The sequence below is a fragment of the Telopea speciosissima genome, chromosome 6 (genome assembly GCF_018873765.1).
Source record: "Telopea speciosissima isolate NSW1024214 ecotype Mountain lineage chromosome 6, Tspe_v1, whole genome shotgun sequence".
Taxonomy (NCBI): domain Eukaryota; kingdom Viridiplantae; phylum Streptophyta; class Magnoliopsida; order Proteales; family Proteaceae; genus Telopea; species Telopea speciosissima.
In genome coordinates, this window is record NC_057921.1 from 35,496,378 (window position 1) to 35,640,556 (window position 144,179).

The 144,179-nt window shown below is 39.3% G+C and overlaps 6 protein-coding genes and 1 non-coding gene across 8 annotated transcripts; 2 read left to right on the plus strand and 5 right to left on the minus strand.

Moving 5' to 3' along the window:
• The first annotated feature begins 14,168 nt into the window (after window positions 1-14,168).
• Window positions 14,169-28,429, plus strand: LOC122664194 (coatomer subunit alpha-1-like). Its single transcript, XM_043859909.1, has 3 exons — window positions 14,169-14,549; window positions 24,601-25,095; window positions 25,229-28,429. The coding sequence occupies exons 1-3, from the start codon at window positions 14,342-14,344 to the stop codon at window positions 28,177-28,179; spliced, it is 3,654 nt and encodes a 1,217-aa protein (XP_043715844.1). The 5' UTR covers window positions 14,169-14,341; the 3' UTR covers window positions 28,180-28,429.
• A 24,106-nt stretch (window positions 28,430-52,535) lies between these two features.
• On the minus strand, window positions 52,536-55,185 carry LOC122664345 (30S ribosomal protein S31, mitochondrial-like). The gene is made up of 2 exons (XM_043860122.1): window positions 55,180-55,185; window positions 52,536-52,954 (listed from the first exon to the last, which is right to left on the minus strand). The coding sequence occupies exon 2, from the start codon at window positions 52,937-52,939 to the stop codon at window positions 52,685-52,687; it is 255 nt and encodes an 84-aa protein (XP_043716057.1). The 5' UTR covers window positions 52,940-52,954; window positions 55,180-55,185; the 3' UTR covers window positions 52,536-52,684.
• On the plus strand, window positions 53,322-85,704 carry LOC122665677 (tRNA(adenine(34)) deaminase, chloroplastic). The gene is made up of 4 exons (XM_043861826.1): window positions 53,322-58,113; window positions 58,189-58,276; window positions 84,680-84,807; window positions 85,313-85,704. Exons 1-4 carry the CDS (start codon window positions 53,348-53,350, stop codon window positions 85,587-85,589), a joined length of 5,259 nt encoding a protein of 1,752 aa, XP_043717761.1. The 5' UTR covers window positions 53,322-53,347; the 3' UTR covers window positions 85,590-85,704.
• A 987-nt stretch (window positions 85,705-86,691) lies between these two features.
• On the minus strand, window positions 86,692-86,764 carry TRNAK-CUU. The gene has a single exon. It is a non-coding gene; the product is annotated as a tRNA-Lys (tRNA).
• A 4,567-nt stretch (window positions 86,765-91,331) lies between these two features.
• LOC122665678 (glycine-rich cell wall structural protein 1-like) lies at window positions 91,332-91,757 on the minus strand. Its single transcript, XM_043861827.1, has one exon. The coding sequence runs from the start codon at window positions 91,755-91,757 to the stop codon at window positions 91,332-91,334; it is 426 nt and encodes a 141-aa protein (XP_043717762.1).
• A 725-nt stretch (window positions 91,758-92,482) lies between these two features.
• Window positions 92,483-98,938, minus strand: LOC122663623. 2 transcript variants are annotated; one of them, XM_043859224.1, is made up of 4 exons: window positions 98,676-98,938; window positions 98,369-98,525; window positions 97,687-97,815; window positions 92,483-92,978 (listed from the first exon to the last, which is right to left on the minus strand). In XM_043859224.1, exons 1-4 carry the CDS (start codon window positions 98,828-98,830, stop codon window positions 92,955-92,957), a joined length of 465 nt encoding a protein of 154 aa, XP_043715159.1. In that variant the 5' UTR covers window positions 98,831-98,938; the 3' UTR covers window positions 92,483-92,954. The 2 variants fall into 2 exon arrangements, with proteins under 2 accessions (XP_043715159.1, XP_043715157.1); XM_043859222.1 differs by having other exon boundaries at window positions 92,483-92,985.
• Window positions 98,939-107,307: 8,369 nt separating this feature from the next.
• On the minus strand, window positions 107,308-108,136 carry LOC122664868 (40S ribosomal protein S30). Its single transcript, XM_043860893.1, has 3 exons — window positions 108,044-108,136; window positions 107,796-107,933; window positions 107,308-107,356 (listed from the first exon to the last, which is right to left on the minus strand). The coding sequence occupies exons 1-3, from the start codon at window positions 108,045-108,047 to the stop codon at window positions 107,310-107,312; spliced, it is 189 nt and encodes a 62-aa protein (XP_043716828.1). The 5' UTR covers window positions 108,048-108,136; the 3' UTR covers window positions 107,308-107,309.
• Between the last annotated feature and the right edge of the window lie 36,043 nt (window positions 108,137-144,179).

Genomic DNA, 144,179 nt, shown 5'->3' on the forward strand with positions numbered 1-144,179 from the left:
ATAGAAAGATAAATAGTGGTGTTGAAGGCCTGTGGAAGCGGATGGCGAGTGGTTAAGAGGGATAATGGGTTTTTTCACACGTCGGGTACCAGTTTTTGAACGTGTGTTCATAGGATGTAAGGTAGGTGGTGGGGGTGGGGGTGGTGGTGGTGATGGCGATGTGGTGGAGGTAATGGCGGAGATGGTGATGTAGTGGATGTAGATGGTGGTGTAGTACTTGTAGAAGGCAGTGTGACTGCTGTTGAGATGATGGGAGAGGGAGGTGGGTGGAATGAAGGGGTTATTGATGAGGACAGTGGATGTAAAGGTAGTGTCACAGACTTGGTAGAGAGCTGCCTGGAGGTGTCAACAGAACCATCATGCTCATAGGAGAAGCATTTTTCATCAAAATTGACGTGTCTTGAGATATAGATTTTTTCAGTTGGTCAATGGAAGCATCTGTAGCCCTTTTGAGAAGGACTGTACCCAAGAAATAAATAAATAGTGACTTCGGTGAGAGTTTGTTATCATGATATCGCCCAAGAAATGGAAAGCAATGACAGCTGAGAACCCACATGAAATTATAATTAGGTTTGCAGCCATAAAGAATTTCATTTGGAGACCGATTTTGTAAAACATGTGTTGGTAACCTATTGATAATGTATACATCAGCATTGAAGCCTTTAGCCAATATTGTTAAGGCAAATGAGTTTGACACATCAATGATAACCCCATTTCAGTGATATTGCGATGTTTTCGCTCTGCCAGCCCATTTTGTTGTTGAGTATGTGGACATGAAATTCGAGACACAATGTCAGAGGCATCAAGGAAATTTTTGAAAACTCCTTTGGTAAGCTCAAAATCCCCATCACTTTGAAAGTACTTTACACAATGTGAAAGAATATTTTCTGCCATTAACTTAAAATATCTAAAACAAATCAAAGCATCAGATTTCACATGTAATGGATATAACCATGTATAACGGGTGAATTCATCAATAAAAATGACATAATATTTATAACTAGAAATGGACATCATTGCGGAAGGCCCCCATAAATCACAATGGATTACTTTTAAGGGGGAAGTACAAGGAGTTGCGAAAGCAGAAAATGGTAGCCTATGGTGCAAATCCTACTGACATGAGTGACAAAGTTTATTTAAATGCGTGAAACGAGGATAAAAAAAACTTAATGGAATGACGCAGTTGACGAAGAATTGGAATGGAAGTGTGCCCCAAACTTTGGTGCCATATAGATGTGGAGACTCGAGTACTTCAATATGCAAAAGAGAGTGCCTTGGGGGTTGGAAAACTGTATAAATCACCAATGAGTGGACCTGTCAAGAGTCTCTAACCTGTGCAAAGATCCTTGATAGAGAAACCCCATGAGAAAAATTCAACAGAGCAAGAATTGTCATGGGTCAACTTAGAAATTGAAATTAAATTGCGAGCAATACTGGGAACTATTAAAATAGCAGGAAGAGTAAATTATTTGCTAGGAGTGGAGATAGTAGTTTTACTAGTACCAGTTATAGGAATGTTTGTTCCATCTCCAACAGAAACTTCTTCTGTACCAGTATAAGCAGAAGATTGTTGAAGAAGGGATGGGTCAAATGTCATGTGAGAAGTAGCTCCAGTGTCAGCAACCCACTGGCCGTCCATGGCTTGGGCCCGAGAGTATGGAGGTGCAACATATGACTGTGTAGGTAATGTTGGCTGAGTGTGAAGTCCAGCATATGGCATAGCAGCATAGGTGTTGCTGTTTCGACTTGTAGCATAACGAAAAAAACACTTGCTGGCGGCATAGCCTAGCTTGGCACATATTTGACATTTGATGGAGGCTGGTTGAGAATGGGTTTGAGGTCATGGTAATGGGGGTTATTAAAAAGTGGGGTTACTCGGTGGTGGGGAATGTGAAAAATGGTTTGGAGTGGGTAGAAGTGGGATTTTGGGAGTAGGGGTATGGAAAAGTTAGTTTGTAGTTTTGCTCTTGGGTTTTCGAGAAGCAGTGAAAAGAGTAGTTTGTGATGTTGGGTTGGGAAGTGTGGAGCTGGTGTTCCCATAATCTCGCTTGAGCCGTTGTTCATGGACTAGAAACCTTGCACGCAAGTCAGCAAGAGAAGGAGCTGGGGTAATGTTTTCTATGGTTATTACGAAGGGTTTGTATTCATAACCCAGACCGTTGGGAGTGAATCCGACGAGATCAGAATCGAAAACACGATCGTCAATAGCTGCTAGTGAATCAGCTATAGACTTGAGAGTGTTAAGGTAGTCGGTCACAGAGGAAGTGCCTTTGGTGATATTTTGCAGTTCACTGCGTAAATAGGATTTTCTAGCCAAAGACTGCTGCTGAAATAATGACGCAAGGGCATCCCAGACTTCTTTTGCGGTTTTAAAACCAAGTATATCGGAAGAAAGAGATTGATGCAAAGTAGCATTAATACATGTACGAACAAAATGATCTATTTTACGCCAGGTGTGATAGAGTGGGTTAGGAGAAGCAGGTAGATCAGCAGTAGCAGTGGTTTGGGATGAAGGGGCAACAATAGTTCCATCAACATGACCCATAAGATCACAACTAATGAAAATTAATTCAAGTTGTTCACACCAGAGAAGTTAATTCGTGCCATCAAGCTTTATGGCAACCAAATTAGAGAGGTTGGTGATGGGGAAGGGAGAAAATGAAGTGGAGTCCATAAGGAAAGATGAGGAAGAAAGGGAAAAAAAATTGATTTTCAAAGGATAGATACTGGCTCAGATACCATAAAAGAAGAAGAGTTTTTAGAGTATTCACCGTGTGAATACGGTAGATTAGGTATTGTATTTATAATCCAGTGTATTACATGATAAAAACTAAGAGCCCACTTATAATAAAAAAGGTTTAGATGATAAGAGCAAGGAACTAGTACCATAGTTGTACACAATTTCTATTATGGGGTAAGACTTGTGTAACAAAAGTTGTTAAGCATTATCTTCAACTGTATTTATCTTATAAAAAACAAATAAGTCCACAGTAAACACAGTACCTTGTAATCGAAGGGAAACTCCTTTACATTGCTTACTACACATCAGAAATTCCCCATTCCCAATATAAACCTTAAAGGGTTTTGTTGGGGTGATTGGACAATTTAAAGTAACAGTAATGGACTCTTGAAGAAAATTATGGGTACTCCCACTATCGACCAATATGTTCAATCGATGCTCATTATAAAAACCATTGAGTCACAAAGTCTTTGGGCAGAGCTGACCTGCTAGAGCATGAAAACTGATTTCAGGCAACACATCTGTGGTCTCAGTTATTGGGTCTAACTGATCCTCCTCCCAACAATTATCTGTAACTTCAATGAGTTCAGTGTCATCTGAGAACAATATAAACAACCTCCCTTTATATTTAGGAAAAATTGCTCGGATCTACTAGTTAAGGAAAATAATTACAAGTTTAGTTGGTTTCCAATTTGTTTTACATGCACAAGTTTCAAATTTGAAAAGATTTACTTAATCCCACAAAGTAGTTATTGCTTATGAGTCCCAAGAAAAAATAAAACTGATCTTCCAAAAGTACTCCCAACATCAATTATTCCAAGTCCCAAGGCCCAACCATTCCATTATGTAAAAGCCAAAAAAAAAAAAAAAAAACAAAGAAGTGGGAAAGTAGGAAGAAGGTTAAGTGTCACGCCCCCATCCCAATAAAGGGTAAATTACAAGAAAAGGGGTGACTGGGACGACAGTTGTTATCACAATACTACCAGGATCACAGATACAGTGTCCCGATCCACAGCCTACCCAAGGTCAGGCCTGATGATGTCAGGGTACATAAATCAATGGAGTAAATCATTCCAAAATAAAGAGATCAAATTCAGCGAAAACGTAAATCATTTTGAAATCGAATAATACAAGATGTCGGTTCACTAATGATAACATATATTATAATCTCTATATCCCGTATCCATTCGGTAAATCCCATAAATTTATACATGGAGTCCGTACATGAATGAAGATGAATACAGATGTAAAGATTTAAATCACGCCACAAGGGCACCATTCTTGGGTGTATATCGACATCCAAGTCCAAGTCGTTGGCCCCACTCGATTCGCATCCATAGGAGCTCATCAAGAGATTACCTGCATATCAACTAAAAGAGGTTGCGCAATGGGGTTAGCTCTACAAGCTAATGAGAGAGCAAAGGGGAATGCACATACACACAAATAGATAATTTGAAAGCAATTCATGATGCATGCACATATTAGATTTATTTTCCACCTAGCACACAAATTCTAAATCAATTGTATGCTACTATGATAACACTTAATTTATCATCACAATGAAACCTCAGTTATCACAAGGGAGCCTACGACGATTGAAGCCATCAGACCACTCAGTGGCAGACCCCGATAGCCATCACTACCCCTGATCTGGCCTCTCTCCCCCGTAGGCAATAGGTGCTCAGACTATCCAACACATAAACCCCTGTTGGTAAGGGTTGTAGCATAAGGGAACAAGAATCATAACCACAAATTTACTACATGCAAGTCCTATCGTCCCGAGAGATATTCTGGGTGCATCAACGTCCCATTCCATCTAGTACCCAGGTACCAGCACGACACGACGCATACAGGGCAGGATGACAGTCAACATATTTTATAACTATTTTTGGGGTTCCGGTACGGTACACCTTGCACCGTGATCAGATATATTAGTTAACCATTAACACATCACATTTAATCCAGTTCACAATCAAGGTAAATAATGCAAATGCGTAAGATGCTTATAAATCATATAATAGCATGATAATGAATATTTAATAGATATTCAAACCCAAACCAATCACCCAAAACCCACTTACCTAATTTGGGTGTCACCCGATGTGGTTGACATGAATCTCACCGGTTCACGTTCTTTCCATCGAGTTTGGTAACTTAAGAACGCATGAGCAAGTGTTAAAAGATGTATAGAGGGGTCTTATGTTATGCCCCCAAGTTAAAGTTGGATTTTAAACAACACAGCATAGACGGACTCGCAGACGGAAGCAACAGGGTGAGTCTGTCCTTGACCTCGTTCAGGCCTATAAATCAAAATACGAGGGACCGATGATCCACGGATGGAACTTCCACCTAAATTTGTTCCTGCATCCATTCAAACCCTGAGACATACCCAAGACCAAACGGAACTACGGATGGAACCCCTCTATGAATCCGTTCGTGTATCCGTTCGATTCCTGAGACATTCCCGAGAGGGAACGGAACCACGGACAGAGGCAACAGAGTAAATCCGTTCCTGGCTCCGCTCGAACTAGCTACCAATATATATTGAACGGTCTTATAGACGGAACCACGTTGATGACTCTATTCGTGCATCTGTCGGGGTTCTTTCCGAGATTGTTTAAGATTTTCTCCTCCATCTTGGAACCTAGAGTTCACATGGCCCTCAGGGTCATGGAGGGGAGTCATAGGCCTTCCTAGGGTCACTAGAGCTTAATCCTACCTCATGGATCCAAGATCACACAAGGATCTAACTCCAATTTTGGTCCAATGTATGGCTTGTTGTTTGAAAATCATAGAATTAGCAACCATGGCTTCAAGGTGGCTGATGGGAGCTTACAATAGAGCTTGGTCTCCCTTAATAGAGCCCCACACAAGGGCTGAGCTCCACCTTGAGTCCCAAATGGAACCCTAGGTCAGCTCTACCTCAATAAACCTACTCAAACTCAAGAATAGATGGAGAAGAAGGAGGTACTATGAGATGGAAACATACCTTGGTGAGTGGAGCTCAAACCCCAACTCCAACCCTCCTTGAAGATCCACCTTCTCCTCTCTCCTTCGTTCCTTTTTCTTTTTTTCTTCAATCCTTGTCCGGATAGCAAGAGGAGAGGAGGTAGGGCAGTAAGACTCCTCTTTCTTCCCCCTCCATTTTCTTCCTTCCCCTTCTATTCCTCTTCCTTTCTTCTTCTCCTCCATGGTTTGGGTTGAGGGGGGAAGAGACAGAAGAATCTTGAGCTAAGCCCTCCCTTTTAAAGGATAAAATGGGCTTTAGGGCTTGTTTACCTAGGTGCCCCCCAAGACTAAGAATAATCCTTTAGGTTTTAGGCCTTGGGGCCTGTTTGGCTAAAGTCATAGACCCTATTAGGTCCAACTAATTAGGGCATGTTTGGCCTAGCCTAGAATCCTATAAAAGCATTTTGGTTCTAGGACTGGTTTGGCTCAAGTTAATTAAAAGAATCCATTATTCAATTAAGTCTTGTGGGCCCACATTCATGGCCCAACAACCTCTAGGAAGGTAAGGATGGGAGTCCATCTTGTCCGAGGATCTAGTTATCGTGTCTGGAACATGGGGATGTGGGTCCCATATGAAAGAACCACAAAAGGGCAAGAAATAGTACGAATGGATCCACGAATGGAACCAGTTTGGTGAGTCCGTTCGTGACTCTGTTGCTATTGTAAGGGCCCAAACCACAAGGAAAGTTGCGGGACTTTGACCTGTACTTCCAGGACTTCGAAGGGAATATGTGTAATAGAATTTAGGGTTCAAGTTTTACCCATGTCGGGGTCCAACCGCCCATCAAGGTGTGAACACAATTCCTTGTGTCCGAGCTTTTTCCCTTAACTGTTGGAGTTCATGGTCACAGGTGTTGACCATCAGCATCATGGCATCACCCATCAGTAAAAGTTCAATTTGACCTGGGATTTTAAGATGTAATTCGGGTGCGAGTATAACATTCCCCCAACCTTATAAAAATTTCGTCCTTAAAATTTGACGCATCTAAGGATTTTAATGGGCGAAGACAATTTAAATAATAACACCTCCAACTCAACCACTATACGGACTAAGTCATGGGTCCGGTCAAAGTGAGGCAATGCCTACGTAGCACACCAAGTTAGGAACTCACAACTCTCCTCCCTACAGAATTGTATCCTCATGAGAGGTGTGGTTCAAGGTAACCTTGGGCTCAGTTGGGTTAAAAGACGACGCTTCAATTTGTCTTAAGGAAAAAAAAGACCTCCAACACTAGTTTTTTTTTTTTTTTGGTAAGAGCCTCCAACATTAGGTTAAGCCAACAGAAATGATGATCACACACATGTCAAGTTATTGTATTAGTTAATCTGTGTGATAGCAAGGAACTTCTCTCTTTTCTCCTTGACCCTAACCGAGTACCACCCTCCGAGGCTGTAGTCCTGATTGGGGACGTGAGGCGTTTGGCTGCATCTTTTGAGTCTATTTGTTTTCTTTGTGTTCCAAGGGATCTAAACTCTGTTGCAGATACCCTGGCTAGGAAGGCCCTGTCCATCATGTGTAAGACAGATTGGTCGATTATCGTTCTGTGGCTTCATACCCTTTGTCTAAATGAAGCCACTGGCTGTACACATGCTTTTAATCAATAAATTTGTTAATTACCAAAAAAAAAAAAAAAACTGTGTGATAGTCATACAACCATGCAGAAGTAATCTTACAAAAACTTTATGAATTCCGCCTCTATGGTGTGCTGCTCCGCCGTTGCTGGTGAGTTTTTCTACGAATAGAACGAGCTCTTTCCTAAGCCTTGTATCCCTGAGATCTGTGTTGCTTCGATCACCTATATACTAGATAGTCAGCTATAGCATCCTACAAGCAAGTGATTGATAGAGTTCCTTCACCACCCATTTAGCCATGGCTACCATACCTCCCTCACTGTTGCTCGCCCCCATAACCATTGCTGCAAACTCAAACCAGAGCCTGGAGGAATCATCTGACGAAGATGCTTTTCTGCTGGATGATGAAACCGATGACCGCCTCAACCAATCTTGGGAGCTCACTCTAGTAGGATGAATTCTGGATGGTAAGAGATACCGACCACAGGCTGTCACAGAAGCACTCACTGCAGCCTGGAATACAAAACAACCAGTCGTGGCGGTTCCCTACAGGGATAGAACCTATCTGTTCCATTTTCAACATGAGATTGATATCATCAACGTGCTCGCTGAAGGACCGTGGTTGGTAGCCAATAACCTTATTGTAATGGAACAATGGAAGGAATCGACTGATTGGGAGTTCAACAAATCAGAATTCTGGATCCAACTTCATGATGTCCCGCCAGAGATCCACGATTTGAAGCTAGCTCTGCAGATAGCCCAGAAGTTAGGTCAGCCCTCTAAAGCTTTGTTGATTGACGGCCAACAATCTGGAGAGCGTATTTGTTTTATGCGTGTTCGCACGCTGCTTGATATTACCAATCTGCTGTGGCTATCCATACCACTTCGGCGGAGAAATGGTGTTGAAGTGCAGGTCCATCTAAAGTACGAGTGCCTACCGACGTACTGTTATTACTGCGACAGACTGGGGCATGATGAAAGTCGATGTGAGAGCTGGTTCACTGTTGAACAAAACCATCGTAAGGAACATGGATGCTTGGCTGAATCGCAGTGCTCCCAACTCCCTAAAAGGAAGTATGGCCCAAGCCTTAAAGGGATCTCCCCGCCAGCGAAAATAATCGAACAAGCTGCTTCTATGGCCGTCCATGAGATTCAGGGTGTTACCGTTCCCACAACGGACGCTACTCGAGGCCCTGCCGGCAGTAACAGGGATGATCGGAGCAGCAACAACGTGCGCAATAAGTTGCAGCCACAAGAGACACGTGTCATGGATGAGCTAGGGCAGGCGTGCTTTTCCACAATGATACACTTTGATAGTCAGGAAATCATTGCTACTGGGTCAGTACACCACTCATCAAATCAGCTGCAGGTCTGTCAACAATTACCCTCTCCTCCTTCTCTTTCAAGCATGATGATTCATGCTTCCTAGGTTGATCCTACTTTAGGTTTTCACCATGCCATGCCATACATAGGCCAACCCGTCCCACCCACATACATACCTCCATCCCACTTTCCACCTCCCACCCCTACAACATTCCCTTTTAATTTACCTGTCCAGGCCCATAATACCCATTGGGCTCCACCATACCCATTACCCATACAAGCCCATCCTCAGAGCATTGATCCAAATATGGCCTACCTACAAGCCCAACTAAGCAATCGACCAGACCTTACCCAAGCCCTCCTCAATCTCATTCCAAAATTATCAACTTGTTCTATATCTACCCAGATGAACAACCAGGCCCACCTCCAAAATCCAAGTACGACCACCGCACCTCTCTCACACACCATTCCTAATATCGATACCCAACACCACCCTTTGCCCATTACCCCTCTGAACCAGTGTGCCACTCACCCAGAACACACACAAATCTTAAACTAGACAACCCATTCAACCCCCATTCATAGACAGCCTAAGTTGACCCATCCACCACCCAGGGAACCTCTTAAGAGTCGTAACAAACCAAATAGGGCTCGCAAGCTGAACCTGGCAGCTGACTCTAAGATGGTTAACCATTCACCAAATACCAGTGAAGAGCATTTTTTAATGAGTGGCCCCGTGGCTGCTGGGGGAAATCAGCCCCCGAGTCCATTATGAGGATTCTTAGCTGGAACGTCCAAGGTCTGGGAGTGCCTTGACGTTCCGATATCTCAAAAATCTCGCCCACAGTGATAGACCTGATATTTGTTTCTTCATGGAGACTAGATGTTCTTCAACAAAGTTCTCTTCCATCGCCCGAAAATTGAAGCTGGCTTGTTACACTACCGTTGATCCAATTGGTACTGCAGGGGGATTGGCTCTATGTTGGCATCCAGATATCAAGATTATTGTTAATTTCGTTGATAATAGAGTCATTGACTGCTCTATCAGTATTCCCCAAGGAGATCAGTTCCATTTGACCTGCGTGTATGGGGACCCCATTAGAGCAAATCGTCAAGTTGTTTGGGTGGGACAAAATTATCCAGCTAGGGAGTCATCGAGCCAGCGAATGGGTTTGTGTCGGCGACTTCAACTCGTACGTGGGGTGGCACGAGAAGAAAGAGGGTAACTCTAAGACGTCCCATGATTCTAAGGATTTCCAAGAGATGATAAATGTTTGCAGACTTATGGATTTGGGTGCCAAGGGACCAAAATATACATGGACCAACAGGCGGATGGGGGAGGCCAATATACGAATTCGTCTTGATCGAGCCATGTCAAATGCAGCCTGGAGAACCAAATTTGCTGAAGCGGTAGTCTTTGTTAAGCCAGTTATCGGATTCGATCATAACCCCCTCATGATCGATACAGAAGGAGGAAAATCTAAAGGAAGGAAACCATTCCGATTTGAAACCATGTGGTTTAGGCACCCGCAGTGTCGAGATACAGCAAAAATGGCTTGGCATACCCCATCGATTGGAGCAACCGCAGGGCAATTGCATCTCAGAATGAGTAATTGCAAGGACACTTTCATCAAATGGAACAAAGACACCTTCGGTAATGTCCAGGAAAAAATAAAGGAGCTTAAGCAGGAATTGGAGAAATTACAACAGTCTGAGAACCATGCTCATTGCCAGGACCGTATCAATGTCGTGTCAACTAACTTGGCTGAGGAACTTGCTAGGGAGGAAGAGATGTGGGCTCAAAAATCTAGAATTGAATGGTTGTGCAGCGGAGATGAGAACACTGCATTCTTTCATGCTTCAACCATCCAATGGCAAATGTCGAACGAAATCCTCAAGCTCAAGCAAAGCTCTGGTGAGTGGACTACAACTGAATCTCAGGTTAATCAACTAATTCATGATCATCTTGCCAACATATTTACATCTAAACCTATAGATCAAGTGGCTATCAATATTGTTCTTAATGCTGTGCATCCAATTGTGTCTCATGATATTAACAATATGCTGTGCCGAGAGCCATCTGTAGAAGAAATCAAGAAGGCCCTTTTCTCCATGGGTCCCACCAAAGCCCCTGGGCCTGATGGGCTCCCACCAATGTTTTTCCAAAAGAACTAGGATTTGATTTATGCTGATCTGTGTGACTTTATTCATGAATTTTTTAGAATAGGTATCATGCAACCTGAGCTCAATAACTCCCTGCTTTGCCTCATTCCTAAGATTCCCAACCCGGAAATAGTGGATCATCTTCGGCCAATCAGCTTGGGTGGTGTGGCGATCAAAACCATTTCTAAGATTATTGCTTCTAGGCTTGGTGGGGTTTTGGATTGCATTATTATGCCAAATCAATCAGCTTTTGTCCAATCTCGGCTCATCTGGGATAATATTCTAATGGCGCATGAAGTCTTCCATTTTCTCAAGAAAAAAAAGAAAGCGCGTCAGAAATACATGGCTATTAAATTGGACATGAAGCAGGCGTACGATTGCCTGGAATGGACCTTTATACAACAAATGCTCCTCAAATTGGGGTTCCATCCCAGATGGGTCAATTGGGTTATGGCATATATCACTTCGGCAAATTACACAATGTTGGTTAATGGTTCGTTGAAAGGAAAAATCATTCCAACCCGCGGGATCCGGCAAGGGGACCCACTCTCTCCGGCTCTCTTCATTTTATGCTCACAAGCTCTATCTTCAATCATTGCACAGGCCGAAGAAGAACATCTGGTACAAGGCATCAAGATTAGGAACCGGGGTTTTCCTATAACCCATTTAATGTTTGCCGATGATTGCCTTCTTTTTTCAGAATTGAAGCTTGAGCAAGTCAGCAATCTTAAGGCTTGCCTTGATATCTACTGTCGGGCTAGCGGACAAGCAATTAATTTGAAGAAGTCTATGGCCATGTTCATCTCCAACACCCATCATAAGTTTAAGCGATGGTTTTCTAGGGTACTTAAGATCCCCTATGGTGATAGTTTGTTGAAATATCTTGGGTTGCCAACCGAGTTTGGAGTGTCAAAAGCTCTTGTATTTAAGGAGTTGAATGATAAAGTTGGTAAAAGATTTCAAAATTGGCAACATCACTTACTTTCACATGCAGGAAGGGAGATAATGCTCAAGTCAGTGGCCTTTGCAATGCCAAATTATGCAAGTTCCCACTTTAAGATTCCATTGAGTATCCATTCCAACCTCTGAAAGAAGGCTGCTGATTATTATTGGGGAAATAAGGAGCACGAATCCGAGATCCATTGGATATCTTGGGCCAGAATCAGCAGATCCAAAGACACAGGTGGACTGGGTTTTCGAGACCCGGCATGGCAAAACTGGGCTCTGCTAGCCAAAACCGCTTGGAGGTTATGGACCCAACCCAACTCTCTATGGGCTCAGATGATCAAAAGCATTTATTATCCTCACTCTGATTTCTTAGAAGCTCGGGTGGGCCATCAGCCATCGTGGGCCTGGCGAGAAATTTTGGAAGGAAGAAGAGTTCTTAAGATGGGTTTAATCTGGAGAGTTGAAACCGGTCATGCAATAAATTTGTGGGACGATCAATGGGTCCCTACATTGCTGGGATTTAAGTTACAACACCCAAGACCCGAGAATTGTCATCTTCAACTTGTAGCTGATATCATTAATCAAGAAGCGAGGACTTGGAACAGGGAGTTGTTGAGTAGATTTTTTCATCCCTCAGATGCTAAGGAGATCCTTAAGATTCAACTTCGGCTTTTTCCATAAGAAGACACGCTAGTTTGGGGAGCTGCTCGCAATGGTCTTTTCTCAGTTCGATCGGCTTACCATCTCCTTTCCAATGCAGCGGCTAACAAAGAAAAACAGAGAGCTTCTTCGTCAATTATTGCTGCTTGGCAACAGGTCCAAGGCATAGTTTGTAAACGAATCTGGGCTTGTCCAACTCTCCCCAAGATTCGTAATTTTATGTGGCGTGCTTGTGCGCAAGGTTTGGCTACCAGTGCAGCTCTTAATCACAGAAACATACCTGTTGATTCCTCTTGCCGTCGATGCGGAGCCATAAATGAAACCATCGACCATATACTGCTTCAATGCCCATTTGCACAAGTTGTTTGGTTTGGGAGTTCACTCTCCTATATTTTGCCTTAATCAATGGATACCAAAGTTCATTTATGGATTCAAAGCTGGACAGTTTTCAATGATGGGAGCAAAGGAAATTGCAGATTTGCCTCAAGTCTAGCGTCTTTTATTTTGTGGCATCTTTGGCTGGCCCGAAACGACTGTGTGTTCAATCGAAGAAACTGGAATCCCATCGAGGTTATTCAACATGCTCAGCAGGCCCATCTCGAGTTTCAGCAAGCCAATGATTGCAGCTTACCTCCTACAGGGGAGGACTCTATATGTGCACAAAGACAGGAAGCGCGCTGGTCCCTCCCTCGCCAAGGAATCGTCAAGATCAACTGCGATGCATCCATCGCCCCCAATTCCAGTTCGGGTATCGGCTTTATTTTCAGAGACCACCAAGGCCGCAGTCGACTAGCGGTTTCTCAACCTTTATCCTTCCAGTCTATCCTTACCGGAGAAGCCTTAGCTATGCGATCTGCTCTGCTTTATGCAGTGGGGGAGTGCATTGATAATGTTATACTGGAATCAGACAATCAGCAGCTCTGCCAACTTGCCGCTGATCCCCACTTAACCTGCACCTCTGAGGTTTTCCCGATTGTTCAAGATATTAGACATCCGGCGTCTTATTTTGTAACATGTGTTTTTAATCACATTTACTGAGAGAATAACAGCGTTGTTGACTCCCATGCTCGGAGGGCATTGTCTTGTATGTGTGAGATAACCTGGCCCATTTCCACTTCCTGGCTCCAAACCATATGCGATTTGGATGCCTCGGCTGTAACACATTCCAATCAATGAATCTTTGATTTACCAAAAAAAAATACAACCATGCTTAGAAAGATTACCATTTCGTTTACGGAATCAGGTGATATATGCCTATGGTAAGAAAACTATCTTTTAATGTTGACCAAAAAAAATATCCTTATCAAAATTCCATTGATACCCTTGTAAGGACGGTAATATTTACATAGGAAGCCAACTGTTGTTGTTCTGTTCCCTTCCATAGTTCCATTGGTTGTTAATTGTTATGTTATGGCATAATAACTAGATCAACTAAGACATCTAATTCACATACTTGGGCACTGGATTTTTCCCTTTAAAATCTACTTTCCTTTCTTGTTATTGATAATAGGTTTGAAATTTATTCCAGATATGAGAGATTCTAATCCTATGGTTACGCATAACTTATAGATCCAACTTCGCTCCGAATCGCGCCCTAACTCCCTAAGCAGGTTCCGAGGGTGTTCGACGGTTATTTTGGGTGGAATGGCGCTAAACGTAATTAACTAGAATCATAGAGCGAATCACAAATTAGTGTTTTTTATTTTTTCAATTATTTCTATCTGTCTGTCTCTCTCTCTCCTTTCTATCTCTATTCTCTCCCATTTCTTCTCCGAAATTTAATATAAACTCTACGTTTGTTCGCTCCGTTCAGATCTGCGACCAACTCGTCGCATTAGTTTTGGATCCAAATCCTTGCTTATTCTTATTCTTCTTCTTCTTCTTTTTCTTCTTCAGTGATTTGGGATTTGAGATTGGCTGAAGACGATGTTGACGAAGTTCGAGACGAAGAGTAATAGGGTAAAGGGCTTGAGCTTCCACAGTAAGAGGCCATGGATCTTGGTCAGCCTCCATGGCGGAGTGATCCAGCTCTGGGATTACAGAATGGGAACTCTCATTGATCGATTCGATGAGCACGATGGTCCAGTTCGTGGTGTTCATTTCCATCACACTCAGCCGCTCTTCGTGTCTGGGGGTATATAACTCATCTGCTTCTGTTTCTTTCAATTTGCATTTTCATTTTCAGGTTCAATGTGTTTCAATTGTTATCTAAACCGTAATGTGAATCCATGATGACAATTGGATTCTACGCTATACGCAGATCAAGTCAATGTAGTGTAATTGTATAGTGATGATTTAGATCTTACTCATCGAAGTTTATTTCTTGGCGATCATGTATGGGGTCATTGGTTGACTTGGTAAATTGGTTGGATTAGGAAACTATTCGTATTTCACCTGCTTAGTGAACCGGGGTGATGATTGTGTCATCGAATTTGTGATGATTTACGTTAATTGTACTTAAAACATATTCGTACAATGAGATCAGAGGATGCTAAGGTGATTAGTTCACCCTTTCTGTGATGGAAATACAAATAGCCTCTGGAAACAAGCATATTGGGCAGATCACTGGTTGGATCCAGATTGCAAACCAGATTACCGAGTTTCAAGCAATCTTTTGAGAAATGCAATTGTAATCACCTTTGTTCCCCAATCAGGTTTCTGTCAGCTACGTCACTGAGCTTATTATTCGAGTATTGACAAAGTTTAATAATGGCAATTTGAGATTGACAATATTTCTTTTTATGCATATTGACAGCCAGGGTTGAACCCATGGTTCTTTTCCTTTTTTTTTTTTTGGGGAGGGGGGGGGAGGAAGGGCAATAGATGCCTCAGGAGTCCTAGGGTGACTCAATAGGATAGCAATTCATGGTAGAGCTTCTCCTCTCTCTTTCAATGCACAGATGGACCCAGATTCCAAAATAGAGTTAGTGCTCATGGACATGACTCTTAAGCTATTGCATGGGATTGGTACATTAATCTGTATATCCCATGCAATAGCTTAAGCTAGTGCTCATGGACATGACTCTTAAGCTATTGCATGCGATTTGTACATTAATCTATTTTGAACATAACTCTATTCCAAAATAGAGTTAGGTGAAGGTTTAAGATACTACCCCAGCCCTTTAGAGGATAGAATTGTGATCTTTACATGCATGATGTTTTTTTACTAGTTGCAAACGATACAAAATATAAAACCAGAAAGCTGAATTAGGATATTGAATTAGAATGCTGAACTAGAAAGCTTGAACTAGGGGACTAGGAACATAGTAAATATAATAAGGCAGGCATGAAATAATTCAGATAAAAATTGAAGAGAAGGGGAAAAAATCATTCTTCAAACTTGAAGCAAACAAAATCAAAGGGATGACATAATTCTGAAAACATTAGAAGAGAAGATGAAAAAATTCATACTTGAAAGATCAAAGGCATGTATTGTTCCATTGTTTTACATAGTGTGAACATACTGCTGCTATTCCAAGTGCACAGCAGCAGTATGTTGATGTGTGTTCTTCTCGATTAACGTAGGATTGCATCTGTTAGGTGTCAGCTAGACATTTCACTTGAAGATTTGTTTTCTTTTATTGTTTACTTTCACTAAATGCTGCATTTATAGTTGGTCACTCTTCTTTTCTCATATAATATTGCATCATATTACATTATTGTGTATGATTGACTGATTGTAGTATTGATCATGCATTGTAGTAAGAAACTATTGTCACAATCAGGTTTATCTGATTCCTTCGTCATTTAATTCCGATGGCCACTTGTCAGTTTTTCTATATGTTTCTTAGGAATTTTGCGTGATTTCTGACATTCGTTTACAAATACTTCAATATAAAAGCATCATCATAAGTTTAAGCATTTCATAGGTGGTTTTCAGCTTTGTCTTTCATTTGGGCTAATCATGTTAGAACAAAAATTCTCTGCACCGTTTCTACAATTTTCAATGGGACTTATGTGACTTTCTAGACTTCTACTTTGAGGCATTTTCTGCATTTGTCCCACATTTTAGAGTAGGATATAGTGTCAAGGGAATTTCCTCTTTTTGTTGAGTATAATATTTGTCCACGAATTTCAGGATCGATTTTTTTGGGTATTTTCATATCAGCAGTTGTTATTTAGCTAGTTTCTGAATTATTTGCATGTTTTCCCTTAGTTTAGATTGATTTCATGCATTTTTTTACAGTGTATGTGCATAAATAGGGGTATTTTTGGTAATTTTAGGGCTTGCATCATGGCACGTATCTCCATAAACATTTTCTGAGAGACTTCTGATATCAATGAATGTCCAGGATGCATTTTATAATTTTTCATTTTGAGGGCATTTTTAGGAATAATTCCGTAGTAGGGGTAATTTGGTCATGTGGCCTGTTATTGTAAATTCGAATTTTATTTGTACAATGTTATTTGGAGACTCTTTGGCCATGGTGCTGATCTTAGTATGGAATGATTTTTATTGTTTTTCATATATTTACTTCTTTTCTTGTTGTAAATTATTCATTAAAATAGAATTATTATAATTTTGTGATTAGTATTTAGTTGTTTTCTTTTCTGATAACAGTAATTGAAGTAGTGTTTTCGATGTATTGCAATTTATTTAAAGAAGTTTTACATTGTATTATATCATGTGGTAACCCTTGTTTTGCAGTGCATGTGCACATGTAAGTCATTTTTCCTTTTCTTTATTTGAAGTCTTGGCATTTTATTTTGTAGATTATTTCTATAAATTAGAGTGTGAAATGTATGTTTAGTTTAGAATAGTTATTATCTTATAAAAATACCAACAAAATGGAAGACCGGTTAAACCGAGTGGACCAGGGTGCCTAACACCTTCCTTGGTTTGCAACTTGACACGAACAGTATCTCACGGTCAGACCGGTTCAAATGGAATTTTTATTTTGGGGCCTCAGACCCTAATCGAGATGGTGACTCCCTATTCCTTTTCTCCCAAGAGGAGGATATTTCTGCAAGGACGGAAAATCATTGTTCTCACATATAGCAAACAATAATAAGAAGGGTGAAATTTCAGGTTAGTTTTTCACTTGTCATGAAAAGGGCGTACTCAGTGTACGAGGCTCCCGCCACTGCAGAGTCTGGGGAGGGTCATAATTACACAGCCTTACCCCCGCTTTGCAGAGAGGTTGTTTCCCGACTCGAACCTGTGGTCGCAATGGAGCAACATTAACGTTGCACTGAGGTCCGCTCTCTGTAAGATATTGCTAAGAAAATATAGTAAACTATCATATTTACTAACTCGATGGGTCTAGTTTAGTTTAAAGGTAGGCCTTCAAATAAGTAATGTAGAAGTTGTTCAACTAAGAACCACTCTACAGTAGGATTGATAATAGTTGCAGCAGAACACCAAAATAGAAACAAAATCAGAATTAGTAACTTAATGAACTAGGACCAATTGACCAAACCAGCAGCAGGAATGACTCCAAAGTAGGATCGAGTGAAGGCCTAGGCAAGGGTGGTTTGTGCTCCAAATATCAGCCAATTCTAATGGCTGGTTGTGAAGTTATTCAGGTCTGAAATTTGCAGCAGATTCTGGGCAGAACTGAGATCGCAAGCGCAGCAGTCGTTCACTTGATTGTGTAAACAGCAGCAGCAGTACTTGGTGATGATTGTGGATTGATTCAAGTTTTCAAAGAGTTCTCCAGCAGCAGTGTATTGCAGTCATAAGATGGCAGCAACAGTGGGGGTCGATTGGAAGAACAAAAAAAGAAAATAGAAGGATACATAGGAAGGGGAATAGGAGGGGGTTGGCTATCTCAGCTGTTGAAATTTTCTCAGAATTGGAGGCAAGCATTGCTTGTAAATTTCATTAATCAATTGGTGTTTCTTTCTTACAATGGGTGCCAATTTTATAGCTTAGGCAAGCTTACAAAATAGAAAGTAAGAAAATAGAAACTTCCTAAAATCAAAATAGAAGGTAGGAAAATAGAAACTTCTAAGGCTTTATAGGATCTAGTCTTCTAAACAAACAAAGGGCGTACCTAGTGCACGAGGCTCCCGCCATTGCTCGGTCTCGGGAGGGTCATAATGTACACAGCCTTAGCCTTACGCCTGCTTTTGCAAAGAGGCTGTTTCCAGACTCGAACCCGTGACCACTTGGTCACAATGGAGCAACCTTACCATTGCACCAAGGCTTGCCCTCTCTTCTAAACAAACAAGGAAACAAAAATAGAAACTAACTAAAATTAGAAGCTACCTAAATGAAATAAAATAAACTTTCTAAAACTAAAAACAGAAACTAAATTTTGGCAGCATTAGGATAGGATCTTTCTCCACTTGATGGGCCCACAAGATCTTCTAAAAAGCATCCCCACACAAGGCAAATATAGGCTGTGTCACTGTTCACATGAACATTGTTTTGGTCTTTTTTCTTCATATTTTGATCTACATCAATAAGCCTCCTTATGGGCTTGATTGGGTCAATGTCCACGTGTACTGGACAATCCATGCCTCTTATTACAGCCTACACTAGCTGAAGTAGGTCCAACTTGAATTCATAGAATCTGTAAAGCCCTCTGTTAGAAGTTTCTGGTATATTCGATTTGATATATTCGATTCATTTGAGATTTCACTCTCTGCGGCTACTTTTCAATTAAATAACTTAAAAATTTTGATGTTTTATATTACAAGGGAAAAATTACAATACATGGTGTCATAGCTGTCAAGGCGGCTAGGCAACCCAGGGTGTTGGAGGGGGGGGCGCCTAGGCGACAAGGCTCCCCCGCCTTAGCGTTGTCTAAGCGCTCTTGGCTCTAGGCATGCAGTATATGACTAAATGTAATATAGCAATGATAAAACTTTATATATTTATGCCTATATGCAAATATAGGCTATAGCAATGATGACTTTATATAATTATGCTTATATGCAACTTAGAAGCCATATCAATGCAATGTGATATAACCATGCTAGTAATGACCTAATATGAGAAACTGGTGGAGAGCAAGTAGGGAGTGGGAAGAAATCTGAGAGGGGTCTCAGAGTTGCAGGGAGGAGAGGAAATTGCATAAGAAGAAGGGGGAGGGGGAGAAGAGTGCACACACACAGCCACACTGGTTTCAAACCATAACTCGATTATTCCATATTCAATCTGTCTTTCTCGGTTACAAGCTGGTATTTTAAAAATGAAAAAAAAGGACTCCTAACGTAACTCTATAATTGAAATAGAACTTGACTCTATCTTGGACTTTAGAAATACAATCCTAACTCTAACTCTTCCTCGACTCCATCAACGACAATAAAAGAAATTATTAAATAAATCAAACTCCTAATGGAACCAATTACAAAATAGACCATAAAGTAAAATATCCTACTGAACTATAAATCAAACTGAACCCGGTTCATCTCCATCTGGATACCCAAATGGGTTTGGGTCGACCCAAGTAGTGCACCTACATCAGAAACTCAATATATAATAAATAAAGTACAGGATATAATATAAGCATATTGGTCGAAAAACAAACCAATAAAGCATAAATCAATGTAAACTTGTGAAGTGTCAACAAGGCGTGCTGTTGCCTTGGACCTGTAGGTGACGCCTTGACTACTATGCATGATGTGCAGTATGGTTGAGTTAGATTGCAAAATTTTACATATGCCAATCTGAAGAGTCTCGTATCAAGTAGCTCTCCAGTTTTAGGTTATCATCTCTCCACAACCCTGAAATCAGAAAGGTATGCTAGTGAAGAAGTGTAGGTTACCCACCTAGACAAACTTTTCATGCCTCCTTTATAAGTGTCACCATTTTGAGTGAGCAGCAATATTTAAGATGGACTAATAAAGGGTCCCACCATATCCCTAAACCCAACAAGAGGTAAGTAAATAGAACGAATGAATGGTTTCGGCAGTACGAGAGATGATAGCTTCCTTCAATCCAAATCCTCTCGTTCGTTTGACGAAATTACTAAAAAGGTTATATTGTATAAGAGATTAATCACTAGTTTCATTCAAATTTAAAAATTTGAATTAGATGTACTCTCCCTTCCAGTTTGATCTTTTTTTGGTAATCTTCGAGTTTGATAAATTAATAAAAAAATGTTAGAATATTCTTTTCTTCAATTGACAGTATAAATATGGTAGGCTAGCGAGAGAGTGGAGATGATGAGAGCATTGAGGAGATAAGGGACAAAACCAAGATAAATCATACTCCCTCTGTATCACAAAGACTGTCCACTCTGACAAATCTCACTTTTTTTGTGAGGTAGTTTTACCATTGATTACCGACTAATTTTATTCAAGTTTCCAAAATCATTCCGCAGCCTCTTTATTGTTCATTAATTGTGGTTTTCAAGTTTTAATAGAACACCTAACAAAGGGTAATCTAAAAATGTGAGAAAAACTTTTGGTAAAATGGGCAAAGAATTTGGAACACAGAAATGCTAAAAGGTGGACAACCTTTGTGGGACAGAGGGAGTAGGAACTTCTCCTATAAAAAAATCATAGGAACATGCCTGCTCTTGAAAGTGTTTATATTGATTAATGATAGCCATCGCACCTTTAGTTTCACATAACTCTTTTTTTTGATATTTTCATTTTAAGAATAGTGAAGTCTATCTGGAGAAATAACTGAAACGCTGTCTTACTATACTCTACAAGACAAGAAAAAAAAAAAAAAAAAAAAACCTAGAGGCATTGGAGAAGGATATCAAAGCTATACAATTTCACCTCTTCAAATCTTAGCCTCTGACAACTGTGATCCAATTAGGACTACCGTTAATAGACTCATATACTCTTAACGTCTTTGCTAAAATAGGCCCAAAAAATACAGAAGCTCTTTTTTCTAAGGGAGTTACATAATGCTTGTTTTGTGTAACCCATAAATGTCTTTCCATGATGATTTTACGTTTAACAGCATTTATGTTGTTAGTGAGTATAAATCTATATCTATACCCTTCATTAAAGAGGGAACATCTAGTGTTCAGCAATTGTTTTCCTCGCTTATGATTTATGCTCTGCCATTACAATATAGAATTTTTGTCCCTTAATTTTTTTCTTGACTTCCATTGATTTTGTTGTCTTTTTTGGTTCTATCTGATATGAATATCCTAATCTCAAGAAAGTGAACCAATTTTCAGTTGCCCTGTTTTATTTGGATTTTCTACATTTTATTAGGCATTATATGTTATTCACATGGAATTTGATTGCACAATTTCTTTATTTGATTTATGTCAATTTGATTATCTATTTACATATTTATTTTTATGCTGTTGAAGTGTTATTTTGCTATGGTTAGCAATCATTTGTTTCAAAGATTCACTTCTCTTTTTTTTCTCTGCAAATGATTATAATTTAATGGTAAAAGAATACATTATAGCATTAACTTTGGGATTAGGACTTGCAACTCCGAACTCCCAAGTAGTTATTGTCTGTACCTCCTTTGAGCATCTACTACAAACTTTTGACCTGTGACTAAGAACTAGAAGTAATGATTTTTTTTTGTTTTTTATTTTCTAAAATGCTTAGACCAATTGTCATCTAATATGATGAGAAGAGATAATAATGATCATGCAAGCTGCTCTTATATACAAAGGTATCTTAGCCCATTATTCACCCATATGTAAGCATATGGAAGGAGGCTCCATTTATGGGTCATTCAAGGAATGAAGATCTATATCATGTATGTTTTGAACTGATTGATTTTCGTAATATCATTTGCCCTCGAGGACAAGGCCGTCTTTAAGGGGGATGGAATGTTATGTGCATGCATGGTAAGAGGGTTTGTTGCACTGTGTAAGTCTTTTGTGTTTGTGGTTAGTTATATGGAGGTAGAGTGGATGTAAGAGTGGGTGGAGTTATTATATGAAGTGATTAGTGGTTAGTTTTGTAGGTTAATACTTGTACACTATATATTCGTAAATGAAAGCAAGGCATAACTAGACTTGGATAAACTTAATTGACGTGGGTTCCTAGAATTTCTCTCAAAAGGAAGGACCTAAGGAGGTCATGGCTTCCTCCGTAAAGCCCAGAGGTGATTAGTAATCTTATTTTATCTCATCCTTCTCTAGCCCTATTTTCTCTCAAGTTCTTTGTTTTCTCTTCTCCTTCCGCGTAAGCATCACAATGCTTCTCCTCCATTCATCTGGTATTTTACTTGTGCTCATAATCTTATTAAACAACTTGGTTAGCCAAGATAAACCAGAGATTCTTAAGCTCTTCCACACGTCTATTGGGACCTCATCTAGGCCTAGTTCCTTGCCTAATTTCATCGCTTAAAGTTTCTTTTACTTCAGACACCCTAATTTTTTGTATATATCTACGACACGTGGTGCCTTGATGGGTGCAGTCTTCTGGGACATCATTACTCGAAATGTCTTCATTTAGTAGGCTGTAGAAATAATCTTTACATCTAACATGGTCGAGATCTCTAATATTCCTTTCCCTCATTTTAGCTATCATCCCACCACCAAGTCCACCTTCAGGAATGACGTTTTCCTTTCGATTCTCCTAGGACATCGTTACAACCTTCTTAATACAAGTAGTCATCTCATTCCATATCGTATTAGTGTCTCCCTCAAAATCCCACTTTCCTTATTTGACCACTTTATCAGTAAATGAGTTCAAGGTATCTCTTTTTAAGCTCCACCACGTTATCCTAGAGTAAATAAGCTCATCTTTCTTACGATTCTGCTTAGTGAGGCACATCTCCATGACCACTAATCTATGTTGTGTGGTTTGGCTCTCCTCTGTTACATAACAATCTATTGTACCTTCTAAGACTTCTAGTTAGGAAGAAATTTATTTGGCTACTATGATGCCCACTTTTGAAGGAAACTAAATGCTCCTCTCTTGCTCTTGCTTTTCAAAATAAGCGTTCACAATGAATAAATCATAAGTCACGGCAAAATCTAAAACTGAGATCACCTCCCCATTCCTCTCTCCAAAACCATATCCTTCATTTACACCTTCATAGCCTCTACGATCTCTCCCAAAATGTCCATTCAGACCAGCCCCTCTATTTATCTTTTCTCCTTGACTAAAACCTTGCACTATTCCATCCATGTGTTCCCCTATAATAATCTTTTCATGAATTCTGTTCAGTTTCCTTATGCAAGTAGGATTATTGGATCTGTCTTAATCTGTTCATCAGTCCTACTTCAAATTTTACAGAACTGTTTCCCAGCCTTAGTAGGCCCCTCGACCAGATTTTTGGCCACATCTGAGTTACTGATTTGCTAATGTCAATTTTCTCTTGTATCTGGTTTGGTTTTGTTCCTGTGATTCTGGTTTTCTGAGGATTTTTGAATTCTAATGCCTTAGTGATTTCATCTTTTTTCCTTCCTTAGACACCCAGAGTTTAAGATGCAAGCCTGAAGCATTTTATGTTTCATTTTTTTTTGGGTGGGGGGGGGGGTGGATGGGGTTGAATATGCAATTTTTTTTGAAAGAGGAAGGGCTGAGAAAACAAGCTACAAAAACAAAAAACCTCAGGATAAAACCTGAACCCCATCTAGGTCGAAAAGACACTAGCTACATGCCACAATGGAACAGAACCCCCAAAACAGATTCATGGCCTTACAACCCCATGCTTAGCCAAAGTATCTGCCACCTCATTTGCATTCCTTGGCTGCCAATAAAAATCAAGTTGAAGCGGATCTAGACATGGGTGCCCTTTATTATTTTTCTCCCAGCAGAATTGTTTGATCAAAATTATCCTCCAAAATTACTCTAAAAAAATCATCTTCTTTGTCCTTCTTTAAACACCCAGATATGCATCCTTAAAGTATTTTGTAACATTCACACTAGTGCCTGGCAGACCAAGACATGAGTATCTTCATTTTCCTTCAAAAAACAGTGATGTAGTAACTTGTTGGTCTTTACTTTGTAATTATACGGAATTTGATGGCTTTTTGTAGCCGCATGTTTTTGTCCTCCTTGCACACACAAGAATTTGTAGATCTTTATACATTTAAGTGTCATCCTTGCATGTGGGACTTAGCATTGTATAGAAACTGGTTGTGGCATTAAAATCACAAATTTTTTTTTTTCTTTTCCTCCATCCCCTAGTTTTCACTTGTGCCTCCGTATGCCAAGAATTCAATTCTTCTTTACCTGGATTATCACTTTAGACATCAATTATTATCCTTTCTTTTTCTTCTTTGGGAATAGATGCTTACATTTGTATACACTTTTGGTGGTGTTAGCTAATTGTTCAAAACTAATTGCTTTTGCAGGAGATGATTACACAATTAAGGTCTGGAATTATAAGACGCGTCGCTGTTTATTTACCCTTTTTGGACACCTTGATTACATCCGTACTGTTCAATTCCACAATGAGTACCCCTGGATTGTTAGTGCCAGCGATGATCAAACAGTTAGAATATGGAATTGGCAATCGCGCACTTGTGTTTCAGTTTTAACTGGACATAATCATTATGTTATGTGCGCCTCTTTCCATCCAAAAGAGGATTTGGTTGTATCAGCATCCTTGGATCAAACAATTCGTGTTTGGGATATAGGGGGCCTGAGAAAGAAGACTGTGTCTCCAACAGATGACATTCTTCGTCTTAGTGAAATGAACACAGATTTATTTGGGGGAGTAGATGCTGTTGTTAAATATGTCTTAGAAGGTCATGATCGTGGAGTTAACTGGGCTTCGTTCCACCCGAGTCTGCCACTGATCGTATCTGGAGGAGACGATCGTCAAATAAAATTGTGGCGAATGAATGGTAAAGATGAGATGCCCATATTGTTTTTTGATATATGAGATATGTGTATTGTTGCTTTAGTTTTTTTTTCCTGATATTTATTATTCTTCTAATGAATGGGCTAAATAAAGTTGCTTCTTCCTTTTATTTTCAGATACCAAGGCTTGGGAAGTGGACACATTGCGAGGGCATACAAACAATGTGTCCAGTGTAATGTTCCTTGCAAAGCAGGACATTATTGTCTCAAACTCTGAGGATAAAAGTATTCGTGTCTGGGACGTTACTAAACGAACTGGTATCCAGACATTCCGCCGAGAACATGATCGGTTTTGGGTTCTTGCTTCTCATCCCGAAATGAACCTTTTAGCAGCTGGTCATGATAGTGGTATGATTGTCTTTAAGTTGGAGAGAGAACGACCTGCTTTTTCCATAAGTGGTGATACATTATACTATGTCAAAGATCGTTTCTTGCGTCTATACGAGTACTCAAGTCAAAAGGATGTCCAAGTAATTCCCATACGGCGACCTGGTTCAATCAGCTTGAATCAGGTTCCAAGAACACTCTCTCATAGCCCTACGGAAAATGCTGTTTTGATCTGTTCAGATGTGGATGGTGGATCTTATGAACTTTATATCATACCAAAGGACGGCATTGGTAGAATTGATCCTGTACAAGACTCAATGAGAGGCATTGGAACTTCAGCTGTATTTGTGGCTCGTAATCGGTTTGCAGTGCTTGACAAGAGTAACAATCAGGCATTAATCAAGAACCTGAAAAATGAAATTGTGAAGAAGAGCAGCCTTCCTGTTGTTGCTGATTCAATTTTTTATGCTGGGACAGGCAATCTACTATGCCGGGCTGAAGATAGGGTGGCCATCTTTGATCTTCAGCAGAGAATTGTGATTGGAGAACTTCATACCCCCTTTATTAGATATATTGCTTGGTCAAATGACATGGAGTCTGTTGCTTTGCTCAGCAAACATGCTATAGTAATTGCTACCAAGAAGCTCATGCATCAATGTACTGTTCATGAGACAATCCGCATAAAGAGTGGTGCCTGGGATGATAATGGTGTTTTCATATATACAACCTTGAACCACATGAAATATTGCCTTCCCAATGGAGACGGTGGAATTATCAAAACCCTTGATGTTCCTTTATACATCACAAAGGTTTCTCAGAACATTGTTTATTGTCTGGACAGGGATGGAAAGAACCGTTCCCTAGCTATTGATGCAACTGAGTATGTTTTCAAACTTGCACTCATAAAGAAACGGTTCGATCATGTTATGAGTATGATCAGGAGTTCAAAGCTCTGTGGACAAGCCATGGTTGCTTATCTGCAACAAAAGGGGTTCCCAGGAGTCGCCCTTCATTTAGTCAAAGATGAAAGAACTCGATTTAACTTAGCACTAGAAAGTGGTAACATTCAAATAGCCGTTGCATCAGCAAAAGAGATAGATGAGAAAGAGCACTGGTATAGGTTAGGTGTGGAAGCCCTCCGACAAGGTAATGCCAGCATTGTGGAATATGCATACCAAAGGACAAAGAATTTTGAGAGGCTGTCCTTTCTATATCTTGTGACTGGGAATCTGGACAAGTTGTCCAAAATGCTGAGAATAGCTGAGATGAAGAATGATGTAATGGGGCAGTTTCACAATGCCTTGTATTTGGGTGATATTCGTGAACGTGTAAAAATTCTAGAGAATGCTGGACACTTACCTCTTGCATATGTCACAGCTAAAGTTCATGGGCTCAAGGAAGTTGCTGATAGGCTCGCTAGTGAGCTGGGTGATACTAATCCATCTGTGCCTGATGGAAAAGTGCCTTCTCTTCTGATTCCTCCAACACCTGTTTTATGTGGTGGAGATTGGCCGCTTTTGAGGGTCATGAAAGGCATGTTTGATGGTGAGCTGGATAATATGGGCGTTGCAGCACAAGAGGAAGAGGATGAGGCTGTCGATGCTGATTGGGTTGAGGACCTGGACATTGATGTGGATGGCATGCTGAATGGCGATGTTGGGGTTGTAATTGACAATGATGAAGTCAATGAAGGGAATGATGAGGAGGGAGGATGGGATCTCGAGGACCTAGATCTACCTACTGAAGTTGGTTCACCAAGCACAGCCATTAGTGGGCGGGCAACAGCATTTATAGGCCCAACACCAGGCACACCTGTTTCCGAAATCTGGATTCAAAGATCTTCTCTAGCTGGTGAGCATGCAGCAGCGGGTAATTTTGACACTGCAATGCGCCTACTGAACAGACAACTGGGCTTGAAGAACTTTGCTCCCATGAAACCAATGTTTATTGATTTATACATGGGCAGTCATTCATATATACAAGGACTAGATTCTGTTCCAGAGATTACCAGGGCAATTGAGAGGGGATGGAGTGAATCTGTGAGCCCCAACGTGAGGTACCCACCAGCCCTTGTGTTTGGGCTTTCTCAGTTGGATGATAAACTTAGAACAGCTTATAAGGCCACCACAGAAGGTAAGTTTGTTGAGGCTTTACGACTTTTCCTTAACATCTTGCACACAATTCCTCTAATTGTGGTTGAATCAAGGAAAGAAGTTGATGAAGTTAAGGGGTTGATTCATATAGCAAAAGAATATGTCCTGGGCTTGAAGATGGAAATCAAAAGAAAGGAAAATACAGATGATGTGGTACGTCAGCAGGAATTGGCAGCCTACTTTACTCACTGCAATCTTCAGACAATCCATTTGAGGCTTGCTCTAAATAGTGCTATGGGTATTTGCTACAAGGGTAAGAACTTTATTACAGCAGGCAATTTTGCAAGGCGGTATTTAGAAACTAACCCTTCAAATGAAAATCTTGCGAGGAAGGCCAGACAAGTTCTACAGGCCTGTGACAGAAATATGAAAGATGCAAATGATTTGAACTACGACTTCAGGAATCCTTTTGTGGTTTGCGGGGCAACATTCATTCCAATATATCGTGGACAGAAATATGTATTTTGTCCATATTGTGGTTCACATTTTGTACCTACACTTGAGGGGCAGCTCTGCACTGTTTGTGACCTTTCTATAGTTGGGTCAGATGCATCTGGTCTGCTTTGTTCCCCTTCCCAGGTTAGATGATTCAAAGGATTCCTTGATTTGCCGCATAGATTTAAAGGAACAGGTGGGAAGTCACAATGCTAATTTACCAGTACTGGCATTTGATTTAAGCCAAATCAGCAAACGTAAATATTTTCAATTTTTTTCCCTTGAAAATGATCTGAGAGCTTGTGCTGTTGTTTAATTCCCCTTTTTTCGGAGGGTGGCTGTTAGTAATAGTCATTATATTTGTCTCTTTCAACTACTTAGGAAATTTTCCCTTTTCAGTTTACTTGTGATTTCTCATTTTGCCCTTCTAGAATTTATTTTATGGCTTATATTATGTTTTGCTCTTTCTGCTCTAATGATGAACAATAAGAATTACTATTTTTGTGAGAGTATGCTTAATGTCAACTATGGAGTCTGGCTGAAGGGTTTAAAAGCTCTGTACATGCACTTTATGATGTATTTCAGTTGTTAGATGCTTTCACTTTTCTGTGACTAGTGGTTTTCTTCAGTTGATTATGTTGATAGATTGTGGCTTTCATCTTCATTCAGAGTGTTTATCAGTACAATAACTGAGGAACATAGTGTATGTGGAGAGGGAAAAAGTTTTTTCATTGACTTTGTGAGATGAACAGAATCCCAAACAAAATTAGAAAAATAAAACAAAACCTATTACCGGCCGTCTGTAAAATGACTTGAAACTACTGGAGATAACAGGAAATCAAAAGTAGTTCCATAATACAGCTTATGGTGTTCGAGCTTGTTATATTATCTTGTTGAAATTTTAAACCTTTTCCCTGATATCTGTTAGAAAATTGATGACAGATGTCTGATTTATCACTCAGTGACTCTTATTGTTTCCTGTCGATCTCAAAGTAGCAAATGAATCAAAACTTGTACTCATTTGTTGAGCCTGGAGCACTGAATTATCTGCAAACCATCAGAAGGGGGGGGGGGGGGTTGTTGAATCATTTGAAAGTGGCCAATGGTCCTAATATTCTGATGGTTGCTGCACTATCCCCGGGGCTTAACTGCTTAAGGGCTTAAGAGTAATATTGGTGGGAATCTCTTAGAGAACTGCTTGAAGGGTGAAGAGAAAAGGAGGTTTTTTTTTTAATTGATGAGAACAAAGAAAAATCAATTAAAAAAAAATGCATCAAGGAGAGGGAAAATGAGGTCTACAATAGTATCCGTATGTATATTACAACCTTCAATACAGGCCAAATTGGCTAAAAGGTGTAGAGGGTCAATCAAGTCCCCATCCTTCTTAATAACTGTAAAACACAAAACACTGAAAAGAACGTGTAGCTACTTTAATATCAAAGCGTTGGAAGAAAAGTCTCCCGAGGCCATGTATTTTCTTTGGGGTATGTGAGCCATTGAATCATCTCCAGTGAATCCATCCAAATCTCTATTGTTGTGCATAGCGAGTCTTTGTTGGATTCTTTTTGCATCAGCTTCCTGAGCATTGTCATTTCTTAAAAATGGAGACACTATGCAGACTTACCATGTTTGGGGTTGGTATGGTAGCAAACGGATCTTCATATATGGCTCATCAGACAAGTCTTCTCCTCCCATGACAGATACTGACTTTGGTTATCTGTAATCCTAGGACACAACTTTCTCTTTTTAATTTTCTTTAGTGACATGGTTTGCCACACGGACAGTGCAATTTCATTCCTTGGAGGGGCATTATAGGTAAACAATAGAAAGTGGGAGGGGGGCATATGACATTTTACAGGGGTAGTGCTACAGTTGTACGAGTCTTTGAGGGGTGCAGGTATGCAATTTTAAAATTAATGTGGCATTGTGCAAATCTTTTACCTGTTTCTTTATTGTTTTATTTTGTTATTTCAACAATTTCTATGTTAAGAAGTTGAAAAACAGGAAAGACGTTGGTAGCCCTCAAATTAAACATGAGGAAAGCTTACGATCACCTGGAATGGGCCTTCATTGAACAAATGTTGGGAAAACTGGGCTTTTGTCCCACCTGGATTCGGCTGGTTATGAAATGCATCTCCTCTACATCATATAGACTGCTCAACCATGGTAACCTCGGAAAAGAAGTCTCTCCATCGAGAGGAATACGGGAGGGGGACTCCCTTTCTCCGACTCTCTTCATCCTGTATGCCCAAGCATTAAGCGCTATTGCTAATGATGTTCAATTAGAAGGCAGAATCAGAGGAGTTAGAGTGAAAATTCAAAGCCACCCAATCACCCACTTGCTCTTTGCAGACGATTGTTTGATGTTCTCGGAAGCAAACCTTCGTCAACTCTCATCATTGAACGATTGTTTGGACATGTACTGTAGGGCATCAGGACAAGAAATAAACCTCAAGAAATCCTCCCTTATGTTCAGCCCCAACACACCAGCGAAGTTTAAACGCTGGTTTTTCTGAGTCCTTAAAATCTGATATGGACAAGGTCCCGCCAAGTACCTAGGGCTGCCGGCTGAGTTTGGTGTTTCTAAGGTGGATGTTCTCCATGACATAAACGACAAGGCTCTCAATCTGATTCAAGGATGAAAAAAACCAGTACCTATCTCAAGCTGGTAAGGAGACATTATAAAGGCAAAGGCGCTAACAATCAATACTTTTGTCTCGGCCCTTTTCAAACATCCAAGTGCATACCATGATAAACTGTGATCAGTGGCATCAAATTTCTTTTTGGGGTGAGAATGAGGGGGTGAAGAAGATCCACTGGATCTCCTAGAACAAGGTATATCGATCAAAGCAAGCTGGTGGTTTAGGTTTCAGAGACATCAAGTTGCACAACCAAGCTATGCTGGCCAAAGTCGCGCAGAGACTTATCGGTCCCTCCTCCCCTTGGGCGACAATGATGAAGGCCATCTATTTTCCAACTAGTGATTTTCTTCATGCTGGAGTAGGTAGGAACCCATAGTGGGTGTGGTAGAGTATTTTGGAGGGTTGAAAGACTATTAAGACAGGGATTTTATGGTAGGTTCAAACGGGAGAGAAAATAGCTATTTGGGATGACAATTGGGTCCCCTCAATCCCAGGTTTCAAACTCAAACACCCTAAGTCTGATGGTTGCTAGTTACATTGGGTAGCTGACCTTATTGACTTAGAAAACAGTTTGAAAACCAGGTCTGTTAAATGAGCTATTCCACCCTGATGATAGAGAAGCCATTCGCCGAATTCCCCTACCTCTGTTCCCAGGCGGGGACAACTTTGTTGGGGTGCAGCAAGAGACGGCAAATTCAGTGTCAAAACTGCCTATCACATGCTATGTAATATGGAGGACAGCCAAGGAGATCAGAGCACAGCCCCTCCTTCCTTCTGGAATTACATGTGGAAATGCCCAACCCTTCCAAAAATCAGAACCTTCATGTGGAAAGCCTGCTCGAGAGGACTTGCAACAGGTCAGGCACTCTATCAACAGCGCATTCCGATGGATCCAAAGTGCCTAAGATGTGGTGAGGTTAATGAGTCTATTGATCACATTCTTCTGACATGCTCTTTTGCAAGAGCTGTGTGGTTTGGAAGCCCCTTATCATACTCGAGACCTCAAGGTAATGATGCTTCCTTGAAGCTTTGGATTTCTAGCTGGAAAGATCTGCCAATGCAAGGAAAATCAGAATGGCTTAGCACTATTTCCCTATGTAGCTTCCTCCTATGGGGTATTTGGCTTGCAAGGAATGAGTTTTTTCTCCGGGAAGACAATCTCTCACCATCTTGTAATTCAAAGGACCATTATAGCTCAGTCTGAGTTTCTGGAGCATGCCTTGTCGATTCTGACCAGGGGATTTCCTGAAGCTGTGCAAGGCCAACCCACACTAAAGGTTTGGACCCCCCTCCAGTTGGAACTTTCAAGATCAATAGTGATGCAACGCTCCCCTCAAATTCAGCTAAAGGTGGCTAGCTTAGGGTTTATCATTCGAGACCATAGGGGAAAGCCTATCTTGGCAGTCTTGGAGCCGATTTTTATGGCAGACATTCTATGTGGGGAAGCCATGGCAGTGAGAGCAGGTCTCCTTCAAGCCATCTCGGAGGACTTGGAGAAGGTGGAGGTGGAGTCGGACTACCTCGAACTAATCTCCCTGCTCTTTCGAAACCAGCCTTCAACTCCCCCGACCATCCTCCTTGTTGTTTAGGACATCATTCACTTGTCCTCTTACTTTCAACATTGCGGATTCCTCTATACTACTAGAGATTGTAATGGCTTGGCTGACACTCTGGCCCAGAAGGCCATGTCCATTTTGAGTCGAACTGAATGACCCATTTCCATTCCATGGATTCAAGCTTCTTGTAATTCTGATTTCATGAGTTTTTTCTCAAAGTAATGAATAGTTTTCCCTTTACCAAAAAAAAAAAAAAAAAAAACTTCTTCCATGCTTTTTTTTGCATTGTATTTGGCAAGTCCTTGTGTCTTAGTCTTAATATAGCTACAGGTTGAGCTCTAGGTTGAGTTGGCTTGCATTTTGAACTGATTCTGTGCTTGCTTATTGGGTGAAAATAAAATGATGAATTGAAGAGTAAATGATCAGGAGCCAATTAAATTACTATTAGGATTGCACCCGTACAATATATATATATATATAATTACGAGCGATCGTATGAAATTTCGTAGTTTTAAAAACCAATCCTATAACAGGTGATACCAAGGTTTTATCTCCTCCTAGTGAGTGTTTGCTTCTCTCCTCCTTGTGAGTGAATCACCATGATCATTGAAAGTTGTCTAGGCGAAGGCGAAGGAGGAAGCGAAGCCGAAGGTGAAGATGAAGGCAAAGACGACTTCATGGTAGGACAAATTAGAGGATAACTCTTCAACAGAATCACCTATTCCACCCCCAGCTCCAGACCCACCCCCACCACCTGGTCTTCTTCCCTCTAGTGCTGCGAATGAAGTGTTTGACATTGACGACAACATTGAGGATGCAATAGTTCAATCTTGGGAGATAACTTTGGCTGGATACATGTTACCGGATAAACCTCATTGGTGAAAGGCTGTTATTGAAGCCTTAATATCTGCTTGGAATCCAAAGTGCAAAGTGGAGGTGGTGGCCTCAATTTGGTTACCTCGGAGGGCTATGGATATTAAGGGTATGCAATTTGTTGATTAGATTCAATACCTTAGATGCAGGATGTTTTTGGATATTACCAAATCACTTAGAACCATCTTCCAATTCAGGAGACTTTTGGGTATTTGTGGGACTTGTTGATTAAGTATGAACGATTACCAACTTTTTGTTACATTTATGGCCTCCTAGATCATGAAGAGGCTCATTGTGTAGTGGTATATCAATGTGTTACTGCTTTTGCATTAGCCAGAAGTTATAGAGCGGAGATACGAGGGTCGAGCCTGGACGTCCAATTGATGGAAATTGCATCATCCCTTGCATATGAAGAATCAATTTTCTATCAAAAGTGGTTTAAAGCAACTTGACATTCATCCCAACAACAACAAATGCAACAACAACGGAGATTAATGGGGTCTCCCATGGTTGGAGAAGATGCCCCACTTTTCGATGATCCATGTGACGATTTGGTGCTAGGGGAAGGGTGCGGTACAATACAACCACCTCATACGACTATTTCGAGTACTAATCAATTAATGAGGGCAGCACATGTGGTTATACATTACACAACCCCACTCAACCCTTACAACCACCAACTGACATTATCTCCTCAACACATGTAACACACTACGTGAATGTAGGAGTTTCCACTTCTAATTCTTCATCCATTATGACTTCTCAAATGACCATCTTGAATTCTTATCCGTTAGTTGCTAGCGGTAATAAAGAAGTTCAATTAAATGCTCCTCATAAAACGGATATTGTCACTAGTTAACCACCTACAGCTATGGCCAACAGTTATAGTTTTACTCCATTCGTAACTCTACATGGCAATGATGCTCATCACATTCTCTATAGCCAAACAGTTAGCATGCATGCTAATCAATCTCCGATTATGAGCAGCGGTTACAAGACTGAAGTTTTGCATGACAGTGAAGAAGCATAGTCATTCGGTGAAGAATGGCAAGAAAAGAAAGGTGGCAAACATCTCAGTAAAGTAGATGTGACGATCCAGTTTGTCAAGCCTGGCACTCAAATGTCCACAGTGGCTTTACCAAGTGTGAAGAATATGTTTAATATATTTTCTTATTTTGTTAGCTGGACTTCCAATTTCGTTTCTAGGGGGATATTAATGATTCTGTCTATTCCCTAGCCTGGAAGTTTTCGTCTATGACATGTAAGACAAGGCCATAGTTCACCCTTGGTTTCTAAACCTCGATGTTTTTGAAACCTTGTGTAACACATGTCCTCTATCTGAATTGATTTTATTTTTTACCAAAAAAAAAAAATGATTTTAAAGAGTTCAATTGTATGATCAAAAGGAAAGAAAGTAGATAAACTCTTCAAACCTACCTATCCAGAACAGTCTCTCTCTGTCTCCAATAACCCACAGACATGAAACCAATATCCAAGATAGTATGACTCTACAACAAAGGGAAAAAATACAACGTGATGTTGTTGGATTGTGTCCATCAAACCTGATTAATATTATTTTATTGCATGAATTTATTTACGATTTTATAAGTTTGTTCCATGGGTTTTCACCCAAAATAGTTCTCAATTAGGGATAGGACTGGATATCCTGTTCACATGATCATTACATTGCATATCACTAGAAAAGTTGTTTTTATGGCATAAATGTAAGTACTTGTATAGAAAAGAATCTGGAACAAATTCTCACGTGTTACTACTTGTCACATTATGGAGAGATGCGTACCCGTCACCCCTGAATCGTGACCCTTTGACCTGAGAGATCGTCATCGTTACGGTGTTATATTGTGGATTTTGGTACACCAATGGTTGATGTCACATGGACTAAATATTGGTGTGTTGGATTCGTGATTGCGCATCGTGAACGAAAGATATGCTCAACATGAAATTCACTACTCTTGATTGGGGAATATCAGGTAGAGAGAATGCATGTGATTAATTTGACAGAATTATGGATCCAGTGGTATTTTTTGTAATTGGTTTACAAAATTTATTTCATATTTATTAAAAATATTAGTATATTATTTCAAATGTTTAATCGTATTTTTGATCGTCCGATTATGATCACATGATCTCTGATTAAAAACATGTATGATGGATTGGGGTTTGACAATATTTAATTACATACCCTATAGTCCATCATGTGATATTGTTTAGTGAAGGGTATAAAGAGTTTAATTATGTATGACATTTAATTGAAAAATTAAAAATAGATTGGTGATATTTTATTTATGGTCATTAATTTTATTTGATAAATATAATTTACTATAATTAAAATTAAAATATCACAAAATCCCTTTTGGATTCTACCTATTCCCTCTTTAGAAGTAAGTTGGAGTGCAAGTCAAGCTTATCTTCACGAACAATATTCTATTCACTTTAGGAAAGTGAATAAATGAATTCAACACAACCCTAAGAGGTTGTGATTATGTATAGTAACACCAAGGGGAGGGGGAGAGCAGTCTTGACCAAATTTTCTGCTCTCCCTCCCTGGTCAAATATTATCTCTCTTCACTCTTTCATCAAGTGTGATTGTGGTGTGGTGCTTTGAGGTTTTGAATCTCAAGTTGTTGATGATAGTTCAAGTTGATTGCTTGCTTTGATTTGGAGATTCAAGAGTTGATCTTCTTTAAATCCCTTCGTTGCTCAAGTGTGGAAGAACTATTATTTGGAGGAGGTACTACACTTGCGGTTCTCAGGTAACCTATGTTTCCTGTATTAATTTTTATTATAGGAAGAGATCTCAAACTTGAATGCAAAGGTAAAATACCCAATCCAAATTCCGCTGCATATTCAAGCAACCAGGTTGGTGGTTAATTTTCAACATATGTCTCTCTGGCTTCCTCTGCTTTCACCTTAACATTCTATTGACTTATCCTCTCTAGATACCTGTCTCTCTCTATTACTCACTCTTTTCTCCTTTTCCCGATTTGGCTAAGGGAACCATCTAGTCTTAAAGTTCTTGGATACCATGCTTTGTGCTGGATAGTACTCTGCTTGAGACCGTTCTTTTCTTTTGCTTTCCCTATATTACTTTTGTTTCTCTCTCTCAAGCTATCTCCATCTTCTCTTTTGGTCGCTACATTGTTAGGGTTTAACTATTAGTCATGTGAGCAGTTAATTTTTAATAGGATGTGACACTGCTCTTAGTGAGTTAGAGGCACATTTATCAGTCATTTGCAACATTGTTTAATAATGTTCTCATGGAACAATTTTTGTGTTCTTTTGTTCTATGGAACCAAAAAATATCTAAAAGCAGTTAGGCACAATGATTCTTTTATTCTTTGGGAACAATTTTGGAAAACAAAAAAATGGAATCTGATTTTATGCTTTAGAACACATTTGGAAAAGGAAAAAAAAAAACATATTATCTTGCTTGCTGACATTTTTACCAAAGGACTCTCCTTCGCCAGGTTCAATTTCATTAGAGACAAGTTGAAGATTTGCAATTCCAAATCTTCCATTTGAGCAGGGTGTATCAACAGAAGATACCGGCCAGTCTAGCATGTGTAATCTCAACAATCATACTTTTCGTACTTAACACTTTCTTATCTTGGAGTTACCAATGCTGAAGCTTTCTTATTCTAGAGTTACTAATGTTGACAATATTTTTTTTCCTATTCTACACTGTGTATATTGTATTTCCATATCGACTATGTGTTTACTACTATTGTAACATTCAACCATTCTATATAAATGCAATAAGTTCTCTTTGAAAAGAGTGGATTATTTTCTAAGTTTTTTTCTTGGAGTTGACATTGTTCGTCTACCCACAAGGGTCATTCTCTTTCAATTAAAGTATATATCAGACCTCCTTCATCGAGCCAGCATGTTTGATTGTAAACCAGTTCTCACCCCAATGGCCATCACTACCAAACTATCGGTTGTAGGGGGTACATCATTGGACGACCCAACTCATTACTGGTCCACAATTGGGGCCCTTCAGTACATCCACTGAAGCAGAATACAAAGCCCTTGTAGATGCGTGTTCTAAAATCACAGGGCTATGCTCTCTACTTATCAAACTTGGCATTAGAGTTCCTAGGGCACCGATTCTCTGGTGTGGCAACATCGGTCCCACATATTTATCTACGAACCTAGTCTTTTACACCCATGCAATAAATGTGAAAATAGACTTTCATTTTTCTTATGATATGGTGTCTAAGAAAGAGATCACGGTCCAATTTATTTCCACTAAGGATAAAATTGCTAACATTTTTATCAAGGGATTCTTCTCCGTCATATTCAATTTCATTAGAAACAAGTTGAAGATTCACAGCTCCAAATCTTTCATTTAAGGGAGGTGTATTAATAGAAGATATCGGCCAGCTTAGCATACGCAATCTCAACAATTGCGTTTTCTTTAAATTTATAGTCAAGGTCAACTTATGATCTACCACTTATAACATGTAGATAGGGCACACCGTTAATGCTACGACCACCAACCTACTCACAATTTTGGTGAGTACCTCCGAACATTCAGAGGAATTCTTGTGGCGGTTGATACTTGCTCTTTTTCACAGATTTGGTGGAAACCGCATAACTTTGGAAAGGACCTTATAATTTTGGAAAGGTCAACCATGCCTATCAAACACTTATCCCCCTACTAGCAAGGGGTAGTAGTTATGTGGGTCATCTCATTCCATTTTCATCCATTACATTTTTATTCACATCATTTCACTTCAATATTTAAAAAATAACACGTCATTCATATTGTTCGAAAAAATGGATGATAAAACAATCTGCAACAGCATCAATAAATAAGATAATAATTTGTCAAACGTAGGTAAATCAATATTCCACTCACAATATAGTCTGTTACTAAAAGATGAATTGGAAGAACTCCCTCCTGCTATTTTTCTTAAGTTTTTTGCCACGCCATCTACATAGGCATATCCTTTTAGTTTAAGATTTCATTCTAGCTTTGTCAATCTTTTATGCCTATGGTCCTTCTACTAGAAACATTATCTTATTGCTTGAGTTTTATATTTGTCATTCTCATTAAGATTATGTACATATATCCTTAACATATAAGGTGATTATGTCACACCCCGCTCCCTACACCTAGGGCCGTGTGAATGGAATACCCCTTGTATCTCACATCAACATAAGGATCTACACTTTGTAGTGCCAAGAACATTGACCAAAAAATATAATCTTAATTAGAGTATCAGTAGAAGCATAATAATATAAAGATAAATATCAGAGTATGGAGGCTAGAAGATGATACCATATAAGTAGGCTGAATGTTATTCCATTATAATATTGTTTAGCAAAAGTACTAAGTATATAAGTACACACGTCTAAATCATTAAAGAGAATTAAAGAATATTTACTTACAATCCAACTAAAAAAAATGCTCAAATATCCCAAAGGACCTCAAGTCACACTACACTACACCGCTCCATAGGCACAAGCCTCGCACCGGCCAGTGCTCCTCTTCACTGGGAACACCCCAAATATCAAGTCTAACAACTCATGAGTAGGGAGGATCCACATCCGACGCTACAGCATCATTTGCATCCATATCTAAAAAAAGAGGACCCTCGAGGGATGAGCTTCCATCAAGCCCAATGAGCAATTAGATCAGATAAGCATACACAGATAGTCATGAATGTACAATCTACCAAAACACAAATCAAAAATGATAGACGAATCCTATAGCATCCCATACCACCAAGATAATTTGTGCATTAGATTCAGTTTACAGTCATGCAAAGAATGTATAAAGAATTCATTTTATTAGTATCCACCTAACAATCAGAATGCCTAAGCCTTTGAGGGTAAGTGCTACTGCAACACCCTAGATTGTATCCCTGGCCTCCAGAGTAAAAAACAGATGACAATCCGGTGATAGCAACCTGAGTTGCAGTTGGAAGCCTATAGCACCGGATCCCTCCATGGGTTGTCCATAAGCCCTCGATATAACCCTAGCTCTCACTAGTTCCGACACCCACTTACAGAACCGATTTGTTGAGAATGACACCCTAGTCCGTTGGAAGTCACCACCGGTTATCCAACACCTTACCCCTGTTGGTAAGGGGTGTAGCACTGGGGAGTGTGATCCTAACCATATGCATCTAAATAAGTAAGGGTGCATGCTTACGTATAGGTCAGAGGTCAAGTCCATAGTACCAAAATATCTATCGGCTCGGCTATCCTCTCGACCCCTTTAGCTTACACGTACACATACACATACAAGGGTACAGAGGACGAGATACCAAAATCATGGTCGACCGATCACAAACCCGTACAACTCATGACGGTATCAAATTCGACGTCCACTCACGACACTTGGATCCCAACACTCACATTCATCATAAACATCACATATCCAACACATGACCATCATTCACATCCACATCTCATCGCATAACCGTCATGAAACCATATCTTATTTTCATGTCTCAACATATAATCAATATACTCATTCACGATAATAGTTCAAGTACAATTATAAGTCCCTAAACAACTAGCATTCAACATGATTTTGTAAGCTACATCTATCATAATCTATCATTTAATAATTATTCGAAATTAACATAGCATGCATTGAGATTACCATAGATCAACATTTCTAAGTAGCACGACATATGCATGAATGACATTCGACAGAATCACAAAAACACACCAAAAATTAAGTCCAAGTATCTAATCCACTTACCTTGTTCTTCGGACTGGTGATTCTAATAAAAAATTCGATTCTTACGCGTATTTGTACGATATGTATGAGAAGTTATGTTTGCCTGATTTAATATGTTTAGATGATGTTAATAGTTGTAAACAACTCCCATTAGATTCCCTCACAACCCCTACTTAAACATCCTAGAAGTGGGCGAGGTCACCGAAGTAATTTCAATTTCACTAACGCTGTCAATGTACACTAGCTAGCTATGAACCCATTTTAAAGAGCCTCCCCTCCGATTGGGGTAAAGGTTTCTTCATAGGAAATGTATCTCTTTAAATCTAGTTTACATCAAATTTTAAATCGCATCATTTGCTTTTGTATCGATTGAGTTATGGTCAAAACAGTGGGCATAGGTCAAACCCTGAAACAACATTTTAGTCTCCATGGACAATGCCTGCGGGGGATGGTTTCATCATCTGCAGGATCCTCCGCAAGGATCATTTTTGCTGATTTTTTAGCTCAGCTCAAGTCCAAGCTTGGTCTACAGCCATGGGACTTGCAAGAGATTAGTATGGGGATAATTTTAGTCTCCTAAAATGCCATTTAATGGGCGGATTTCAACCCATATGAGATCTCCTAAGGAGAATTGGATTCCAACAATAAGAATCCCCAATTTTGGAGGTTCAATTAAGGGATTTCATGGTGGTTTGGTCATGGGGTAGGGATTCAATCATTTGGGGCTAGCAATTGGTGTTAATAACACCCAATAGAAGGTCTAAATACAATAGGGTAAGAAGCCCTATGATTTGGCTAAGGTTTGAATTGGATTACAATCAATTCCTAATGAAAATAACCTAGAAATCATATAGGTAGCTATATTTAAAATGGGGGTTAGCTAGGATAGCAATAGGGGAAGATTCTAAGCTGAGATTGGGCTGCAATCCTTCCTTCCCATGAGCTCCAAGGTTCAAGGGTAGGTCCTTCGCTGGCTGAAGTGAGGGGTGAAGCTCAAGAGTGGGTCCAATGGAGTTGGAGCTTCTCCTTCTCTTCCTCCTTTTTTCTCCTATTTCAGTCTCCCACATTTTCTCTCCTCTCTCAGGTGTTAGAAATGAGAGAAAGGAGGAGGGGCCAGGGTTTTTTCTAGTTTAGCTAAGGGTTCAAAGTGTGTTTGGTTGGGGGTTGTTTTATGGCTACAAATGTGTTTAAAACTCATTGGATCCCAAATAGGTCTTAGGTTATCCATCTTAGTGTTTAGTTAGGTCCATTAGGTTACAAATAGTCTAGGTTAGCTTAGGGTTGAGCCCTAGGCTCGGGCTTAAGTGAACCATTAATCAAAGTTACAAAACTAAGCTATTTTAGCCTCTGCGAAGGATCCTTGTGGAGGATCTACTGCATCCTCCGTAGGGGATATTTTGGATAGTTTTTAACTCCAAATGGGGTGGGGTCTTCTCAAGCCTAGTTGTTTAATTCGCTGAATTATTTGTTGAATCCGAATTTTTTGAATTATTTGTCCGAATCCGAATTGGACTCAAAGATTTGGAAGAAGTCACAAAATATAGAAATTTATCGAATTATTCGTGAATAATTCGGTGAATCCAAATTTTATCCGAATTATTCAGCCATTATAAAAAAACCCTCAGAAACCCTCTTTTTTTTTTTGGTAAACAATAAAAAGTTTTAGATTTGGGAATTATTTAGCTAATTAAACAACTAAACTTATGATTGCCTAAAAGGAGATAAAAATTAATTATCCAATATGTAATTCTTGGTTAGAAGTTTTTTTTTTTGTAGAAATTCTTGGTTAGAACTTAGTAGTCAATAGCAAAAAAAAATTGTCGAGTAACTGTAATTTTTTTTTGTTGATGGTTTAAAGTAATAGAATCGTTAAGAACAAACATTTTGGCACACATAAGTACATGACTCCATAAAATATCCATGATCAATTCAAAAGGTCTCAACTTGAATTTTGTGTTAAAAAAATGACCTAGCTTAATGTTTATGCTTATGATGTGAATTTTTTTTTATATGAAAATTGCATACATGCATGTTTTCCTGGTAATCCTTTGTTCCCTCACTGAGCTGTGTAACTCACCCCTCTTTACCCTTCCCCATTTATAGTTCCCGCACTCATGCAATGTCACTGTGCCAATTGTTGATTGGAGATAGGGGCGTGGTCCTAGACCTTGAAGGATAGACGTTTATGCTAGTTTCTCTTGTCCTAGTATATAAATTTAATAAGGAGTATTTTGGTTTGTAATATAATGGATTTTAATATGTAATTTGTGAAGATAGAAAATTTGGGATGTAATAACTTCAATTTATTGTTATTTAATTACCATTGGCGCAGTTGCCACTAGTATCCGTTTCTCTACTTTCCAAATTAAAATAAATTAGACCCTCGACTCTCATAGAGAAATTGAGACTTTAGAGGAGGGGGGGTTCCACTCCAATGGAGGGATGCATGGTGGGAGGGTAGGATCGAGCAGGGGAAGAGAGGAGATAACACTTGAACTCACAGTAAAATGGAACTTGTAAGTTCCCTAGAAACACTCCAATGGAGGCTAATTGTAATAATTACTCAATAATCTGCTTTTCCTTATTACAATAGATCATTTTATAGGATTCCCAAAGTTCAATCTCAATCCCCAAGCTTAAGATTGAGTTTTTTTTTTTTTTAAATACAAACATATTAAATAAAAACATAGCATATTAGGTAAAAACTAATTAAAGATAAATTAGAAGACAATCAACTATAAATCAGCCTACCAATCCTTGATTGCAATCGACACCAAATAAGCAAGGATCCTTGATTGCAATCAACCGTAAATCAGCCAATCAATCCTTGATTGCAATCAGCACCAAATCAGCCAATCAAGGATCCTTGATTGCAGTCAGCATCCAATTAGCCACGTTAGGCTCTTATTCTCTCAGATCTTCTAAGGATCTTTGGGGGATTGAGTTGGGCTTCCACACGCTCCACTGTTACCTCTATGCCTGCATCAAGAAGGCCTAGACCAATCCACCTTACCACGCTGCATAGAGGAGGGGGCATTTATTTGGTCCGCTGGTCTTGTCTTACATGTGTGCCATTATTTGCATATCTTTGGTTTAAAAGATAGATTTTTTTTTTTCTATTTTCACTGAATATAAAGGAAAGTTTCGATGCCATAAGTTACCAGATACTGTGGATGGATTTGAATATGTAATAAGATGATATCAGAAAAGATTTTTTTTTCTATTTTAATTAAACATGATAGAATTTTCTTAGTTTTGCAAGACAACTCAACTTTATAAAGGTCATGAACGGAGACTGGTACTGCAGATTCTGGTTACGTTAAACAAGGAGATATTATTTGCATATCTATTCTTTAAAAGATAGGCTTTTTTTTTTTTTTAAAAAATAAAATTATTTGCATTAAATATAAAAGAAAGATTCGATGCCATAAGTTACCAGATACTATGTATGGATTAGAATATGCAATATGAGGATATTACAAAAGATTTTTTTTTTCTATTTTAATTATACATGATAGAATTTTTTTGGCTTTACAAGACAACTCAACTTTATAAAGGTCAGGAACAGAGATTTGTAATCCAGATTCTAGTTAGAAAAAATGCGTTTAAAATGACATCCAAGCTTTAGCAATACCAATAATGGTTTGGTTGGCATTCAAATGAATAGCATTGCAAATGTGTCTGGATTCAACCAAATTCCCATTCGTCATGGGCCTTCAAATGGTACCAATTGTGGCTACGGTAGGATGGAAGAGAGAGAAATAAGGAGAAGAGGCATACAACACAAGTAACATGGTTCTATTCAGTTTGAACCTACGTCCACACAAGGTAAAGCTTCACTACTGTAATTGATGATAGACACGGTTCTCCGTTCTTAGAGAAGGAGAGAATCAAGGTGATAAGAAAGGAAAGAATTAGCCATTTACATGTGATCATAGAAGAAATAAAAAGCCGTTTGAGAGAGGGAAAGGATTATGGTGACACCTCATTAATCCTCTCCCACTCTCAAACGGATTTTTATTTCTTGTATTAGCACATGTAAATGTCTACTTCTTTCCTTTCTTATCCCTTGCAATCAATCACTCCATAGAATCCTCTATCACCTTGATTCTCTTCGTCTATTAGAAGGGAGGACCATGTCTATTATCAATTACAGTAGTGAAGCTTTATCTTGTGTGGACATAGGTGCAAACTAAACCGCACCACGTTACTTGGGTTGTGTGCCTCTTCTCTCTCTCTCTCTCTCTTCCATCCTACTGTAGCCACAATTGGTACCATGAAGGCCCATGGCCAATGGGAATTTGGTTGAATCCAGACAGATTTGCAGTGCTATTCATTTGAATGCCAACCAAACCATTATTGGTATTTTTAAAGCTTGGAGTCTGATTATGATTGTTGAAGGATGGTGTGTTTTTGACCTTTTGAATGTTGTCAGTTGTCACCAGGTATCAACAGAAGATATCAGCTTGTGTAGCATGCACAATTTAGGGCGCTCTCAACGATCACGCTTTCCATATTCAACACCTTTCTATCCTGGAGTTACCAATGCTGAAGCTTTCCTATTCTAGAGTTACCAATGTTGACAATATTGTCTTTCCAATTCTACATTGTGTATATTATATTTCGTATTGACTCTAGTGTTTCCTAAACCAGAGAGATCTCTTGTAATCTTCAACCATTTTATATAAATACAATAAGCTCTCTTTGGAAAGTGTGGATTGATTCCTTTCTTCGAGTTGACCATGTTTGTCTACCCACAATGGTCCTTTTTCAATCAAGGTACATTTCGGATATCCTCCATTGAGCCAACATGTTTGATTATAAACCAGTTCTCACCCCCATGGCCACCACTACCAAACTATCGGCTGCAGGGGGTGCACCACTGGACGATCCAACCCAAAACTGGTCTACAGTTGGGCCCCTTCAGTACGTCACCCTAACCGGACCTGATGTTGCATACTCTATCAACAGAGCATGCCAGTTCATGCACACTCCATTTGATGAGCATTGGTCCTTAGTGAAGCAAATTCTCAAATATCTCAAGGGTAGTCAAAGTCATGGTCTTCTTATTCAACAATCCACTGATATCACCTTATAGGCCTTTAGTGATGCTGACTGGGCTAGCAGCAGCGATGATAGGAAATCTATAGAGGGATATACAATCTTCCTTGGGCCTAACCTAATATCATGGATCTCCAAGAAACAATGGAATGTGGCCCATTCATCCACTAAAGCAAAATACAAAGCCCCTATAGATGCGTGTTCCAAAATCACGTGGCTAGGGCACCAATTCTCTAGTGTGACAACATCAGTTTCACATACTTATCAACAAACCCAATCTTTCATGCCCGCACAAAAAAAAGTGGAAATAGACTTCCATTTTGATCATGATAAGGTGTCCAAGAAAAAGATCACGGTCCAATTCATTTCCACTAAGGATCAACTTACTAACATTTTTACCAAGGGACTTTCCTCCACCAGGTTCAAATTCATTAGAGACAAGTTGAAGATTCATAGCTTCAAATCTTCCATTTGAGGGAAGTGTATCAACAGAAGATATCGGCCAGCCTAGCATGCACAATCTCAGCAATCACGCTTTCCATACTCAACACCTTCCTATCCTGGAGTTACCAATGCTGAAACTTTCCTATTTTAGAGCTACAAATGTTGAAAATATTGTCTTTCCTATTCTACATTGTGTATATTGTATTTCCATATCGATTCTGGTGTTTCCTAAACCGGAGAGATCTCTTGTAATCTTCAACTATTCCATATAAATACAATAAGCTCTCTTTGGAGAGTGTGGATTGATTTTTAAGTTAACACTAGGCAAGCTAGTTGTGTTGAAGCCATGATCAAGTGAGCCATGGGCAAAGTGCCTTGTTCTTGCATGAGGTTTCTAATGGATCATCGGCAATGTGTCTGTATCACTTGCAAGAGTAGTCGGAGTACCACCACATAACGATGATCCTGCTCTAATGTTAGGTGGAGCAAAGGTTATCACCACATCATTCGATATCACGTCAACCAAAGTTTCCTTCAACTTTTTTTGGTTTTTGTTTTTTTTTTTTTTTTAAGGGAATTTTCATCTCCTAGTTGAGAGGAGGAGCACCTTTTAAGTCTTGGTTGAAATATTTGTGTGCATGCTTTGTTTGGAGATACATGAAACTACTTATTGTTAGAGTTTTTTTTTCTTTCTAAGACAAAGTGGTTATTGTATCCCAAAAACACACACATTCACCCTTGAAAAAGAAGATATTGTTACACAAAAGATGTCAAGGGTGAATTGGAAGAAAGGTCTTTACAACAAGTTCTTGGATGTCATCGACTAAATAGGCCTTCATTATAAGAAATTTCTTTCTTAATAGTTCAAAGCATCAAGCTCATTTTTGTATGTCATATTGCATTTGGATTTCTTTTCACTGATTTTTTTTGTGATAATATTTTTCTTTTCTAGGGGCTGTTCCAACCAACATACTTGAGGGAATGAATACTCCTTGATTAACTAGAGAAAATGTAGCCAGTCATTTACAGGTATACTACTCCTCATTGCTATTCTAGTTGCAAAATTCCTTATGTATCATTAAAAGAATTGTGTGTGTGTGAAGAGAGAGAGAGAGAGAGAGAGAGAGAGAGAGAATGTGTGTATTTGTCCTTCAGAAAAAAAAACCCTAATAAGTTTGATCTGTTTAGAATCCTATCCATTGCGTATATTTATGAAGCTTTCTATACATAATATGAATTAGTGATTTTTTCTATCGATATATTGTGCAGAAATATCACAGATTTTGTAAACGAACCAAGGAAGCAAGCCAATCGAGTGAACCAAGTGCTCTTGGTCATTGAGACATCCTTCTCCATTGCTCTGTTTGGAACAAGTACTTTCCTGTATCTCCAAGCAACAACATGCACATAAATATTTTCAACCAAGACTTAAAAGGTGCTCCACCTCTCAACTAGGAGATTAAAGTTCCTTTCCAACAAGAAACCAAAAAAAGCTGAAGGAACTTTTGCCTGACATGATAACGAATGATGGCAACTCACATTCTCAAATGAAATCACCCAACATTAGAGCAGGATCATTGTTATGTGGTGGTACTCCGACTACTCTTGCAAGCGATATAGACACATAGCCAATGATCCTATAGAAATCTCATGCAAGAATAGAGCGCTTTGCCCATGGCTCACTTGATCATGGCTTCAACACAACTAGCTCGCGTAGTGTTAACTTAGAAATCAATCCACACTCTTCAAAAAGAGCTTATTGTATTTATATAGAATGGTTGAAGATTACAAGAGATCTCTTTGGTTCAACACAACTAGCTTGCATAGTGACAACATTCAAAAGGTTTGGGTGGAATGCGACTCTGTTTCAGTAGTCTTTTTGATGTCGTCAAATGTTATCCCATGGTTTGTTAGACAAGCTTGGCTCTCTTTTCAATTGTTCCTTTCCTCTATTGAGTGGAAAATTACCTACTTTTTTGGAGAAGCCAACCTCTTAGCAGATTTTATAGCAAAATCAACAGCAACATTGGAATCCTTTCTCTCTATGGTGCCCCTGCCTCCCTCAATGCATAGTGAATAAAGATTGATGGCCAGATTTGTCCCAGATATTGTATTTGATGTTTCTTTGGGTGTATTTCCATGCAAGCGTCTCCCTCCTGTTGATGGCTTTTCCGAAGGCGGGAGGTTTTGTTCGCTTTTTTTGTTGGTGTTTTTGGCTTAGTCCAGCTTGTACATGTTCATTTTTTTTTCCCTTAATACAAATGCCCTTTTAGCCACAATGGATTTAAATACTTAGGCTGCGTGTGGTAAGGTTTTTGTTCTGGAACTGTCTTCTTTTGGTAGAACATTCTGTTTTTCGTTTTTGTTCTCCAAGTATGTTCTTTGGCTTTAGAATAAAGTTAGGTAAAATTATTCCAGAACTAATTCCAAAAAAAAAAAAAGATAAAGAATAGCAATGACATTTGGTAAAACCTGTTCAATAAAATTTTGTTTTAACTATTACCAATAATTATAGAAATGCCTTTGCCGTCATAATTAACCCATATAATTACGTAAATGCCATTACCATCCAAGTTATCATAACAAAAATTACGATATTCCACTTTCCGAAAATAATTATGAAAATTTCGTTACATTTACACAATTTGGGATTATATTAACTTACTAATAAACCAACTACAGCCTTAGTGGCTAATTCTAAACATTCATTAATAAGAAAATCGAGATTGAAGCTTCAGGAGCTGGTATTAATCTCCACTTTTGTTCAAGTCAAACTTACTAGCAATATAATAGTTGTATCTCAACATCCTTATATTATTCTCTGAGCCTCTAATTACCCCTTTTAAGTATCCTTTGATAAAACCCGATGAAGGTAGAAAAGCCGCAGATGTGGAGGTCTCTAGACCCTCAGATGAATGATTCACCTACTGGTTAGAAGAGTAAGGTCTTCCCTCTTCCACCCATTGGAACATTCCACACCCCCGATTGTCAGCCTTTAGAGCAATTAAACATGGTTGTTAAAATACAATGTATAATTTCTACCCTATTAATTACAAAGAAAATAATCAATCACAAGTTGATAGTCATACTTCAGTCAAGAGTAGGCAACACCAAAATGGTTGTACATGGCATTTTTTGTCTTCGCTATTCTGACCTGACATTGGCTTTGTTCCCATTTACGTGACCGTAATTGGTCCACCCAAGTGAAAAGGGAACATCCCCTAGGACAATTGTAGTAATCTTTTTCAATATTTTTTTCTGGTTGTGAATGTCGAATAACTAATACCACATATTTCACTTAGCAACGGTAAGCCCATTCACATTAGCATCCATTTGGACAAATTCCAATATCAATAATTGTTTCTAATTATTCCGAACCTTCTCTTTCAATTAATGCCCATGAAGATGAAGTGTATGATAATCTTCCACTAGAATTTCTAAAATTTGTGGAACAACTTGAGAAAAAGAAAACCCAACCTGTTCCCGGGGAATTCATAACCGTCAATAGAGGATCAAAAGAATTGCTAAGAAAAATAAAAATCCGATCCACGTTGGGTGGACAAGACACCCAACTCTTAGTCGAACTTCTAAAAGAATTTAAGAAAGTATTTGCATGGTCAAACAAAGATATGCCCTAATACATGTGAGAATACATTTCCGATGATTAAATTTTGATTCCACATTCCACATTCGACATTCCACATTTCCAACCGAAGGAACTCAGCTCAATTTTAGTTTAGGGATCAAATAGTTAATTTTATCATAAAAAGTTGGAGATGTCTTATGCAACACACTAGATTTTGAAAAGCCACGAGCATGCCTACATAATTGGATACCCTGATCCCTTGGTAATTTTAGTCATAGCATTTCTTTGGTTTAGATAGACCTTGCGGTGAGGGTGAGGATGGGTTGGGTTGGGTTTTTGACAGATTTTGGTTCACTACTGAAAGCCAGCCTACCACCCATCTTGTTAACCCACAGCCAATCCTATTGGTAAAAACTATCATGTGGGTTTGGGATCAACACGCCATCGGTGTGGAGATGGAATTTCTCATGCCAAGCCAATGGGAGCACGACAGAGGGCATCGTATGATTCATATACTGGGAGTCCCAGAGAGTGGCAGAGAAGAACGAGCGTGTCAGAAGATACATGTCAACAGCAACATAGTCATCATTTTCCCTATGAAAATTAAATCAGTTTAATATTCATGACTCCAAATCTCCAATGCTCCACAGCATGAAAAGAATGAATTTCAGGGTTCATCCGCCTGTGACAGTAAACTCTTAACATATTAGTAGATCCAAGTTTTCCAAGAGCTTCTTCATTCTTTGATAGAATTTTCTCGGATTTAAGAGACTGAAGTGCTTGGAAAAGTGAGAAGAGACTCTACCTTTTGTTTTAAGTATCAGGTTCATCATTTGATACAACTAAAAAAAATTCGTAACCCAGTCCACGAGGCTCCCGCCATTGCGGGGTCTGGGGAGGGTCACAATGTATTCTAAACTTGAACCCGTGACCACTTGATCACAATGGAACAACCTTTACCATTGCACCAAGACCCGCCCTCCATTTGGTACAACTAGGACTTTGATATTGTTTAATCTCAAGGCTTTATAGTGCCTCCTCTTCTCAAGATCAGTCAGTTGTGCCACCTTCCTTCCAGAGCATCGTAGCTGACAACAATCTCCGAACCTATTCCTTTTCCTCATCACAGTTGCCTGCTAGGCTGTTAGCTGCAATAGTGCCTCCGACAATTTTCCCAGTCCAGTCCTGCTAGGATCATATATAGTTGTCATGATTGTAAAGAAGTACAGAGACACGGTTATTGTTACGTTCCTGCTGGCTCTGTGAGGCACTAAGGCTCATTACTAGTAATTCTAGAAGCTGTGAGTTGTGAAAGATGCTTCAGTACAAATGCAGTAAAGCAAGAATTCAATTCTGTCATTGCAGAAATAAAACTTATGCAGCACTGGACTATCCCAAAAGTAGAATCAGACTACTCCATTATCATATTCATCAAACATATACAAAGCTTAAACTCTGTCCGCACTCGGCACTCACTTGTTTTTGCAAAAATCAGGTAGAATAGGATATTTAACAAAAAATTTTAAGGGGCCAAAAGGAATTTAATGTTTGTTTTTGTAAATTTTCTATTTTCTAATGTAAACCCATCAAAATTTTGACTTAGATATGAATGACAACAGCACTGATCTTTATATTCTTCAACTGCTTTAATCTTGCAGTTACATTTCCATTGTGGAATGTTTTGTTAGCAGAATTGTTGAAAGGCCGGACCAACTGTACATACCTACAGTAATTAGCTACATGTCCATACCTCTCTGACAAAAAAAGAAAAAAGAGAGAGAGAGAGGTTTTTTCCTTTCTACACTTCTCCTCGGACAATGGCCCTTCAAGCATTTCTGAAGCTTTCATGAGCTCGAATTCGAAATGTGTAAAACTTTTTTTTATTTCTCCCTATGAGCAGTCTGAGGAGCAATCAAAAAGGATCGACACTGTTTCAATAAGCTGAATAATGAAGCTAAACTAGGGCATCATAGAGTGGAGGCCTGTTAAGTCTGTTATCTTCTTTGCTCGAAATATTGTTAATAGCTTTGAAAAGACTGCATCTAAATCAAAAGTTAGAGGTTAATCACTCAGGATTTGATCAATTATATTTACTATAAGAAAACTCGATCAGATGTAAATAGGCTATTATGGCTGTCTCCTAGAGTTAGATACTTGGATTATTTCCTCCATATTTAGTCTCTTTTGAGTTTCATCTCCACACCCCCTTCCACACCAAACCAACCCCAACAACCCCCCCCCCAACAAAAAAATAAAAATAAAAAAGGTTCTACGAATTAATGTTACTCTTTTGTTCCTCTGTTACAACTGCCACTTCAGAAGAACATTTTCATTTGATTATAATGAAGCTGGACAGTATCCAATTTCTGTATACCAGCTTTTCCTAGGAAATGAAGAACTTAATTATGAGAAGCACATTTACATGATTACAATGACAACTGGGAATCATGCTTCAAATGACTTTTACATTGTCATGGCAATTGATCCAGAACTTGGAGCCCTTCTAGTTTAATTTCATTACAGAGCCCATAATATAATTGGTCCTACGCAAACAAATTAAACATGGGATGACAGTGTGACAATTTTGATAACTAGGGAACGTCTGGGAAAATCCAGTTTTTTGATAAAAAAAAAAAAACCTTCAAAACAGACACCAACTTAAGACCAATATGAACAAATTTTGATTGTTTGAACAAAAGCCTCAATTTCTGAATGTCCACTTCAAAATGCAGCTCTGCCCTGCCCCTCATATTGACTTCAAACCAAACCTAGAATGTCATTTGGATTGCCATACAAATCAAAGAGGGCTGAGTCTTTTTCCAAAGTAGGGTGATATAATTGCCAAAAGCGGAGCTGAAAGGTATTAAATCCAACATAGATCATCATTGGATTCCCATGAAAATCAAAGAGGTTGAGTCTTATCCAAAATCAGTAGGGTGAAATAACTGCCAAATGCGGAGCTGAAAGTTCTAAATCAAAACCTAGAATATCAAATGGATTGCCATTAAAATCAAAGAGGCAGAGTCTTATCGAAATAACTGCCAAATGTAGCGCTGCAAGGCCTTACATCAAAACCTAGGATATCAATTGGACAAACAGGCCGAGTCTTATCCAAAAGTCAGTCGGGTGAAATAACTGCCAAATGCGGAGCTGAAAGGTCTTAAATCCAAACAATCAATCAGTCCAGATCAATTGATGGTGCAAATTTCAGGGTATGGTTGATGAAAGTTATCATCTTCCAAGGTACTTGTAAGACCTATGCAGTAGCAAACTACCCTTCTACTTAGGCAGTGAAGTCACAATCACATGGCACAACAATACAAACAAGCAATGCTGTCCTTGCCCTCAAATATCAGTTACGCAAACTGCTACATACTATTGTTTTTACTGAAGAACATCAGTTATACCCGTGGTTGACCAATGCCAACAAAAGAAATAGCCCAACATTCTCAACTACCAATCCAGAGTTCAACTATAAGCCCACTTTACTTGCAAAGGAGCAATTTGATCAAGAACCCTCATGAATGTTTCCTCAGATAATTTGTTGACAATGATTAGAAATCAGCACGATTAACCCAAAAATGCTCAATCCCAGTTCAAATCTCTGAAGAGAAATAAAAAAAATTGGATGGAAAATACCAAACTCATCATAAAAAGAAAATTTACAGTTATACGATTCTGCTCATGCGCATTGAAACAAAAATTCCAACCCCAGAAACAGAGATCAGAGATAGAGGACCCACAAACTAGAGAGATACAGTGGCGAAATTGAAAAATATTAGATGAGCTTGAAAGGAAGAGGCCAAGGAGTGGACCTGGGAACCTCGACCTTGTCCTTGATCCTCTCGATCATTTTCTCTTTCTTGGGTCTTGCGTTGCCATACGAACCCTTAAACCGCTTCCCTCTCTTCGTCTTCTTGTCCCCTCGACCACACAGCACTGGCAGCGACGACGCTGCTGCTGCCGGCACCGCAGCTTGCCCCTTTGCCATAACCCTTCTCACTACTGCGCCGCACAACTGCACCATCGCCATTTTTCTTCGCTTCTTCTCAACAAGCAACACAGATCACGCAGTTTCAACTTCACAATTTACATATTAAGGGCAGAGTATCCTGTAGTACAATAAACAGGGTAGTTTAACTTTAGAGGTTTTAAAAGGTAAATTGGACCAACCAATTGAATGGTCCAGATCATTACTGATTTGATCAGAGACGCAAAACCGTTGGATTTAATCTGGATCAGCAGTCTTATCTGCCAAAAAAAAAAAACCTGGGCATTGTAATCTTCTCTGTAAACACGCTGGACTCCATTACAGTCATCGTCTGAAGTCTCAACTCTCAACTGCAGAAGCCCAGCAGATCCTTCAAATCCATTTTCAACGTTGTGGTAAGTATCCTCTCTCTTTCTTCTCACTTCTGTATATATTTCTGTCAAAGAAAATATGCACAACGCTTACTTTAGCTCAGCCATGGCGCTTAGGAGCAAAGGGTCTCTTTCTTTTTCCTTCAATGATTACCGTTACTTATTGAATGAAAGAATTGAGAAATCTTCATATCCTCCTTGTACTTGCTGTGCTTTATCAATCCATAGAGTGCCCATATACCTTAGATTTTTATATGGGTCGAGGCAGTCTTCCTTGATTCATTGCTCGTGTTCTAGGAGGCTCATCTTAGTTGGTTTTGACCGTTACTGTCGCTTGCCCCTTTGTGATCTTGATCGAGGCTGCAATGGAGTTTCTTGCTCTCTTGAGGAGAGTAGTGTTTGTAGGAGGAGGAGGAGGAGGAGAGATGGGAGGTTTGGTTGTATGGTTTGGGAGGAGAAGAGTGAGAGTTGTGATTCAGGTATTGATGGAAGTGCTGAAGCAATGCTCAGCTTGTTGACTGAAGAACTTGGTGAGAAGTTTGTTGTTCGATCAGCAGCAAGGCGAGACCTAGTGGAGAAGAGAGGGAGAGTAGTTGATGAACGTTTTGGGAAAGAAAAGGAGTCTGTTCTGGCCAAATCGTCGGAGAGGAATTCAAAGGGTGCATATGAATCTATTACAGTTAGGTTGAGGGAAAAATTTCATCAGCCGACAGGGTCAGGGAGAGTAGTTGATGAAAGTTCTAGGAAAGAAAAGGAGTGTGTTCAGGACAAATTGTTGGAGAGGAATTCAAAGGGTGTATGTGAATCTATTACAGTTAAGTCTAGGGGAAAATTCCATCAGCGGTCAGGGTCAGGGAGAATAGTCAATGAACGTTCTAGGAAAGAAAAGGAGGGTGTTCAAGACAAATCGTCGGAGAGGAATTCAAAGGGTGCATGTGAATCTATTACTGTTAAGTCGAGGGGAAAATTCCATCAGCAGTCAGGGTCAGGGAGAGCAGTTGATGAACGTTCTAGGAAAGAAAAGGAGTATGTTCAGGACAAATCGTTGGAGAGGAATTCAAAAGGTGCATGTGAATCTATTACAGTTAAGTCGAGGGAAAAATTCCATCAGCAGTCAGGGTCAGGGAGGAGTGAAGCTTCTTCAAGGACTAAAAATGATGGGCTTAGAAGAGAAGGTTCAGGCTGCTCATCGTACTACTCAGTGTTATCTTCTAGTGATATTGAGAGGGATACCGATGTTCAGGTTAAACATGCAGAGTTTGTTGGGGAATCTTCAAGTGGTTATTCAGAGAAGGAATTGAGAAGTAGCAGAGAGGATGTTCTTGGAGTGGATGTCAGGAAACAGTTTAAGAGTTATGATGAAGATTTAGGCAGATACAGGGAAATCTCGAGACAGAGAAACGCTGCAGGGTCTGCAGTCGGGTCAGATACAATGAGGAGTGGTCATGAAGGGAGTTTAAGAAGCAAGGCTGAGAACAAGATTACTGAGATATCTGTTGGGCCACTAGAATCAAGGGGAGAGTTTTCACAGAAGTTCTCCACAAAAGGTGAGTTTAAAGAGAGTGGCATAGAAATGGTTTCTAGTCATGAGAAGCAATTCAGAGGTAGGGAAGGGGATTCAACTTCATTTGTGAATTTGGTTGAGGGAACAGCAGAGAGTAATAGTCAAATCGGTCTAATGATTCATGAACATACAGATTCAAGAAGAAAATCCCAACAAGTTCAAAATATGTCAGAGATTCATGCAATTGATTTGCAGAGGGCCTCCAGCTCCCGAAAGCGATTCAATGGCAAAGAAGGGGACTTAACTTTTGCTGTTAATTTGGTCCAGGAAACTGGAGAGGGAAATAGAAAAACAGTTAATGAAACTATTGAAACAACTGACTTAAGAAGAAAATCACGACAGCTGACCAAAGTTTCAAAGGATAGTAACCTTGAAAGGGCTAACACTTCACAGAAGGGTTTTGAAACTGGAATGAATATCAGGGAAGAAATTCCAACTTCATTTCAGAGTTCCATTCTGGAGTCCAATGACCAACAGAGCCAAATTTATCAAGGAGTTAATTGGAATACTAAATTAAGGAGAGAATCTCAGGATGTAACAAATATGTCAGAGATGACTGCTGGTGCTGCTGAAACTGCCTTCACTTCACAAACACTTTCTGAAACAAGAGTGAGTGGCAGAGAAAGAAATTCAGCTTCAATTTTGGTGGATCTGGTTCATGAGGGGAGACAAGATGGTAGCGTATCTGGAGAAAGAGTCATTGAACAAGTTGGACAAAGAAAAGAGTCTCCAAGGATAGTAAAAGCATCAAGTTTCCCCAGGAGCACCACCAAGACACCATTTCATTCAATTCCACAAGCAAGAGTGCAACATATGGGTGTAACAGCAGAAAATGATAGGAATTCAAAGATTATGCTGACGCCTTCGCCATCTCAATTGGTAGGTGTGAGAACTGGGTATGCAAGAATACAGGCTTCTGGCGAGTTCTCAGAAAGTAGTTCTAGCTTTTTGTTTACACATCCACCAACACAAAATCCAGCTGCCCCCAATGAAGTTAATGTTGAAACTAGAACTGCTGAGACTTTTGGAGAGCATTCAAGGAGAGAATCTCAGGATCTAACAAATATGTCAGAGATGACTGCGGGTGCTACTGAAACTGCCTTCACTTCACAAACACTTTCTGAAACAAGAGTGAGTGGCAGAGAAAGAAATTCAGCTTCAATTTTGGTGGATCTGGTTCATGAAGGGAGACATGATGGTAGCGTATCTGGAGAAAGAGTCATTGAACGAGTTGGACTAAGGAAACAGTCTCCAAGGATAGTAAAGGCATCAAGTTTTCCCAAGAGCACCACCAAGACACCATTTCATTCAATTCCACAAGCAAGAGTGCAACATATGGGTGTAACAGCAGAAAATGATAGGAATTCAAAGATTATGTTGACGCCTTCGCCATCTCAATTGGTAGGTGTGAGATCTGGGTATGCAAGAATACAGGCTTCTGGTGAGTTCTCAGAAAGTAGTTCTAGCTTTTTGTTTACACATCCACCAACACAAAATCCAGCTTCCGCCAATGAAGTTAATGTTGAAACTAGACCTGCTGAGACTTTTGGAGAGCATTCAAGGAGAGAATCTCAGGACCTAACAAATATGTCAGAGATGACTGCTGGTGCTACTGAAACTGCCTTCACTTCACAAACACTTTCTGAAACAAGAGTGAGTGGCAGAGAAAGAAATTCAGCTTCAATTTTGGTGGATCTGGTTCATGAAGGGAGACAAGATGGTAGCGTATCTGGAGAAAGAGTCATTGAACAAGTTGGACTAAGGAAAGAGTCTCCAAGGATAGTAAAAGCATCAAGTTTCCCCAGGAGCACCACCAAGACACCATTTCATTCAATTCCACAAGCAAGAGTGCAACATATGGGTGTAACAGCAGAAAATGATAGGAATTCAAAGATTATGCTGACGCCTTTGCCATCTCAATTGGTAGGTGTGAGAACTGGGTATGCAAGAATACAGGCTTCTGGCGAGTTCTCAGAAAGTAGTTCCAGCTTTTTGTTTACACATCCACCAACACAAAATCCAGCTTCCCCCAATGAAGTTAATGTTGAAACTAGAACTGATGAGACTATTGGAGAGCATTCAAGTCTTGTGCTCCATGATGATGCATTGGATGCAGCTAATAATTTTGAGAGGTCCTCCAGTCAGTTTGTTGGTGAGTTTGTGGAGAAGGTCCAAGATGAAATGTTGACATCCAAAATCCAGAAGGAAAGAAGTTCTGATACTATGTCAGTGTATAAAGACGTGAAATATATACAGCAGGGTCCCAGTCAACACGTATCTGAGGGCTTGCAGTTGAAGAGGCCTGATTCAAGGCGGTCATCTGATGTCTCTGGATCAAAGGGGCCCGCAGATGAAATGTGGGATGTCATGGACCCATCTTTGCATGAATCTTCTTGGAGAGAAGCACCTGAGGAAGGCACTTCCACATCTGGGAGTGCCATTGTCGGGAGAACCGGCAGGTCCTTCTGGGGTATTATTGCAGATGTAGCTCGAATGCGATGGGGTTCTGAAAATAGTAATTCAGCTCTAAAATCAGGTAGGAGTTCATCAAATGAGTCATTTTACGGTGAGGCACGGTTCTCTGGGCATGAGCCAGATGAGAATAATTATGAGGATGTCAAAAAGCGACAAAGAGGCATCCTAAAGGAACACATATCTGTTGGTCAACCCCAACCAGGTGAAGCTTCAACTCAAATCGAAACAGAAGTGTCTGAAGAAAAAATATCCCTGAACAGAATATCCGGCATTGAAGCTGATACTTCATCCTATTCTGGTGACATAGAAAGAGGTATTACACGCCAAGGTTCTTCTTTGGCATCTGTAGAAGAGAGATCTGGTTGGAAAGAAGACGGAGGGAGTGATCTAGCCATTCCTTCGTCTATTGCACCGGTGGACTCATCATTACCATTGCCTACTAGACGCTTCATAAGATCTCCAGTCATAGAACGGATACCTGAGAGCAGTAAAGCTGAGGTATCTAGGAGTGCTGTTAAGGAGCATATGGAGCAACCCACCAGGGAGAAGTTAACTGAAGTCCATAGTACTGATGGAAAGGATGCTGAACTCAAAAGGAGGAAGCTTCAGCGGAATAAGCAGGTACCAAAAGATAGATTTGATGAATGGGAAAAAGCATATAAGCTAGAAACTGAACAGAGAAAAGTTGATATAATGTTCATGAGAGAAGCACTGTTGGAAGCCCAGAGGGCTGCTGATATTTGGGAAGTACCTGTTGGTGCAGTGCTGGTGCGAAATGGAGAAATTATTGCTCGTGGCTGCAATTTGTAAGTAATTACTGGTTATGCTTCATTTTCATTGAACATTTACCCTAGTTGGTTACTTATGTTTTTATATTTCAGAGTGGAGGAATTAAGAGATTCAACTGCCCATGCGGAGATGATTTGTATAAGGGAAGCATCTAACCTACTCCAGACTTGGAGACTTTCGGTATTTTCTTTCACTTTCTGGTTTTCCCTTTTCTCAGGTTTTGCTTAAAACTTTAGGTTCCAGTAAATTAGCTTTCCTTCTTTTTTTTTTCTTTCCCATTTTGTTGGGGGGTGGGGTATTCAAGATTAGGTTCATCTTGAAACTACCTTATGGATGTTAATTAGTGGTGGGATAAGGTCTTTGTATCTGGGGCATTGCTTGATAACACAGATTTGTTTGATTATAATGTATGATATATCACACCAGTCTTGTTACTGTTGTATTGAATCCATGTGTTTTTTGGAATAACAAAATTGTTATTCATTCAGAAATATTCTCTTTAATTTCATATTGCTGCACTTTTCTTCCACACTAATGCTGTTATTATTGTTATTATTATTATTTTTTGGGATGATTATAAAATGTATTAAAGCCCCAAAAAGGGTAACGAAATTCCATTATGGACTACAACACAAGCCCATATGGGCATCAAGAGACAAGGTGACACACAAGCATGTCAAATGCAACACAAAAGCCCACATGGGCTTAAAACAAGAGCAAGGAAGCCCATAAGAAAGAAGAAGGGCAACAAAGACAATTCCAGTTAGGGTCCCCCAAAACCCTAGATAATGAATCTCAACACAACAACTTCCAAGCCGCCAAGACGAAGTCGGAGAACCACCGGCAAGAAGGCAACCAAGGCGGAGGGGCGCTGGCCTTGCGGAGGGCCATGGCCAAATGGGCAGCTGGCCTAGTGAAGGAGACCGCCATGACAAAGAGGCGCCGGCCTTGCGGAGAGAAACGGCGATGAGGCTGCCAGCTGAGTAAAGAAGGCAGCTTTGCGGGATGTGGCCTTGCAGCTGGCAGCGAAACGGCCGAAGGCCGAGTGAGCCAAGCGGAACCGGCAGGAGGGAGGCCAAGTGAGGCTGGCGGATGCAAGGCAGCAGGCCAAACAGGCAGGCGACAGAGCGGCGGTAGGTTGCGAGTGCCGACGGACGATGCAGACAATGGCAGCAGAGGTGCTGACGAACAAAGGAGAAGCTGAGCCGAATGAACAGTTGACGGAGAAGCTTGCCAAGCGAAGCGGGTGCTGCCAAATCAGGCCTGGGATCCGGCAGGGTGTCGGCCAAGAGGGGCCGGCAACCAAGGGGACGGCAGGCCTAGCAGAAGAGGCGACCCGACAGAGCGAGCAACCAGAGATTACTGTCCGAGAGGCTTCAACCTGAGCAGTTAGTACTGAACATAGGAAGAATAAGTGGAGAAAGGGGGAGGAGTAGAAAGAAGAGGAGAGAGAAAGAAGGAGAAGGGAGGGACGGAGAGGGGAAAGAGCAGCCCAGCCATGCGGCGGCCAGGCTGACTACTACGGCTAGGGTTTTTTGGCAGAGGAAAGTAGGGAGGGAGGACAACCCTAACATTCGAAACACACACGAATGAGATGATCGCTTCCGATCTTCAAGATTGTAAAACTTTCAGGAACTATAGCCATTCAATGCTTTTATTATTTCAAACACTTGAAATTGAATACTAGGTTTTAATGTTTATATGTTACTCCCTGCATTTTAATCACTATGGTGTTACCATTCACAACTATATTCAATGAAAGGGAATACTACGTTTTGATGTATGTATGTTTCTCTGTGCATGTTGGTCCCTATGGTGCTACATTTTGTAAATACATTCAGGTCTTTGGGGAAAATGACCTAATTTCTTCGGGTGAAACAGAAGTTTTTCTGTTCCTAAATTAAGTGAATTGGTTTTTTAGGCTTTCACATTTGTCAGTTTCAACTGTATGGGAAGTTAGCATTGACATGAGTTTATGCTACTTATTGTTCCTAAATTAAGTGGAGAGTTGTTTTAGGCTTTCACATTTGTCAGTTTCAACTATAAATGAAATTAGCATTGACATGAGTTTATACTGAGAATACAACTTTTTTTTGTATGTTTCCATTGTGGAAATTGAACCTTAGCTTATTTTTATGTTACTGTGATCAACAAATTGAGAAATGGTTCTCCAATTGTGTTTTAGATTTGTTGGACTGTACATGTAGCAACCCAAGTTTTTTTTGGGGTGGGGGGTGGGGGGTGGGGTTGATTTGGATTCTGATGATATTGCTCACCTTTTTAGTTCTTTTCCGTTTAACACTCGAGGCACGATAGGGTTGATGGAAACAACAAATCAAACCACAATGAAGACACAATATTTTATAGTGGTTCTGTTCCGTGACTTCCGTCCCCTTGACCTACATCCACTACCATGCATGCTCCTGCACTTAAATTTCCACTAACTGTATTGGTCTTCCAATGGTGCCAATAAAACCTCACACGTTTTCACAGGTCCACAACCAACCCAAGTGTTTTCACAGGCTCACACTTGAACCCTTCATGGAGTTGTTTTCTAGGATCACAACTTCAACCCAATTCTTTCTTGGAAGATCAGTCCCTCACACTTTTACAAAGTGATTGATTGAGTTTTTCAACTTGCAATTACAAACACCTCTATGTAGGTAGATATGCAAATGAAGGACAAAGTATTAGACACCCTATAATCTAGGGTAGATATACAAATGAAAAACACTTAGTTGATTCACACGACAATAGCCTCTGGATACTCGATTTAGCACATCAATGGCATTCCCAAGTTTGGATTTTTCTCTCATAAATTTTCAGGGATATCTCCTTTGAACAACCTTTATTTCAATTCCCAAAAGTCTCTTAAAGTCTACTACTAATTCAAAAATTAAACCTCTATTTATAGGCTTAAGCACAAAGGACAAATTTAGAGCCGTTGAGACAACAACGGTCGACCTCGGTGAGAGAGCCATTACAAGTTATGTTACCATTTTTATGAATATTTGATCTCGCACGGTCGACCTGGCCTGTCTTGCGTGGTCGACCTTGCACCCAAGGGTTCGAGATCTGCCCTTGTTCTGATGTGCTGTGTGGTTGACTTCTGTGGTCGACCCCAGGGTTCTTCCGCATGCCTAAAACGGCCCTGATTCAATGTAGTTTTCAGCTCAACTGGACGACTTGGCCATCATGCTTAATGTTATACAATTGATTTCTAGGTCTTAATATAATTAACCATTCTAAGTTCAAGGTCAAGTCTAGGTGAAGTACACCACTATAGAAGAGTCAGGGTTACCACCGTTGATCAGGTCAGGGTACGGTTTAAACTTTTAGTCCAATTTTTTAGGTCTAGTTATACCATTGGTCATGATATCGGTCATTGTCGTGGAGGAATCGGTACAACTTAGGATTCTAATAATTGAACCAATAAAAGCAGATCCTTAGTCTAGAAACCTAAGAGTCCAGCCTTTACAGCCATAATGCAGTTGGAGCTCAATAAAGTTGTAGACACTCGGCTTCCGAATCACTTGAGATGTCCAAAGTTCTCCAACATAAGATTTCTTCTAAATGAATGCTCTTGGAGATATACCATTGTTGCTCAAAGCTCATTGATCAATGCTTGCTTGGCTTTTCAAGTACCTTTTGATGCAGATGCACTGCCCTGGACCAACCCAAACCCATTTGGGTATCCAGACGGAGATGAACCAGGTCCAATTTAGGTCTTTGGCTAGTAAGATTTTAGGATTTTTATTTATTTCCAATTTAGAGTACGTTTCCTTTTCATATGGGGTTTCTTTTTGTTTAAATACATGTAACTGTGCAAGTAGAATGGAGATTTGATGAATGAAATTTTTAATGAGTTGTTTATGGTGCTGGATTGGTAACATAGCAATGGTCGTGTGACCTCTTCCTCTATCTCTTTTCCTCTGTTTCTGGTTTATCCCCTGTTTCTGTCAGTAACAGCAGGTCCTGTTTTGGGCCTCTATTATCTCTTCTCTCCTTTATTTTCTCCATGTGATTAGGGTTGAAAGATCCCCTCTCCTGGGCAATTCAAACAGTAAAAACCCCATCCCATTTGGCTTTCCTATTGTGAGTAGACCCAGAAATCAGATGTGGTTGAGGGACCATTCCACCAGAACTGTTGCAGCCGTTCGTTGCTTTGAACATCTTGTTTGTTTGGGTATGATATTAATGGGGTTCATGACGGCTTCAGAGTATGATTCTTTGGTTGAAATATTAGAGTAAACAAAGCTCAGTCGAGTAAGTTCCCTTGAGACCAAATCTGGTTTCCGTGAGTTGCAGTTTCATCCCAAGGTTGAAGACGATAACCCCCTTCTCCCCACGATTCTTTTTTGCTTTTATTATATTTACCCACTTTCCATATTTACCCCTTCCTTCCATTCTTATTTCTGTTTATCCCTATTTTCTTTTTGTTCCAAGTCTGCCCCTCCCCATATTGTACGTTACCTTTCCCTTTTGTTCTTTTCTCTTATGGTTAAACTTCCATCTATTTACAGAATTGCCATCCTCCTTTTGGACATTGAATTATTTACTATTCTACCACTACACCTTGGATTTGAGTGTTTCCTTGATTGGGTGGGCCTGTAAGCGATCCGATTTGGGTCTTCTGAACCCTGGATCTCCATGACCTTTCTTGTCAAAGCGATCCTTTGAATGACATCCTGCAAAGCATACACAATATAGACCAATTCTTTTTTAACACTTAACAAACATGTTAGAGTCACCAAAACAATATTAGCTATACGCAATATTCCAACAAGTTGGTCACAGGATCCCTCTATAACTCTTGTTGATGAAATAGCTGCTTAAAAAATGAGTAATGCTACATGCTGACTATTGAATGGTATGTATAGGGATGTAAAGTATAGTTGAAAATCTTGATTCAATTTAAATTTTATCTGTTTATCCGGATATTCATTTGGAAAACCGGATATCAGTTCAGATATTGATCTATCCACTCTGATTGTAATTTAAGATTTTGTATAATTATTTAATGGGAGAGAGTTTGCTACAAGGAGAGTGTTTAGTTTCATGCCTTGGAGGGGCATTATGGGAAAACATTAAAAATAGGGGGGGTATATGAAACTGTTGGTCAACTGAGGTTTGTTGGAGTGGTGTTGTCATTGTTGGCAACCTTATTAGCTATATTGGTGATGCGGCAGTGGTATTTGGTGAGTTGGAAGAGCTGAAATGGTCAAACAGTCACCTACACAACAGTAAGGGCATTTTGGTCATTTGGAAAGGTTACAGGGGTATCCGCACCTGAAGAACACCATTTAACAGCATAAAAAGTCCTTATATAGTGTTTGGCAAAGGGGAGAAGCAGCAGGTGAAGGCTCCGTGTATTAAATGTTATGATTTCACAGGTTCATGCAATGCCAGCGACTTTAAGGCCATTTTTGGAAGGTTTAATGGCAGTTTTTGGTGAAGCTCTCTTCACTAGAAATGAAGTTGGTCGAGTTGCGGTTCCAATGCAATTGGTTTCGCGTCATTTCAGTATCGGACGAGAAAGTTACAGATGCTTTCGTGTCGATGCGCGAAAACGGAGCAAATCTGGAATAGGCAAAAGCTTATATACTGAACCAAAATTTTGGCTTACATCTTAAGTGCTATTCTGTAAATAGTGGATTACCATTGTTTTGTTAATACTCTAGAATCTCCTCGAGCGTTGGATCGGCATCTTGCATCAGATTTGGTTCATTAAAAGAAAAAAAAAGAAAAAGAGAAAGGAGGAAATAAAGGAATAATTAATTTGTAGTGGAGTGTGATGTCGTCATGACACCACTCCCATTTCTAAAAAAGGCAGAGAGTATGAAAATCTCTGACATGTTTTCCTGTTGTGCACGGTTTGTCACAAAGAATCTTTTTATTTACGGATTTGCCATTGTTTACCAATTTTGGAGCATTTAACTTTGGAAGGTCATATCTTGGCCATCTGGAGTCCAAATTCGACATTTTTTTTTGAAACTGCGTGTTTTTTCGAGATCTATCCATTGGAGCTACTTTCAGAGGCAGAAAACGCAAAGAAGAAGGTATAATGCACGGAACTAATTGATCGATCTGAGATGCTGCTTTGAACATTGGAGAACATGCATGACATCAAGAATGCTTCAAGCAGTGGGTTGGTCACAGGATTACTCAGGGAGATGTAATCTTTTGTTTCATAAGTCCTATTTTATTTCTAGGGTTTGATTCATGTTGAAAGAATCCTAATTTTGTTCATGTTATTGGGAGGGACTTGTAATTGAGTTTTTATATTCATATTGTAATACCAATCAAGTTGGGCCTTGATTGGCTTGGGGTTGTAGCCCTAGATTTCGTTGTTGCAGAATCAGAAGCAGGTGTTGCAGCACCTGGGCTATTGTAGTAGTTGAATTTGAGTTGAGTATTTGAGGAAATACGAAACCCTTACGGGTATTCCTCCATTGATGTAGGCAGCTTGGCCAAACCACGTATACTTGATGTACTGTGTGCTTGTTATTTTGTGTTCCTATTCTTGGAGTTTGTTTGCTGCCTAGTGGTGGTGTACTGTCTGGTAGACCTGGCCACATAGTGGTTGCGAGGTAGATGTGCATGTGTGAATGGTAATTATGGGACTGCCCCGGCCAGTCTTTGTGTGTGATTGTCATAGCTATGGGATCAAGTTTAGAAGAATTCTCGAAGACACTGATTCACCCCCCTCTCAGTGCATCTGGGATTATCAAAAACATTTTACACGGGGTGGTGCTACAGCAATCTGAGTCTTATGGGAAGTGCTTGCATGCAATTTTGAAATTAAGTTGGCATTGTACAAATCTATACCCTTATTTAATAGTTTATACTTATTACAACAGAATTTAGAGCCATGGCACATGGAGTCTGCTAACTTCTGTGGTTGAATAAGTTAGTCCAAGAGTTGGCATTTGAAATTAATTGATATATGAGACTATATTGTGGTAACAAGGTTGCCATCAATATTGCCCACAATCCTGTGCAACATGATTGCACAAAACATATTGAGATTGATCATCATTTCATAAAAGAGAAGATTGATTCCAGTTGTATCTGCACATCCTTTGTGAAGATAGGAGATCAGTTGGCCGATATGTTGCCCAAAGGGATCAATGCCCTACAGTTTCATACCCTCTTGAGCAAGCTAGGCATGTATGAGGTCTATTAAGAAATGAAGTATTATGTTATAGCATAGGGGTATTTTTGTAATGGTTTCTTACACATAAGCCGGGTAATTCCTTATATGTTTAGTGTTTATAAATACAATACAACCTACTGATTTGGAGTATGCTCTCTACTCTTCCAATTGGTAGTTCTTCTTTCCCCTATCTCTCCTTCTCCTATGCTGGTTATCTTTATGTTGGTTTGTCACATGGTATGAGAGCAAAGATATCCAGTAACTGTATACCCATTGTTTCTGTTTTGAGCAAGGAAATTTGTTTAGTGTGCAACAAGCTTGCTGCCTTTGTTGCTGCAATGGTATTTTCTTGACCAGCTTTATCTGCTCTCAAGATCCTGTTTAATTCCTGAGGAAGAGCCTGATTAGCGTGGAAAAAAGAATAAACTAAGGATTCACAGGCAAGATTTGCCAAAAACCAGCTGCCTAATTACTTTCACGGCATGAGAACAAAAGATTGACTCTCAAAGAGTCATACAAGGAAAACACTTCTTGAAACCAATACCGGCAACTCCAAAGATGACAAGCTGTTTTGGAAACAAACTGCACAATAGTCACCAAGTCTGAGTTGATATGACAACCTGCGAAACCCAACTCAGAACATAATTTCAGGCCATCAAGGAGAGCTCTCATCTTTGCCACCCGAATTGGTGTAGACTCCATAATAGTTGGAAAAAGCCGCTAGCAAACTACCACTCTGGTCACGAATAATTCCCCCACCTCCACTAATGCCTGGATTACCTTTACTTGCACTATCCACATTTAAATTAACCACATTAAATGGAGGGCACTAATTGATCGGCAAAGGTTGTTTCTGTTTTATGGCTGAAGGGCTCATTTGAAAAACCTGCAGGATTAGATCATCCTTCATCAACAGCCTTATTGTGAATTTAGTCGGATAGGAAATTTCCCAAATCCAAGATTTAACCTTGACAATAATTGTCGAGGCCGTTCGGATACCTTCTCCATGCCTACAATTATTTCTCTCCTTCCACAACTCCCAAACAATGAATGAAGGCAAGATCCCTGTAATGTATTCACAAACACCAAGAGCAGCCTCCTGGGATTGCCAAAAGAGAATGCGACTCCCTACATCCTGAGTAGGGATGATCTCAATATCCAAAAGACTACTAAAATAGTCCCATAATCCAGTGGCAGTACCACCAGCTATGAGCGTATTTGAGGTAGATTCCTGCCAAGGATCCCTGCAACAAACACATTTAGAAACCAAAGGGATGCCTATACTCATCAGCACCTCATCTGTTGGAATTTTCCCATTTAGAATCTACCAAGAAAAGAACCCTGTCTTTGTGGGCACTAATGGATTCCAAATCCATTTTGAATGAGGAGCTGTAGGGGATTGAAACCGAATTTCCTGCCATATTGATTTAATAGAAAAAATACTATCAGAGGCTGGAGTCCAGACCAACTTATCATACCTGCTTGAGAGTAAGATGTTGTTATTGATGTTGTCGCGGATATCCTGATTATCAATGAGGTCTAAGGTCGCCTGATCCCAAGAGCCATCTTCAAAAAGCGCCTCCTTTAAATGAGTGTCAAGATTAACATTGAGTGTGCCATCCACATGGTCAATAAGAGGACCTACTCCAAACCAATCATTTAACTGAAAAAACACATCTCGTTGCCCAATCATCTACCTTGATTTTGAGAGCATAAAATCTTTGAGATCCAATGAACGCCTCCAAGTTTTTGAGCCTACCAAGTTTCCTTAAAGAACTATGGCTTTGAAGAAAGAAACCCAAAGGCACTTTTCTCAAAGGATGCGCCAAAGACTTTTAAGCCTCATGGAAAGATTTAGATCCTCTAAAGATTTTAATCCCAAACCACGCTCTCGCAAGGGCCTATAAATTTTCTGCCAACTCACCCAGTGATGTCGTTTGCCAAAATCTGAAGTACCCCATTAAAAGTCTGCGCAAATAGAATAGAACCTTTTTTTCACCGTTTGAGGGATACCCAAGCTGGATAATATATGAATCAGTATAGATGCTAGTACATGCTTGAGTAGGATCAACCTCCCACCTGATGATAGCAGCCTGCCTTTCCAATCCGCCACCTTGTTCCTTATCTTCTCCAAGATATCATCAAAGAAAGAGATATTCAGTCTGCCAGTGTAAATGGGGGCTCCCAAGTGGGTTATTGATAGAAATTTTCTAACAAATCCGGTTATGTCTCCAATCATCCTAATGCGAGTATCGGATATTTTAGAGCTACTGACAAAGCAGCTTGTATGCCGATTAACAAGTTGATCTTAGTAGTTTTCATACTTGCTAATTGTAGACAGCTCTGAATATGAATGCTTGAGTGATCAGAATTGATCACCCAGGCCCTTTATTTATAGTAATCTGAAGTACATGTAATTGAAGTAAAACTCCTCAGTCCTAATCCTACTAGGAATTCCTAGTACAACTAGGAATCCCAGAATAGCACTCGGCTGAGGAGGAAAATACAATAAAACAGTGGAAAAAAATAAAAGAAAGAAAAAGAGTAATCCTAACACAACTAGGACTGCAATCCTAACACAAACACAACTAGGACTGCAATCCTAACATAACTAGGACTAGTTCCCCCAATCAGGTAACTAGCCTATCTTAACACTAATGAAACCCATGATCTGCTTCAGAGTAAATTCGAGCCCGCTGGAAAATATAATAATGTCATCTACAAAAAGGCTATAGGAGATACCAGGGCACCCTCTAGGAAGATGAAAGTAGGAGGCGCGTCCTTCAGCAAACAAAACTTTTAGACCCCAGGTACTAAAACTCGGTCTCGGTGCACTCGCGAGATCTGGGTTGTGCATTTTTTCAACTTGCCTCAACTTTGGGTCACCAGATTTGGACCGAGATCAGATCTGAGATCTCGAGATCTGCGAGATATTCAGTTTGTCCAATTAGGTAAGGTATTTAAGTGGTAGGTAGGTTAAAATAATGGGTTGAAACGAGATCCGAGATCGAGATCTCGCGAGATCTCGGAATCTCCGAGATATTGCACTTTGAATAAGCAATCTCGCTCGAGATTTCAAAATCAGAACTCGCGAGATCTCGCGAGAATTGACCAAAATAAATTGACTAGGAGACAAGGGATCACATTGACAAAGACCCCTGTAAGACTTGAAGAAACCTGTCGGGCCATCATCCAATATCACCGAAAACCAATAGTTTTCCAGAGATTTCCTGGCCAAGTCAATCCATTGTTTGTTAAAACTAAACCTAACAAGGACATCGAATAGGAAATTCCATTCCAAACGGTCATAGGCTTTAGCCATGTCCAACTTCAACACCACATTTCCTCCTCTAGTTTTCCTATTTATATCTTGCACCATCTCTTGAACCAAAACAATATTATCGTGAATGCATCTCCCTTGAACAAATGCTCCTTGCTCCTTAGAAATTAACACAAGAAGAAGAGTCGCCAACCTGGAAGTAATAATCTTTGCAATAATTTGTTGGAAAAATTGCAAAGACTGAAAGGTCTGAAATCAGACATAAATTCTGGATTATCCTTCTTGGGTATAAGAATCAGATGAGAAGATGTAAAGCTTCTAGGCAAGAAACCCCCTGCAAAAAAATCAACCATTGTTTCCCATATGTCAGCTCCCACAGTATCCCAACAAGAAGTGAAAAAATGCCCAGTGAAGTCGTCCCAACCTGATGCACTGTCTATAGAAAGAGAAAAAACTGCCCTTTCCACTTCCTCCATAGATGGGGCTAAGACAAGGTGGGAATTGTCTTCATCGGTGACCACCGCAGCGATGACATCAAGCAAACATGGTCCTGGAAACTAGGTTCCAAAGAGAAAATCTCTGAAAAATATTTCACGGCTTCTGTATTCACCCCCTTTTTCCCAATAATCCAATCACCATGACTATTTTTTATTGGGAAATTATCAGCGCCACCCCCTGACGTTTGCCTATATTTTAAAGCACACCCATTAACTACCATAATATCAACCATTACCCATTTTTAAACGATGTTAACCTCTGGAATTCGTTTGACCAAAATACCCTTTACTTAAATCATAATAAAACCTTTTCTTACTGTTGGACTTAAACATCAACCCGGTGTCAACCGATGAAGCTCTTACTTGATGGTAAGCTCAGCTTGGAGGTGGAGAATGCCGTTGATGAAGAACAGACTGTCTTCAGGCATGAAGGATGTCCATGGTACAACAAACAGGTTCCGGTATCCAACTGCCTTCCCTCCTGTGAAAGTATATGCTCATGTTATTTACAGGCTGGTGCGATTGGAGTATCATGTGTGGCGGTGGAGTTTGTGTTGAACATTGTAGGGAGGGATAAGGCGTTGGATGCTCAGAATTTTAGCCATCAAATAGAATAACTCTTGTTTCTTTCTTGAAGCTTTGTGGATTCTTTGAAACTAGGAGTTCTTTGAAATGCAGAGGTGAGTTTGAGAATGTGACTATTGGGAAGCACTTGTCTTCTATTTTAATTTTGTCATTGATCGTATTCTTTGATGTCTCTGCTTATGGTTTTTCTTTGAACCTAGTCAGGCTGCAATCTGTTTCATTCCTTTTGTTCTTTTAGGGAAAATATTTCTGTCTTGGATGCATTAGTATTTAACATAAGCAACTTCAAGTTTTGGCATGGCAACAATGGAAGAGCAAGTTTTCAAGAGAAGTAATTTTGCTCGCTTGGGATCCGAAGGTAGTCTATTGAACTCCTTGCACAAAATTGAGGTCTATGCATCACTTGTTTGATGAAGAGATGCAGTAGATTTATAACAGAGTAGTCTTTTTGGAATCAATTTCTCTGTTATCCGAAATTTTTGAAACGACTTCGAGAACAATCGGCGCTCACAGTGGGCGCTCTAGTTAGATTCAACAAAGACATGATCGTGTCCAACAGTCCAAGCCCTCATTTCCATGGATTCGAATTCTTCGACACAAGTCCTCTGTTACCTAATTAAATCAATCAAAAGTCCCCCTGGTTGACGAAATAGAATCCAGCGGAGAAATCCTCAAATCATCAACTCCCTGAGTGCCAAAGACTCGTCGCTCCGAATCGCAGCCATGGATTGTATCCTTGACATCGCCTACTTTGGGAGGAAAGAAGCAATAGAAGCGATGCTGGAGGAGGGTCTGATCAATAAACTGGTGGAGTTGTAGGGGTCAGAACTGGGGGGCGATTCGATGGAGATGGGTCGATTCAACGAGAATGAGAACAGTGAGTTCTGTGCTGGAGGTATTGAAATGGAATCCAAAGCGAAGAAAGACAGCAAAGAAAGGAGATTTATGGAGAACCATCCATTTGCGAGCTGTGTTGCGAGGTTTGCTGTGCACCTATGTATTTGCTTTGATACTCCTCCGTAGGCTTTGCACTTGCCGCAAATTCATAATCAACTGTAAAGCTCACAGATCCCTTCTCCTGCATCCCCAAAAGTAGCCCAAAGCAGTGGAACGAGCTTGCCTGGTCCATATTACAATGAGCTAACAGGAAGAATCCCTGCCCACCAAGGTGAAATGCCTGTGAATAAACCCTCCCTGATGGAAACAGGTTTGCGCACTCCACCCTTTTCAAGTCCAAGTACGCCACACAGGTAGCTCAAATTCCACTACCTTAACTGGACGGTACTTATAAGCTCTCTCCACAAAAATGCCGGCGGCTAGCAAATGGGGCATCAACTATACTCGCCAGAATGAGGAAGATGGTTGTGGGGTACATCTGTTCTTCAGAAGAAGGTAGCTTGCCTTGGATGTTCTCCAAGGACGTCGGCTGAGTGTGAGGAAGAAGAAGGGGTTGTGGGTGTTTTAATTGAAAGGATAGATTAGGTACTTCACCCAAGGGTAGATTTGTCTTTTAAAAAATATTAAGTTGCTGACATCACCATTTAACATCTCTTAACTAACGGTAGGGGGTCTTTGAATAATTAATTTGGTAAAGTAGGGGTGGTGATTGATATTATGGTAGTTAGTGGGTGTGCTTTAAAATATAGGCAAACGTCAGGGGGTGGCGCTGATAATTTCCCTTTTTTATTTTCTCCACACAGTTCCTTTTCCGTCTAACATTGACCATAGCATGGAAGAATTTGGTGTTTCTCTCCCCTTCCTAAAGCCATTTCACCCTTAACTTCTCTTTCCAAAAGATTTCTTCTTTTAGGAGTGTATTTTGCAGCCTATTTTGGGCATCTTTAAGGTGGTTAATGGAGTAGGATTTACTTCATAATCCGCTTCCGTGCGATAAACATCATCCTCAACATTTTTGACCTTCTGATGAATAAAAAACCTCCTTGTTCCTGTATTTCAAACGAACCTGTAAAAGCTTTAGTTTCAAGAACAAAACTTGTAGGGGAGAATCCTCAAAAGCTGTAGACCAAATCTCCTTCACAAAACATTTAGATTCTGGGTGGGAAATCCACATTTGTTGAAACTTAAAGGAAGAAGGCCTTTTGGAGGCAGAGATATCAACCTCTAACCAAACTGGCGTATGATCCGAACAAGTTCTATTAAGATGATGAACCCTGCTAATCTGAAATTGATCATACCAAAGATTATTACAAAGCACCCTATCCAGCCTTGCCTTCATCATACCTAACCTACCTGACCGTTAGTCCATGTGAAAGCACTGCCTTCGTAACCTCCATGTATTAGTGCAGCATGATTCACAAAATTGCCAAAATCTTCCATACAAGGCAGTTTCCCACCAGCTTTCTCAGAAGGAAGAAGAATAGCATTGAAGTCCCCACAAAGAGCCCAAGCTTGGGTTATTGAGTTTGAGAAAACACTGAATTTATCCCAAAGCATTCCTCTATCCAAGACCAATCATAAAGCATGAACAAAAGTGATAAAAAAAATTGCAGCTAGGGGCAGACTGGTAGAGTGCTTCGTGCAATCAACGGAACAGTGAGACTTTCCTGATTTCGAGGCCAGGTCCTCCTAGACTTGTGAGGGGATGCGAGAGATGGAACTGAGAAATATCGTGATGATATTCGCTCCAATAGCTATTACATGCATTACTTAAATAAGTACAAGAAATAACTAAAATCATCTACGTGAAGAACATTGGAAGAATAAGTTCCTACTCTACTGGAGTGGTAACTGTGCGACTTGGCACTTCATACGTGACTTCATACGTAGTCTTTCATGCTCGGTGGTGGAAGGTGGTCGTTGGGCGGTTGCAAGAGGAGTCATGATGTCCTCTGTTGCGGGAAGTTCGGATGAAGTAGGAATGGATGACGGCATCGTATCATTCCTCCCGTCTTCCAAACAAACCTTGTCCTCAAGGTTCGGGCTCAACTCAGCATCATCCGGAAGGTGCACGATAGTCGTTCCAGGGTATCCGCGGAAAGGCTTGAGGAGAGATACGTGAAAAACCGGGTGGATTAGTGTGCTGGGTGGGAGGTGTAAACGATAGGCGACGTGAACGATACGATCTGTGATCTGATACGGCCCATAGTAACGCCTGGCGAGCTTGACAGAGGGATGACGAGCTACGGACAGTTGGCGATACGGTTGGAGTCTAATCATTACCCAGTTGTCGATCGTGAATTGGAGGTCAGTACGGTTGCGATCAGCTTGGAGCTTCGTCCTTAACTGTGACTTTTCCAGATTGGCTTTAAGTTGGCGAAGTATAATGTCACGGGTTTTGAGCTCTCGGTCCATTGGGTCGTCACCTGATTCAGATGGAAGGTAATCGAGAATGGCTGGCGGTGGGCGGCTGTAGAGCGCTTCGAATGGGGTCATCCCAATAGTGGAATGGAACGAGGTCTTGTACCAATATTCCGCCCAGTCTAAGTGTGTGAACCACTACCGAGTATGGTCCATGCAAAAGCAACACAAGTACTGCTCGAGACAGCGATTTAGAACCTCAAACTGCCCGTCGGTCAGCGAGTGATGGGCGGTACTCATCCGAAGAGTGGTACCCTGGCGGCAGAAAGACTTGATCGTATAATTGGTTTGCTGCCAAACAAGGCACTCAGCGATCCATTGACGCACATCCTTGCGTAGGCCTCGCCAAAAGAAATTCTGTTTGATGCGAGCGAGCGTGCGCAAGAACCCAGAGTGACCCCCTATGGGAGAAGAGTATAGTTCCATGAAAACCGTGGATTTGAGTTTTGAATTAGGAGCCAAGTATATACAGTTTTGGAAGTAGATGACATCTCCTGCCAGTCTGAACTTTGCGTGCTGATCTGGGAATGCTTGAATTGCGCCAACGAACTTCTGGGTGTCCTGATCCGATTGGTGTTCCAAACGAATTTGGTGCAGAAGTTCAACTTACGGGGCAGATATAGCTGCGAAGGAGGAGTCAGTGCTATGGAATAGAGCATCCACTACTATGTTAATCACGACCAGGTTTGTAGATGATCTTGTATTGAAAACCCAACAACTTTTGTAACCAGTAGTGTTGTTCGGGGGTTTGGATCGATTGATCCATGAAATGCTGGAGGCTGCGGTGGTCTGTGCGGATGATAAACTCGCGCTCCAATAGATAGTGGCGCTGTTGAATAATGTGCACCAGAATACTGTGGGGGGTATTCTGGTCCTTTTACAGCTTTATTTTTATGTTTATGTACTGCCTAGTTAGGTCGGCTAAGCTAGGGGTATTATTGTCATTTGGATGTAATCCTTCATATTATAAATATAAGGCTTGTTTGATCAAATCGATCATTCAAGCATTCCCATTCTAATTGTTTTGTCTAACATGGTATCAAAGCCAATTCTCTGATCTAGGTTATACAAAACCTGTTTTCTCCATCACTTTCACCTTCCTCTCTCTCTTTCTCGATCTATCTTCTTCTTCTCTTCTTGGTTCTCTCCATCTTTCAAGGGCAGCACTAATGAGGTGATCATATTATGATCTAGATGCTGCCCTCCATCCCACCTCACCATAGATGATCTGATCGTTTTTCAATAGCTGCTGCCTTCTCTCTTTTGCGATTTTTTTTGGACTGCTTCTCTTTTTGAAAAAATCAACCTTATCAGCTTGGGAGGTTGATTGTTCACTTTGGAGCTCCACTAGCATGCTTCGGAGTTCTGACAGCATCTATAAAGTTTCTTCATTGACAATTGAAGACTTTTCAAGTTCCAGCTCATTCCCCTACATTGATCTCAACTGTCAGGGTTTTCAAACCCTGACACTATATCAATCTTAGGGTTTCAGCCATCTGATTGCAGAATATTTTTGAGGGAAGCTTTCCCCCTCTTATTGGTGCACTCGACCTCAATTACAGCATCTTCTATTGCAGTTTTTTGAAGATATCAGGTTCCCCAGATTTCTGATCGATTCTGCCCATATCGATCTGGTTTTCTGGCTCTTTACTTAGCTGGCTGCTTTGGTAACTCAATTCCCTCATGATGTCTGATCTTACCATGGCTACTTCTGGAGGTGATGGTCAGTCTAGGACTAGGTTTCTCCCTTATGCTATTGCTATTAAATTGGATGGTTCAAATTATTTAATGTGGGCCAGATCTCTCTCCTTGACTGTGGTTGGAAGAGGACTTGCTGGCCATCTTACTAGCACCCCTACACAACCCTCTGATGAGGGTCCCCTTCTGGCTCAATGGCTTGCTAATGATGTTATGGTTGTCATTCCTGTTGAATTGCATGCAACTTGACCTCTCTAATCAATATCTTCTCCTTGAAACAGCCACACAAATATGGACTGCTGCTAAGGAAACTTATGGACAATTGGGGAATAATGCCCAAGTTTATGAATACCACTACTCAGAAGGAGTTGTCAGTCTCCAAATACTATGCTACCCTTAAGAGCTTATGGCAACAGTTGGATCACTACTCTCATTTCCAGCCCTCTACTGCTACAGACGTTGCTGCCTATCGCAAATATATGGACCAGATTCGGGTATATGATTTCTTGGCTGGTCTTAATGCTGAAAACAATCCAATTCGTGTGCAAGTTCTTGGTCGGGCACCTTTCCCAACATTGGAGCAGGCCTTTGCTTTTGTTCACATTGAGGAGACCCATCTGGCTGCCATGTTGTTCACTCCTACGGTTAAGAGATCAGCTTTATAAGTTGCTGGCTCCAACTCTATTCCTCCTTCTGAGGGTACTGCTTTAGTTGTTTCAGCAAGAGAGCCTATAATGTGTGACCATTGCAACAAACTATATCACACTAAGGCTAATTGCTGGAAATTACTTGGGAAGCCTGCTGATTTTGAGGTCAAACGTGCTCGTGCTAAAACTAAAAACAAGGCTAATCATACTGAAAGTGTAGCTACAACCCCCATTGCTGACAATGGTCTCTCCCAGGAAGAATTATTGGCTTTCAGGCATATGTTATAGTCTTCCGCTGCCTCTACTACATCTCTTCCTGCCAATTACTCCACTCCATCAGGTTCCCACTTTGCCCGTTTAGGTATTTTCTTTGCTGGTCACTGTGCATCGGTTGTCTCCACTCCATAGATCATAGACTCTGGTGCCACTGATCACATGACAGGTTCTTCTAGCCTTTTTCATACCTATTCCCCTACTTCTGGCAAGGATAAAGTCAAAGTGGCTGATAGTTCTCTCTGATCGGTCTTCGGAATAGGAACCATTAGCTACTCCCCTTCTCTTACGGTCTTACCTTGTCTTCTATTTTACATATTCTCAATTTCACTACTACTAATCTTCTTTCTATTAGTAGTCTTACCAAAAATCTGAATTGCAACGTAACCTTCTTTCAAACTCATTGTGTTTTTCAGGAATTGGAATTGGGGAAGATGATTGGATCGAGTAAAGTGCATGGTGGATTGTCCCTGCTTGATGATGGACTTCTTCCTCCAAGAGCATTACCTTCTCAATTATGTCAGCCTTCTTCTTTCTCTTCTGAACTACACCAATGGCATTCTAGATTAGGACACCCCCCTTTAAGAACTTTATCCCATTTATTTCTAGCTTTGGTTAAACATTGTAATAAGGAAGATTTTTTTGTGAGGCTTGTGTCTTGGCCTAACAAACACGATCAACTTATCCTATTTCTAATAAAAGAAGTTCCTCCTTATTTCACTTGGTTCATACTGATGTGTGGGGTCCTAGTTGTAAAGTTTCTATTTCTGATCATCGATGGTTTGTCACATTCATAGACTGTTATTCTAGATCCACTTGGGTCTATCTGATGCATACAAACAATGAGGTTTTCCTGTTTTCAGCATTTTCATAGGATGGTTCAAACCCAATTCAATGCCACTCTCAAAGTCTTGAGAAGTGACAATGGGATTGAGTATATGGAAGGTTAGTTCCAAAAATAACTTGTTGCCCATGGGATTTAACATCAGACCAGTTGTGTTGATACTCCAGCCCAAAATGGTGTGGCTGAGAGGGAAAATCGCCATCTCTTGGAGGTGGCTAAAGCACTTATGTTTGCTTGAAATGTTCCATCCTTTTATTGGGGGGATGCTGTCTTCACTGTAGCCTATTTAATTAATAGGTTGCCCACTTGGGTTCTTGGCTCCAAGTCCCCTGTTGAGCTATTACATGACTCTTCTTCCTTTATTGTTCCCCCTATGGTGTTTGGTTATGTTTGTTATGCTAGGGATACAAAATGCCCTAGTAAACTTGAGCCCCGTGGTCTTCGCTGCATTTTCTTAGGTTATTCTGCTACCTAAAAGGGGTACAAGTGCTATGATCCTCCTGCCCGACGTTTCATGGTCAATATGGATGTGGTCTTTCATAGACTCTCTCCTATTATTCATCCCCACCTCTTAAGTGGGAGAGTTCTAGTAAAGATGTGTTGACTATAGACCCCTCCCTTGGGGATGTGCATGATGAGTCTGCTCCTGTTTCTATACAAAGGGATCTTCCTGCTCTTGCCCCTTCCTCTTCTTCAGGGGAAGATGTTTCTACACAAGGGGAGATTACCGAAATTCTTGCTCAGGGGGGAGCTAACTCCAGTCTAGAAAACCATTGGTGAATTTCAGCGGAGGATTGATGCATCAAATTTGAAGGTTTATGCAAATAGCAGAACCAGACATAAGCAGCTTCAATCCTTTATAACACAAGTACCCATCCAGTTGCCAACTCCGGATCCAGAACCTACTTCTCCACCTGTTAATACTTCTTCTCTTGACCTACCTATTGTTGTTCGCAAAGGTGTTAGAGCTTGCACTCAACATCATATATCTCATGTTGTTTCTTATGATTCCCTTTCTCCATCTTTTCGTGCTTTTGTTTCTTCTCTTTCTTTTGTTTGTATCCCTCAGAATTGGCAGGAAGCTCTTTCAGATGGAAAGTGGAAGGCGGTAGTGATGGAAGAAATGGAAGCCTTGAAAAAATTGACACATAGGAGCTTGAATTCTTCCACCAGGGAAATGGACGATTGGATGCAAGTGGGTGTTTGTGGTGAAACAGAAGGTGGATGGCACTATGGATAGATATAAGGCACGACTCATGGCAAAAGGGTTTACTCAGACATATGGGATTGATTACCAGGAGACCCTGCCCCTGTTGCAAAGTTGAATACTGTCTGAGTTTTGTTATCTTTTGCAGTCAATCTTGGATGGGATTTACAATAGTTAGATGTGAAGAATGCTTTTCTCAATGGAGAACTTGATGAGGAAGTGTATATGGACATTCCACCAAGGTTCTCTAATGACAAAAACCAATGCAAAGTGTATATATTGAAGCGCGCACTTTATGGGATGAAGAAGTCACCTTGAGCATGGTTTATCCGGTTTCACAAGGCCATGATTTTTGTGAGCTATAAGTAGAATAATGCTAATCACACTCTTTATAAAGAGGGTTGGTGAAAAACTCGCTGTCCTTATAATCTACGTTGGTGATATTGTGGTTACTGCCAATGATGGTAATGAGATCAGTCGTTCGAAGACCTTTCTTGGACAAGAGTTTGAGATTAAGGATTTAGGAAAGCTAAGGTACTTTCTTGGGATTGAGGTTGCTAGGTCTTCTAAGGGCATCTTTCTCTTCCAAAGGAAGTATGTTGTAGATTTGTTGGCTGAAACTGGTTTGTTAAAATGTCACCCTTCAAATACTCCTATGGATGCTAATGTTTGTTTTGAAGAAAAGGAGGGTAACCCTGTTGATAAAGACCGGTACCAAAGACTAATGGGGAAGTTGATTTATTTCTCACACATACGTCCTGACATTGCTGTTGCTATGAGTACCGTGAGTCAGTTTATGCATGATCCCTACTCTTCCCAGATGGAGGTTATTCTTCGTATTCTTCTCTACTTGAAGTCAGCTCCGGGGAAAGGTATTCTCTTATCTCCTCATGACCATACGGATAGAGGCGTATACTAATATGCGGATTGGGTTGGTTCTCCGGATCGCAAGTCTATCTTTGGGTATTGTTCTTTTGTAAGTGGCAATCTTGTCACTTGGCGTAGCAAAAAGCAGAATATGGTAGCTTGTTCTAGTGCTGAAGCAGAATTTCGTGCTATGGCACAAGACATTTGTGAGTTGCTCTGGCTGAAGGATTTGCTACAAGACCTTGATGTTCCTATTCATCTATCTATGATGTTGCATTGTGATAACAAGGTTGCAATCAGCATTGCATATAATCTCGTACAGCATGATCGTACCAAGCATGTTGAAGTAGATAGACAGTTCATCAAGGAAAAATTGGAAGAAGGGCTTATTTGTGTTCCTTTTGTGAAGTCTATTGATCAGCTTGCTGATATATTCACCAAGGGACTACATGGAAAGATGTTTCGTCCTAATGTAGTTAAGTTGGGCATGAGTGGCATTTTTGGTCCAACTTGAGGGGGAGTGTTGAATAATGTACACCAAAATACTGTGGGGGTATTCTGGTCCTTCTACAGCTTTATTTTTATGTTTATGTACTGCCTAGTTAAGTCGGCTAAGCTAGGGGTATTATTGTCATTTGGATCTAATCCTTCATTTTATAAATATGAGGCTTGTTTGATCAAATCGATCATTCAAGCATTCCCATTCTAATTGTTTTCTCTAACAGGCGCCAACATCGAACCGACTTAGTAATGGCAAACATTTCTCGAGCATAGGCGGACGAGGCTTGTAATTGTGTGGAAAGGACCTTGCAGAAGTATGCAAGAGGATGACCTCGCTGGGATAAAATGGTGTCTATGGCAGCACCTGAGGTATTCATATTGACGATGAACTGATTGTCGAAATTCGGAAGGCTTAAAACAGGGGTGGTGATAAGTGCCTCTTTCAATTCTTTAATGCCGAGTCAGCGGTATAACCCCACTTGAATGCATCTTTCTTCAAGAGATTGGTCAGTAGGGTTGCAAGAGATGTGTAACCGCGCACTAATCGGTGATAGTATCCAGCCAAATTAAGGAACCCGCGAAGTTGCTTGATAGTAGTAGGCTTGGCCACTACTGAATTGTGGCGATCTTGGTTGGGTCAACGACGACCTCGTCACTGGAGATAAGATGACCCAAATATTTGATCTTTTCCTACTCAAAAGTGCACTTGGAAAGCTTGAGAAAAAAATTTATAATCACCGGACTTGGAGTAACTGTTACAAGCGATTGAGGTGGAGGTCCCAGGTAGCACTATACACTAAGATGTTGTCAAAGAATACTAGTGCAAATTTCCAAAGAAATGGCTTCAAGGTTAAATTCATCGCAGCCTGGAATGTAGAAGGGGCATTGGAGAGTCCAAACGGCATTACGAGGAACTTGTAGTATCCTTCATGCTTGCAGAATGCAGTCGTCGGGATGTCGGCTGCATTGACGTGGATCTGATGGAAGCTGGATCGAAGGTCGAGCTTGGAGTAGAATTTGGAGTCATGGGGTTCGTCAAATAATTCTTCGACCGTTGGAATGGGGAAACTTTCCTTTACAGTAACTATGTTGAGAGCCCGATAGTCGATGCAAAACCGCCATTAACCGTCCTTCTTTTTTAGGAGTACTGGAGAGCTAAAAGGGTTGTGTTGGGGCGGATGATGCCATCAGTGATCATGTCGGACGCCAAACTCTCGATCTCCCGCTTCTGAAAATAGGGGTAATTGTAAGGTCAGACATTCACCAGGGAGGTCCCTGGTTGGAGGTGTATGCGGTGATCAAATGGGCATGGTAGGGAAAATCCATGTGGTTTAGTGAACAATGGGGCGAATTCATGAAGGATGTTGGAAATGGCGGGGTCAGTTATGGTGGGGTGTTAGATATGGGATTGATGGCTCACATGTGAAAGAGAAAGGCCACAGAAGCTGTCGCACGGCACCTCCTTAATTGTGATGGGTGAATATATTGGAGAGATGGGGATAGTTCTCTAAATAATGTGATGGACTTCGAATCCCACGTAAAGGCCATGGAGAGCTTACTATAGTCCAAAGTTACTAGCCCCAAGTTCTGAAGCCATTGGACATCCAGTATGACATCGGCACCGTGTAATGGGAGGACAAATAAATCCAGGAGAAAACATGTGAGGGAGTCTCCGTTCCCAACAGTAATGACAAAGGTAGTAGCGGAGTCGATGGGGAGATGCAAATGTTTGGTGACTCGTTCCTGGATAAAATTATGTGTACTCCCGCTGTCAACCAAGATCTGAACAGGGAGGTGGAATATGCGACCAGTAAAACGAAGGCTGCAGGGGGATGATTATCCGGCAAAGGCATGGAGGGAAATTTCTAGTTAGGGGTCCAAGGGTGGGTCTGGTTCAGGAGTGGTTCAGGTTGGTACAATGGATCTGGCGCGTTCACAGAGACCATGATGTGAAACTGGGGTTTACAACGATGCGTGGACGAGAATTTCTCTTCGTAGTTGAAACAAAGGCCCTTTTCATGGCGTGTTTGCATTTCGTCGGGTGTAGGGTGGCGGATGGGGAAGCGATTGGTGAGTGTTTCATATGCAGACGGAGTCGACTTCAGAGGCGATGGTGTTGGAAGGAGGGCGGGCTGCTGCTAGTATGACGGTTGGCGGTGTGGGAAATGTTGTGCCTCATTGAACTTGTCCTCTTGAAGTTTGGCAAATCCCATGGCTTGAGAGAGGGTGTGCGATTGAAGAGCCTTGAGTCTTAGACCTCGCGTCAAATCTCGGGTTTGAGCCCCGAGATGTATCAACTGAGCATAAGGGCAGCAGGGACTTCGGTAGTGCGGTTGGCGAAAGCTTCAAAGGCTCCGGTGTAGTTGAAGACAGAAGTGGTCTGGGTGAGTTTGGTTAGTACGCCCTGGTGGTCGACAAACTGTGACGGGCCAAAGCACGTCTCCAATGCTGTGACGAAGACGTCTCAGGCTTAGAACTAGCCATTTCGGGAACATCATTGGAACCAAGCGAGGGCCGCTCCATCCATGTGAAAGGAGGAACGGTGAGTTGTTGTTTGTCTGACGTGGAGTGGTGGGAGAAAAACTGGTTTGCCTTGAAGATCCAACCGAGAGGGTCAGTTCCATCGAAGCGTGGAAAATCAAGTTTCAGGTTGCGTAGAGGTAGAATGGGAGGGGAGCTGGTGGCATCGGTTAGTTGGGGGTCAGGTTTGTTGAGTCAAAGTTGCTTGAGTTTACCGTTAAAATAAGTAGCAGTGGAAACAAGAGAGACGAGTTGGTCGGTAATGGTTTTGAGTTGGTTGGTGTGGCCGGTGACGGTCTCATCCAGAGCACGGAGGCAAGTACCCTCTGCCATGTAGGTGGGAGAAGGCTCTCAACGAAAGCACCAAAATCGGTGGAGTGGTTCCTGCAATCAACGAAACAGTAAAACTTTCCTAATTTCGAGGCCAGGTCCTCCTAAAATTGTGAGGGGATGAGAGAGATGAAACTGAGAAATATCGTGATGATATTTGCTCCAATAGCTATTACATGCATTACTTAAATAAGTACAAGAAATAACTAAAATCATCTACGTGAAGAACATGGAGAATATCTACGTGGATGACATGGGAAGAATAGGTTCCTACTCTACTGGAGTGGTAACCGTCGCGACTTGGGACGTCATACGTGACTTCATATGTAGTCTTTCATGCTCGGTGGTGGACGTCGAACCCTGGTGGAAGGGTGGTTGTTGGGTGGTTGCAAGAGGAGTCGTGATGTCCTCTGTTGCAGGAAGTTCGGATGAAGTAGGAACGGATGACAGCATCGTATCAGAGACCCTTTATACTTAAAACAACTTAGCCATATTCCAACTAAATGGGGTCGGCTACATGGATGTTTGCCCTCCAATCAGCTCTATTCGAGGTCGTACTTGATACAAGGCCTAAGCTATGCATGTCTTTCCAAACCACTTCTCCTAAGGTCATTTTAGGTCTGCTCCTGGCTGTTTTAGTTCCTTCAATTTGAATCAAATCACTCCTCCGTACTAGAGCATCCAAAGGCCTCCGTTGAACATGGCCATGCAACCTCAAACGACTTTCTAGTAGCTTACTTGGAGCTACTCCCAAACCAGCTCTAATATGATCATTCCTTATTTTATCTATCCTAGTTTTGCCACTCATCCATCACAACATCCTCATCTCTGCTACACTAAGTTTATCTGTATGATGCTTCTTAACTACCCAACATTCCGCACCATACATAATATCCGGTCGTATGACTGTCCTATAAAATTTTTCTTTTAAATTTTAAAGGAATACACCGAGCACACAACACTCCAGACTCACCTCTCCACTTCATCCATCCTATTTTAATTCTCTGTGAAACAACATCCTCTATATCACCTTCTTTTTTTATGATTGAGCCAAGATACCTAAAATAGTCACTTTGCGGAATCTCCTTCTCATCAATTTTCACCACCACATTATCTGTCCTAGTGTAACCAAAGTTACACACCATATATTCCGTCTTCGTTCCACTCATCTTAAAACCTTTTGATTCTAAGGTTGATCTCCATAACTCTAACTTGGTGTTAATCCCTGCTTTTGTCTCATCCTCCAAAACAATATCATCAGCAAAAAGCATACACCAAGGATCCTCATGTTGAATGTCTCTGGTTAAATCATCCATGATAAGTGCAAACAAATAAGGGCTTAAAGCTACTCCTTGATGTTGCCCAATTGTAATTGGGAATTCACTACCTTGGCCCCCCATAGTTCTTACACTTGTCACCGCACCATCATCAAAGAGTCTGAGTCTTATCCAATCGAGTATGAATTCAGATAGTAATGTGTCTGCTCCTAATTATTTCTCTTTACATGTCTAGGTGTATACCTGTTAATGTATGACATAACCTACTATTCTGTAAAAGCAAAGAAAAGCTTTCCCCCTTGATTTACTTTTGAGTATCGTTGGGATTGGGATGTTAACAGAATAAGCTAAATATGGAGATCGTTTTATATAAGAAGGATCAGCATAAGTGGATAGTGCTTATTTAAGATTTTAATTGCAGGTAAACATCAGATTGTATAACTGGAAGTTTAATAGTGTTATGATATTGCTGACTTCCAATATGATAGTATATGTTTCACTCTGTCAAATATATATATGTTCCGAGCTGATAAATTTTTGTATTCACCAGTGAATTATCTGTTTCGCACATTGTTCAAATGATCCTTCTATAACATCTGGCATTGGTCTGTGTGTCAGAAAATTATATCTCACCAAATTGCACCATGCTGGACACAGAAACGTCCAATGGAAATTTGGGCTTTTTCATATCATATACCATGGTAAGAAGTTTTAGTAAGTAGTTCATTAAAGGGGAATAAGGGATACAAACACTCGATATAGAGAGAATGCCTAATGAATCACAGAATGTAGACAAGCACTTGCAAACCTGCTCACAACAGCTCAAAAGGAAGAACTTAAAAGCAACATGGAACATCTACAACCAAGAAATGCATAACAGATCCACTGGGCGGAACTACCTCCAACCAAGTAACAAAGTGATGAACAATCCTCCGCTCGTGAAAAAAAAAATAGTAAATCAATGCAGATGATGACCCACCCTAGCCTATGACTCACATGAAGAGTGCACTATTTAATGTGTGATAATCTAAAGAAATCTAGGTAGTTTATGAACATGGGTCTTAGTGTCTATCATGGACACGCATTGTCTGACACCCATTTGTTGTGAAAATTATATTGGTATTCTTGTTACATGGAAAGAAATTGAGATCTTAACTGTCTTGCCTCTAGTCTATTGTGCGACTTCAATATGCTTGGAAGTCCCAGCCTGCTGATCTGGTAGTTTTCACTCATAGCACCATTTCCCTTGGCCCCGGGATCTTTTTAGAACAAAGGTAAGTATTAGTGGAGGGCCTGACAATGTGATTGAAAAGCTTTAGTTTTGAATCCTTTTTATGCCAGGAAGAAATGAGGCTTGCACTTGGTCTCTTTATACCGAGAGAACTAGTGCTTCTTTTTATTACACAAATTGTTAAATAGGACATATGATTTGGTTTGTGGGAGTAATGATGAGATGAAGAGATCAATCATTAAGTTATTCTTTTCTTTATAAATTGTGTTCTATACAACGAAGTTTCCAGTGCTTACCTGCAGAACTCATGATTCTCCCCCCCCCCCCTCTTCCCTTTTCTTCTTCTTCTCAGGATACAACTCTTTATGTAACACTTGAACCCTGTCCAATGTGTGCTGGCGCAATTCTTCAAGCTAGAATTGATACTGTGGTATGGGGAGCTCCCAACAAGCTTCTTGGTGCTGATGGCAGCTGGGTTAGGTATGTAATGCATACCAAGTCACCTTCTTGAGAGTATAATCTTGAGGGTAACTCATGACTGTTCCTCTGCTGGGAATTTGGTTCTGTTTCTAATTCTAGCTTTCTTTCTTTTTCCATCTTTGCCTTCTTTGACATCCACTTTGGTAGATTGCTTACATTTGTCTAAGTGGTCTAGCAGTAAGACATTAAGCATGTACATTATTAGAAAGATGTGAAACGGCCAACCTTCCATGTGTCTGGCATAGGTCTCTTGCATATGCATGACCTTCCCTTTTTTTTTTTTGTGGGAGGGGTGTGGTGGGGGCTGGGGAGCTGCGTCTTTACGATCTATCCAAATAATGATGGGTCAGATAGATATGATCAATCGTTTGTCAGTGTAGGTTCAAGGGCTTTTGATTCATTGTAAACTGAATTGAGTTCAACTAAGAAAAAGGTTACTTAATAAACAGGTCACTTGTAAGTAGAACAGTGTCCAAAAGGTCTTAGATATAAGTTTGTATTGCAGGCTATTCCCTAGTGGGGGTGATGGAGGAAGTCGTTCAGATCTGACGAATCAACCTGCTGGGCCAATCCACCCATTTCACCCAAAGATTACGATCCGGCGAAGGGTCTTGGAGACAGAGTGCGCAGAGGTGATGCAACAGTTCTTCCATCTAAGGAGAATGAAAAAGGAGCCTAAACCAGAGCCTAAACCAGAGCCTCCATGCCTGCCTGTTTCAACCCATCCATCAAAATTCTTTTCCAAGATACATGATATGTTTAGCATCATGTTCTGCTTGTAACGATAGGAAAGTAAAGATTACTTCTTCTTTGCCTTAAAACTGTAAAATTATGTTGGAAATTATATTATTCTTTATCATGTATTTTAAAAAATATTTTCTTTTGGTGTATCTAACATTGAAAATAATTGATCGGATGGTGGGGTTGATACCTTTACTATTTCAGAGCAATAAGAAGAAATTTGAGAAGGGGGTGGCAGTTGCACAACAGTCATTATATCGGCCCAATCATGTGAATTTTTTTTAATCTAAATTGAGTGTAAAGGTAGGCCCCACATGCCTCTATCCAAATGCAGAATTTCAATCTAAAGGTCCTGTACTATTTGATCTTTAATTCTATAATACAATAGGGAAATAGTTCCCCTTGTGTCCAATGTGGGGATGCTTTCACTCTCTCTCCTTCTTGACACTCATTTCTCTCTGATAATGTGGACCTTTCTATTGATGAAACCGATTCTTGCGCCCCAATAGGTGTGGCATGGGAGATTTCACATGCTAGTAACATCCAAAATCCTGTTCTATACATGGTTTTAGGAATCGGTGGAATCGCCTAGTCTGTCTCAATATCAATGGTCCTTGATCCTGCTCCAAAAGCGATCCCGTCTCGGTGGATCGGTAAGGACCAAGGGTAAAAAGTGAAAAAAACCCCTTTTTTTTTAAATTTGAAACCAAGGATAAATCTGTCTGATACAGGGCGATCTGGATCGGTATCAGAACAGTATATGCAGAGACTGATAATTCAGAATCATTGCCCTCCCCCTCCCCCCCTGTGCTATAAAACTGAAGAGACTATTTGGACATGCTTTGTTGTGTTGTGACCATGTGAAAAGAATCAGGGTAGGTTCATTATAAGGGAGTAGAGAACAGAACTCATCTCCTCTTCATCAAAGATTCATCACAGAAAGCACTCACTGGTGATATTCTGCAATTAATCATCAGGCATTAGAAGAAGGTGAAACCAATGGAATAAGAGCTGCCCTGCGCCTTCTCTTTATCCTGGGAAAGTGCTAATCTAACCTTATAAGCCATTGCCAAATGGCAAAACAGGGCCTTTTTCGAAGCTTTGTATAAGAAGGGCAGTCGTGTGCAAAATAAAAATACTAATCGCCCACCGTGGGGCTCGAACCCACGACCACAAGGTTAAGAGCCTTGCGCTCTACCAACTGAGCTAGACGGGCTTTACATCTGAAAACAGAGACTTTTATAATCAAATTATAATATTTGTAACTCAGAGTTACAATGACACCAGGAAACTTCATAAGCTCATAGGCTTAAAGCATCACAGCTCCAACCTCCCAGAAAATTTTTCCCTTATCCAACTGGTGTATGATCGACAGAATGAGGTTATCAAGGGAAGGGTTTCCGCTCTTTCGGTTGAGATCTTTTTTTTTTGTTGGGGTAAAACTTCTTTCGGTTGAGATGATGTCCCAAAGGTTATACGTCTTACGTTTATATCAGTAAACGACAGATTCTAATTGGAGTGGATTGGATTGGAATCGATCAAGATAGGTCCAAAATTGGTATTTTCTTGGCAACTAGGTTTTTTTTGGTACAAGGAGCCGACGAGTCGGCCGATCGGATTAATAAACTGTTTGAAGGATCAATCATTGTTATTTAATTCAAAAAACTTTAGTTTTTTTTATTTTGCGGTGTGGCTCAAATGCTTTAGTTGTTAATCATTTTTTTTGTTTTTTTTTGTTTGGTAACGGTGGATCTTATTGAAAGGGGTGGGGGGGGGGGGGGAGGTGTACAACCAGTGACATCATTTATACAAAGGTTATGAAGCCATCGAATGGAATCTGGTCAATCTGTCACACATCTAAGAGACAGAGCTTTCCTGGCCAAGGTATCTGAGACAATATTCATAACCCTTGAAACAAAAGAGAAAACAACCGAGGAGAACGAGGAGATCAGCCTAATGATATACGCAACCAGGTCCTCAACTTCCACCACCGGGGTTAGCCTGCCCTCCACAGACAAAACCGCATCCCTATTGTCGGACTCCACAAGGATGCTATCAAAACCCCACTCAAGCACAGCCAACATAGCACAACGAATTGCAAGGACCTCCCCTTGAATAATGGAATCAGAAGCATGAGGAATGGACTGTGTTTTAACTTGAGCTCCCCTATGATCTCTGAAAATCAAACTCAGACCACCTTTTGATTTACCTCTTGGTAAAACAGCATCGCAATTTACCTTGATAACACCAACCAGGGGGGTTCCCAAAGATGAGGAAACAGGGGGGTGGCTCCGGCCTGTCCAGAAGGCTGAACATCCCTCCCTAGATTAACTGAGGCAAACTCCAGGAAGGCATTTTCAGCAACTACAATAACCTCTGAAGGTGACCACTCCTTAATCATCTTCTGTTCTATAGGAAATGATCTCTAAATCATTTTTATACTATCCATGGTCCTGCTCTTGAAATAGTGATCCACACTTTGGTGCAATGTCAATTTGCGATATCTTGTTGGCGGACATCTCCTCTTCATCTGATGGACTTGGATCTTGTGCAGCTGTGGCGGGAGCTGCACTGTGCAGCACCAAAACCCACCCTGAATACAAGGGGGAGGTGGTCATTTCACTTGTTGGGCCCAGGTGGGACCCACCTGTGAAATGACTACCTTACCCCTATTTTTCTTGTCGTTTAGTGGTGCTCCACAGGTGCAGCTCCCGCCACAGCGGGATAAGATCCTTTTCCTCATCTGATGTGCACGAGTTTGAGGGTTCTTCTTTTAAAGATTAAATCAAGAAACAACTTTGTCTTTTTCCGAGTTCGGATCATGTCCTTGTTCAACGTCATGAGTTGCCGTCCATATTCATTCATGTCATTCAAATATTTATTTATGTTTAATTGTTTATTATTTCTTAAAAAAATTGTTTATTATGTAAATTTTTTTGTTTTAATCTCATTGCAGTCCCTCTTGTTACCTAGTCCATTTAGTAATCAGTATCGATTTTGACCGTTATTCATCTAATAAGGTACTACAACAAATAAGATAATGCTACATGACTGACGATATCAATTAAGATTAAAAAAATAAAATATTAAATCTGTGCTTTCCTTAACCTTCTTTGTACAAATGAGGTGGGGCACGAGTCGATGGGATGGGGTAGGGTATCGTTAACGGACCATCTTAATCAAACAATTCGCATCGGTATTGGCTGGAGAGAGGTTACAATGGAATTGAATAAAAAATTAAAATAAATAAACAATTCGCATTGGTATATCAATTGAAAACAATATTGATTCGATAACAATTTTTACTAATATTTTATTTAATCTTTATTAATATCAAAGTAATTTAAAATAAATAAACAATTCATATGGATAATAAAAGTGAGATTAATATTTTTTTTTGATGGATAGAAGATTTTTGTTCTTAGTTGCTGTGTATATTATGTCTTCTACGGTTTTGGAATCAAAATTATACAGTATCAAATTAAGTCTGGATCATGCAGTTCGCACGGGGTTGAAGATTAAAAAAATATGATGTTCTAACCAATCGATCACTGATGTTCTTCCATCTCCAACTAAAAAACCCTGGCCTTGGTATTTTATTAAGGACTTAATGTATATTAATAATAGGACTCTCGATGTCACTTTTACTCCGTTTAAAGACTACTCCTGTTTAGCTATGGCTAGGAATCTTGCCTCATATGCGCAAGCTAAACATCATGTACTTTTCTCGGTTATTTAAGTAATTTCTTTTGTTTTCATCAAAAAAATAAAGTGAAATTAATAAATAAATGGGAAAGAAGAAAGAGCGGTGACGGAGTTTAATAAATAAAGGGTGTCAACTCATGTCCTTGTACAAGGATACGATCTGGACTCTTTTCTGCCTCTCTACTATGGAGGTTGAGGCAATCCGAGATGGTATATTACTGGCTGAGAGTATCTCTCTTCAACACTTGACTATTTTAAGGCTCACCTTGCTATTAAGATGGAATCACCTTGTATGAACAGTATACTAATTTGCAATCTTCCTAATTAATTTCCTTTCTCATCAAAAAAAAAAACTTCCCTTAATATGGTGGATGCATCTCTGGCATAGTTTGAGGTATCGGATCAGATCGGCCAATTTTGGTCAGATTGGATCGGTATCGGCATGAGACCGATCCTGATACTGATTCGATCCAACTGTATGGACAGGGGTAAAAATGTAAAAAAAAAAATAAAAAATTGTTTTATAAGAAAACATGGACAAAAGTGTCATATTTGCCTGAATTTGGGGGATCTTGATAAGTATCGGCTGATCCGATACCGATCCAATCCGATTCAGCCAATACCGAGATCACGAACCATGATCTCTGAACTGGGCTACTCTTATTTTTTAGTTTACACATCGTAGTTGTATTAGGGATGCTCACTCCTTGCGTCAAAGACATCATCTTTATATTTTTCTGAGGATGTTTATTGTCGTCACCAAATAGGTGAACTAAGAACTTATTTAATACGAGGGTAATCTTATCATTTCACATGGATAATGACAACTTTAAAAAATGACATAATAACAAATCAATTTCAACTTATTTTTAAAATCTTTTATTGCCCATGACTAAAATAACTTTAAAGAATAAGTCAAAGGGTTAAAAACTAAAATTTCAATCTTGGTGTAACCAATTACAACAAGATTTTCCCTCTTTCTAATGTATGGTGATGGGTGAGGTAGGAATTTTTGTCCTATGCAGTTATTGAACGGTGCAGTACTGCATCGTATGGCGGTTGCAGAGGCCATGTGCACCATGTGAGGTCCACTGTGCTACATGGCCTCTATTGTGCCGCACGATGCAATGCTACACCGTGCAATTACAGGAGAGGTTAACGATTCGTGAGATAGCCGACCATCCTTTAGTATGTCAATTGATTTCCCTCTACCCACCCCCAATGGAGTTTCAATTTCGGTGTTTCTTAATAAAATTTGTGTTTTCTGGCCCAAAATAGAAGAGATCTCATAAATTTATTGGAAATACATCAACTCCCCCCACCCATCCGCAAATCGTTATCCCCTCCAACTTGCTACGTGTTCCAATTCGCCCAATTCCTTGCATAGGAGCAGAAATGACCATCCTACCGCCTACCCAAACACACTGCCCAAGGTAGGGTAAGGTGGTCATTTCCGCTCCTATGTGAGGAATTGGAGGACATTGGTGCGTAATTATTCCCCAACACCCACCCACCCACCCCCTCCCAAAAAAAAAAAAAAAAAAAAAAAGAAGGAAGAATAAATGTCTTAATCGACTTGGGAAATAGGGGAATACTGGAATACACGTCTTAATCGAATACAATGCTGGTCCTAAGAAAATACAGAAAAAATAAAAAGGGTTACTTTCATATTCAGAATTGGGGTAAAATATTAAGAGTTTGAACAATTCTGATTCCCTAACCATCTGACAGAAACAGATGATTATTAATACTTGCATGCGTTACTTGCATCCCATTATCTTGGTAATCTTTAAATTGTTGGGCAATCTAATAAGTCCAATGCTGGCCCAGCTCTAGTACTCTCCCTTCCCACAATACAAACTGGTTTTCCCAATTATTAGTAGGGATGTCCAATCTTATGAAGGCAACATCTCTCCCTCCAAGTTGACCAGAACATTTTTAATTTCAAAGTCCCTCCCTCTTCCCTTGCATATGTATCAATGCTATTGATGGTTGCTTCTCCATTTCCACCTGCAAAAAATGAATTCCTGGTGGTGGGCTTGCCTTTTAGCCTGCCTTTGTCTGCAGATCAGTAATTCCTATGCGCAAACTCCGGCAAATGCAACTTTGACACTTCCACCTGCTGTACCAAAGCCGCCCGCAATTACCACCCCTTCAAACTCAAGTATACCACCTCCACCTCCCTCAGCTCTTTCAAAACCACCACCACCACCTCCACCTGTGGTACCGGCATCACCACCACCACCAGTACCTAAATCCGAAAAGCCACCTGCACCACCACCACCTCCACCTGTGGCACCGGCATCACCACCACCACCAGTACCTAAATCTGAAAAGCCACCAGCACCAGCACCAGCACCACCACCTGTGGCACCAACAGTACCACCGCCAGTACCTACACCAGTGAAGCAGGCACCAGCACCAGAATTGGTGCCCAAACCAGCACCAATTCCTTCGGAGAGTAAGAAGAATGCACCAACACCGGCACTGACCCCACCAAGCATACTGGCACCAGCTCCTGCTCCAGGCTCAGAGCATCAATTAGCACCTGAATCACCACCAATTCTGGATGTGGTATTATTGCTGACCAGCTAAAGCTTTCTCTTATTCACAGTATCTGCAGCATTATTTTCTACAATTCAGGACAACTATGCATAGTTTGAGAATGCTCTCTGGAAATGCTTTGTATATTCCTGATAATGGAGATCTTCGCTTCTATCAACACTAGAGATCAGGAAATCTTCCAGGAAACATTCCCAAACAGCCATTTATTCTATTTTGCTGCAAGTTGCCACATATTCTATCTGTGGACTCACCTTTTTGTCTCTTTCAATTGCAGAGCCGAGGAATTGCAGTCTATCAGGAAGGGCTATTTGGAAGGTTCATGATGCTTGGACTAGCTATTCCTGTTGCACTAGCAGTTATGGGTTAAATTTCATTAATATATTTTACACTACTTGTTTTTTTTATACATGTATATTCCTATTTCCAACAGGAGAGAAAACAAAAACTGCAGATGTTCATATTTAAGGAAAATAAGAAAGAAGATAATTTTATGTGCCAGAGTGAACTAATTGGAAGTAGGTAATGCTACCATTTCATAGTTTATTGGTTGAAGTAACAAATCAGCCTTGGAATCGATCTGACAGAATTACTGCAATTTAAAATGCTAACCACCATTGTTGCATTGAATGCAGAAAACATGAGAACCCAATACAGTATGATATCGTTGATTGAGGAATGCTGTTTTATTCATTCTAACGAATTATTAATATTAGAAAGCAGTGCAATCTAATATATCACTCACAGCAGTAATATACACCAAAAAATTCAAATCTGAATAATCTTAACACTTCACCCGGGGCTGGGGCACCATTGCAACTAACCAACAGTTAACTCTTCAAAGTGCTCCCAGCTGGAGCTTGAGTCGAGAAACACAGCTGGTTGATTGGAAATTTAGTTTTCACTCTAAACTGGCAGACTCTGGGGACTTGCCAATCTGAACTGTATCAGCCATATCAACTGACCATTTTCAACTATACCGCCATTGCTGAATAGTCGAAAATTCCAGAGGAAGAAACCATTATAAGAATCGCATAAAATATGCTGAAAATATTTTCAGTGTCACAATTGATCTTCATTCGCATCTTTCTCCATATCCTCCCTCAAATCATACTCAAGCACAAGGCCAAGGTTGTCAACTAACTTGTGATGCTGAAGACACCCTGCACACTGATTTAAACACTGTCAACATAATGAACCTAAATTTTTTTTATAATATTGATGCGAAATATCATAAATTCTTTGCAAACATAAGCATTTCTGATGTTGTTATCCAACTTAGGTAAGTAGAATACTTAATTGTGGAGCTTTATCAGTGGGAGAAAATCCTACATAGAAATGTAGATAGGTGTGGCTGTTACAGTTGACACCAGTAAATTGGTAGACTTGGTTATGAATCCATTTAGATTCTCAGGGTAGCATAGTTGTCACAACATCTAGGTGATACAAGGCTTTGGAGGGGGCCTAGATGCAAGGCGACAACAAAAAGGTGATGATGCAGGAGCACTTCCTTCAACTGGCCCAAGGCTGTTGGCGAGCCCAAATGGAGACAAACCGGGTCCAAATTTAGTTTTGGTCTAATAGGATATTAGTAATTTACAAATTTACTTGGAATTATCTTGTAATCTTTTGCTTTATTTAAGCTAGAGTTCCATTGCATTTTTAGTCTCTGAGTTTGATTCCATTGTAGTTTTAGGTTGGGTTATATAATTAGGCAATGGAATTAGGTTTTACATCTATTTCAGCATTAGACTACAATTAGGAAACTTCAATTTCATTTTTATTAATATGCTTGTCCTCAACGCTTTGGACAGATTTGATGAATGGAAGATTGAGTTGTTTGGTAGTAGCTTGTGTAGCTTAGGGCAGCTTGGCTGTCATCCTCTTCCCCCACCCCCCCCCCCTCTCTCTCGCTCTCTCATCTCTTCTTCTTCTTACTATCTGTTGTTTTCTCTTAATGTTCCTTTCTCTGTTCCAGACGGTAACAGCAGGCCCTCTCCTTGGCCTACGGTATCTCTTCCCCTCTCTATTTCTCCTTGAGGTTAGGGTAAAAGGAAAACATCTCTTTCACACCAAACCCTTGGAGTTTCATTACCAACAGACACTTCCTTGATGCAACCCAAAACTGATAACCAAATCTGAACTGTGCTTATGCTAGGGTTAGATTCAGTGTTTGGATGCTCCTCCTTCACTTGTTGTTTTGGAAGACCAGTAGTTGCATTCAAGACGGTAGGGACCTGTGATCCTCCACCTGAAGTTTCAAGTCCAACCAAGATCCCTGTAAGGATTTCTCCTCTTCACGGTGTCATTGTTTTCCACCATTGGTTGTTGCGTCGAGGTTGAAGACAACCTCTATCTCAAGTCGTGGCTTTGTTTAAAAGCTTTTACTTCTTGATTTCCTAAAATACCCCCTCCTTATTAATTTATCCATATTTATCCTTTCATTCCAAGCCTGCTCTCATTCAATAAATACTAATTCCTCTTTTGTCCCTTCCCCTATTTAATATCTCAATCGTCCTTCAAAGTTCTGTTTTATTACAATATTGCCACTTCCCTTTGTAATTTGAGATATTTACGATACTACCATTATCCTCCTACTATTGGCTATTGTGTATCAAGGTGGGCCCATGGCAAACCCAAATAGGATTTTTCAACCACGGGATCGCACCAATTTGGCACCAAAGCAAACCTGTCCATCTGTGTTCAAGACTAGAGTCTGCTTACCAATGAAAAGACCGTTAATTTATTTATTGATGAAAGGAAGCACAATGGTAAGGTTGCTCCACTGCAACCTAGTGGTCACAGATTCGAGTACGGAAACAGCCTCTCCACGAAGACCTCGCAGTGGTGGGAGCCTCGTGCACTGGGTACTCCTTTTTTTAAGAACAAAGCAACAATTTCACCTCACGGTTTGTGCTGGAGATGCTATCAAAGACCAACAAGATCATCATTGAGTCTAAGGATGATGTATTCATTGAATTATCCATATCTCAGTATTGTGATGGTGCATATTGTGAAGTGTTTGAATCTTCTCATCGCATTATTAAATTGACTCAAGAGTGGTTGGAAGAATGAAGGGGCATCATTGATTGAAACAGAAATTTGTGCACATTACAACCTTCTCACATGCATCTGACATTCGTTCTTCAAGGATTGGTTGATGAAGTACGCTCAGAGTTAAAGGAGGTGATACAAACAATGCAGCCATGGGAAGAGCCAAATGGGTCAACACAAGAGGAAGACCGCTCGGATATATGGGACAACAAGTTACAGTTAAGGGAAAAGAGACGGTTATTGTGGGTGAGGCAACAACAGACTCTACTATAGCGAACATTCTACATATCTTGTTTGTCATTCCCCACATATTTCAAGATATAGATGCAACAACAAAGCTTCATACTTTGGACTTTCTTCAAGTCGTAGACAAGGAGCAGATAGCTCCCGTTCATGTGCTTTTATTTCTATCGTTCTACAGAACTTAGGGGCGAGTTTTTCTTGACAGTGGGAGAATTGACACAGGAGCTAAAGTAAGACTAGAACAATACCAGGCAGGAACAAAAAGAAAAGCTCCAAAGAACAAGAAAGAGAGCAATGAGATTCCCAAGAGAACAAGGGATCTCAAAAATTGGTTGGAGAAGAATGATGAGATCTCAAAAGATAACCAAAAGAAAAAATCCCACAAAGTAATAACCTGTTGAAGCTGCAGTGGTGACTGATCTTGGACTTGGCAGCAACTTGAAATTGATAAGAATACCGAAGAGATTGAAGTTAACAACTTGCAGAGAATTTCCAGCAAACTTGAACAGCTTCTTAAGATCGGCTAGGGCAGAATTAGAGTTTGATGATAAAAATCGATAGAAGGGGATGGGAGAATGGAATGGGCATCTCACCCTAGGCCTCAATTCATTCAAATTTGTGTACAATGCTGGTCTCCCTTACAAACTTATATAAAGGCCTAACCCAATCTTTAACTAATAAGTATCCTAAATGACTAGGAAAGCGAAACAATAAAGAAAACAGACTCAAATCCCATCTTCCTACTTTCTGCCCATATTTTTGACTCATTAAATTGGCCAATTACAAAATAAACCCATGGGATCAAAGCCCCAATACATATATGACCCAACCTAAAGCTTATTTTCAATAAAATAAACCCTTCAGGTGACTTATCTACATCAGGAGCTCTTCGTTGGACCGGCCCAAAACCCGTTGGGAGCCCAGATGGAGATGAGCTGGGTCCAAATTTAGTTTTGGTTCAAACTTAAGAGGGCAGAACTCGGTGCAACGGTAAGGTTGCTCGTTACAACCTAGTGGTTACGGTTTTGAGTCGGGAAATAACCTCTCCATAATGCGGGGGTAAGGCTATGCACATTATGACCCTCCCCAGACCCCGTAATGGCAGGAGCCTTGTGCACTGAGTATGCTCTTTTTAGGATATTAGCAGTTTATTCATTTATTTGAATTTATCTTGTAATCTTTTGTTTTATTTAGGCTAGAGTTCCATTCCAAATCATACTCGAGCACTAGGCCAAGGTTGCCAACTAATTTGTGATGTTGAAGACACCCTACACACTGATTTAATCAGTGTCAACACAATGACCTTAAAATTTTGATAATATTGATGTGGAATATCATAAATTCTTTGCAAACATAAGCACTTCTGATGTGGTTATCCAACTTAGGTAAGTAGAATACTTAATTGTGGAGCTTTCTCAGTCAAGAAAATCCAACATAGAAATGCAGATGTATGGTTGTAACAGTTGACACCAATACATTGGTAGACATTTAGATTCTCTGCAAAAAGGCAACCAAGGTGCCCGTCTAGGAGACCAAGCAAAAGTAGAGTGCTTTCTCCAGCAACATAGCTGTATTATGCCTTCTACATTCTTACCTTCAGACACTAGTTTGTTAAAAGTGGCATTGGAACAGTGGTAAGGGAATGAACTTCATCAAATTATTGTGTTAGTTTGTCTAAGGAATTCTCAATTGGATCTCTCTTCATAGATTCACCGAGATAAAATAATTTGCTTAGTATTATCCAAAGTTTTGCTGCTTGTCCAAGCATACATCACCAGGTAGATAGAAGGATCCCTCTTATTCTTACTTATGTTTTCATCAATAGTGATATATTGCTTAATGTACTAAATAGCAATTAGTAATGGAATTCTAAAAAACATAGCTACAAAAAGGGGGAAATAAATATCTTGGAAGCTATTGAGCATCAAATATTACTTAAAGTCAGGTTGAACACTACCAATGTCTGTTCAATACTCACTAATATGGATTGGACTCTTAAACCTGCTGCAGAGATGTAAACAATTTTTAAGTTCATATGCATGCATCACAGAAATTCTCATGATCATCATTTAATGTCATACTCTGTTTTTTTATTTTGTCAAAGTCCCCTATTAAAAAAGGCCATGAAAAAAGCATTTCTTGTCGCAAAATTACAATTTGGACAGATCAAAAGCATTAGCTGTTGAATTATAAGTGAATCCGACATCAGAATCCAAATCTATAAACCTGAAGACACACGTTGATGATTTTATACCACTAAGTCAATTATCAACAAGAGCACTTATTCTGATAAATAAGGTGAGAATTAGAAACAAATGTTTGCTTCCAGTTCGCAGCAAATTTTTCATTACAATTGCCATCCTCCTTGAAAAGATAGGAATCTAATAATATGTAATACTTGCATAGGATCTATAAAGAGTAGGAATATCATGCAAAGGAATATTGAGAAGCTAGTTGTTAGGTACTCTGTACTGAAAAATTAAATCAAATAAGAGCTACTATCCGGGCAAGACATCAAGAGAGACTTCAGCACAAGAAAGCCATCATAACTATAAGTAGAAAAAGAATAAGTACCTGAACAAAAACAGTCCCCCGTTCATAGGCTAAACGATTTATGAGGCGCTTTGTTCTTTCACCACAAACGTCGCAAGTGAAGTGTACCATCAAACTTCTCCTAGGAAGCTTTAAGTCAATAGTTGTTTCCTGATGGCAACAAAAAGGGATTGGATTCAGGATTAAAAGAGTATCATAAGATATAAATGTAAAACCTAACACGATGCAGAGAAGAATGGAAATCGCAAACACAATCACACAATGCGCACAAAGATTTACGTGGTTAGGCAAGGTTGCCTATGTCCATGGTGAGATGAGATCTGTTTCACTATCAATGGAGAATAGGGTTACAGTCGCTCATTCCTCACACCTCTCTCAGATTTGCAATACAGAGAAAGAACTCTCGCTACAGATTTATAGCGAAAACCTATACCGGAAATTTACCAAAATACCCCCGGAGGCTCCACACAGCAGTCCAACATCAGAAGTCAAAGACACCAAAACCTCAACAATAAACAGAAAGGAAATTGCTTTCAACACTCAAAATATATTTTGAATTTAGATTATCGCAACGAGAACAACCCAACAAATCTAGAATTTTGATATTAAGATGCTATGAATCACCGCAGATACTGAAAACCTCGAAACCAGATTTGATTGTTTAAGATGTAAAAGACAAAGAAGAGTAGATGAGATGAAATACAGTGTGAGATTTATTAGCCGCATAGTTGTCTTGAGATTGAGAAGCAATGGTCGCATTTTCTGATTCTTCTTCCGGAGTTACTTCAAATTGAAAGACATCATCGTCCTTTAAGGCTCGCAACTTGGGTGTCGCCGCTGCTCCATGAGATATTCGCAAACTGCAAAATAGTACCAATCAAAGCGTGACCCTTCAAAATGAGAATCGAATAGAAGAGCCAGTTTCGGAAAGAACAGAGAAAGAGAGACCCAGAACCAAAAGGAAAATCCAAAACCCTAGAGAGAGAGAGAGAGAGGTGAGGGATGGAGACCTGGTGAATCCAATAGTATTGATTGTTGCAAAAGAGGGTCTCAATCTAAAGGAGGAGAAGAAGAAGGTTGAGGCTGGAGCACGAAGAGCCTTCTGGACGGTGCAGAAAGACGAAATGGAGGGAATGACATTAGAGTTGCAGAGTGTGGAAGCCATTCTGGTTGGGGCGTTCAGGGAGAGAGGGAAAGTCTGAGAGTGAGAGGGTAACTTCGGTCATGGACAGGGCTGGCCCAAATTCGCTTTTGGGCTAGGCCTGTTATGGGAATTGGCGGATGGGGGCTGGATTTTGGCCCTATCTTAAGACTCTGAGCCCCAAAACAAATTGTAAGGGCCTAGCCTAGGTCTAAAACCCTGAGCCCGGGACTGTGTGGCTTAACGCCAATTGGATAATTGATAAAAGGGAGAATGTTTTCTGTGCCGGGGGCACAGGCTGCGCCCAGACACATGGGGGTGAGTAAGTGACCACCCTGCCCCTTGAATGGTAGACCCATGTGTCTGGGTGCAGGCTGCGCTACGGCACAGAGAACATCAACCCTTAATAAAAACCATTACAATTTTTATTATGTTTTTACCCTTTGACCGTACCATTGGTTCAGTATTAGATCGATCAAAAACGATCTGACTGGACAGCTTTACCCCTGCTATATAACAAAAGTCAATTTTTATTACCTTTTTACCGTTTAATCGTATCATTTTTTTTGGTAGAACCTTTAACCGTACCATTGGATCGGTATCCAATCGGTCAAAATTGACCTGGACCGGATAGATTTACCCTTGCTTTATAAAAAAAACTCAATTTTTATTACCTTTTTATCCTTTCACCATACCATTGGATTGGTATTGAATTGGTCAAGATTCGGGATTGGTCTCTACTGATATGGATCCGATCCAAGATTACAAGCCATGCTCCCTCGAACGATGGCAACACCAACCACTTGAAGAGAGAGCGTCCGAGATATTGGGAAAGCTCAGACACTCTTAAAATCGATATGACTTAATTATAAGAGCATTTCTCTCTCTCCTCCTCCTCCTTAGGCTATAAAAAAATCTAACTAAATTCCTTTCCCTCTTTTGATTACAATATCACTCAAAAGGTGCAACTGTTTGTAACCAAGAGACAGAATTTGTAACCATAACATTTTTGTTCTCTATACATTGACTTGCTAGGTTCTTGAAAGGGGGTAAAGATGTAAATTTAACATCTTCTTCCTTTTGCCTCCCCAAACGCCATGTTTCCTCCCAACTCCAGTTCCGATGCTTCAGATTTCACACACTGCCAAAAATCCGGCGACCTCCATGCTGCATCTTAACACCATTGACAACGTCATCTAGAACAGTGGCAGTATCACCTCCGGTAAGATTGCGTAATAGTAAACTGGAAAGTAATTAAAAATGAGAACCGACGATACGAGAGATGGACGAGTTTAGAAAATTGAACACTATTGGCGTCTGTTTGTAATCGCGGTTACAAAAATGTGAACTTGGAGATATGGATGAGATGAACGAAGTCTGGCAATTGCAAACTCCATGACCTTTCCTTCATATAACGTTTCCAAGTCAACCTCTTCTCATTTTTTTAATATTTTTTTTCTAAATTTTCAGAGTCTTTTATTTCTAGAAGGCAAAATTCCAATTTTTCCATAATTTTTTGCCGATTTAGCCCCTGCAGATTAAACCCAATGTTTAGGTTTTTTTGTTTTTTTAATGAAAGTGTAATCACACAAATCACACACTAATCTCAAAAGGTTAATCAATTTTTAAGTTTTTTTCAATTTTAGAAGGCAAAGTTTCATAATAATGGAACAAGGGAAATTGTATTGATAGAGAAAGTCGAAATAATCCAGGGAAGAGATGAAGTCATTACACAAAAGCAAACCAACCTTTAAGGAAATTGTTGACGACACCTTGAATTTTTCCCAAGCGGCCTAGAATGATGCTCATTCCATTCAAATATATTGAACCTTTTTCAAGACCTGTCTGAACAACAAATTAATTGTTACAAGAGGGAGAACAGTTTAGTAAGAGTTTTTTTTTTTTGTTGGTAAGAATATTTTAGCAAGAGTTATTTTACTGTAAACCAAAATAAGGTGTTTAATATTCTTAGAGTATCTCTTTTGGAAAATGGTTCTCTATCTTGGTACTCATGTGGTTCGTAAGAAAGGTAAAAAATGGTTTGGAATAATGTAATTAATCAAGCCCGTTCTAAAATTGGTCTTTGAAAAGTTCATTTGTTTATCCAAGGTGGGTAAGTCAGTTTCACTTAAATTTGTTCTTAATTCTATCCCAACTTATTGGATATCTTGTTTTCATTTTCTGATTACTAATTGTATATTGGTAGATTATATTAATGTTATGTTTTGAAAATGATTGAATGATAGGTTCCTCTAAGGTTCCCTCACCCATATGGTTTTGACGTTCTCTTTACGGATGTTTGACACGTGTTAGAGAGAAATTCAACGGTTGTGAGGTGAAATACACTTCACGATGGTGGTTCCCAAACAACGAGTGACTCTCTCTCTCTCTCCTCTCTCCACTCTTTCCTCAAAACCACTCTCTTCTCTCTCCTCTCTCCACGTTTGCAATTTCTCAATGAAACTGCACATCTCACGTCATGACGTCCTCTCGAAGTGCAACCAATTTATTCTTGAAATTATGGAAACTAGCACTGCTGGTGTTCTTCGACGACGACCACTTTATATTGCCATGCCACAATCAAGAAGGAAAGCCATGCTAATAACTTAGCAACCTGCTAATACATGAAATTATTATTTATTCATACAAGTAAAACCAACAACCATAAACGTTTTTTGAAAAAAAAAAAAAACACAAACACATATTGGAGTACCTGTAGTGGAGCGAGACTGATTGATCGTCACTCTTCTTCCGCTTGATCTATTAATCCTGCCTTCCTTCTAACTTTTATAAGAGGATATGAATGATTCAACAAAATCAAAATTGAATGATTTCAAATCCAATAAACAAGGAAAGCCCATTAGTTAAGACATAATAAGATAATTATGGACGGAAGAGGATTACTGAGGTGTTATTCGTCGCACCATATAAGAACTTGGGCAAATCCTTCTGCACATCTTTCAATTCCTTCCATATGCCCTCCTTCACGTCGTAACCCCTGATTTTCCCCAAATAATCATAGCAATACAAAACCCCATCAACAACAGCAGCTCTCCCCCTCCACCCCAAATCGAGCTCAGTCGGTACACTTCCGCCCAATTAGTAGATCGAGCCCAGGAAACCACCAAGCAACCTCCCATGACATAAATTTTCCCATTGAGAACATCAGCAGCGGCGAATTCCCTACCGACACGCATTTTGGGACTGATTTCCCATCGACTAAATCGAGAATCGAAGATCCAAACAATGGAGGATGGAATATCGTTTATGGAACCACCAAGGACGGATGGATGGAGAAAGAAGGAAGGATAACAGCCATCGGCTTCACCGGAGTTTCTCCAAGGCGCGCTCTTCATTGATTTTTGGAAATAGTATAGAGAGAGAGAGGAGAGAGACGAGAGCGGGAAAGAGGAGACGTGAGAGTTGCAATTTCAAACGTGGAGAGAGGAGAGAGAAGAGAGTGGTTTTGAGGAAAGAGTGGAGAGAGGAGAGAGAGTGAGTCACTCGTTGTTTGGGAACCACCATCGTGAAGTGTATTTCACCTCACAATCGTTGGATTTCTCTCTGACACGTGTCGAACATCGTAAAGAGAACCTCACAACCGTATGGGTGAGGGAACCTTAGAGGAAAAAAATCCCGGATCTTTATCTCCTGCAACTCCCTGCCCGGTCCAGTTCCCCTAGTGTCCCTAATAGGGGGTGCAATGACCATTCCACCCCTTGCCCGGGTGGGGTCCACCCCCCACCCCTCTTATTACAAGCACTAGGGAATTGGACCTGGTAGGGAATTGCAGGAGATAATTTTCCAAGTTTGCTCCTCACACCAACCAAGCATGCCTAGAACCTCGCACCTTTCATCTACTGGCAATTATGGAAGTTAGGGAGAGTGTTCAAAACAAAAAATTGTAGGGGAAAAGAACACTGCCTGGTCCGATTAAATGTCCGTGCATGGGATTATTATCCTCTCCAATTCCCTAAGCTCGGTGCTGCAGTGCTAGGTGGAGATGCCGACACCTGGTAGCTCGGACATCCACTGGTCCAAGTTCAAAATAGTCAATGAGCTCAGATTGTTGGATGTCCGAGCTGCTACGTGTTGGCATCTCCACCTAGCACTGCCGAGCTTTAGGGAATGGGAGAGGATAATTTTCTAGTGCACAATCATAAGAGCGCACAAAATTCTCACTCTATCCCCATTAAATAAAAAGCATATCCATGTTGATGCTTTTGTGCTGGCACAGGTGATGCAACGAGGCAGCAATCTCTTGCCCAAAAACAATTTTATTCCTCCAGAAGTTAAGGGCCCGTTTGGTAACACTTCTGTTTCTTATTTTTGGCCTTTTTCTGTGCAACTGACATAGAAAAACAGAATCTACCGTTTAGATTCATCGGTCTGTTTTTATGTGCTAATGAAACAAACCGGGTAAAAAAAACACGACTCGACGAAACAAGGGTTACCTTGTTTTTGTACTTTTGAAACACTTCAAATGTGACAAAAAGAAAAACTTGTGCCCGATATTTTCAAGCTCTCCTCTCCAAAAGCTCACTCCTCTCCTAAAGCTCACAGCCATCGTCTTCCCAACGAGACCCAGCGAAGCCATCAGCAAGGCCAATCGAACCCCCATTGATGCTACTCCTGCTTCCTCTGCTTCTTCTTTACCATCGGCGAACTTAGGTGAAAGCCCTATGTCTACTTCTACTTCCACATCTTCTTCTTCTTCTATTTCCTTCTTTCAAAATGAAAACTCAGCCTCGTCAAATCTCTCTCTCTCAGCACATATGTGAGCGTGTAAGAATCTGGCAATTTCCCTCTACATTCGGAGATAACACTAGAAATTTAAAATTTCAAGGGTTACTCCGTCTACTTCATTCTTTGCCTTTCCTTTGATGTTTTTCTTTACCAAGGTTCGATATTTGTAGGAATTTTTCGTTTTCATTTGTTTCTTTTTTAGGATTTTAGTTTAGAGTATACAGTGATACTACTTACCCTAGGTCAATTTATTTCGGTGAAAGGAAAAGAAGGGCCAGATGGATTTGATGCTGGACGTGGTATTCAAGAGAACCCTTTCATGTGATTAGCAGAGACTTCCTCAGGTCAGCTTTTTGTTTCTAGCTTGATCTATGATTTTTTCAGCTCGAAGTTGGTTTTAATTTGCTTCTAGATCTGGGTTTTGGCTCATGGTTAAATTTTGATTGCTCTCTTCTGCGATTATTTTTATAATTCTACTATCTGATCGAGTTGTATTATGTTTGTTCTTGATCTGTTTGATCGAGTTGTATTATGGTTGCTTAATGGAAGAATTGGGGGAAAAAAATGGAAGAGCAGGGGACTGTGTAGGGGCAGCAAGGGGTGGGTGAGTGTGTGACTGTGTGTAGGGACAGCAAGGGGTGGGGGTGAGTGTGTGAGTTTGAACACAGAGAGGCTCAAAGCCCCTTTCTAGACTATTTAAGACCTTGCATTCTATTCAAATTGCTGAGAACGAAAAGCAAAAAGGAATAAAATTTGGTCACTAGTAATGGATATTTGGTTGCTGGACAGATTTATGGGTTTTCTCTGCTTCTTTTACTGAATGCTTCCTTCTTTATGATGCTCGCATGTAAATCCTCCCTGCTAAACTTCAGTGTGTACTTAATGGCCCATTCTTGGCAACTACATGCCGCCCCTGCCTCTGCCTGCAGCAACTCTACCCGTCAACTTGATACTCTTTAGATCTTCTCTGTAAAACCCCTTCAATGCTTCACCTACGAACACAAGCCTACAATAAAACTGAGGGTTGGAATTCTAGAACTAAAAACAGAATTGTCATCCCATCGAACTGCTTCTTGCAATATTCAACTCCCCAAGCTTCACAAAAACCTCTCTCCCAAAGCCCATCCTAGGCAGTCTTTTGACCACAAAGCAGGAGTGTACTTGCATCTGAATTTTGAACTTCGAAGTTGCTTAGTATATTTTTTATTAGTATAGAAATTTATTGCTGATTACTCTTTCAGACTTGAGAATAAAATTCCAATTTACAGAATAGAAAAAGAGGAAAAGGAAAGGCAACAGAAAATTCCCAAGGAAAGGTTGATAAAAATATTAACCAAGAGAAAGGTTCAAAATCCATAACCAAGAGAACTTCCACTGGCTTCACAGAGCTGCATATAGACAAAGTCAATGAATCAACCAATTTGTGAAGGACTCTGTCCAGCTGTGCAGCTTATGTAGAACTATTGGAAATAGAAGTGGAAGCATTTGGTCCAGAATTTTACAAAGGATTAAGGAGAGATTATATAATAGTGGTTAAATATCCTTGGTTGAATACCTCAGTAAGACCAGAGAGATGACGAGTCTTGAATTGCCCATACAAACACTCACACAATCACTCACACCCCTTGTTGCCCACACTCAAACACCCGAGCACAACATGCAGAGATGTTCATTTATGATCGTAAAAAAAACTATGGTCTCCTTAAAATGTAGTTGTAGAAGTAACTTGAATGCAATGAATAACAAGAATTGGGTTACTTGTAAACTTCAAACTCTACTTGTTGGGTCTTTAGCTCAAGTTGGTAGAGCACTTGGAACATGAGCATGTCTCAAGCATGTTCTAAGGAGAAGGTGGTTCGAATCCTCCAAAATCCTTTTTGGTTAGTCATACATGATATGATCATGATGGATGTTTTCATTTTATTTTTAATAAGTTTAGTCAAATAATGACATTTCTGTAATAATTCATTAATTTGGTAAAAGGTGTTTCAGAACAGGTTTTATCAAACGGAATTGTGTTGTTTTTTTGTTCTAAAAACGTCTCTAGAACAAGTTTACCAAACACCATTTTAGAAACCAGAAACATGTTTCCAACACAGAAACAGAAAAAAATGATAAAGATAAAAAACACTTGTTCTGGAACATAAGTGTTACCAAACGGGCTCTAATAGGATTGCCCAAAAAAAAATTCTGATTATGTTACAGCCAATGGATCTAGTTCAGGAACAATCAACTCTCACGATCCTGAACGTCGGAGAGAAACTACCACTGGATTTTGCGAATCAATTCTGACACCACCCTTGATAACTTGTAGCAAACAAGATGGTGCATGTTTCCTTCCAAGAGATCCCATGGTGCTCTGCTATGTGCAATCTATCTCCAGCCCAATTGTGTTCGGTTCTCCTTTACTTGCACAATCCTTGGCTCTTCTTGAGGCATCTTTTTGTTGGTGAACTAAAGAAATTAAAAGAGGCAGCTGATGGGTCTGGAGTCCTATTGTCTTGATCTCATTCTCATTCTAGCAAGATGATCAACTATCTTAACCTATCAAAATTTCATCCAACATCAGCAACAAGTTTGTTAGTTCTCATTGTTGCTTTTCAGATTCTGTCCCAATATAAACGCTGAAGGGGTAGAAACCCAAGCTCTTGCAGCTTGTTCTTGAGCAAAGCCGTAAAGGGTTACCTATTTGAGGATGATTTGAAACTCCACTTATTCATAATATTGGAGTTCATGCCATCCTTGAAAGGGTATCTGATTGAATATCTGAGACTGAAATAAAATGACCCAATCTAAACAATTTCCTGAAAATCATTTCTACACCAGATGCAAGGAATAACCTGCTTGGTAAGTTTGTCTAAATATTCAACCAAACAATGCCATTGTATTTAGAGCAATATTTTCTAAATACATAATGCACAAGCATTTGCTTATACATAGCTTTGGTACTAAAACAAGCAACAGAGAAGAGGTCAACGCCCCTTGAACTTCACTATTTACCACAAAAGTGCCACAGGCACATAACCCTCTAAAGTGCAATTCAAGCATGCAGTAACCTCTGATGAGTATGAGACTAAATCTTGTTACCCCACTCCATACCCCCAATAAATCAACAAGGACATTGTCCATTACTATGTGCTTCTCTCAACACTGAGACAACAATGGGCGAGATTGCACGGAGGACGGCAAGGGGTTTGTTCTAATATACAATTCAACAGATTGCTTATTGTTCTCAACACTGTGACAACAATGGGGCCATTCCATATACAAAATCCGAGAGAAAACTGCAACAAGACTTGAGAATCATATGGAAGAAGGCAAGGAGAAACCCACAATAAGCCACAGAAGAGAGGGGAAAAACAAGAGATTGCTGGGAAGAATCCATTTGAAATATTATTAAGATTAGATCATGTTCTTGGTTACAAAACCCAATTGGCAAGGTCATCCCTGAAAAACAGACCAATTCGCAGTAGTATTTGGAGAATTAAGTTGCCAGACATATGCAATGGGCAGTTTTAGAATGAGACAATCCAAGCTTAGCTTCAAAATAGGAATCACCAAAGAATTATCAAAAATCTTAAGCAATGCTCTTTTTTGAAACCTACATTAAATACACCAAAAAAAAAAAAAAAGCCAACAGAACACCATAGCTAATGAAATATCCAGTATCCAAAAACAAAATACATGGCTGAAGGACTCAGTTCACTTAAAATTAAAGAACATTCTAATACTTCTAAGAACTGAAAATATGGTGAGATCACTTCTCCGATGAGTTAGGTCCTCTCTTCTTCCCAAATCCAACAACTGCAAACAGGGAAACCACACAGTGATTCAGAATTTGATGATGTATTGGATTTAATAAAGAGAACTCCCATCCCCTTCCCAGAAAACTAATGTTCAGTAAACATTAAGGTGTACAAAAATTAAACGAAGCTTCAAATGATAAAAATCTATTTTCTCACATAACATTGATAAGTAAAAATTCATAGACATCCTCTTCCTACCACCACATAAGCATGAAATAAATTAAAGCTCTCAAACAACAATCCAAATGTATGAATTTAACACTCCAAGATTTCCTCCCCTCTCCCCTGCTGATAAAATTTAGGGTTCATATTGAACAAGATCAGATGGAAAAAGTATTCTACAGCAACAATTAATTTACCAGCAATCGTGAATCCAACAGAAACATAAGTTCTAATCTATCCATCTCGCTAGGAGAAAAGAGGTTAGAGGGACATACCGGTGGTGACGAAACGCCGGTTGTACTGCATCCGCTTGTGAGCCCTTCCCCTGGGCTTCTTCTTCTTGTCCTGCTTCGCCACCTTCGGCGTTTGTCCTCTCACTTTACCAGCACGAGCCAGAGATCCATGAACCTTACCTGCAACCAGTGATATAAACCATCAGATACGTTCCCGCATACAGTTCCAGCTAAAACTCCGCTCAAGAGGAAGAGAAATCACGATCGGAGCCACAAGGTCGATCTTTTACCCATATTCGATTACTCCCTCCGCAACCGCAACTGCAACTGCAACTGCTGCGACTTGTCCAGAGAATCGAAGTTTAGGGTTAGGGTTTTTGGTTGGGACTCTTTATATTGGTGTGGCCCTGTGGGGATTGAATTGCTGGGCCCACATAAGCTGCCCAATCCGACTTGATTCGAGTATTATGAGCACATGTGAATGTAATTGGGTCTACCTTTTTATTAGGAGTTAGAACTTCCTAGTTAAGGGTGTCAAACGGTCTGGTTCAACTTATTCGGTTTGTGATTTGGTTCAGAATAAAATGTACAAATCAAAATTGAATACTTTTATATAATTTCACATTCATTTGGTTTGTATTCGGATTGTGTACGGATACATTCGTTCATATAGGGTCTTGTTAATTAGTTTTCAAATTTTGATTTAAGTGGAATAACCTGTTTGAAACAAATAAAAATGGAAAAGAAATTAGAACCTCGTGAAGATATAGCCCCACAAGATCAAATCCAGTAACTATTAATCATTTTTACACAATTTTTAAAGAAATTTACAGCCGGTAATTTTATACAATTCAACAAAGACACATGATTTTAATGGTTAGTATTGTTTAGGTTTGATATATATATTACACTTCATTCGGTTCAATTCAAACCGACGGTTTATTCCGATTCTTAAAACAATGTCCTATTACTATTAGGATGGATATTGCTTCATGCGATCAAAAGAGAGATCAAACCAAACTTGTGGATACTGCTTTGTTTTTTTTTTTTTTGGTAGAAAGTGAATATGGAATATAAGTTGTAAATTTTGGTCAGGATGTTCCTCTAAATTTGACCACAAAAATACAATATTAGTATAATTCAATTGTTTTTATGAAATGTTTTTGAAAAAGCATTTCTTCATTCAATATAAATATGAGCTCATTTTTTTTGCACAAATTAGGTACATATGTCAAATAGCAAAATAGAGCCTGGAAAAATTCAAGAGTATTAGGCTCCATTTATTTGTATGGGAGTATGGAGTGGGATAGTTAGGTCTCATTTGTTTAGAGGGATTCTAACGGGGTGGGATTTAAAAGGTATACTATTTTTTTCCAAAATCAAGGGAAAAATAATGTGTTTGATTGTCCGGTGTGGAAAAGTTCCCAAACAACATTGGCAAGGGAGCTTTCTCTGTCTGATGACATGGCCTCCACCCCATTCCCTACCAAAGTCTCACGAAATTGGTGGGACTTCTTCATTGGGGTAGTAAAATGTTACAATGGCTAGCGTCTCCTCGTCCTCACACCCTTGACTCTCCTCTCCTGTCCAATTATTCTGCAACCCCGCCCCTACCCTCTCCTTGCAACTCCTACCCAACCATCCTCCTACAAATACCCGTCCCTCCTTTTTCAACCTCTGCCCCCAACTTACCTACTGCCTCCTTACTCTACCGCCCCATCATCTCCCTCCCCAACCCTCACCGCAACTAATCGACCCACCCCTGCACCATCCCGCCCATGTACTCCGCCCTGCTTCACCTCCTTCCCAAGACTCACCAACCCTTGTGCATCATCCTACTTCACCTCTGTTAACGTACACAATGATGTGTATATGTGAATTGCAGTATTTCCGTTGTATTGTACAGTGACATATAAAGTATAGTACTTAGTGAGCTCTATACTAACATATAAAGTATAGTACCTAGTGAGCTCTACCTAGTATTCATGTTGTATTGTACAGTGGCATATAAAGTATAGTATTTAGTGAGCTCTACACAACCAGGTACACATCAGCGAATACACTAACAACCTCCAGTGCATCACCATCTTGCCAACCCCTGCAAGATCCAAACCCATACCGCCCTTGCAAACCTGGGCATCCATACCTCATCTCGCAAGAACTCCCTCCCTACCTGTCATCTACGCCATCACATTTGGCTTAATTCAACCAAAAAATTGAGTGTGGAGTTGTAGGTGCAGCAGACGAGGGTGCCGAGCGTGCACTCGGGAAAGAAAGAAAATGGAAAATGGGAGTCGCCACCTAGATTTGGTCTAGAATAAAGCAAATTACTCAATGACTCATGATGGTGCTGCCCTATCTTTAGGTAGGTGTCAATTAGGGAAGTGTTAGGACCAACTCCCCCCACCGACCAATGGATGGTCTTCCTAGACCAAACCGGAAGGTGTTGTGTAGACCACTCTGTGTTGTGTTATACATATTATGCACCTAATTAAACTAATTTTTTTTGAAGATTTTTTATTATCTTAATTGAAATATATGAACCTAGTTAGGCTAATTAAGATTAATGTTTTAATCGATTACTATCACTAAGCTAGATGGTTATGTACATTATGCATCCTAGTTAAGCTAATTAATGGATTTTACTTAAATTAGAAAGCCTAACTCTATGATCTAAAATATGGTTGATGTAAAAAAGAAAATCAAGTCTAATTATATCATGGAGAAGGACAATTATATTGATTAGCAAAACAGCTTATAGGCCAAAATAGCCAAAATTACAAAAATACCACTAAAGGGCCAAAATATGTACAAAGGCATGAAATCATATTTAAATGCTGTAAATAAGCAAAACATGATTAAATAACATTAACTTCATGCATTTGGATCATCAAGAGCACATGAAATGGCAAGGAAATGTGGGGTGGTAAAAATTACCAAAATGCCCTGTTATGGCAAACATGTAGAAAATGCATGATAATTCATGAAAATGCTGACTTATGCTTAAAACATGTTTATTAAATGTTAAAACATGCGGCAAAAGCAACAAGAGCCTTTACGGGGTCCTAAGCAAGGTTTGGTCACAAAATGACCAAAATGCCCCTAAGGGCAAAATGGCAAAAGTGTCAAAAGACACTTAGAATCATTGTAGGCATCGAAAGTGATGTTAAACATCCTAAAATGACTGAACACACCAAATGATATTTCCAGAATGATAGCCTAGGCCCACGTTTGGTAAATTACCAAAATGCCCTAAAGGGCGCAAATGACTTTGTATGCACATCTATCAAGCATGATGGTCACGTATACATATGAAAACATCCTAAACCATTCTAAAACAGCGTGTCATGCATAAAAACATTTTTTCCTATTTTCCAGAATTTTTCATTATAATTAGAAAAATGACATTTATACCCCTAAATGAGGTGGGAAATGTATAAAAACTATCAAATATGCATGTCAGTGGATAATGATTCCATAAAATCAAGCATGATGAAATATGCATTCCATAATATTTTTGTGAATTTCTATGCATTTATATTATTTTTAATATTTTCTGAAATGCTAAAAAATAAGGGAAAACAAAGAAAAATACAAAATCCCCATCACAGCTCGAATTGGATCAAACCAGAGCCCATTTCCACTAATCAAAACATGATCTTTAACATGGTCATAACACTTTTGCCCAAATACCCACCCACATGTTCAGATTTTACATAATCCAGAAATCTTCGGGGCAAAAATATCACAAAAAAATGATTTGGAGCTTGAGAAAATTAATGAATGTCAAACATAGTGACAAGCATCATCCCTGAAAATTTCATATTTTTATCACTCTTGAATTATTTTTACCATTTTTATAACTGAAAAACAACCTTTGTTGTAAAGAAAATCAAAACAAATACTTAGAAATAAGTGAAAAATATGGAAAAATACCCTTGAAGCGTGGAAGTGCCTGGGCTCAGCTTGAGTAACCTTTTTTACTGTAAGTATCGCGGAAACCTCCAAAAGCCGCTCCAAATGTGGTTGCTCGAATGGCAAGAGTGGTGAAGAAGAAGGGTATTTACGGAATTTTATATCGATAATGGAGCATAACCTATGGATATGAAAATGGATGGAAAGGGGATCAAGGACTACGTGAAGGTAATTTTTCACTAATTTTCCCTGTCCTAGACCCTCCAAATGGCCTCCTATTTATAGGAGAAAATTTGTTGAGGAAAAGTCTCAAAGACCCTTGGGGCCTTAATGGTGGGGATAAGGTGAGTGATGGGCTGGCTTGCGTGTGGCCAAGCTTGCTGAGCAGCCTGGCTTGCGTGTGCCTAGGCTTGCTGGCGGCACAGGCATGCGTGTGCCTAGGCTCTTTGGGCGGGTGGGCATGGGTGATGGGCCTTATGTGGCTCGGACTAAATGGTGGGGTTTGTCCCCTATCGTGATCCCAGTGGGCGGGTCAGACTAGGTTGACCCGGTTGGGTCAGTCCGTCTGACTCGGGCGGTCAAAATGTTTTTTAATTTTATTTTTCTCTCTTTCTCAAAGATTCCATTTTAAAGGCCCACATTCAAATATTGATATCTTCCAATCCGTGTGGCGATTTTGCGCCACATATTGCGCGAAGGTCTCAACCCGTACTTTTCATCCATGTGATAGTTATGGTGGATTTTGCCTACAAATGGCACGGATATCAAGGAAAACACATAAATGGTGTTTCACACCGATCAAGGTCCAAATGACACCAAAATTACATGAAATTTTACGTGTAAGCACAATATGACCAAATAAAGTTATCCAAATGATTTCAGGTCACATTGGGTGACTTGAGTACCAAGAACCATACTAGGGGCAAGCGGTCATTTTCACAAAAGTTACCGATTTGGCGAAACTTTACGTGAAAACTTAATATGACCAAATGAGGTCATCCAAAGTATTTTGGACTAAATCGGGTGGTCCAGATATCGAGAACCGTGCGGGGTAAAGCGGTCATTTTCATGAAAGGTGTTGGATTTGGGTGAAACTTCAAATGTGAACTTAAAATGATTAAATACGGCTATGTTAGGGGTTTAGGCTATATTTGGGACAGTTTGGTTACAAAAAGTGGGGTAGGGGTAATTTGATAATTCTTGTCATTGATTACACCACGAGTTACGTCCTGACCATCATTGCCTAGACACACTTCCAAGGTGTCAAAATGTGGTGTCTACAGAGTCGAACAAATCAAAAGAACACACAAGATTTAACCTAAAACAAGAAAGTAATTTGAAACAACAAATTTAACATGAAATTAAAAACATAATAAGCACAACTTGCTCAAAATGTAACACCCACCACTCATTTTGTTGTACTCACAGCAGTATGAGTACAAGCACTAGATACTCTTGGCTTGTTCTGATGACAGAAGTGTTGGGTCCTCCTCATTAAGGAGGTACAATCATCACCCTTGACAAATGGGGTGGGCTGTGGAAATTGTTATGCCACAAAGTCAAATAGGAAATAAAGAGTAAGAGAGAGTAATGAAGGTAGGACAAAATGAATTGAATATGTGAAGTCTGAAATGGGCATAGAGAAATCGGCTATTAAATGGAAGGAAGAAAAAGATAGGGAGGGGGTGCCTCCCACCTACTTGCCTACTATTGAACTGTTCATATTTCGGCTATTCACATGGAAAATTCATCCATGTTATTCCCTATAAATAGGGATAAGGGTAAGAGTTCTATACAGATGAAACACACACAAGTTCAAAAGCTGTGAAGGTGAGAGGGTTTAGTTGGAGTTATTGGGTTTAGAGCAATCTCTTCAGGGGTTTGAGAGTGTGAGTTGAGAGAGGGTGTACAAGGGGTATCCGGCTTTGGATACAGGGTTGGGTTTGGTTTAAATCCAAGTGTTATTACTTGTACAATTATTGTCTCAGTTCTCTCATATTGAAGAAGTCCCAATTACGCCCGTGGACGTAGGCATTGTCGAACCACGTAAACACTTGTGTCTGTGAGTTTGTTTGCTTCTATTATTTTTTATACGCTCTTACTTTATGTTAACGTGGGTCTCAAACGAGGTCACTATTCATATATCACTATTCATAGTTACTATTCACGTATTGCCTTATTTTCTCCAGTTTTCTTTGCACACAGGTGGGAAAGGATTTTCGCACTTTTCCCAACAATTGGTATCAGAGCTTTGGTTAGCGTGAACGTGTGTAAAAGTTTGATTGCAGTACGATGACTAGAAAAGGAATCTCGATGGGTAAGTTTGATATAGAGTTTTTTTATGGCAAAAATAACTTCAGTTTGTGGCAAAGCACGATCAAATACATCTTGGTACAGCAAGGGTTGTTCAAAGCATTGTCTGGCAAGGCCAAGAAGCCATAATCCATGTCTGATGATGACTGTGAAGAACTTGAAATGAAGACAGTAAGTACCATCCGCTTATGTCTCGCACCTGAGGTAAAGTATAATGTGTTGAATGAAACCTCTACTCCTAAATTATGGTTAAAACTTGAAAGTTTATATATGTCAAAATCCCTCATAAATAAATTATTTTTGAAAAAACAATTATATCAATTGAGGATAGAAGAAGGAACTAACCTCATGGATCATTTGAATGTTTTTAATAGAATTGTTACTCAATTGTTAAACTTTGAAGTAAAAATTGAAGATGAGGATAAAGCTCTTCTTCTTTTGGCTTCTCTTCCATCTTCATTTGATACACTGGTGACTACCCTATTGGTCGGGAAAGACACTCTCGAAGTTGATGAGGTGACAACGGCTCTCTTGGAGAATGAGACAAGGAGAAAATCCTCGAGGCTGTCTCAGCAAGAAGAACTTGTCACACAAAGTCGAGGGAGAAGCTGAACCAGACGACCACAGGATCGTGAGAAGTCACAGGGAAGATCCAAGTCAAAAGGAAGGATCATATGCTACTACTGTAAAAAGGTAGGGCATATGAAAAAAGACTGCAGAAAGCTCAAGGCAAAGAGAGAGAACCAGGATAACAAGAAAGAAGAAAACGACATCACTGCCATGAGCTCAGATGGAGACATCATCATCATCTCGAGCTGTGAAAAATCTTGTCTCACCCTCGCATACAATGACTCAGACTGGGTCATCGATTCAGGTGCATCTTACCATGTTACCCCTCATAAAGAATTTTTTACTTCTCTTAAAATTGATGATTTTGGTGTTGTAAAAATGGGCAACAGTGGCACCTAAAAAATTATGGGGATGGGTGATGTAAGCATTGAAACAAATGTTGCTTATAAAATGGTTCTCAGGGACGTAAGGTATGTATCAGATGTCCGTTTAAATTTGATATCTGCAGAAAAATTAGATGAAGAAGGATATCACAATCACTTTGGTAACGGTCGATGGAAGCTTACCAAAGGATCTCTTGTGATGGCAAGGGGAAGTAAGTGCTGCACTTTGTACAAAACAAAAGTACAAATTTGTAAGGTTGAAATAAACACAGCACAGGATGAGCCCACTACGGACGTGTGGCATCGATGACTTAGCCACATGAGTGAGAAAGGGATGCAAATACTCACAAAAGGTAATCTTTTACCAAACATTAAAGGTACATCATTAAACCGCTGTGTTCATTGTCTAGTCGGTAAACAACACCGAGTTACCTTTAACAAAAGTTTTCCCAAAAGGAAAAGAGACATCTTAGAATTGGTACATTCTGATGTCTGTGGACCTATGAAAGTAAAACCAATTGGTGGTGCGTTTTATTTTATTACTTTCATAGATGATGCATCTAGAAAAGTGTGGGCATTTGCACTAAAAACTAAAGATCAAGTTTTTTGGTGTATTTAAACAATTTCATGTTACTGTTGAAAGAGAAACAGAAAAAACTCTCAAATGTATTCGTACTGATAATGGTGGTGAATACATTTGTTCATTTGAAGAGTACTGTAAAGACCATGGAATTCGACATGAACAAACAGTTCCCAAGACCCCACAGCATAATGGTATAGCTGAAAGGATGAACCGCACCATTATAGAAAGAATCAGATGCATGGTTTTACATGCAAAATTGGCACGGTGTTACTGGGGAGAAGTCATGCAGACAGCCGTTTACTTGATTAATCTATCTCCATCATCTCCTTTGAATGGAAATATTCCAGAGCAGGTATGGAGCGAAAAAGACGTATCCTACAACCATCTAAAGGTGTTTGGTTGCAGAGCGTTCATGCATGTTCCAAGAGACGAACGGTCCAAACTTGATGACAAATCTAAACAATGTATTTTCTTAGGATATGCTAATGACAAGTTTGGTTACAAGTTATGGGATCCAGTTGAGAAAAAGGTGATCAGAAGCAGAGATGTGGTCTTTCTTGAAGACCAAACAATTGAAGACTTTGACAAGATTGAAAAATCTCAGTTGTTCATTGATGACCTTGTGGAATCTGATCTAAATTCTCCACCCATGGCACATAATGATGGGGGAGATACGGAAGAAGGCGTTGAAGATGCAACCGGTGATGTCAATGGTGAAAATGATGCTCCTACAGATGGTACCAATGATGGTGAATAGGGGGTGCATGTGACTCAAGAGCCACCAATTGAGTCCCAGTTAAGAAGATCCACTAGGGAGCGCCAACAATCTACCAGGTATCCACCTCATCAATATGTCACACTAGCTGATGCAGGTGAACCAGAGTGCTTTGAAGAAGCAAAAACTGATAAGCACAAAGCTAAGTGGTTAAAAGCTATGCGAGAGGAGATCGACTCCCTAGATAAGAACCACACCTATGATCTGGTAAGTTTACCTAAGGGTAAGAAGACACTCAAGAACAAATGGATGTTCAAATTAAAGATCGAAGAAAATAACCCACAACCAAGGTACAAGGCAAGGTTGGTTGTGAAAGGTTTTGGGCAAAAGAAAGGTATTGACTTTGATGAATTTTTTTCACCCGTAGTAAAAATGTCATCCATACGGGTGGTGTTGAGTTTGGCTGCAAGCATGAACTTGGAAGTTCATCAACTTGATGTAAAAACAACCTTTCTCCATGGTGATCTGGAGGAAGAAATTTACATGGAGTAATCAGAAGGCTTCAAAGTCAAGGGTAAGGAACACATGGTCTGCAGGTTAAGAAAAAACTTGTACGGTTTGAAACAAGCACCAAGGCAATGGTACAAGAAATTTGATTCATTCATGATGGATCATGGGTACACGAGAACCACATCAGACCATTGTGTATTTATTAAGAACTTTTCAGAAAATGACTTTATTATTCTTTTGCTCTATGTTAATGATATGTTAATTGTTGGTTAGGATGTTAGTAAAATTGACAGGTTAAAACAAGAATTGAGCAAGTCCTTTGCCATGAAGGATTTGGGGCAAGCACGACAAACCTTTGGGATGAAGATTTCCCGTGATCAAAAAGCTGGGAAGCTATGGCTATCACAAAAAACGTACGTGCAGAAAGTACTTGAAAGGTTCAATATGGACAAAGCAAAGCATGTAAGTACCCCACTTGCATGTCACTTCAAGTTGAGCAGTGACCAGAGCCCCTCAACTGAAGAAGGAAGAGTTGGAATGAAGGATATACCCTACTCGTCAGCGGTAGAAAGTTTGATGTATGCCATGGTATGTACAAGATCGGACATTGCACATGCAGTTGGAGTTGTAAGTAGATTTCTTGCTAACCCATGCAAAGAGCACTGGGAAGCAGTGAAATGGATTATGAGGTATCTTAAAGGTACAACTAATTCTTGTTTGTGTTTTGGAGGTAGTAAACCTGTGTTATAGGGATACACAGATGCTGATATGGCAGGTGACATTGACTCAAGGAAGTCCACATCAGGATACCTATTTACTCTTGCAAGGGGAGCAGTGTCATGGCAATCCAAGTTGTAGAAATGTATGACCTTATCAACCACAGAAGCTGAGTACATAGCTGTTGTAGAAGCTTGTAAGGAGATGTTATGGATGAAGTGGTTCACTCAAGAACTGGGTCTGAAGCAAGACAAGTACGTTGTTCATTGCGACAGTCAAAGTGCTATCTACATAAGTAAGAATCCAAGTTTTCATTGCAAGACCAAGCACATCAATATAAGGTATCACTGGATACAAGATGTACTAGAGCAGAAATATTTGCAGCTTGAAAAGATTCATACTGACAAGAACGGAGTAGATATGATGACAAAGGCTTTATCCAAAGTAAAGCACGATTTTTGCAAAAGCATTGTAGGCATGGCAGGTCCCTCCTTATGAGTCGGAGGGGGAGTTTGTTGGGTCCTCCTCATTAAGGAGGTACAACCACCACCCTTGACAAATGGGGTGGGCTGTGGAAATTGTTATGCCACAAAGTCAAATAGGAAATAAAGAGTAAGAGAGAGTAATGAAGGTAGGACAAAATGAATTGAAAATGTGAAGTCTGAAATGGGCATAGAGAAATCGGCTATTAAATGGAAGGAAGAAAAAGATAGGGAGGGGGTGCCTCCCACCTACTTACATACTATTGAACTGTTCATATTTCGATTATTTATATGGAAAATTTATCCATGTCATTCCCTATAAATAGGGATAAGGGTAAGAGTTCTATACAGATGGAACACACACAAGTTCAAGAGTTGTGAAGGTAAGAGGGTTTAGTTAGAGTTACTGGGTTTAGAGCAATCTCTTCAGGGGTTTGAGAGTGTGAGTTGAGAGAGGGTGTACAAGGGGTATCCGGCTTTGGATACAGGGTTGGGTTTGGTTTAAATTCAAGTGTTATTACTTGTGCAATTATTGTCTCAGTTCTCTCATATAGAAGAAGTCCCAATTACGCCCATGGACGTAGGCATTGCTGAACCACGTAAACACTTGTGTCTGTGAGTTTGTTTGCTTCTATTATTTTTTATACACTCTTTGTACGCTCTCATTTTATGTTAACGTGGGTCCCACACGAGGTCACTATTCACATGTCACTATTCATAGTTACTATTCATGTACTGCCGTATTTTTTCCAGTTTTCTTTGCACACAAGTGGAAAAGAATTTTTGCACTTTTCCCAACAAGAAGTTACCCATGACATGGAAGTGGCGATGGTGGTGATGGTGGTGGTGGTGGGGTAGTGGTTATGGCAATGGTGGTGTTGGCAGGATAGTGGCGGTGGTGGTGGTGTAGTGATTGTTGCAATGATGGTGGTGGTGATGGTGGCATGGAAGTGGTGTCGGTGGTGATGTTGGCGAGATCGTAGTGGCTTGGAAGTGGTGGCGGTGGCAAGGTGGTTGTGAGACCATTAAGAGAAGAAGAAGGTGATTTTATCTTTGACATAAAATTACTATTTTGCCTATTAAATTAACCATGTGCTCATTAAAGATGAAGAGTGAAATCAAATGAAATAGAAATTCTGAAATTGTTGAGCTGTTTAAGAATTTCCATTTGTAAGGTGAAAAAAAATCAAACCAAACAATTTCTGAAATAGATATCAACATGTGAAATTGAAATAGAAATCATATCAAATCAGGCCCAAATATATATATATATATATATATATATATATATATATATATTATTCGGTTACCTTATGAACTAGGCTTTCTTGAGAAGAACTTCCCTACCAAAGCTAGACCCATTCAAATGAACCAAGAACTTCAAGAAACTTGTAAAAAAGAGATACAAGACCTCCTTGACAAAAAATTAATCAGTAAAAGCAAGTCTCTTTTTTACAAGTTTCTTGAAGTTCTTGGTTCATTTGAATAGGTCTAGCTTTGGTAGGGATGTTCTTCTCAAGACAGCCTGGTTCATAAGGTACCCGAACAATATGTTTATGTCGGTACCAAAAAGCATCGAAAAATTCAGAACAAAGGTCTTTTTCAAAATTTTCTTTGATATTAGATATTTGTTTTTGTATGGTTTTGTCACTAAGTTTTTGTTCTACAAATCTATGTGCGACTTCTTGTTTTAAGTAATTTTTTAGTACTCTTATCTTTAATTTGATCGACAAAATTAAGAAATTCTTTAGGTTTGACAAAATTCTTCAGTCCTAGATTTGTGTGTATCATATTTATAGACTTGGTTTCCTCAGATTCGCTACAGTTGTTACAAAATATCCCTTGACTGCAAGTGCAAGGGGAGATTTGTTCTTCATCGTCTGATTTGACTTGATTGATTTCATTGTCTTCAGACTCAGTTTCTGAGTCAGATTTGATTTCTGCTAAGTCAGCTAATAGTTGAATCTTATTATCATCAGGCATTATTAGAGAGTTTATTTTTTTAGCAAGTCTGCAATATTTGGCAATGTGGCCTGGTTTACCACAATTGTAACATCCAGTCTTTTGAGTAGGTTTTGATTTTTGGGAGGATTTTTTTAAAAGGTTGCCAAGTTTTTATTTTATTATTGGGTTCTTGCTTTGGTGTTTGATCTCTAGTTTGAAATCTGTCTGGATATATAAATTTTTGCATATATGACTAATTTGAGGAATGAAATCTCTGACATAATTGAGATTTCCTAAAAATCTTTGAAGTTGTGTTTTGTCAAGAATTTGATCTGAGAATTTGTCAGCAAAAGCAATTGATCTTTCTATTGGAATGATTCAGCCCTGATGAATGTAGTGTCCTAGACAGCGGATCTTGGCTTGAAACAATTCCATTTTCTTTTGAGAAAGTACTAGGCCGCTTATTTTCATAGTTTGAAAGAAACTTTTTAAATGTTCGAAGTGTTGTTCAATTGAGGTGGAAAATATTAGGACATCATCAATGTAGATAATTATAAAATTGCCAAATGGATTTAGAATGTCATTCATGATATTTTGGAATTCAATAGGGGCATTTTTGAGACCGAATGACATGACATTCCATTCATAATGGTCAAAAGGTGTAGTAAAAGTTGTTTTGTATCTATCGTCCTTGTGGATTTGAACTTGCCAGAAACCAAATTTCATATCGAATTTGGAAAATATGGTGGATTGGTAAAGTTTTTGGGGTAGGTCTTTCTTATTAGGTATAGGGTAGCGGATCCATTGTAATGCATCGTTGAGAGGCTTATAGTTGATGACTAATCTGGGTGTTCCTCTTTCAATTTTAGCATTTTTGTTAACATAAAAGGCTGCACAACTCCAAGGAGACTTTTTTTTATTGATTAATTTTTTGTCAAGGAGGTCTTGTATCTCTTTTTTACAAATTTCTTGAAGTTCTTGGTTCATTTGAATAGGTCTAACTTTGGTAGGGATGTTCTTCTCAAGAAAGCCTGGTTCATAAGGTAACCGAACAATATGTTTATGTCGGTACCAAAAAGCATCGGGGAATTCAGAACAAAGGTCTTTTTCAAATTTTTCTTTGATATTAGATATTTGTTTTTGTATGGTTTTGTCGCTGAGTTTTTGTTCTACATATCTATGTGCGACTTCTTGTTTTAAGTAATTAAGATGCTTTTGTTTGCTATTGATTAAAGGTTTGATGAGTTTGAGAAAAGATTGTCCTAAGATGACTTCAGTATTTAAATCTTTTACTAAAATAAAAACTTGTTTTAGGCAGGTTCCTTGGTTACATATGTGAACATCGAAAAGTTTATAATTTACATTGAGTCTTGATCCATTTGTTGCTGTTAGTTTTTGTGTTGATTTTTTAAAAATCAGCCCTAAATCCAGCCAAGAAAGGAGGAACTAGAGGCCATTTAAAAATAATTTTTTTTTCGCAAAAAGGCCATTTAAATTTATAGTTATAATTAATTAATTTCCATTTTATTTTGATAAAAACATTGGTGAACATTGACTTGAAAATTTTAGGAATAATTGTTTTCTGTGGGAGAGTATAAGTATAAAAAAGGTGACCGTCCGATTGGGATCATCTCTTGGAGCATTATGGGCTGAATGTGCCCCGACTTGTTATCCTTCCACCATTAGGAGCGGGAAGTTCTAGCTGCTCTGTGAAGCCAGCCTGGCGCAATACCCTCCGCTCTAGGAACAATGAAGCCTAAGCTTTCGCCCAGGCCACATTGTTCAACTCCCAACTTGGACCGGGCAAATCGGTTGTTGCACCATATAACCCAACCCACAAGAGCTGAACCAACGTCCAATCACATTAATGCCCCACTTGGTTACAAGCTCACGCTACAGAGCTCGGCGATTGTTAGGTGTAAATCCTGAATCTATAAAGAGGCAATTATTTTGAAAGCTTTCCGATGTGGGATTAAAGAACAAAGCATGACAATAAGAAAGTTATTTTCTAAACCATGACTTCTAGACATGAATTTTTTTTTCTTTACAACATTGGACTTGGCTTATTTAGTACATAATAACTATTTTTCTATCCATTTATAGTCCTTTTCTTCCTAAGGTTTTATTTTTTTTGTCTTTGCCTTCAACTTACCATTTTTCTTCGTGTTTCCCCCCCCCCACCACCCCCACCCCCACACCCACACCCACACCCACACCCACATTAAAGGTGTAGTTTTTTGGATCTTTATCCCTTGCAGTTCTACCCGATACAATTCTTGCAATTGCTCTCATAGAGGGGTGAAAATGACCACCTTACCCATTGTTCGGGTGGGATCCACCCACTCTTATTAGCGGCACTAGGGAACTGTACCAGGCAGAGAACTGCAGGGGATAATTTTCCATAGTTTTTCTGCTCTAACCATTTTGCATCTTTGTTTACAGGGTGTAAAGACAATGGATAGAGAAGGTTATATGAGCAAGTTATCCTTTCCACTGTGATTTGGCATAAACCGTTTGAACAGAATCCAACTTTCTATATATTCAATGGTAGGAATTTACTATATCAACCTTCTAAGTGTTTTGTACCGAAAAAAGAGAAAAACTTTTACACGACACAATTAAGTTGTTCATCCATACAAAAGTACTAGCATTTAACATGTATTATGCATTGGAAATTGAGAAAATTAAAATATAATTTCTTAAGATTTGAATTAAAACAAGGGGTGCTGTTCTCTGTGTTGCAACAGAGGTTGCAACCAGGCATATGGGGATGGGTGCAATAACCACCCTGCCCCCCTAAGTGGCAGGCCCATGTGCTTGAGCGCGCAGTCTGCGCTGCAGCACAGAGAACATTCTCCTTAAAAACAAACATTCCAAAAACATACACACAAAAAAAAAAAAAAAAGGAACTAAAAACAAACATTATATGAGTAAATTACCCTTGGTCTGTATTGATCCACTAATACGGGATTGCTCTTGTATCGGGATCGGGGACCAACAGTACCAACATGGATCTGACAATTCTGCCAATTTGATACTGATCCTTCACTCCTTGGCCCATGTGTACAGATGTAAACAGATTGGATATGGATCGGATCTGGAAATTTCCTATCCGGATACAGCTGCAAATCGAATTTGGATTTTTGACTATCCGTTTACATCTGTTACTTGTACAGATACAAATTGAATTCAGATTTTCAGGTGCCCATTTACATCTCTCACCCATATGGTTAATGACGAGAGAGCATATTAGGAAAGTGTCACAATATGAGAGTGCATTGTTAAATTTAAATATCCCCACACGGGTGGGTGTTGATTAGAGGAGAATTACTTGTTTTTTTTTTAGTAGAAATACAGGAGAATTACATTATTAAATGAAACTATGAAAGAAGGAAAGAAAAATTTAGAGTGGGCATGTATTGCAAGGTCACTCACTCACCTTTTGCCATTTAAACAAATGGGATCATTTGTAACGTTAGAGTGTAAAATTACAAATTATTTGATACCTAATACATTTTTTTTGTGGGTAAAATTGATACCTAATACATTGATCTCATAGGATGATTGGAGACTCAAATCTATGCTTGAGAAAGGAGTTTATTTTATTGGGATAATGTTCTCTGTGTTGGGAGCATAGGTTGTGCCTAGACACATGGGGGTGGGCGCAATGACCACCTTGCCCCCCTGAGTGGCAGGCCCATGTGTCTAGGCACAGCCTGCACTGCAGCACAGAAAACATGAACCCTATATTTAGGGAAACAGTTTTCTGTACAGGAGTGTGGCCTACGCCAGCACTCCCATTTGTCAATCTCTCTCCTCCTTAAAACAAGGGGATAGAGATGTCTTTTCACATGGGGAGGAGAGAGATAAACACATAAGAGTGCTGGCATAGGCCACACTCTCGGACGGAGAACTTTTTCCCTTTATTATACCAACCCATTATTTTTACCAAAGAAATTTGAAAAAAAGAATGAAATTATTATTAGGATATAGTATTTTATGCACGATCGTGTACCATATAAGGCACGATTGTATATAAAAGCTGTGCACAAAACGATCTGGTGAAGTTGCTCCAACAGTCTAACTCTCTGTGAAGTATGATCAGGATATCGTACCGATGAATTTTTCAAACTTACTTATTTCGAAGTGTCAATTTAGGACCAGAAATGGAACCGACTCTCTTTCTAAAATTGTTGGTCTAGTCTTAGATCTAAATTTTGAAACCGATTAGTAAACAGGATGGGTTGTTTATAGAACCGAAAGATCAGTTTGGAACATACTAGAATTGGAACCGGTTGTCAACCGGTAGTGCTTGGTTGGGGTCGGGCCTAACTGGGCTCAACCAAACTTGAAGCCTACACCGTGACCGTCCATTTAGATAAGCGGGCCAGGCCTGGATGGGTTCGGACTATTATCGGGCATTTGAATCGGGCCTTACTCGGATCTTAACCAGGCTATGAGCCTGTTTAAATCTAAACGGTGCAGCCCTTAAATAATTATTAAAAAAAAGAAAGAAAGAGAGGTGTACTATCTTGCCACCTCTTTCAGTCTTCCCATTAAAATTGAATATTCCAACCCTTTGAACATGGCCGATTCATTAGAAATAGTACAACTCATGCTGGTGCATAATATAAATTTAAGTTCAATATTGAACTACAATTTGTCAGGCTTGAGGTTTAGTTGTATTGAAATTTCATCAATTCTGGTTAAGTAATTTTTTTGAAATTAAAATAGGGGTGGGGCTCTCATACATCCACCATAAATAATTTTTCTATGGGTGTTCAGTGGGTAGGGAGTCAAGGTCTATCTCTGTGAGAGATTTCAAATGCAATGATCTGAATGGGAGAGCGAAGAGGAGGGGAAGTTTACAAGTTAAAGGGTTGAACTTGGTTTGGTTGTAACCGGGCAGGCTAGGTTGGGTCTGGAATTTGTCGGTCTGGTTAGGCGCCCGTCGGGCTAGGATCCTACACTAGAACCACCCGATTATTAAACGTGTTTGGGCTTAAGCCCGACACGTTTAATAATCAAGCCAGCCCGGGCTTTAACCAGGTGGGCTCGGTTGGGCCTGGAATTGACACCAGACCTGTTTCAAATTTGCATTTAATCATGTATTTAACATTGGTGATAAGAATTTGGAATTTTGGATTTATTGACATGCTTAGTAATGGAGATTTTCTCTTAAGAAATTCAGTTCGTATTTTTATTTGTATGCTTATGGATCGATATTTGGTTATTTGTGAGCTTATGGATAGATATTTTATAATTTTGTACTAATGAATGAATATTTTAAATATTTCTAGACATAGGAATGGATATATGTATGTTTAAGTAATTTTTTTAAAAGAATTTTGGACATTGTAACCGTGCTTGGATCAATTAAGAATCGGGATTGACCCACCCATTATTAAACAGTTCTAGAACTGAATTTTGGACACTATAACAGTGCTTGGGACTAAGAACTAGGATTGACCCACCTATTATTAAACGGTTCTAGATCTCAAGTTTAGAATCAATTATATAAACGAGCTAATTGTAGTCCTGACTCCTTAGGATTGGAATCGATTAAAAACCAGGCAAATTATCCAAAACCAGTCCAATTTACATCCTCACCTATCGTTCTTATCTTTTTTGAAAAAAAGTAAATTAAGAACCTGATTAAGATACTTAGATAAGAACATGTGATGAGGTAACTATTCAATGAAAAAAAAAAGTGACTGTCCGATTGGGATCATCTCTTGGAGCACTATGGGTTGAAAGTGCACCGGTTTGTTATCCTTCCACCGTTAGGAGCGGGAGGTTCTCGCTGCTCTGTGAAGCCAGCCTGGCGCAATACCCTCCACTCTAGGAACAATGAAGCCTAAGCTTTCGTCCAAACCACATTATTCAACTCCCAACTTGGACCGGGCAAACCAGTTGTTACACCATAAACCCGACCCACAAGAGCTGAACCAACGTCCAATCACCTTAATGCCCCGCTTGGTTACAAGCTCACGCTACGGAGCTCGGCAATTGTTAGGTGTGAACCTTAAATTTATAAAGTGGCACACATTTTAAATGCTTTCCGATGTGGGACTAAGGAGAAAGACATGAGAATAAGAAGTTATTTTCTAAACGACTACTTTTAGACATGAATATTTTATTCTTTACAACATTTGACTTGGCTTATTTTAGTAACCAGTAACTATTCTTCAAAGAGTAGTGGTTCTCTCTTTCTTTTTTTTTTGGCTTTTTGAAAAAAAAATTTTAAGAACCTATCCAAGACAGTAGATAAGAATATGTGATGAGTGAAATTTACTTTATCAACCTTTTAAGTGAATTTTACCCAAAAAATAAAAAAGGGAAAAGTTCACGGACACCCCCTGTGTAAGTATCCAATATGTCACAGACTTACCAAACTTGGTCAAAATGGCAACCTTCCCCCTGATGTTAAGCCCAATTAGTATCTAAAGGTAAAATATCAGTTCATATTACAGAGAGGGGCGAATGGGATTCCAATTTGCTTAATCCTGCAAAGTGTGCAAGGTGCCATATAAGATTATTAATGTCATGAATGCCAATGTGTGAGATTATTTTGAGAATGGAAGAAAAATGAAGGGGGGGAGGGGGAAGCGGGTAATAATAGGATGTTATATGTCAGATGGGGGGAGAGTCGAATAATCGATCTCTCCTTGAACTTAGGCCAGCACTCTACTACAGTGGCAGCCACCACCACGCCAAGAGGCGCTTAGCGTAATGGATTACTATAGTACTGGATCAAATTGGACCTATATATAAGATTGTTCCAACTTTTTTTTTGTGGACTGAGGATCTGTCCTTGGCAAAAAATAATTGTCAGCCTGCCTTAGTAGACCATTCAACCGATTTGATCCTCAGTCCTAAGCTAACTAACACAATTGAAAATTTTAATACAGTATATTGATATAGAAAGAAGGCTGATATAGAAAGTGGATTCGGCTCCTGTCCTGCAGTGGTGGGAGCTGGAGCGTCCAACACCGCCTAGGATAATGACAAATGTCCTTTTTTTAATCCAACGGTCAACCTGGAAATGGGCAACATTCAGATCCACTTTCCATCTCTCTCGTTTTACCATAACCTGACCCAAACAAATTTAAAACCCAAAATATCGATTAAAACCTCCCCTGTTTTTCCCTCGTATCTTCCCCTCTCTTTCTGAAAAAATCGATTAAAACCCTAGGCGAGTTTCCATTGTTCCTTTAAATGGGCGACCGACGAGGCTAGACATTGATGCTCCTGTCGCACGAGAGCAAGCAAGAGAAGAACTTAAAGAGAAGGATTAGGGGGAGTGAGAGAAAAAATCTATCTTCTGTTTGCAATTCAGTTATTTAGCGGAGAAATTGTGAAATCCTCTGGCTCTGAATCTTTCTAGCTCTTCTGGTTTTTAGTCTCATTGGGTGTTTGTGCTCTCTCTCCTCTTTGATTCCCATCTGTTTGGTTTGAAGAGAGGCATTAGTTCGTTTTCCTTTTCTCTTGGTTAGTTTTATCCCATATTTTCAGCTAATATTTTTTCGTTGAGATTTCACTGCTTTGGTTGATCGTTTAATGAGATTTTTCTTTGGTTTGCGGGTTTTTTTTTTTTCAACTGGGATTTTTTTGACTCATTAAATTATGGGTATTTAGTATCTTTTGGCTTGTTCTTTGATAGTTCGTTGATCACTAGACATAATTTCGTTTTTTGGGTTCTGGGATTTCAGTAGGTTCATCTGTTTGCTGAAATAGAGGTGAAGGGGGTTCATTTTGACTCATTAAATTATGGGTGTTTAGTATCTTTTGGCTTGTTCTTTGATAGTTCGTTGATCACTAGACATAATTTCGTTTTTTGGGTTCTGGGATTTCAGTAGGTTCAACTGTTTGCTGAAATAGAGGTGAAGGGGGTTCAGTAGGTTCATCTTTTGGGCGAGTTCTTCAAGCACAGGAAAAGGAGAAACCAGAAGGGGGGGTTGGGGAAGAGAAAGAGGAAAGATAAACTCGGTTTTGAGGTTTGATTTTCAAAATTTGAACTCCACGGGTCGGGTTAATCTGGGATCTGATCGGGTGAGAGAAATAATGAGATTAAAATAATATATATTCATTTCCTACCGTTGGATTTATTGTTGTCCACGTGGAAGAATCTCAGGGGGTGTGCTGGACGATCCAGCTCCCGCCACTGCAGGGGTGAGGGTATTCATTGCTGAGATAGTCAGCATCGATAAATTGCACCCAAACCCATATCTCGAGACTTTGAGACTCAAAAAGAGAAATGATGGGAAAATCGAGGTAAAGGAACCAAGACACTTGTCCTAGGCACTATTCCAGTCACATCTAAAGCAATGGTTACATGCATTTTATGTCCTCAATTGCAGTGAACTTGCCACACAAAAAAGATGGTTGCACAGAGAATGCAAAAATCGTATGTTGATTCCACCTATTAGGATTGAAATAGATCTCTACAACTTTTTTGTGGTTAAGAGCAAACTGGTCGTCATATTTCTTTCCCATAAAACAAATATTTGGCAGCAGAATTTTATAAAAACTATCCGCATGAGTTGAAATAGGCAGCTCATTGATGGATCTGCAACTCTGAAAATTGTATCCATACTGATTCAAGCATTTACACCATACAAACATTTTCATGAACTAACTTCTTACTATACAAAAAGGTAACATTCCATCAAAACCATTTTCCCAGGGCCTAAACCAAGTTTCTTCTCTTCTTTTTATTGCTCTGAAAAAATAGTCTTCTGTAATCACTTCGTACCATCAATGGTTCCACCTATCATTAGCATGAACATGCTCAAAAAATAATTTCTCTCTCTCAATGATGGGCTACAAAGCCTTAGAATTTGGGAAAATAATAGGGGATTGGGTCATGCTTATTATCCATACAAACACCATAAAAGAGAACCACAGACATGTAATTATAAAAAACAGGTAACAGAGATTATAGAGATCACGCATTCAACTTAGGCTTTAAGAGATTAATCAAGAATACAAATAGGAAATGAATAAACAAAAATCATATATATTCATCGAGTCACTGAAGTAGTAGGTATAGGTAAAGTATTTATAGAGCAACCACGAAAAAGAAGAAGAAAAACCCCAAATCAAAAAGCATAAAAATAAAAGATGAAAAGAAAACCCAAATCACAGATCAACATTGAAGAAGCAGAGAAAGAGAGCGAGAAAGATGGTACATGAGATTTGAGATGGAGAAGAGAAGTAGACAACCTGTATTCAGATGGAAAAGGAGAAACCATCGGTTGTTGAAGGTTTGGACCGAATTGAAGCTCGTGACGATATTCGATAGGTAGAGGAAGAAGACGGGGACGTCATTGGTTGATTAGCCAAAGCTCCATAATAAGGTTTGAGTGAGACCTTATTCCAATGATTTAAACACAATCAAATAAAGAGAAAGGATAGGTCGTTAGCTCGAAGCGCCTTTGCCATGACTTTGGTAATAGTATCTGTTCCAAATAAAGACAACAATATATGACGTTGTTCTGCAATCTCCAGTTCTCCACTGATGTCCATTGGCATGTTCTAATCCATAGTGCTGAATGGGGAGGGAGTGAAATTAAAGGTTAACCCCAAGTCCCAACCTGCATAGGTCAAAAGGTAATGGAGCCGGGGTGGTGGTGATAATTTTCTATAGGGGATGTCACCGGAGATGGTGGGGAAGAGAGAGAGAGAGTACCATTTTGCAGAGATTGGGGAGAGAGCAATGGAGACATGGCGGTGGTGATGGCAATCTAAGAAGGAAAGAGTCAAGGGAGGAAATTTAGAGAGTGAGAGAACAAGAGAGAATGAAGGAAGAATATGATTTTCTGCACTTGATAATATGAGAGAATCTCGTGTGAGTAAGTAAGAATATGATATGATATTTTCATAAAGGATTATGATATTCTAACGAACAAAAAGAGAGAATCTTTTGGTAACCAAATAAGAAAAAATCTCGTGTGACTGTGTGAGATGGTATTTAAAGAAAGAAGGGGGAGAAGTATTTCAGGAAATAAATAAATAAAAGGTACCGAAAAACGGTTTAAGAATTAAGTAAAAAAAAAAAAAAACTAAGGATACCAATTTTTAGGATAAATATAATAACAAAATACGGAAAAGATAAAGAAGAGAAGATGGTATTTAAATAAAAAAGAAGGATGGAATAATCAAATAAAACAGTAACCACGAAACATGAGTTCATGCACTTATATATATATATATATATATATATACATATATATTTATATGTATGTTTAAGTAAGTTTTTTTAGAATTTTGGACATTGTAACCGTGCTTGGATCAATTAAGAATCCAGATTGACCCACCCATTATTAAACAGTTCTAGAACTGAATTACGGACACTGTAGCAGCGCTAGGGACTAAAAACTGGGATTGACCCACCCATTATTAAACGGCTCTAGATCTCAAGTTTAGAATCAATTATATAAATGAGCTAGTTGTAGACCTGACCCCTTAGGATTGGAATCGATAAAAAACCAAGCAAATTATCCAAAACCAGTCCAATTTACATCCTCACCTATTGTTCTCATCTTTTTTGAAAAAAAAAATAAATTAAGAACCTGATTAAGATACTTAGATAAGAACATGTGATGAGGCCACTGTTGAGTGAAAAAAAAAAGGTTAAACGGCTCTAGATCTCAAGTTTAGAATCAATTATATAAATGAGCTAGTTGTAGACCTGACCCCTTAGGATTGGAATTGATAAAAAACCATGCAAATTATCCAAAACCAGTCCAATTTACATCCTCACCTATTGTTCTTATCTTTTTTGAAAAAAAAATAAATTAAGAACCTGATTAAGACACTTAGATAAGAACATGTGATGAGGCCACTGTTGAGTGAAAAAAAAAAAGGTGACCGTCCGATTGGGATCATCTCTTGGAGCACTATGGGCTGAAAGTGCACCGGTTTGTTATCCTTCCACCGTTAGGAGCGGGAGGTTCTCGCTGCTCTGTGAAGCCAGCCTGGCGCAATACCCTCCACTCTAGGAACAATGAAGCCTAAGCTTTCGCCTAGGCTACATTGTTCAACTCCCAACTTGGACCGGGCAAACCAATTGTTACACCACAAATCCGACCCACAAGAGCTGAATCAACGTCCAATCACATTAATGCCCCGCTTGGTTACAAGCTCACGCTACGGAGCTCGGCAATTTTTAGGTGTGAACCTTAAAGCTATAAAGAGGCACACATTTTAAAAGCTTTCCGATGTGGGATTAAGGCGCAAAGCATGAGAATAAGAAATTATTTTCTAAACGATGACTTCTAGACATGAATATTTTATTCTTTACAACATTTGATTTGGCTTATTTTAGTAAACAATAACTATTCTTCCAAGATAGTGGTTCTCTTTTTCTTTTCATTTTTTTTCGTTTTTTGAAAAAAATAATAATTTAAGAACCTATTTAAGACAGTAGATACAAACATGTGATGAGTGAAATTTACTATATCAACCTTTTAAGTGAATTCTACCCAAAAAAAAAAAAAATGAAGCCTATTGCATGACACAATTAAGTTGTTCATTCATACAAAAATACTAGTATTCAAAATATGTTATGCATAGGAAATTGAGAAATTAAAATAAAATTTTCTTAAGATTTGAAATGAAAACAAATATTATATGAATAAATTACCCTTGGTCCGTACCGATCCATCGATATGAGATACTTCTTGGATCATGATCGGGGACCAACGATACCGACACGGGTTAGGCGATTCCACCAATCCAATACCAATCCCTAAAACTATGGTCCATATGGTTAATGAAGAGAGAGTATGTCAAGGACAGTTTCACATATGTGAGAAAGTGGCTAAATATCCCCATACCGATGGATGTGTTTTTTTTTTTTTGATGAAACAACAACAAAGTGAAGTGTATCCCCATACCGATGGATGTTGATTATAGGAGACTAACGTTATTAATTGGAGGCAAGGGAAATTTTAAGTGGGCGTGTATTGCGGGGTCATATACACCGTCTTTTGCCATTTAAACAAAAGGGATAATTTGTAACATTAGAGTGTAAAATTTCAAATTATTTGATACCTCATTTACTGATCCTGTAAGATGGGAAACTTAAATCCGTGCTTGAGAAATCAGTTTATTTTATGCTAAACCATTATTTTTTATCAAAAACTTTTGAAACAAAGAATGGAATATTATTAGGAACCAGTTTTTTTTTTGTATGCATAATCATTTATCGTATACGATCGTGCCTTCAATCATTTGATGGATATGATTGTATATGGTGCACGGTCCCCACCCATCTAACTGTGAAGACATGACTGTATAAGTACATGGCTGTGCACAAAACCTTTTGACTTATTATTATTATTATTTGCATATGTTTTTGCATTGAAACCGATGGTGTTGTCAATCTACATGTCTACAAAAGGATCTGGTGAAGCTGCTCTAACACTCACTATGAAGTATGAACCAGATATCGTACCTATGAATTTTTCAAACTCTAACTTATTTTTAAGTAGGGGTGTAAGTTTGGCCCTGTCGGCTTGAGCCTGCTCGGAGACCGAACTGGGCTTGGGTTGGATTTTCAACCCTGAGAATGGGTGAGGGTTAATTTTCAGGTCCGGGGTTAGGGTCTGGCTGGGCCAGGGTTGAGGCTTCGGGCTAAGCCCAGCCTGGCCCGACCTGGTCCTATGTTAGGTTATGCTTTAGAATGTATTGATTACATTTTGCAGTTTTTTGTTTAGTATCTAATTATCTATTGGTTATCAAAAAAAAAAAAAAAAAGAGAAATTATCTATTGAACAAAAGTATTCAAAATTTTAAGATTGGGCTAAGTTTTTTAATCCAAAGAAAAGTCTAATAGTCATTTGAGTATGAAACAATAATATCCAATCACATGAGACTGGTCAATCAGGGTCAACCAAGCCCTAGCAAAAATCAGAGTCAATCAGGGTCCACCGGGCAAACCAGTTGTTGCACCATATAACCTGACCCATAAGAGCTGAACCAACGTCCAATCACCTTAATACCCCGCTTGGTTACAAGCTCACGCTACGGAATTTGGCGATTGTTAGGTGTAAATCTTAAATCTATAAAGATGCACATATTTTGAAAATTTTCCAATGTGGGACTAAAGAATAAAGCATGAGAATAAGAAGTTTTTTTTCTAAATGATGACCTTCTTGACATGAATATTTTATTCTTTACAACATTGAACTTGGCTTATTTAGTAAACAATAACTATTTTTTCTATCCGTATTGTGAAAAAAAAAATACATATTTTTCTCTATCCGCTTATAGTCCTTCTGTTTGTAAGGTTTTATTTTTCTTTGCCTTCAACTTACCATTTTTTTTCCATTAAAGGTGTAGTTTTTGTGCTCTAACCATTTGCCATCTTTGTTTACCGGGGAGGGGGTAAAGGTAATGGACAGAGAAGGTCATAAGAACAATTTATCCTTTCCACTGTGATTTGGCATAAACCGCAGGAACAAAATCGAGCTTTCTAGATATTCGATGGTAGGAATTGACTATATCAACCTTCTAAGTGATTTCTACCGGTAAAAAACTTTTACATGACACAATTAAGTTGTTCACCCATACAAAAGTACTAACTAGCAGTTAACATATATTGTACATAGGAAATTGAGAAAATTAAAATACAGTTTTGTAAAGATTTGAAATGAAAACAAACATTATAAGAATAAATTACCCTTGGTCCGTACCGATTAACTGATACCGGATCACTCTTGGATCAGGATCAGGAACCAACAATACCTTTCATCTATCCGATAACGATCTCTAAAACTATAGCCCGACCATAGGGTTAATGAAAAGAGAGAATAAATATCAACCCCCTCCCCTCTAAGTATCCATAATATCAAACCCCTTCCCCAAGTTTTGAATAATGATAGTGCCGTCTTCTACTTTTGAAAGATTCTATCAACCGTACCTAAGTGGCTAACGGTGTTAAAACTGTAGTTCAAAAGATGATATTGCCCTTTAATTGAAAAATAATACCCTCTTCTTCCTCTCTTTTATCTTCTGAACCCATTTTTTTCTCCTGCTTATCCTTTTCATTTTTGATTCCATTAACCGAAAACCCTCTCACTCACTATCCATTATCAGTGCTTTGATTCTCCTGCGAGCTACAAATCGTTTGAGTTGAGGTGAAGTAAGGAAGATTTCCCTTATGTCGCTGCCGTTGCAGGGTACTCTCCTAATGCTCCGGTGGCTGGCAGATTTTTTTTTTCAAAAAAAAAAATAATAATTTCATGGGCAGCCATGGCCGCCATTACCGTCAATATACAAGAAGGGGTTGATGGCGGCCACATTAAGTACCAAAAAAAATAGGGGAGGAATAGATTCATTGTTGAAACCAGAGGTCGCCTCAGAGGCAGTGCCTAGGTTTCATTTTTTGGGGTTTTGGACAGGGAGTGGGTCACAGTGATGATAAATTTGGTTAATGGAAGGAAAAGAGAGATGGGTTTTGAAGTTCAATGGAGGGATGGGTTCAATTAGGGTGTTTGGAGAAGAAGAAGAAGGAGGCAGGAAGAAAAATGGAGATGGAGATGAGGGCTTAGGTTTCAGTTTCGTATGGAGAAAGAGATGGGTTTACAGGTTTAGGGTAATAAAGAAAAAGAAAAAGAAAAGAAACAGTGGGTAAGAAGCGGGTTCATTGGCAGCAGCCATGGAGTTTGGAAGTTCGAGCGGGTTTTAGCATTATAGAATGGAGGACGGCAATCTTGGAAGATTGGAAACTCAAATCCATGCTTCTGAGAAAGGAGTTCATTTTATTCCAACCTATTATTTTTACGAAAATTTTTTTAAATAAATAATGGAATTATTATTAGGAACCAGTTTTTTATGCATGAACATGTATTGTATACGATGTGTCTTCAACCATTGGATGGACATGGCCATGTATGGTGCATAATCTTCACCCATCCAATTGTTGAAGGCATGATTGTATACGACTATACATACACGGTTGTGCATACAACCTTTTGGATTATTATTAGGCCGAGATATTATTATTATTTGCAAATGTTTTTGCATTGAATTCGATGGTGTTATCAATCTACATATTTACAAAAGGATTTGGTGAAGCTGCTCTAACTTTTCTACCTAAAAAAAGCTGCTCTAACTCTCTATGAAGTATGAGCCAGATATCGTACCTATGAACTTTTCAAATTCCTACTTATTTCTAAGTGCAATTTTCGATTCGTCTATTTCCGCCTGCCCCTACTGCCGTGTGCAATTTTCGAAGTGTCAATTTAGGATCAGAATTTGAATTGACTCACCCACTATTTATTGGTCCAATCCTGGATCTAAATTTTGGAGTCGATTAGTAAAAGGGACGGGTAACAGTTCTAGAACTGAAAGACTAGTTTGAAAATGACTAGAATAGGAACTGTCAAGATACTTTACAAACTTGCATTTAATCATATATTTAGCAGTGGTGATGTGGATTTGGAATTTTGGATTTATTGACATGATTAGTAATGGAGATTTCTGTTAAGTAGTTCAGTTCATATTTTATTTGTATGCTTAGGGATCGATAGATATTGGATAATTTTTGTATTTATGATTGAATATTGAATTATTTGTATACTTAAGATTGGATATTTGGCTATTTGTATCCTTAAGTAATTTTTTTAAAGAATTTTGGATGTTGTAAGAGTGTTTGGAACCAATCAGCTGGAACTGGGTTCGACTCACCCATTATTAAACGGTTCTGGATCTCAAGTTTAGAACCGATTTGATAAATGAATCAATTCTAGTCCGGATCCCTTAAGACCAAAATCGATTAAAAACCAAACAAATTATCCAAAACCAGTCCAATTGTCACCCTCACCTATTTCCATGAACTACTTGACAATACACTTATTTTTTCACTAATATCTATTGTTAGTTTGAAGAATCTTGGATTTCAATTGTTGAACAATCATGGACCGAATCATTTTATAGCTTGAAAGAGTAGTGTTTCTCTTTTTTCTATGTTTTTTTATTTTTTGGGAAAAAAATTAAGAACCTATTTAATATATAAGATAGTAGATAAGAATATGTGATGAGGCCACCGTTGAGCAAAAAAAAGGTGACCGTCCGATGGCATCCAAAAAAATTAAAAACCTATTTAAGATAGTAGATAAGAACATGTGATGAGGCCACCGTTGAGCGAAAAAAAAAGGTGACCGTACGATTGGGATCATCTCTTGGAGCACTATTGGCTGGAAGTGCATGGCATGTTATCCTCCCACCATTAGGAGAGGAAGGTTCTCGCTGCTTTGTGAAGCCAGCCTGGCGCAATACCCTCCGCTCTAGGAACAATGAAGTCTAAGCTTTCGCTCAAGCCACATTGTTCAACTCCCAACTTGAACCGGGCAACCAGTTATTGCACCATATAACCCGACCCACAAGAGCTGAACCAACATCCAATCACCTTAATGCCCCGCTTGGTTACAAGCTCAAGCTACAAAGCTCGGCAGTTGTTATATGTAAACCTCAAATCTATAAAGAGGCACATATTTTGAAAGCTTTCCAATGTGGGACTAAGGAGCACTGCATGAGAGAGACTAAAGAGCAAAGCATGAGAATAAGAAGTTACTTTCTAAACCATTACTTTTCTACATGAATATTTTATTCTTTACAAAATTGGACTTGACTTAATATTTAAGTAAACAATAACTATTTTTTCTATCCTATTATAGTACTTTTGTTCTCTTCTACTTACCATTTTTCTTTTTCTTTTTTTCCATTAAAAAGGTGTAATTTTTGTATTCTAACCATTTGCCATCTTCGATTACAGGGGTAAAGGTCATGAACAGAGTAGGTCATAAGAGCAATTTATCCTTGTTACTGTGATTTGGCATATAATGCTTGAACAAAATCGAGCTTCCTTGGTATTCTATGGTTGGAATTTACTCTATCAACTAGGGCTGCAACAGGGTCGGGTTGGACCGGGCTTTATAAAACCCTAGCCTAACCCTAAGTCCCTTCAGCTGGGCCCAGGCCCGATCCGACCCTGACTCAGGGCCTGAAAAATCCAACCCTGAACCGCCCTTAGGGTCGGGCTGGGCTGACCTTGATTGGCCCTGATTATGGGAAGGGGGAAGGAAATGCATGGGCTGGACTGGGCCGGGGAGAAAATTATCAATTTTACTTAAAATAATACTATAATAAAATGTATTATATGACTTATTAAATGTGGGTGAAGTTTGAAGTTTATAACATATATATTATATCAATATGTATTTTATGGTATAACTTTAAACAGCCCAGGCTTAGCCCAAGGCATCAACCCTGACCCGACCGGACCCTAACTCAAGATCAGAAATTTCCAACCCTGACCCGACCTCAGAGCCAAATATCTCAGTCCAGGCCCTGTTTGGGCTCAGGGCGGGCCAAGACGGGTTTGGGCAAACTTGAACCCCTAGTATCAACCTCTAACGTGATTTTTACTAAACACTAAAAAAAAAAAAGATCTATGCGACACAATTTTACTATGACAATTAAGATATTATAACATTTTGAGATCCACTTGAATTGCATATGGCAAATGATACCACTAGCATTGTAGTGGGGTACAATCCTAGTGGGCCTGTATCCATTCACTTTTCAAAATCTATGATGAGTTGAAATGGAGAATTAAGTTTTACCAAAAAAACAAAAAAAAGAAATGGAGAACTAAGAAAAATATCTTTTGAAATGAAGTAATAAATCAAAATAAAATAATAAAATGATACAAAATTATTAGCCAACCCAATAAAACAACATATGTATTTAATTTTTTTATTTTAAATAAATAAAAAAAACATTTAAAAATTGATAAGAAATTAATATTTGAATTTTCAAAAAATAAAAATCTCAAAAAACTTGATGCAAGCAGCCCATATATAACATTTTTTGTCTTAAATTTTAGGGATAATCTATTTGTAACTGACGTGGTTACAAAAGACTGTGTAATCAGACTTTTTATCCTTCATAAATGTTGCAAGATAATAGAGTGTCTACTAATGTAATTTCACAAGGTGATCTGTGAAAGCCAGTAGCATCCTCTGACAGCCCCCTTCCCTCCCAATTCCAATAGGCTCCCATGGCGCATCCTATGAATATCATGTTTGTTACTATTTTGGTTAGGAAATTTGTGAACTAAAGGAGTTTAGTGCACCATTTTACATCAAAGTATCCAAAGCTGGACCATTTTATACCCTGAACATGATTAAGATACTAGATAAGAACATGTGATGAGACCACTGTTGACTGAAAAAACAAAAAAGGCGACAGTCCGATTGGGATCTTCTCTTGGGGCACTCTGGGCGGAAAGTGCACTAGTTTGTTATCCTTCCACTGTTAGGAGCAGGAGGTTCTCGCTGCTCTGTGAAGCCAGCCTGGCGCAATACCCTCCACTCTAGGAACAATGAAGCCTAAGCTTTCGCCTAGCCCACATTGTTCAACTCCCAACTTGGACCGGGCAAACTAGTTGTTGCACCATATAACCCGACCCACAAGAACTGAACCAACGTTCAATCCCCTTAATGCCCCGCTTGGTTACAAGCTCACGCTACGGAGCTCGGCAATTGTTAGGTGTAAACCTTAAACCTATAAAGAAGCATATATTTCGAAAGCTTTCCAATGTGGGACTGAAGAACAAAGCATGTGAATAAGAAGTTACTTTCTAAATGATGACTTCTGGACATGTATATTTTATTCTTGGGTTATTTTCAAATGCTCCTTGAAAATGGCCAAATTTACAGTTGCCCTCCTAAATTTTGGCTAATTCCACATGCACCCCTGCTTTCCAAACTAAGTACCAATATAGTCCCTCCCGTTAGTCAGAGACGTTATGCTATAACGGATCCTAGTTTTTAAAAATTTATGGATCATTCTACCCCTTGATAAGGTAGAGTGACAAAAATACCCTTATTTGAAAAAAAAAAAAAAAAACCCTGCAACTCATCTTCCCCAAATCGTTTTACGGTTTGGGGAAGATGAGTTGCAGAATCTGAAATGGAACAATTTCCTGCACACCCTAAAAAAGAAGTGATTTTTTTTTCACCAGTACATCAAATGCTTAGCAAATAATGGAAAGAGTCATACGATTGGGGCCTGAAAAAATAAATTGAAATTTCTCTAAAGAATAAGAATTACAACCAAATCGCAACAGAATGGAATTTTGAGCATCAATTGCAATGCAAATGCATAAACGATGGCAACTCGAGATTCAAGCTGGAGAACGAGTACATGGAATGGGAAAAAATTGCATTCCAGAATGGACTGCATTCATGAGCATGATCCAAGGATTTGAGAATGGAATGTTTCTCAAACAACGTTTTTTTTCAATCCGGTGTTTATAAAGAAGAGGGAAAAACGATAACCCATCTCCACTATCGTGCTTGCTACCTGCTCGTGTCCTGTCTGCTATATCCTGTGATTTCATCTCTAATATTGGTTCGGTGATTTGATGAGCCCATCAACATCAACAATAGGGAGGATCGCCATCACAGGACGACCTCGATGATTTGTTTATGCCCATCTCTTGGTTATGGTATCCTTGCTTGTCACATTGACCATCGTTTTGAGACCTGGAAAAAAAAATCACAGAGGAAGAGAAGAAGAAGACAATAAGAGAAAATTAGATAAAAAAAAGGCTGAGATGATATCTGAGTGAGTTACAGCTAATTCTTTGTGAAGGATGTAATTGAAGAGCATGGAACCCCTTTGGCCCTATACGATTTGGAGACCGTTAAGCATTAGGTACAGGATATCTTGACTTGAGCATCTCCGCCCACGCTCTTCTATCCATTTCTTTGCTTCTTCCAAGTAGATCGCTTCGTTTCTTTTTGTTGGGGAAGATGAGTGTGCAGGAAATTGTTCCATTTCAGATTCAAAAATTCATCTTCCCCAAACCCTAAACGATTTGGGGAAGATGAATTGCAGGGGGTTTTTTTTTTTTTGTTTTTTTTTTCAAATAAGGGTATTTTTTGTCATTCTATCCTATCAAGGGGCAGAATGGTCCATAAATTTTCAAAAACTAGGATCCATTATAACATAACATCTCTGACTAACGGGAGGGACTATATTGGTACTTAGTTTGGAAAGCAGGGGTGCATGTGGAGTTAGTGAAAGTTCAGGGGGGCAACTGTAAGTTTGGCCATTTTCAGGGGGGCATTTGGAAATAACCCTTTATTCTTTACAACATTAGACTTGGCTTATTCAAGTAAGGCCAAAAGAACTTTGTGGGGTTGGGGTTGGGGTTGGGGTTGGTGTTGCGCGGGGGGGGGCGTGCACGCTGCCGCCGGACAACGAGGTATGCGAAATGATTGTCCCGCCACCATGCAAGGCAAAAATGTCTGCCTTGTTAATGTTTCTGCACACACTTCTATTGACCCCGTGTATGTACAGGAGCCACGCTCCCCCACAGAGAACTACTCTCTTCCTTTAAGTAAGCAATAACTATTTTTTCTATCCATTTATAGTCCTTTTGTGCCAAAGATTTTATTTTCATTTTCCTCTCCCTTCACCCTACTATTTTTCCTTTTTTTTTTTTTTTTCATTAAGGTGTAGTTTTTTGTGTTCTAACCAGTTTTTTGTGTTCTAACCATTTGCCATCTTTGATTACTAGGGGTAAAGGCAATGGATAGAATTATTCGTCCGAATCCGAATTGGACTCAAAGATTCGGAAAAAGTCGCCATATATAGAGACTTACTGAATTATTCGTGAATAATTCGTCGAATCCTAATTTTATCCGAATTATTCGGCTATTATTAAAAACAACTAAAACAAAAACTCAGAAACCCTGGTTTTCTGATAAACCAAAAAAAAAAAAAAAAGATTCGAATTCGGGAGTTATTCAGTGAATTAAACAACTAAACTTATGACTGCCTAACAAAGATAAAAAGTAATTATCTAGTATGTAGTTCTTGGTTAGAAGTCTCTATTTTTTTTTGGAAAAATTCTTAGTTAGAACTTAGTAGTTAGTAGCAACAAAAAAAAAAAAAAAAAAAACAAAATATGGTTGAATAACTGTAAATTTTTTTTGTTGATGGTTTAAAACCATAGAATTGTTAAGAACAAATATTTTGGCATGCGTGACTCAATAAAATATCCATGATCAATTTAAAAGGTCTCAACCTTAATTTAGATAAAAAAAAATGACCTAATATTATAATCACAATCATATAGTTAAAGTTTATCAAGGAAAAATTATATAGTCAAGAACAGCGTGTCATTCCAAAGTTGAACTTGAGATCCTATTGGTTATGATTTTTAATCTTTGTTATGTTTTTTGATTAATATAACAAATGTTATCCCAATTTTTATATCATTTATATATTGTGCATATATGATAATTGGTTGATAATGTAAACATGTACTAAAAATATTAAAATTAACGTCCGATTTTTTTTTTTCCGAATTATTTTTTAAAAAATGAATAATTTTTTAATCCGAATTCGAGTTCGAATTTTATTTTGTCCACTTCTTTGACTGCTTTTTTGACCGAATTTTTAAATTAACAAAAAGAATTATTCCAAATAATTTCCGAATCCGAATTTACTAACTAGGGGACAGAGAAGATCACAAGTGCCATTTGTCCTTCCTATTGTGTTTTGGCATAAACTGCTTGAATAGAATTGAGCTTCCTAGATATTTAATGGTTGGAATTAACTATATCAACCTTCTATGTGATTTCTTCCCAAAAAGAAAAACCTTCTATTCGACACAATTAACATGTGCGTCCATACAAAAACTTAAAATTCAACGAATAAATGAATAAACTACTATGACATAAGTATTAGATATTATAACATTTTGAGATCAACTTGAATTGCTTATGGTAAATGATACAACTAGCATTACAGTGGGGTAGAATCCTTGTGAGGCCATACTCATTCACTTTTCAAAATTTATGACAATTTTAATAGAACTAAGAAAAATATATTTGGAAGTGAAGTAAATCAAAATAAAATAAGAAAATAATACAAAATTATTAGCCTACCCAATAAATCAACACATGTATTTGTTTTTTATTTTAAATAAATACAAAAAACATTTAACGAACTAATAAGAAATCAATATTTAAATTTTTTAAAAATAAAAAATCCTATAAACTTTTTTCTTTAATTTTAGGGATAATCTGTTTGTTAATGACTTGGTTACAACAAACTGAGTAAAAAAACTTTTTTACCCTTCATAAAATGTTGTGGTAAGATAATAGAGTGTCTACTAATATAATTTCACAAGGTGATCTCCAAAAGCCAGTAGCATCTTCCGACAACCTCCTCCCTTTCCAATTCCAATAGGCCCCATACCTCACTAGCCCATACTATTCTTGAAAGAAAAATAAAATCTATTGTTACAGAGATAAACACTAGACTAATGATAAGATAACTCCAATATTCCAATTGATTTCATGAAAGATACTTTTTTGACTCTCTCTTCAACCCAATCTCTTATCCCTAAGAGGTCTTCCTCTACTAGCAGGTTTTTCAAAAAACTCCATTTATTCGTGTGGATGGCAGGAATTCCTTTTATTTTATTTTATTTTATTTTATTTATTTTATCTATTGTTAGTTTGAAGAATCTTGGATTTCAATTGTTGAACAATCATGGCCGAATCATTTATATCTTCAAAGAGTTGTGTTTTCTTTTTCTACGCTTTTTCTTTTTGGAAAAAAGTTAAGAACCTATTTTAAAATAGTAGATAAGAACATGTGATGAGGCCACCGTTGAGCAAAAAAGGTGACTGTCCGATTGGATCATCTCTTGGAGCACTATGGGCTGAAAGTGCACGCTTGTTATCCTTCCACCATTAGAAGAGGAAGGTTCCGTTGCTCTGTGAAGCCAGCCGCAATACCCTCTCTAGGAACAATGAAGCCTAGCGCAAGGCCACATTGTTCTACTCCTGACCGGGATTGTCGCACCATACAACCCGACCCACAAGAACTGAACCCGTCCAATCACCTTAATGCCCCACTTGGTTACAAGCTCACGCTACAGAGCTCAGCGATTATTAGGAGAAAACCTTAAATCTATAAAGAGGCACATATTTTGAAAGCTTTCCGATGTGGGACTAAAGAGCAATGCATGAGCGGGACTAAAGAGCAAAGCATGAGAATAAGAAGTTACTATTTAAACCATGACTTTTCGACATGAATATTTTACTCTTTACAAAATTGGACGTGGCTTATTTAAGTAAACAATAACTATTTTTTCTATTTGTTTATAGTACGTACTTTTGTTCTTAAGGCTTTATTTTTCCTTCGCCTATTACCTTTTTTATTTTTTTCCATTGAAGGTTTCGTTTTTGTATTCTAACCATTTGCCATCTTTGATTATAGGGGTAAAGGCAATGAACAGAGTAGGTCATAAGAGCAATTTATCCTTTCTATTGTGATTTGGCATATACTGTTAGAACAAAATCAAGCTTCCTAGGTATTCTATGGTTGGAATTTACTATATCAACCTTCTACATGATTTTTACCCACAAAACTAATTTCTACGCGACACAGTTAAGTTTCCCATCCATACAAAAGTAGTAGCATTTATCATGTGTTATGCATAGGAAATTAAGAAAATTTTAACTTAAAAAAAAAAACAAAGAAATTAATAAAATTAAAATATAATTTTCTTAAGGTTTGAAATGAAAACAAATATTTTACAAATAAACTACTATGACAATTAAATATTAGATATTATAACATTTTGAGACCCACTTGGATTGCATATGGCAAATGATACCACTAGCATTGCTGTGGGGTACAATCCTAGTGGGGATATATTCATTCACTTTTTAAAATCTATGATGAGTTGAAATGGAGAACTAAGAAAAATATCTTTTGAAGTGAAGTAAATGAAAATATGATAAGAAAATAATATAAAATTATTAGCCAATCTAATAAAACAACCCATGTATTTGTTTTTATTTTAATAAATACAAAAAAAAAATCTAGCAAATTGATAAGAAATTAATATTTGAATTTTCAAAAATAAAAAATCTCAAAGAACTTGATACGAGCATCTCATATATAACATTTTTTGCCTTAAATTTTAGGGATAATCTGTTTGTAATTGACGTGGTTACAAGAGACTGTGTAACCATACTTTTTATCCTTCAAAAATGATGTTGCAAGATAATAGAGTGTCTACTAATGTAATTTCACAAGGTGATCTGTGAAAGCCAATTGCATCTTCTCACAACACCCTTCCTTCCTGTTGCGTCGAGAAATCTCCACAAGTAATCTTTTTGTCTAATCACTTGCACAGAAGTAGAGGGGACACCAGAGAGCCGATTTGTACCGGCGGGGGACTCTTCGATG

What these genes read in the sequence shown, in the direction of transcription:
- LOC122663623 (XM_043859222.1), bottom strand. Translation starts at nt 98,830, where the DNA reads ATGGCTTCCACACTCTGCAACTCTAATGTCATTCCCTCCATTTCGTCT. An exon ending in CGGCTAATAAATCTCACACT is followed by an intron (nt 97,816 to 98,368) that starts GTATTTCATCTC and finishes TGTTGCCATCAG; the next exon opens with GAAACAACTATTGACTTAAA. An exon ending in GGGGGACTGTTTTTGTTCAG is followed by an intron (nt 92,986 to 97,686) that starts GTACTTATTCTT and finishes TGTTTAAATCAG; the next exon opens with TGTGCAGGGTGTCTTCAGCA.
- LOC122664345 (XM_043860122.1), bottom strand. Translation starts at nt 52,939, where the DNA reads ATGGCGATGGTGCAGTTGTGCGGCGCAGTAGTGAGAAGGGTTATGGCA.
- LOC122664868 (XM_043860893.1), bottom strand. An exon ending in CCGGCGTTTCGTCACCACCG is followed by an intron (nt 107,357 to 107,795) that starts GTATGTCCCTCT and finishes CCCTGTTTGCAG; the next exon opens with TTGTTGGATTTGGGAAGAAG.
- LOC122665677 (XM_043861826.1), top strand. Translation starts at nt 53,348, where the DNA reads ATGCACAACGCTTACTTTAGCTCAGCCATGGCGCTTAGGAGCAAAGGG. An exon ending in TCCAGACTTGGAGACTTTCG is followed by an intron (nt 58,277 to 84,679) that starts GTATTTTCTTTC and finishes TCTTCTTCTCAG; the next exon opens with GATACAACTCTTTATGTAAC. An exon ending in GCTGATGGCAGCTGGGTTAG is followed by an intron (nt 84,808 to 85,312) that starts GTATGTAATGCA and finishes TTTGTATTGCAG; the next exon opens with GCTATTCCCTAGTGGGGGTG.
- LOC122664194 (XM_043859909.1), top strand. Translation starts at nt 14,342, where the DNA reads ATGTTGACGAAGTTCGAGACGAAGAGTAATAGGGTAAAGGGCTTGAGC. An exon ending in GCCGCTCTTCGTGTCTGGGG is followed by an intron (nt 14,550 to 24,600) that starts GTATATAACTCA and finishes TTGCTTTTGCAG; the next exon opens with GAGATGATTACACAATTAAG. An exon ending in AAAATTGTGGCGAATGAATG is followed by an intron (nt 25,096 to 25,228) that starts GTAAAGATGAGA and finishes TTTTATTTTCAG; the next exon opens with ATACCAAGGCTTGGGAAGTG.
- LOC122665678 (XM_043861827.1), bottom strand. Translation starts at nt 91,757, where the DNA reads ATGCTTGGTGGGGTCAGTGCCGGTGTTGGTGCATTCTTCTTACTCTCC.